The 144,179-nt window shown below is 41.5% G+C and overlaps 1 protein-coding gene across 1 annotated transcript; it reads right to left on the reverse strand.

Annotated features, from left to right (window-relative positions):
- Window positions 1–13,588: 13,588 nt before the first annotated feature.
- SOX2 (SRY-box transcription factor 2) lies at window positions 13,589–15,259 on the reverse strand. Its single transcript, XM_063307865.1, has one exon. The coding sequence runs from the start codon at window positions 14,680–14,682 to the stop codon at window positions 13,699–13,701; it is 984 nt and encodes a 327-aa protein (XP_063163935.1). The 5' UTR covers window positions 14,683–15,259; the 3' UTR covers window positions 13,589–13,698.
- Window positions 15,260–144,179: the final 128,920 nt, after the last annotated feature.

Below are 144,179 nucleotides of genomic sequence, written 5' to 3' on the forward strand. Positions count from 1 at the left end.
TCCTAGGTTTTCTCACGCCCGCGCAGCTCCTTAGGGCGTCGGTCCATCCCCTACAACCGATTCCTCCATCTACAGCCGAGGGTGGGGAGGAGACTGGAGCGCTTGGGGTCGGTAAGCGCTGCGAGCTGGACGGAGGTCATCGGAGTGGCTAATCCAGCCACAATGAACCGTTTAATTTCAACTCGCAGAAAAGGCTGCTCAATCCTTCTACCATAAGGCCTTGAAAACCTGGTTTTTGTGCCCGAGCCGGGGGTTCTGGGCGTGGGATAGAGCTTGCCTCCTGGCTGTGTAGATGATTGGTTGGATAATGCCCGGCTGCTATGTGTTTTACTTTTTATACTGTATTTTGTATTTTACGAATGTTATTGTAAGCTGCCTAGAGACACATAAAAGTGAGATGGGTGGCTATATAAATCGAATGAATGAATGAATGAGCAAACATAATTACACTAGAGTAGTGGTATGGGCGTTCAGGTCACAGAAGCTGGGAAAATGGAAGCTGGTCTTGACACCTAGGGACAAAACTTTTGAATGGATCAAAGCTTTAGTTGGTATGGTTCACTTCTATGCAACTTGCTGAGCAAACCATGGTTTGCTAGTGGTGTTACCTAATGAACACTAAGTGGCTGGCTTCCCACAACTCAAACTCAGTTTTATAAACCAAAAGGACTGAGTTTACAAAGCAGACTAATCCACAAACAAGCCAACCGGAGACGGCCCCCACGTCTTGTAAACTGGACCTTTGCATGTAGTCACAGGTAGAATAAGTTCCCCAAAATAAAAATATTTCTATTTATAGGTGCTCGGAAAAGTCTGTCATTGCGGCAAGGCTGCCCCAGTGATCCTATGCTTTTCACACCTCTGGAGTGGATTTGGCTGTGTTCAGTGGGATTACTCCCAAGAAAGCATGCCTCCCAGTGTTTCCTTTCAGGATGGTAGCTATAGGTAAAGGAGAGCTCCCTGATATTACTGATGTAATGGAACTTACTCTAAATATTTCCAGCCTTGATTGAACAAAGTATGAACGTGCCTATTATTTATTTGTTTTGCCCATTAAATTTTGACCCCTGAGTGAACTGACTTCTTCTAACTAGCTGTTCCAAGGGCCATGAATAGACAAGAAAAGGGGCATCTGTTAAGAGTCCTGAAGATAATGATGTGGATCCCAGCAACACCTGTTTTACAACCTAGGGAAAAATCCTTAAAGCGTATCATCTTCATGGTAAGCATCAAACCTGACTTGGAAATTCAGGTTCATGACTCACATAGAGCAGGTCATTGATTTGCCTACCTCACAGGGTCATGATGAGGACAACATTCAAGGGGTAGGACAGTGGCAATGCGTTTGAGCCTTAGGAGGAAAGGCAATGATGGGTGTCTGTGCAGGAGTCAAGGCACCTTAATGCCCAATACATGTGGGGACTCAGATTTGGGACTTGGTCCCAGTCAAAGGCCCAACCATCAGGAGGGCACCAGGTTGTAGAAGGTGGGCCAGTTGGTGAGATCATCCTCCTAAATAAGCTTTGCAACCAGGACTGAGTGAAGCGAGGAAACAACATAACTGTTAGGTTTAGATTATCTGCCCTCTCGATTGTACTCCTCTCGTTAAATATGTATGTGTGAGTGTGGGTATACACACACACTATATATTATATACACACTATATATTATAACAAGGTGATATAACACAGGATTTCACTGTGTACTATACACACACAGTATATATATATATATTACACAGTGAAATCCTGTGTTATATCACATTGTTGTTGTTGTTTATTCGTTCAGTCGCTTCCGACTCTTCGGGACTTCATGGACCAGCCCACGCCAGAGCTCCTGTCGGTCGTCAACACCCCCAGCTCCCCCAGGGACGAGTCCGTCACCTCTAGGATATCATCCATCCACCTTGCCCTTGGTCGGCCCCTCTTCCTTTTGCCCTCCACTCTCCCGAGCATCAGCATCTTCTCCAGGGTGTCCTGTCTTCTCATTATGTGGCCAAAGTTATAAGGTGATATTATAGTGAAGTTTGGTTAATGGAGTTGAATACAACTCTACACATCACATCCCTCCCCTCTCTCACACACACAGACACAGGCACCCCTACTCATATTTATATTCTAGGCTGCAAACTTCCAGATCTCCACCAGGGGGCAGCAAAGAGGTCCAGAACCCCTAACTTCCTGCCAGCAACTTATGGCAATCCAGGTGTTTGCAGCCCGGACTCAGAAGCCCTTGGCAAAATCTGGAGAAAGGGCCTGAATTGGGGCCTGAGAGTCTGACTGTGCTACTCGATGACCTGCGGCTGGCAGAAATTCCCGATTACCCAGAACGGGCGATTTCTACTGAAAGGAACTTATCTTCCCCCGCCGCCCCCCCCCCCCCGCCCTCCCGGGAGCTTTGCTGCACCTGCACTGTCTGAGGGAGCTACAGCCATTCACCCCATCAGCAGGGAAGACGCCTTTGACAGCGCTCAATTCATTCCTTTTCTCCCTGCGTTTCAAACCAACACGCACATTGAGTCTGGGCACTCCATCACAACCCCCTCTCGTCCCCCTCCCTGCCCCAAATCGTGCCATAAAGTTGCGTGAAGTGCTCCTCGCTCGAGGATTCAGTTAAGCAGAGCATCAGTTTCTGCTAATAATTCTTCTCCACTTAAAGGGAACAGCGGGGCAGGGGCGGGAGAGAATTGTCTTTATTCAGTGGGGTCATGCTTTTAAAACATTTGCTGTGTCCTCCCCCTAGAAATGGTAAAGTATGCTATAATTTTGGGGAAGTGTGGAAAAATTAGAAATGAAATTAGCGGGCTCTCTTGAGAAAAGATCGTTGGTCTGGAAATTAGGGTGGCAGTTTGCTTATAATGTTTTCTTTTGTTTTTGCTCGAGGAGCAAAAGAATCTGCTTACTATGGGAGGGTAGGGGTAAGAAATGGGGGGAAACGAAGCCCTTACAATTCAGTAGGACTGCGCATTCATTTAAACCAGATCCGATAAAGAAGACTAGTAGCTGCCTTCAAACAACCGGTCAAGCTGGGTGTGCGAGAGTCCGCTTGTTTTATGCGTTTGGTGATTTAGCATGTTGTTCCAACCCAGCCCGTTTCGTTAGATCAGTGTTTCTCAACCCCAGCAACTTTAAGATGTCTGGACTTCAACTCCCAGAATTCCCCAGACATCTTAAAGTTGCTGGGGTTGAGAAACACTGCGTTAGATTGTAATTGAATGTATGGTACCACCCAGAAAATCAACTAATTCAGTAACGGGATTAACAAAAAAAGTAGCGTGGGAACGCAGCCAGTGTTCCCTCTTGACCACGTCTGCATCTGAAATTGATATCTGCAGAGTTAGGGTGGCCTGTAAAGGGTCGAAGTACGGGAGAACTCGAAGGCGCCAGCAATCTACTTGCTAAAAGTCAAACATGTTTAGCAATGCACTTCCTAACCTAGTTACTTCTGGAAGATGCGGTCCTAAAAAATCCAAATATGAATCATGAGTCCGTGGATCCAAGCAACCAAGCAAAACAAAAACTCCGTTTTAAGGTGAAATCGCCTCGCAGTAGACTAACTGGCCAGGAAGGCAGAAAGACTAGCAAAGACCGGTTTGATCTTCAACCGGAAGTCAAAGCCTTGGAAATCCTTCGCGTTTCCTTTCGCGCTTAGGAACCCATACTTCAAACTAAAGCGCTTGCAGATTGGGGTGACCGACTAGGTTCTTTTTCGAAGTGGCTGTATTGCCAGAGAAGACCTGGAAGTGAAACTATCTTATATGAACCGATTGAATCAGAAGGTTTCTACTCTGTCGTTTCTAGATGAATCACAAGCTGGTAATCATTTTTCCCCTGCCCTTTCTAGGGGCATTTCCCAAGCAAGGGGGTTAAATTCAAAATTCGCCCCAAAAACCTGCCTGGTGAAATTCGCTTTTCACTTTTCAGTGCCCGATCGCAGACCCCTCTGTGGTCAGCCATAGATATTATTGCTCTGGGTACCAGTTTATAAACACCGAGATTTTGAGCTATTTAACACAATCATTTTCTGACCTAAACATCAGAAGGGTGCATTGGGAAAAAAAGATAATAAAACAGAAGTGGCTACAATTGCCGGCTGTATGTTGTATATTATTCATAGATATAGATTTACGGCTTATCTTTAACCGCTAATCTCTCCTACTCAGATTTCAAGATTGCTGGACCTTTTGCAAAAAAACAAAAACAAAAAGAGCAAGAGCCCCCTCTAATTTTGCAATTTTAAATAGAGCATCACTGACGTCAGGTGGTATTAGCATAGAGGAAGGGGCTGCAGTCAAGTATGGCGAAGATTGATAAGGCCCCTCCAGAGGAATTTGCTGCTTGTTTTCATGCATTCATTATTTCTTGCTGCCCTCCAGATTTTGCAATTTGTAAGAGCTTAGGTCTTGGAGGAGGGCGGGGGGGGGGGGAGGAATGAAGCTGTAAGGGAACCATCTCAAGCTCTGCCCTGATCAAGGTCCCAAAAAAGGGACATTGGAAGGAGGATATGTGCCTTCCCTCCCCTCCCCCCTGAAGGAGTGTGATTTGCAGAAAGAATGGCATTTATTGCTCTCTTGTCCCCTTTGTCACAATCAGGGGGACCTGGGAAATCAGTACTTACATACAGAGGGGGCATCCATGATGCATATTAAAGTGGGTGAAGGCCAAGAGAGTTTGCATGCCTTCCTTGGAAAATTAGGCTGCCTTGCCTTCAGCTCTTTGTAGGATTGCAACCAGGGAGCACCCAACACAGAGGATGGCACTGGATTATGGAAGAGTAATTCTGAGAGCTTGCCACCCCCAAACGGCCACTTCCCCAAGTCCTAGCAGGCAGCAACCCAATCTGAAGCCTAGCCTCAGATGGGGGAGGGGGGGTGTACAGAATTTGTGTCTTATATTTCCAACATTTATTTATCCACCCACAGGAAAACATTGTTGTGATGGTTGCAGGCCTACATACTTTTGTTGGTACTAGATCCCACCTGGAAGCCTGAGGTTTAACTCAAGTTTAACTGAGGTTAACTCCGACTTGGGTTGGAGGGTTCCATTCAAGAACTGGAGGACAGTGAGTTGGGAAAGCTGTATTAGAGGCACTGAAGGATGGGCTTGGAAAGCAACAGTTGGCTGGGTGACCTGGTCCCCCAACTGAGGGTCAAGTCTCCTGCAACTGTTGCCCTCCCCTAAATCTCATCCTTAGTCTGAGTGCTAGATATATCAGCCGAGGGGGGCAATAACTCCCGATCAAACCAGTAGGACAGCTAGCAAGGAACTGGCAGATCTGAGGAACAACAGAACCAAGTTCTTCTTTGACAATTGGTGATGCTATTTGGTAGCACGGGCAGGAGAAAAAAGGTTCAGCAGAGACCCGAGACTTCTGCCCAGACTGGATGACTCCCTTGTCTGCCCTGACTTGGCCTTCAAAGAAAAACTCTTCCTGTTCTCCACCTCCAGTTTCTCCGTGGATGCAAGTGTGCACCACCAAACTATCGCACAATTACCCCCCCTGTGCTTGTACTTGTACTTACCCCCCTGTGCTTGTACAAAAGGGGAGGGCAATCCTAAAGGAACCACGGAGATCTTTCCAGCACAAAGTGATTTCCACTTCTTAAAAGCTATCTGGGCGACTCCTCCTTGCTCACCTGGAAAGCTGTGAGATAGTCCCCCTTCAAAGCTCACTCTAACTCTGATTGGAACCCGTAATTGACCCACCATCCAGTCCAAGGGAACCCCTCTAAGATTTAAGATGCTTTTGGCCCTCCATTTATGAACATTGAAGCTGGACCCCCAGATCTCAGCTTCCCAAGACCCCCCCCCCCAAGCAACTCCCACTGAAACCAGAGACTTGATCACCTGGATGTCTTTCCTCCCAGCCTAAAAAACATTTAAACCTGAGTTGACAGTCTGCTGTTAGCTGAGTCAGCTTCAGTGATTTCCGTGTCTGTACTCTTCCAAAATCATCGTCTACACATGACTTCAACTAGGCAGTCGATCTAGATGGTAGCTACAGGTATTCTTCAATGCGGGGTCGAGAGAGTATGTTTAACCCAGTAATTGAATTCACACATTGGCTGCATTTGCACAACCCCAAAGAGTCCAGAAGGGTTAGGTTCACAGGACACACTAAGCCACACACACACACACAGACAAACAAACAAACAAACTAACCAGAGTTAAAATCAACCACCCATAGGGCACAAGTAGCCGCTGTCTTTCACTTACCTGGTTAAGCGGGTTGTGTGAAACAAAGCCTCCTTGGGGCCGGGAAAAGAGGCAGGATGCTAAATCCATCCTCACTAATGGGATGTGAATTGTTAATGGATTGCTTATATTAACGTCCCACTTAAAGGCAGTGGCAAAATTCCCACTTCTTTTAATGGCTCACGTTGCATTCACAAATACCTTATAAATATATGTTAAATACACCATAAAAAGCAGTCCAGGAGCACATCGACTATTGCAACGCTGTACGTTGCCCTTCCGGAGAGACCATTTCTATTATTGCAAAAATCGCAACGTGTCTGAAGTGGCCAACCGGCTCTCTGCCTTTAGGAACGGCCACATACAGATGTTCTTTACCCAGAGGTTTGGCTGAAGGGTCGCTTCACACGTGAGGATTTCCCTCCACGGAGGAAGAGAAACACCTGTGCCATCACCTCTGAATGAATGCTGCAAGATTAGTTGGGGAGCCTTGTCTTAAGTCGATGGTTATTTTTAGAAAAGAGAAAAGAAGTAAGATTTGCCGCAAAAAGTGGGTGGACTTATATTTAATGGAGGGGGGGATCCACAAAACAAATTAACTGGTGAGAATGCAGAGAAACGGCTAAATATTCAAACTTCCCCTGAGATCAAGTATCAGGGCTAAGCGTTAGGAGAAGCTACATTCTTGTTTTCTTTAATAACACTTCCTCAACTTTCCTTACCGCTAAAAATCATCAATTCCATCTCTCCCATTTGCTTACCTTTATTAATTTATCTGAAAGGGCCATGTAGCAGGCAATTGTGCCTTTTGCTAAGAAGATATATTCCATATTCATTAAAAAAAAAATAGGGGACGGGGGAGAAAGAGATTTATTTCAGATCGATTTAAGTCTTTTCCCCTCTAACTCTAAATTGGATGGGGACCGAGGGCATGAATTCGGAAATCGGTCTCCTAAAGACACCAAGGGTTTGGTGCCCCAGTGTCAGCTGTGTCAGAAACGGTAATTTGCAGTGTTTTGTTTTAATCGTAGCCCTAAAACCTCCACAAAATAGCAATATCCTTTCAACTTCTAGCGCGCCCGTTGGAACAAAACCGCCCTCCACCTGTAGGTGAACCTTTTTCCTCCGGGGGGGGCGTCAGTTGGGGGACTGCACAGCTGTAAGTGAGAGGTACCAGAAGGAGACACAGCCGTGGTTGTTCCTTAGCTGCCAAGGTGACAGCTTGAATTACTTCCCTTCCGAGCTAACGCGACCCTCAGAGAAAGAGTTGCACTTCCCAGCATTTCTTTAAGGGTGGCGGGGAGGAAAAATCCAGCTAGAAGCAGGCCGATTTAAACAAAAAACAAAAACAAAAAAATCTGGAAACAAGGAGATCGCTCAAAACTTGCAAATGTGCTCTTTCTGGGGAGAAAGAATAAAATAAAATCCTCAAGGCGGTCGCGGTTCACCAGTTTCCCGGAGAAAATTGTGTGTGTGTGTGTTGCTTGCGCGCGCTCTCTCTGTCTCTTTTATATAACTAGTAGGGATCAAACGCCTGGAAGTGTCAGCCAGCGCCTTGTTTAATTTCCTTCTGACCGTGGCCTTAAATGAGGATGCAGATAAAATGCATGCTTGCTTCCTCCCCGTTTTTTTTAACGCGAGCGAGGTGGTAGCTCCAATGCCTCTCCGGACCACAGGCCCGAAAAGCTGGGTGGATCGGGCTAACCGTTATTTCTTCTACCAACTCTCTCCTTTATAACTGATCTCTTAGTCATTCAACGCTTATTATCGCCGCCTGATCTCAACCCTTAATATTGCTTTCAAAGGGCTGGGGTGGGAGAGCAAACGCGGGTCTCCCAACGAATTGTATCGGCTGCTAGTCGCCAGAACGCTGGAGGCAAGAGGTTGCCCGGCTCATCTTCGTGGCAAACGAAGATCCGAGGCAGCAAGAACCACCTCTGGGCTATTCTTCCTCATGAAAATTCGACCCTCCGCTGCGTTTTGCTTTCTTTCTTAACATCACGGGCAGTCTAAGAGATGTCGTGCAAACCACTAATCAGCCTGTTTCTTTAGCAAGGCTTGCAGTTGCAGGGTGGCTGGCGTCCGGGCTTCCTTACGAGCAAGCCTCGTTGTATTCAATGTCCTCCCCCAAGAAGCATGCCCAGGATCCCATCTGATCACGGAGCATCATCCCCTACAAGCCAGGATGCCAGAACCAATCTGGAATTCATTCATCGCCATGAAATTTAGGGGCAGTAAGATAGTAATGTACATAAGGGGGCTGCTGATCTCACCAAGGCTCATCAAGTTAAAATAAAACCCGCCAAGGCATACCATAGGTGTATAAATCCCATACAGACATACATTCAAGTATAATTTAGGGGCACATCTTCCGGGCGTTTTTTCCACTTCCCACGACTTGAACAAAATCTGGGAGGCTAACTGCGAGATGCTTAAGGTTTTCTGTGCGGAAATCTAGTAAATACGCCGTTTCTATACCTCGCTGGCCCGCATCGCTGTGCCCGCCTGTTCCCCTTGCGTGTGCGTGTGCATGTGTTGCACAGACATCCTGACTCACGCACGCAGCTCTTCTGCAGACCGTCTCACAGAGAAAACCCATCTCCCTCTGCCAAGACCCTTGTCATTCCACCCCGAAGTGCGGGGAGGCAGCAGTACCTTAAAAGCCACAGCGGGCAAGCCAAGGAGATGCAGGGAGCCCGCCCCGCTTTGAAGCCGTCCTGTCGGGCAGCCCGATGGGTTCGCCTCTGGAGTGGGAGGGGAGAAGAGATTCTCCCGAGATCGCTCAACCGCAAGAATGTGTCGCTTGGAGGAATAAGGACAGCTATTACAACCAAATCTACTAGCAGTCTAAATAATTAATTGAACCATTGCTCTTTGACCCCTGCGAAGTCCAATAGGGACCCGTTTGTAGTAATAATACCCCCCAAACGAGCCCTTGTCAAATATTCATTTAGTGGTTAATTCGAGCCATTTCCCCATGGGACGGGCTGTAATACCAGCCTCCGGCTTGCCAAGAAGCCTTGTTGATCTACCTCGGCAGGTCAGCAAAATCTTTTAATACTCCGTCCTTAAACCCTGAAAGAAGAGAGGGAGGGAGGGAGGTATGTGTGATATTACATCTATATCTATATCTATATCTATATCTATCTGTATCTCATCTTCCTTCTGAATCTCTCTCTTTTGGCCAGGGATAGTAGGCTCTGATTGGAGCCATCTAACAGCGACTCAGCTTCCATTTCTCACAAGGAAAGTTCCAGGATCCGAGATTCTGTCCACCGAAATGGATCATGAACGGCGCTAAAAAGGGAAAGGGAAGCCGAGAAGACCCGAGAAAGGAAGGGGAGGAGGGGGTGGAAGTAAACGAGAGCTGGGAGGGGAAGGTGCGTCCTATAGAAAGTCTAAACGGCTGGGTTGCATTTGCTAAAGTGTATTGAAAAACAGATTTGCAAGGATAGCGTTTTCTCCCGCTTTTTTTTTTACTGTGGGTCAACGTGCACCTCGAAACGTGCGCCTGATTTCTGCAAGAGACAAGGATTCCGAATGCTTGTTCTTAAAACACACACACAGAAAAACGAATGGTGCATTATCATTCTTGTTATTATTATTATTATTATTATTATTAATTAAAAAGAACAATACCAATATTTTTAGCCCGCTTTATAATTTGGAAGGGAAAGAAGCTGACGACTTCAAGAAGCGTTTCGGGTTTAATTGCAAAGGTGTGCGCTGCTCAGGGCGCATTTGCAAGGCTTCGTTGACCTGCACGCTATCTGGGGGTTAGTTTTGTTAAGGCGGCTTCAACCCCTCACTTGTCATCCCCCACATGTAGCGAACAGGCTAACAAACACAACTGCTATTCTTTTCGTCCGATTGTCAACACTTATGGCTGGGGAGAGAGAGAAAAAACATCTGGAAAGTTTATTTTCGAAGGCTCGAAAAGGAGAGAAAGGGAACAGACTTCAGCACGCGAATAATACTCCCTACTCCCCATTACAAATGGAAACAATTCCTTGAAATTCTTTGGTATTCATTAAGGGAGAGAGGAGATGGGGGGGGGAGGTAAGAGTTCCCAATAATACGTTTCTGACCTATTTCAGCCTGCGGTAGAGAGAAGAATAAACGAGCGACTAAAGCTTTAAACGGGGCTTAAATCGCGAAGATAAACGGGTCCTTCCCTAGAGGCCTGGTACAAGTGAAAGCCTGCAACTACACAAGCACAATTGTGCAAATGTAGGATTCCCCCAAATGTGAGATCCATTTAAAAGAGGCGGAGGGGAAACACTTTGAAGAGCCCCGCACTGAACCCCAGGTCCGGTTAATTCTAGGTAAAGGCCCGAAGAAACGAAGCCACAGGCGTCCAGCCCTATACAGGCATTTCAGGGGAAGCAATGGGGCTGAATATTTAGTCGGCGGGTCTGGAGGTCCTCTCTGCACGCCAATTTTAAACTGATTTCCTGGGAAAAATTTCCGACTCAATAGATGGAGGGTTTATCGGCAGCGAGAGGGTTTCAGCTTGTCAGTTCCAAAACATGAGACGCCACTGCGGAAGGAGCAATCCTCAAATAAGATGCAGGCAGGCAGGCAGGCAGGCCGGCCATTTCTCTGCTCCAGAATGACATAACTCACAATAGGAAATCCCCAGCGACGGTCACAATTTTGGATTTAAGTGCGGGGGAAAGGGGGTACTTTCTCCACTTGGTTCCCTATCAAAAGCAAACGGTTCTGCTACCTCGGACTTTCACCCGGGGCCTAAGAAGCCTCCCTTCATGCCTGTGGTAGTCAAGCCCAGGCCCTCTGGCGATATATCCGGCCAGCAGAAATTAAATCCTCCAGGTCGATTGTTTTTGTGGGTTGTCTTTCTCTCTGCGCCCTGTCGGGATAGAGGCACTGGAGGCAAGATCATTCCGGCCTAAAACACTTATGACCTTTGGGGGGCAACACCCCAGTCCAAAGAACCCCAAACCCGAAAGTAGGCCAAGTGATTTTCGCTGGGATTTACTTCCGCGAAGGGCTTCGCGAGGACCGCTTAGCCCGACCGTCGGCGGCTTTGAGCTACCGAGCAGGTGCTCCGCGGCCCGCCGAGGGTCTCGGGGGGTGGGGGGGGGGGAGAAAGCAGAGGGACGCCTTCTCTACCCAACCTCTGAAAGTGCAGTCAAAAGTTAACCAGGATCTACCTCTGCCAGCCAGATGCTTTCTTCTCAACTGCGCTTTTTGGGGGGGAGGGGGCTCCTACGAACCAGGAACCGAACGGGAACTTTTGAGAAAGCCTAGAGCGTTCAGCAGCGTAGGTGATTATCCTCGGAGTGATGTTTATATTTACGCCCCCCCCCCCGCGTCCCAAGCACACGTTCCTAGGATAGTCATTCCCTGCCCTGAAAAAAAAGGAAGAAACGAAACTCAGGGCCCCCGGCCGCCCCAAACCGTCCTCAGAGGCACAGCTGGCCTTTCTGCAGTGTCAAAATACAACTGCCCCGGAACCGTGACGTTGCTGCCCCCGCCCCAACGCCAGGACCCGCTCTCCAGCAGGCAGGCACAGCCCGCAGCGCCGAGCCCCTCCGCTGTTCACATCCTGCTTCCGGAAGGCGGCCGGGCAGCTACGAAAGAGGTGAAGGAACCCACGCGCCTCGCCTGGTTTTGTTTCTTAACTTCCCTTCTTTCTGCTCTGCGCCAGCAGTCCGGCCTCACCCTAACATTGGCAGCCCTTCGCAACAAGTGGCCGCTCCTTCCCGCGGCCCAAATCGCCAAACCTCCATTCCACACCGAAAGAATTATTACCACCATCACCGTCGTCATCACCATCACCGTCACCATCACTATCAACAATACATTCTATTGTAACCTTCTCCATCTACTACAAAGCCAGACCAGGAAAACTAGTCGCTAGATGCATTTACCTTTGGTGAAGGAGTTCTAATTTTATACGCTTCTCATGTTCTGGGCCACATCAATTCCAGATGATGCTTCTCTTTTCTTTTCATCAAAAAATAAATAGCATTAAAATTACCCTTGAAAAACAGAAAGTGGAAAATTTCCTCATTTTGCAGCTTTTTATGCTATAAAATAATTTAATCCCACCATATATATTGCTAAAACCTTGAACAGGTTGGATTCCTGTTTTTTTTTTTTAATATAATAATAAATAAATGAATCAATTGCATCCTCCTTGTAAAAATAAATCAAAGACTCAAATGTAATTTCAGTGTCCATATTTCAAAAATTTATTTATCTCAAACTGTGTATAATGGTGTAAAAACTGAGGTTGAATATGAACCTGTTTAAAAGGATGGTATTAGTTCAAATATATGGGTATATATACATATTCTTGTGTGTGTTCATACATACACACACACGTGTATATATATATATATATATGAAGGACTGTTGCCAGACTGATTTCAGATAATACACAGCCGAGTTTTAAAGTACGACTACTGGAAATGAGAAGGGGGGAAAAAAATAAAAGAACTTAAAATGTCATCACAATAAATTTACAGAAATATTACAAACCATAAGAAAATATTTCAAACACAGTTTTAGGTTGCTCTTTTGTTGCCCTTTTAGCCAAACAGGATAAAGTTTGGAAACAAAAAGGGCTATTTTAAATTAACAAACGTATGTGGACCTGCAAGACAATGTTTGTTTGTTTTAACAATGTGTAAAAAAAATTTAGTACACCCTAAACTGTTGCCCTTTTATTAAAACAAAAACAAAAACAAAACAGTTCAGTGGTATGCAAGTACTTAATTCTATTTATTTTTTGCCTTTTGTACAATTTGCTAAAACAATTAAAATGCCGAGATCTTTGTTTTAAAGTAAAATTCACCTCCTTATTTTTTGTGCTGCTACTATAAATTCATCTGCAATCACTACAGCGTCATAAGCAGACTTTGTTGTATTTTAAAAATAATTGGCAAATCCTCAGGGCTTTTTTCCCCCACTCTTTTTTTTTAATATAAACAATGGAGTTTTCGATTGCCATGTTTGTTTTGATAAATACTGTACAAAAGTTGCTTGCAAATATTAAAACATTTCCCACCCCCATTCCCTGGTCTTTCCCTCCTCTTTCCTACGTCTCTTTCTGGAGCCTAGTTCTAAAGAATATTGATAAAAACTTAAAAAAAACTTTTTGCAAAGTACCATTTTCACTGGAACTTGAAGGGGGGAGAGAAATGTTTGTTGGGGTCAAAACAAGTTGAGTGGAGTTGATCACTCTCAAAGAGGAGAGGAGGGGGAAACTGTACAAGTTCCTGGTTGGGTTATTATTATTATTTTGTTTTTCCTTTTCCTTACTGATTTTGTATGCAATCTGCTTTTCCCTACCCAGTTATTCTCTGTACAAAAATAATGCCCGCCCGCCCCCGCCACCCCCCCTGCAGAAAAAGAGGAGAGGAAGAAGGGGGGAAAGGCAGAAAAGTCCAGCATTGCTAAGAAAAGTTTGTCGCTTGGATTGGGTTTCTCCGCGATCCTTCCTGCCGAGCCCCCCTCCCGCGCCGCCCCCTGGGTCTTACATGTGGGACAGAGGCAGCGTGCCGTTTATCGCCGCTCCCGGCACAGGTGCGTTCTGGTAATGCTGCGACATGTGCAGTCTGCTGGGGGCGGCCGGCTCCGCCACGTCGGCTCCGGGCAGGTACATGCTGATCATGTCCCGGAGATCTCCGCCTTGGCAGGGCGCTCTGGAGTGGGAGGAGGACGTGACCACGGGCGGGCTGGAGCTCGACTCCGTCTTGACCCCCGAGCCCATGGAGCTCAGCCCCATGCCCGGGGTCGCTTGCTGCGAGTAGGACATGCTGCTGTAGGTGGGCGAGCCGTTCATGTACGTCTGCGAGCCGGTCATGGAGTTGTACTGCAGGGCGCTCACGTCGTAGCGATGCATCGGCTGCATCTGGGCGGCGGCGGCGGCGGCGGCGGCGGCCGCGTTGTGCGCGTTCAGGCCCGGGTGCTGCGGGTAGCCGAGCTGCTCCTGCATCATCCCGTAGCCGCCGTTGGTCCACCCGTTCATGTGCGCGTAGTTGTCCATCCGCTGGTTGACACCGGCCGCGCCCAGCGGGGCCCCCACGCCGACCCCCGCGGCCATGGAGTTGGAGCCCGGGGCCAGCAGCCCGCCCGGCAGCGTGTACTTATCCTTCTTCATCAGAGTCTTGGTTTTCCGCCGGGGCCTGTATTTATAATCCGGGTGTTCCTTCATGTGCAAGGCGCGCAGCCGCTTGGCCTCGTCGATGAAGGGTCTCTTCTCCGCCTCGGATAAAAGTTTCCACTCGGCCCCGAGGCGCTTGCTGATCTCCGAGTTGTGCATCTTTGGGTTCTCCTGGGCCATCTTCCGCCGCTGGCCGCGGGACCAGACCATGAAGGCGTTCATGGGTCTCTTGACCCGGTCGGGGCTATTCTTCTGGCTATTGGCCCCCCCGGCGTTGCTGTTCCCCCCCGAGCCTCCCCCCGGAGTCGCCTGGGGGGCGGGAGGCTTGAGTTCGCTTTCCATCATGTTGTACATTCAAGCGGCTTTGCCTGCGGCGGGGGCGCAGCGGCGAGGCTTCGCGAGGAACCCGGGCGGGCGCTTAGAGGCAGCCGGCGCGCATACGGGGCCGAGAGGGCGAAGAGGTCCGACGGCCGCCGCCCCCCCGCCCGGCGGCAGCAGCAGCAGGAGCCCGCGCGCCCTCCCGCCGGCCGGCCGGCCAGCCAGCCAGCCGCGCGAAGCCGCCGAGGAAGCGAGGGCGCCAGCCGGGAGGAAGAGCGTCCCGCGCCGGGCTGGGCTTCTCCGGGAGGGGAGCGCTCCCCCCAGGACCAAACTCAGCCGCGGGACCGGCGCCGGGGTCGCCTTCACCTGGCCGGCGGCGGCAGCAGCAGGAATTGTGGCGACGGCAGCCCTCGGACGGTTATTCGCGGCGCTCCATAACAAAGGAGGCTGGATCGGAGCGTCTGCGGGGAGAAACTTCTTCCAGAACCGGCCGGCGTCTCCCCTCCTTCGGCCGCCTCTACTTGCCGCCTTGCCCCCTGGCCGGAGCGCGGAGTCTTAAGGAGCCGGCCAAAGTCCCTGTCCCCCGTCCCTGTTTTGTTGGGCTTTGTTGTGCTGCCCCCCACCCCCCGCCAGACCCGCTCCCTCTCCCTCGCGCCCGGTCTTTCGCGCGCGCTCTCTCTCTCTCTCTGCCTTGACAACTCCGGATACTTTTTTGAACAAGTTAATAGACAACCCATCCATGTGATGGGGGGCTTGTCAGGGAATAAATGCGTCCGCCCCGGCCAATCAGCGCGCGCCGGCTCCTCCACTGAGGACAAGTCTCCCCGGCGAGTTTTGCATGAAAGGGGGCGGGGCTTCCCGCGCGCGCCAGCCGGGACAGCTCAGCTTGGGGAAGCGGGCAGGCGGGAGGCGGACCTTGGAGACGAGCGCTCCCCGCGGGCCCCTCGGAGCGCCTCAACGAGCAACAGGTCACACACGCCTCGCGGAGGAAGTGTGTAAACAGCATTGTTGCTACATTAAAAGCAAAACAACGCGCCCCCTCCAAGGAAGTCCCGCTCTGCTGCAACTTGCTGGCGCCTTGAAAAAAAAAAGTGGGGGGGAGGTTGCAACTTTTTTTTCTTTTTTTTTTTAAGTACGATTTCTTCTTTTCCCGGGTTGCAGAGGAGAGGGAGGGGAGTGCCTCCCGCTCTTCTGAGGACAGCAGCTTAGGACCTGGCTTTCCAAAAAGGCGGGGGGATCTGCCGGCTTCACTCTCTGCCAAGGCCTCCTGAGTTCCCCCGAGGCACCCCAGTCGGCGGACCAGCCGAAGATCCGGGAGTAGCCTCCAGGTTCTTCCAGGAGCTGGTCCGCGGCGGCCTTCTCCGTACAAGTGCCCTGCAGATGCGTGGCACTCTTAGGCCCCTCGTTTCAACCGCATCCCAGGGCAAAGTGAGGAGATGTGGTCTAAGGAATCTGGAGGGCCTCGGACTGGAAAAGGCTCGGTTGCTCTCCCTCCTAAGGACAATCGTGCAAAGAAGACCTGCCCCTGCCCCTCTCTAAGCCGCGCTAACCTCCCCTTCGGATGGCGCTGCGCCCACACCTCCCTGGACGTGAGGCTGGGCGCGCTGGACGCCCTCCCTTCCCCCGAGAACGGGGCACGGCGTTCAGCGCCAGGCCTCTTCGCCCTCTCCTCGCTCGCTGTCCAACGGCTTCCAAGGAGCTCAGCGGGACCGGCTCCTTCCTGCACCTGTTCGGAGAGAGTCCCGTCCAGCCGCTATCCCGCGTGTCCAGGAGGAGAGGCAACCCCCCCATCTCTGTCCATCTGGAGGTCTTGGCTGGACGGGCGCCTGCCTGCCTGGGGAACCACGGGACTTACTTCCAAGCAACGGCTGCGATAGGCGCGGGGTAGTTCTCTCTTCCCTTTCCCGATCGACGCCAAGTCCCCGCCAGGCCCCCTTCTGCCCCTTCCCCCAATTCCACGGCTGGAAGCCACGCCAAGCTGCGCGCCGCCTCCCCTCCCGAACATCTGATCTTCTCAACAAGACGCTGCAACGGGAAAGAAACGGACAAATGCAGTTTCCCAACCCGGGGGCTCCTTCTCTCCCCCCTTCCTCTTTTTCTTCCACAAACCGAAGGGGAGAGATTCAGTAAAGCACACTCACACTGACACACAGAGTCCTGGACCTGGAAGCATAAAGACTCCCCCTCCCCCCTCCCCCCTCCCCCCCCGCGGGCCTTTTAACATTTTTTCCCTGCAATTTCAAAGTGCATCATTATTCCCTCTCAACGTCCCCCCTTTCCAGCTCAAGGCTTGGGAAGCCGTTGCGCAGGTACAAGAAGAACAGGCAGAGAAAGGCGAGGGAGAAGGGGAATGCCGCCGAGATTTGGGGAGGCTATTCGGAGATGCTCGGGGAAACGAGAGCGCGCCAGCGGGAGCGCGCATCCTGTTCCCGGCGGAGCCTCTTTTTTTGCAACGGGAGATGTGTGTGTGTGTTGGGGGGGGGGAAGGGTTCAAGAGGTGAGAGCCCGGGACAGCACAATCGTTACAAATAGGTAGTTTTGTTATTTTGCTGTCAGTACAAGCCGCTAAACAAAAGCGCCAGCTAAGTTTATTCCACGGCTCTTGTGCTGGGATCTGCGTGGTTAAAACGCACTTAAATACAAAGAAGGGAAAGGAGGAAGGGGTGGGGGTGCAAAGAGAGGGAGAGCGATAAAAAGAGAAATATTCTGCCATATTTGCTATATAAAGTGCTTAAATGCGCAGGATCCCAGTCTTGGTCCTCTATTCAGCCCTCAAAAAGGCAAAACATAGTCGAATTTATTTGCCAGTACATTTTATTCTGAACTCATGGGGGAAAAAAAGGGTTTTCTTTTTCTTTGCCACAAATACTCCCCCCTCCTATCGCTAAATTGTTTTCTTGCTTTTTTTTTTTGCGTACATCTCTATGGGAAGGGATTTCCCCCCCACCATGTTAAAGTAGCTGATAACACCTGCTTAAGCTCATCCAATTCTATAGTTTTCACCCATTTTATTTCAAAGCTCTGTCAACTTTGTTTTAAGCTTCAAGCAAATGGGAGGTAAAATATGAACAGAAAATGGGTTCGGGATTTCCGCTTGTTTTTCTTTCATTTTGGGAGCATGGTGACACCTCTCAGATCTCCGAAAGTACTGAGGACGTTTAAGAATTCCCAATCGGGTCGTGCTTAAAGCGCGCGCACATAGAACATAGCCACAACCGGAAAAGTTGTTTTGAAAACACACAAAAGGAGAAACGCCTCGGAAGGCCGCCCTGAACTTTCCGAGCGGGAGTTTACGCATAGGCTTGGTGCGCCCCCTACTGGTCTCTCTGCATTTCCCCCTCTAAAAACAAAACGAAAGGCTTTTTAAGAAAGCCCCAAGGAGGGGGCGGGGGAGAGAGAGAAAGCTGACTATGGGGATACTCCTGCAGTTAATACTGAATAATACTGAATATTATCATTGGCATGCCCTGCTCTGCTGGCCTCATTAACATGAGTTGGCTTGTCCGTTGTGTCCCCTTCTGCTGAGAATGATCGATTCTGAAGAGAAATGAGGGGTCTAGGAACTTCAGACATGATTTTCTGCAACATAACTTCCTTGATCTTATTTAGGGCAGCACATAAAATCCTTTCGGGACCCCCACCTTCTCCTGTACTGCAAGAAAATAAAGGGGAGCTATCCACACCTTGTCTTAGAGACCAGTCCTAGATGTCCAGACACCTTAGATTAACTTTGTGGTTTACCCTTCAGCCCTAACACTTGAACAAGTCCTTTAATAAACAAGCAAACAAAACTGAAACAAAACAGAACACGGGCAATTAAGTACGAAGAAAAATAATGGGTGTGGAGGTAGTGATTTGCTCCGGGGTAAAACAATGATAACTGATGGGTGTTTAAAATTTAAAACCAAGGAGTTACATGGCAAGAAAGGAACCCCCCTCCCCAACCTTAACGCTACAACTAGATGCTTTTTATTGGCCTTGAACTCTATAATAAGCGGTTGAAGGAGTCGGTTCGTCTCTCGCCTAATTGCATTTACCCTATAAATAAGCCGTCTCTGCGTTACCAGGCGCATTTAGCGCTTTATTTTAATGAGCTGCGCTTTCTGCGTGAATGCAGTTCATCCAGAATAAATGGGCTGTATAAGAGAAAACTATCTTACAAGTAAGATAAAATCGATCGCGGTTTTCTTGCGCCCTCTCCTCCTTTCCAGCGCCGCGTCTGCCGCACCTATAAGATCTAGGTTTCTCTTAAACCATATTTATGCCCACGTAGGTCGAAAAAGACGGTGTCGGTCAGCGTTCAGACGAGCTGCGTCCCGCTTCTCCTCTCCTGCCCGCTAAGATCTCGGCCTCATAGAAGTGGGCCTGAGAGCGGGGTTTGAATGCGAGCGGATCTCAAAGCCGCTTGGTCTAAACTGTATGGAAATGCAAGAAGGACGGTACCCTCTTCCCGGTTTCCCAGAGACATGGGGAAGCGGGTGGGTGAGATATGAAGGGCGGCTGGACGTGTTGGTATTTCGGCCGTGTCTTTCTTCTCTTTCTGTAGAAAAGTCCTGATGCCTTTGGGTGTCGGATGCGCGTTGGCCATCTTTAAAACGCCAAGCAGCATATCAAATGCACGGCAAGCTTTCTCACAGCCTGCAAAATTAGTTGAGTGTGCATTTGAAGAAGGATTGGGGATAACATTTTAAAAATATTAGCTTGTTTCAGCTCAGGCTTTCAACCCAAACTTCTCAAGGCTATCTTGTCTTACGGGAGAAGAAAAGGTCGTAGCCAATCTCTGCAACCCCCCCCCCCTTTTTTTTTTCTTTCTTTCTTTCTTTCTTTGGTGGAAACTGAGGTTTAACTCGCACCAATTAGGCGAGAACTAGCCAAGCAACTTACTATTATGATGCTCGTTAAAAACCCTTCTTTTCTACATCTGCATTTGAGTGTGTTCTCCTGGCCTGTTAATCTTCTTATGGAAATGAAGCCGAACGGCAGGGAACCAGCGGACACTTAGAGAATGTCCTTGTTAGGATGGAATTTCTCAGCATTGTTAATTAGCAGCGTTTGACGACCACCAGTACTGGGGTGGGGTGAGAGTGGGGGAAGTCTGTTTAACCACTCACAAACCCTTTGTCGAGGAGGAGCTGGACAAAGCTATTATTATTATTATTAATTATTATTATTATTATTATTATTATTACCACCACGTGTTCTAACTTAAAGAGGAAACTCCGCAAAAAATCTCGTATTTGACAGTTGGGGCCACACTTTATTTCTCCCAGTGAAATCATTACTTGCTCTCAGAACTCAATTTCATCCAAACATTTCAAGCAGGGAGAAGTTTTTATTTGCGACTTCCTCATCGGAGGAGGAGGAGAAGGAGGGGGGTGAAGGAGGAGGAGGAGAACTAATATTAGTTGGACTCACAAATATCCTCCAGCTACCCCTTAGCAACTCTGAACTATTGATATACAGACATATGCCTTAATATAATTCTCAAGAAAAATTGTTCCCTGAAGTGTCGTTTTTGGTAGTCTCAGGAATAATAAGAGTTATGTTGAAAGGATGGGGCGGGGGGGGTCAGATCTATGAGGACAAAAGTGCTATTGGAGTAGATGGCAGATACAGAAAAGGAATACTTGTTTTTCTCTGATTAAAATGGACGGATACATCTCTTATAAATAATTTTCAGTTGGCATTACCCCTTAAAAATGTAATAGAGTCTCATGACACTTTAGAAACTGAGAGAACAAATAAAGATATCTCTAGAAGCTAATCTGGGTTAACCATAATAAAGCTGGCAGATCAAATTTGATGAAAATGATAGGCAATATCATTAGTAATGTTAATTTTATTAATATTGTATGAGCCAAAAATACAGGTGTGGAATAAGTTGCAGCTGTATTATTAATTCACCTAGATCACTGATATATTACCTCTTGTCATGACATGGTTCAAATAATTTGTTGAGTTTCCTGGCTTGTAGCATTTCCGACATACCCGGAGTACCAAAAATCAGGCCCCATAGACAATGTATTATATAAATTACACTAAATGTTCAAATTGGTTGCCATAATCTTCTAAACACTTACTCATTTGATGCATGATCTTTGAACATTCCTAAGTATGGTAACATTTTTTCTGCAAAAAAAAAAAATTAATAAAATATATTGTTATTGCCCCAGGGGGCCTGACTTTTGGTACACCCTGTATATCAAAGATGGGGGATTCTCTTATATTAATAAATATTTCCTTTTCCAGAAGTGATTTGATGGAAATGTCAACATTTTCTCCTGTATATTGGTAATTAATCCATCTCTCTCTCTCTCTCTCTCTCCTACACACACCCTCAAAGAATGACTAAATGTAACTATTTGTATTTGTGGGGAAAGGAGCTAGAACAAAATGAACATAGAGCATTCACACCTCTCTCTCTCTCTCTCTCTCTCACACACACACACACACACACACGGATCTCTCTATGTGTGCATTTATACTCATTACTTGTTACTTTAAAATTTCTCTCCATGATTTTTCAGCTACTTCTTTATCCCCAAAACTGTCAGATTACTTTTGAAGGGAAGGGTGTTGAAAGAGATGGTAACATTCCTTACCAAAATTAGGTCTACCCAATAATTCAGAGTTCTCTGTTTCACCATGTCTCAAACAACTAAAGGAATGCTGACCACACTTCCAAAGAACTCTTGAGTCATTATTATGCCTTAGAATTCTTTTGTTGCTATTAATAAGGAGACACTATTGGAAGGAAGGAAGGAAGGAAGGAAGGAAGGAAGGAAGGAAGGAAGGAAGGAAGGAAGGAAATTCCTTTATATTGAGACTGCCTGACCAAAGTAACAGCGTATTCCCCATCTAATCATACATACTACTTTCTTATTTCAAAGGCTAAATTCCAAATAATTGAAATGCGGAATTCTGATTTGGGCTGAACCAATACAAGTGGAAGCAAACACAAACAAGTAACGTAAAGAATAGCTTTCAAAGGAATTTCTCCCACCAATTGGTAGATTCAATCTGTTTTACCTTCCAAAAGCAAGATTAAGGGAGAGAGAGTTTCTAACAAGCATTAGCAACCAACAGATCACAGTGGAACCACCTGTTAGACCTGAGCTTGGAAGATCAACTTACTTCATTTCAAATTATTACACTAATTTTAATTTTCAGCCTGACCCTTAGCGTTCTTACTACAATTCAGTGGATTTCAATATACCTAATTTTCAGGTGAAGGGAATTTAGGATGCCAGCTATACGTGTGATCAGCTGGGAAGGAAGGAGGGAAGGAAGGCTGCACACTTGCTGAACAGTAAATAATGCTGTAATTTTGGGGCCGTACTACTGAGTAGCCACATATGGGATTACTTGATGAACTGACTCCAGAGCCAGCAAATTTAGGATTTGGTTCATCAGGGTATTAACATCCCCCTAATCCACATTAGATGGCTTTGCAGGAAATCCTGCAAAGCAGACTGGAAGCCTCACTCTTCCAAAAAAGGCACAAACTCTTAGTATTGGGGATGAGTGGACCAACCTATTTCTTGTGTTGCTTTTTGTCCACCCTACTTGAAGGCATAGTAGTTAAATCCTATTCTGGGCTAAGGGGTACCTGAGTCTTCCTTATCTTGGCTTCACCATTTCACCAAAATCCTATCTAGCCCACTGGGAAGAAAATTCTCTTAAAATTCAGGGGCTTAGTTCCAAGTGAGGCATTTAGACAACAGGGTGCTTTTTAACCCTCTGCATTTCACCTCTACTACTTCTTCCAATCTACTGCAGTTTGCTTGTTTTCCTATCTTTGGATAATTGCAGTGATTTTTTTTTAAAGGAGTATACCTGTAACTCTGAAAATACAGTGCAATGCTCCAAAAGGAGGAAATACATTTGTTGACAGCCAGGGATGTCTACAAGGTGTGGTCAAAAAATCAAGATGGTGTTGCATGTATGGGTGGAGCTTCGATCACACCATTGTGACCATCTTGACTTTTTTGACCATACCCTGTGGATTCTCCTGTTGACTGCTATCTATTCCCTGCAAGAAAGGCAGTGCAGGGGGCACATACCTCTAAGAAACTGTGTCCAAAATCCCCTTGATGAAGCAGCCTATCCCACATTTGTGTTTGAACTGTTACCAGATGGTGATGTGCTGATGATTTTAAATTTATTGGCTGCCCAAAGCCAGCGGGCACTTTACCCTTTATGTGTTCTTTATTGGTTCTTCTGCAACTGGTTAACTGGACTGTTTTTTTGGAAAATGAACCCCAACTAGAGCTTAGTTTATTTCAAGACAGGATCACTTTACTGTGACAGCTATTGACTGTCATTCTTCTGCAGCAACTGAGAAGAAATTAATTTTCTTTCCTTATTAAAATTGGGGAAATTCCAGGCCGGAATCTGCCATAAAGTCCAAGGAAGATTGTTAGAAGAGAGGTCTTGGAGATGATGGGGCAGAGATGGACCAGTGTCATTCATCCTCTGATTCTGAACCTCTGGTGGCTGCAACCCACTATGCCTATCTGGGAACAAGGTTTGCAGTGCTCTGTTCTAACATGGGTTTGGGTCAACTTGGGCTTCAAAAGTAAATCCTATTGATTTCTGTGGCTTATTCCCCTCCCAGTCTAAATCATCTAGTTGGCTTGCTTCTTCAGGCAAATAGTTTGGATCCATGTTTGGATTCAAGCATACATATGAAAGTGAGTTGTTCAGAAGCTACCTTCTTCTGAAGAAAAACATTCAGGATGTATTACTATGGATTGACTACCTCAATGCAATTTTTGACAGTTCCATTGATACCAACTGATGCATTAGTTAAGTTCACACAATATGTTAAAACCTTTGCCTGGATTAACGGAACAGAATGATTGAATCCACATACCATGCTGTGCCCAAATGTATAAACCTGGTCACATGCTATGTTAAGACAAGCTCTCCAACTCCATTTCAGCCTAGCCTGGCATGGGTCAAGTGGCCTGGTTATTTTGGATTTGGGCATTCAGTTGATTGAAATCCATCAGCAAGGGGAACATTATCCTGGTCTGATGGGAAGCCAGTAGTTGTAGCCCCTGAAAAAGGCTGCTTAAATCCCCCTGATTGTGGAGGGATGTTGAACCTCATTAAATACTCTAAGGTAATAGCATTGAGTTGCAGTTCCTGAAATGCAGACAGATGGTGGTTCTCAGGACAAGTCCCTTTTGCAAAACCACTCCAACTTGCTGCAGACTTTCTTGTAGCTGAGCATTCATGATGGAAAACAACAAACAAGAATCATCCAAAGTTGTTGGGAAAGTGGCTGAAATCAGAAGGACTTGTGTTGAGTTTAGGCGGTGCCAGGTTTCTAGTCAGGAAGGAAGACGGGCTTGTATAACAGGTAGAGATCACATTTCCTTGGCTGTCAGTTCCATTCATACCTGTATGTTCCTTAAAACCGTTTTTCCTCCCCATTTAAAGAATTTCATCTAGACACTAGCAAGGCAGTTTATCCAAACCAAAGCAACTCTTTCCTGTCCTGTGGTTTGTCTCTATTTGCATCTTCATCCAATCTTCCATCTAGATCAGTATTTCTCAACCTTGACAACTTTAAGATGCGTGGACTTCAACTCCCAGAATTCATGGATACACGAATACATACAGATACATGAATACAGAATTCATGGATACAGGATACATGGCAGGCTGGGAAATTATGGGAGTTGAAGTCCACACATCCTAAAGTTGCCAAGGTTGAGAAACACTGACCTAGAGCTTTTCTAATGTACTGGACTTCAGTTCCTACAGTTCTTCAGCCAACATGACTGGAGGTTATGGGAACTGAGGTCCAATGAATTTGGAGGGCATGAGGACTGGAAAGGTTGCTCAAGCAAGACCTGACCCAGCTCAGAGATCATTTAAGCTGCTTGATGTTTCCTTTCTTGGCCCGAGAAAGAAAGATTGGGTGGGGAAGGTTAGGAAGATGTCCATCATTAGGTCTTGTCCACCAAGACTCAAGACCGGCAGACAGGGTTGCCATGCAGAAGACAGTGAGGAATTATTTCAGGGACCTGAAATTACATGACCACTGTTTCCCTCTATCAGCTCCAGCCAGGATGCTTTAGTTTAATAGTCAAACATGGAGCTCATTGACCAGCAACGTTCTCTCTCTTTAGCCCCATGACAATTATCTTTCCCATCATGACAGCTGGGCTGCAACTCAGGAAAGCAGTCCAAAGGAAAATTGGCCTCTGAATAATGCTCTGGCCCTGAGTGCTGCCATATCTGGCATTTGGCCTCCAGTTCTGGTCAAGACATTGGGAAAGGAAGTGATAGGGTTGAGAAAGGTACAGAGAAGACAAATTAAGAATGCTGAAGAAACTGGGGCATCTTCTCTCTGATGAGGTAGGCTGGGTAGGAAAATAAGTAAGGGGCAGGGCCCAAGTGTGTAGAGTTCTGCATGGTGTGGAGAAAGTGAATAGGGAGAAGGTTTTCTCTCCTGATTCTCCTGACCAGCTGAACAGAGAAAGCCATTACAGGTAGTCCTCACTTAACAATCATTCATTTAGTGATGGTTTGGACTTACAATGGTGCTGGAAAAACCTACTTACGACTGATCCTCACACTTACAACTGTCGCAGCATCCCCACAGTCACGTGATCACAATTTGGGTGCTTGGCAACCAGTTTGCATTTATGACCATCGCAATGTCCCTGGCAAGCAAAACCAATGGGGAACCATGTGATTTACTTAATGACCACATGGTTCGTTTAACACCCACAGTGATTCGCTTAATGACCACCACAAAAAAGGTCATAAAATTGGGTCAGATTCTCTTAATGACCACTTTGCTTAGCAACTGAAATTCTGGTCCCAGTTGTGGTCATTAAGCGAGGACTACCTTTACAGGTCAGCCCAAAGAAAAAAGTGCTTCATTTATGCAGACTTAAACCATGGAATTTCCTACAGTACTCAGTTACCATGCTGAGCCCACCAGGCATTAGGTACACTGACGGACTAGAAAACTGTCAGTGGTCAAAGCTATTCTGAATGGCTTGCTCCAGGACTAGTGCCCTGGGATGGGTTCACACATTGCTCTAATTCAAAATATGGCTAGTTTGTTTGTTTGAAATCTGCGAATTCAACTAACTGTGTTTTCTTCAATGAACAAAATACTGGTATAGCACAAGAGGGAAGCTGAGTCTGTCTCTGAAAAGTGGTTGCTTTGGGATCGCCACCGGGACGTGCTCCTGCCCACCCTTCCTCCCAGTGGCAGAGATGCTGGGTTGGAGCAGAAGCTGTCTGTGCTCTGGAAAGGACGGACACCTTCTTTGGTATCTTCTCAAGTTGCTTTCTCCAGTGACCTCCTTCCTAAACTTGGCTGGGTTCTTTTAAGGGCCCTTCATTTTCTAAGAGTCAGAAGAGTCTCCCGAGCTCTTCCTTTTGATACTTTCTAGCCTAAGAAAGAAAAACAGATCTAGATGCTGGATATTTCTTTCCCAGAGCGTCCGGAATGTCCAATGACTTTGGTACATTGGAGAATCCAGCCCGGAGAAAACCTGAGCCAGGCTGCTGTGGGCCACACTCTCCTCAACAGAGATGGTCCTAAATGCCAAGAGCACTTGCTCTGGAGAACGTGGGGCAGCCTGGGATACAAGGGATTTTTAAAAGTGAGGGGAAACCCATAATATGACAGCCTGAGCTCCTTAACTTTTTTCTGGGCATCAAATCTTTTTATAAGGCCCTTTGTGTGTAGAGTTCTAGAACTTCCAGCAGATACCCTCCCTCTCCTCTAATTCTTGTTATCTGATTACTTTTTAAAAAATGGATTATTGGTTGGATGTCTGTTAGTTTCCTTTTCTTGTTTTTTAATGCTTCAAAAGGCTCTGTAATATAAATGTGATCGATCCGTCTATCTGGGCATAATCTTATTTTCCGGAGAATTTGCAGGCTGGATGGAAGGATATCAGCACGCACTGTGATTTTTCCCTTCAGTGAAATCAGTTAGACTGGAGAAGGAGGTATTGATTCCTTCCAGGCTGTGGCTCAGGTCAGCCTTCCCTGCCTTCCATCCCAAGTTTGGTCATCAGAATCTCAGAGCCAAGCTGGCTTTTTAATCCAAAACTCTGTTGGAAACCGAGTCCTGAAGTTTTGCAATCTTTGCTTCTGCGAATGCCACTCGCTTACGCTTCGTTTTGCTTCCTTCTCCTTCTTGAAAGAGATTTTTTAAGGCCAAGTTTTGGCTGGCGGGAGAGACGGTGCCAAACACCACTGGAATTGGCCGATTCTTTTCACGCACAGCATTTCTTCCATATCCTGCCGATGCGCGCCGAGTGTCAACTTCTTCGGGGCGGAAGTAGGGGACACGCTGCGCTGCGCTCTTCAGTTTTGCGCTTTTAAGCCCCAGCCGTCGCCCTCTTCGAAGTCCCGCCACGGCGGATTCTCTAGAAGACGCGGGAGCGCTTAGGATCGGAACCTAAGACACCTCCCAGTCCCTGCGCCGGTCCCGGACGGCTGGCCAGAAGGAAACCTGTCTCTGTTCTAAGAGGCCGTTTCTTTCTCTCTCTTTCTCTCCACGTAAAAACGCTCCGGCGGGGGAAAGGGTGGCGAGAAGGGGAACCGACCTCGCTTCGGCGCAACGGGGCTCGGCTTCTTTTGGCCCGGTGAAGCTTCAGAGGGGAGGAAACGCGTTTCCAACCTCCGCGCTCTCAGCTCGGCCTGACACCCCCTCCCACTCTTCTCTCTCTCTCGGCTGGAAGGAGACAAGTGTCGCCGGAACTGGGGCTTTTGTCGCGCGGCCCCAGGCGCCCTTACTCGGTCGCAGAAGCCATTCGGGGGAGTGACTTTCGGGGCCGCGGAGAAGCAGCAGCGCAGACCGAGGAGCAACCACGTCCCAGTGAAATCAAGCGGCAGTCCCAGTGAATTCAATGCAACCGGCTTCCCACCACCCGTTTCCCCCCTCGCTTCTCCAGGTTAAATCTCAAGCTCGGTTAGAAAGAGGAGATATAGACGAACGCCCTAACGCGGGCGCACGCTGCCGCCTCCGCCGCCGCCGCCGCCCGGTCGGCCCGCCTCGTGCTGCAAATCATGCGGAGCCAAGCACCGGCCATTTTCTTAGCACGAGAGAGGGAGAGGGGAAAAAAAAACGATCTTTAAAAGAGTTCCAGCAGAAGGTTATGTGAAAGGAAATCGGAAGCTGAACAAGCAGGTGCGGGGGTTGGTGGTTATATAAATGCCCCTGAAATGAACAAATACTTTAAAACAAAATAATAAAAAAGGCAATTCGGAGAGCAGCGGTGGCATGGACAAGAGGTTAGCCCTATTAGAAATCCGCACACTCGATTCGGCGTAGTTGCAGTGGTTCGGTGGTTTCCGTGACACCTTGATCGGAACTGTCTTGGACCTCAGGCTCTGGGGGGCCATCCTGAGAGTTTGTTCAGGACGGGACTGGCACGTGAGCGGTGTACATGCCGCGTCCCTGCCTTTATGGCTTTTGCTTTAAGGGCGGTGTCTTTTACTTTTTGCACTCTTTGAAGATATCCCCGAAAAGCAGAGGGTTAAACAAGGGAATAAGCCAAATGCAAATTAAGAGTATGGCCGAGGAGAAAAAGCTGCTTCACTTGGCCCTAGTCCTCCCTTCGTATGAAATGATGGAGCTCAGAGAAAAGGACATTGGCAATGTGGTACACACACACACACACACACATTTATATCACAAACTGCCAATATCCCTTTATCTGAACCACATCATTTTGTTCGAAGGAAGTGGTGGGACCAAATTTTAAGATAGACAGCCATTCTTCCCCTTTTATTGAAGACCGTGTATTAACTGATTTATTAGTGTCTTGCCAAATAATGCTGACAAGAAAATGAGCCCCTAAAAGGCAAATTCTTTCCTCCAGCAATACGCGCGTGTGTATGCATTCATATCACCCACACGCGCACACACATATATACATTTGAAATGTGAATTCCGTGTTTCAAAAGCACACCTGTTGGTGGATACCCTAACGAGTTCCGTTTCAATTATATATTTTTCCAGACATCACTAGTCAGGCGTCCTCTGTGGGTCTATAATACCAATGGATACACTACACTTGTAATGAAGGAGCAGTTTTCAAATTAAACGTTATAGGCTTATTTGCATTGTGGTTCCCCCGCAGGCAAATTCCTGGAAGAAGGGGAAGAGGACAGATTGATGTGACACCCGCTTGTCTTTCATACTCCCTCCCGCTCATACGTGGAAGGAGAAATCGGATGAAAAGGAAAGGGAAAACACGCCCTATTTAATCCGGGAGGGGGGTGTCCCGAAATCCTAGCTGATGCTGATGCCAAAAAGGCAAGTTGTGGGCCTGCGCAGCATGTGGTAAGACAAGTCTCTTTCCTATACTTTGATTTTAATTGCCGGTCTATTGTTTTGTTAAGTTGGCTAAACTTTACGCCCAAGGCGCAGAATCCGACCAGGCGGCTCCCGCGCTGCTCCAGCCTGGCGCTGTAGCCAACAGGGGGCGCTCACACATCCTGCTCAGCCCCCGCCTCTCATCTAAGCCCCTTGCAACCCCCGGAAGAAGCCGATACAAGCTCGCCAGCTTAGCGGGGTCGAGTACAGATCTTTAGTCCTCATGGATAAAAAGAGATTAAAGGCTAACTCCTTTCCCTTTTTCTTCTTCCTTCCTTTTTTTTTTTTGGTATCGGTGTTAACCAACTACGAAAATGTGAAGCTTTTGTACTTTGAAGTTCACCCTAGAAAGAAATGGTTACATCGGGTTCAGAAATTACATCTTTTGCTGCGCAGCCAAATCTGGCATGAAATGGGGGCAAGGGGGGGCAATTTAATTAATAAATGATCTTCCTTAGAGGTACTTAGAGCGAGGGAAAAAAGCTTATCCCTTTTCTTCTCCATCCCAACCAACCAGTCGCTCGGCCCGTGCTCCTCATTAAAGCCATCAGATCCACACAAATAATTCCATATGAGAGGCCCTTCTGGTCCCGTGTTTACGGACGGGTGTTACATGAAGCATCGCATTTATCTTCCGTTGAGGTCTGATTCTTTCCTTTAGAAGGCGACGCCAGCAGAAAGCAGGGCCCGATTTAAACCGCCACTCCTCTCAGGACGCGAAATATCCAATCCCCCATCCTACCCGCGCGCCTTCACGATGGAGAGCCTAAATAAAATAGCAAGAGCCTCCCCCCCCCCCGCTCTTAAAAAGCCTCTTCACCTGTATTTAAATAGCACGTCTTTAATTATAGCGGTCGGGGATGTATGAGGCTGCAATGAAATTAGCAGTCATTACCAGCCCCTTTAACTCCGTGGTGCCTTTGATCAGCGCTAAATTAGCTTCCCATTCCTAACAAAGGCTCTATAGCCGGCAGTGGGCTGTAAATAAGACAGCTCGACCTGCCTTCCACACCTTCTCTCTTGTCAATCACAGCTCCGTCATTCAACCCAAGATTAACCTTTATCTACCAAAGCCTTTAAAATAAAATAAAAGTTTTAAAAAAGAGAGAAATCCGGGAGCGGGGGGGGGAGGGAGGGATCAAAACAGACGCAACTTCGTCCCTAGCGAGGAATCCCTTCACAGGACCGGAGCGGCCGGCGACGGGGGCGGGCGGGGGAGATAATTCGCAATTGTAATTAGCGACATGTTCGCTATTTCTCTCATTGTGCCGCGCGGTCCCGTTAAGCCGTCGCAGCAGCGAAGGAGGGGAAAGAGCCCCTGGTTCTTTGGGGAGGGGGACGCCAAGCAAACTGGGGCGTGCGGAAGGGAACTCTTCTCCCGAAGGCGAGCGGGTGGGCGAAGGGCTAGTCGCCCTCTGACCATCAGGGGGCGCGAGTAAGCAAGAGCCAGCCTCGGCGTTTGGCGTCTCGCCAGCAGCTTTCAGCTTTCGCCAGGTAATACGCGCCCCCTGATTTTCCTCTTCCTTCTTTCCTCGCCTCTCCCCCGCTCTTTCTCCCCTCCACTCCCCGCCACCTCCCACCACTCCACCTTCCTCCGTTACCTGCTTCCCGGAAGTTCATGGTGCGCCGAGTCAGATTCACATAGAGAACAGACAGCTTAGCCCCGGTCGCTCTCTTTCTCTTTCGGTTTGGATGTCTTTTCTAAACTACGTCTCGCTTTCCTGCCGGATATTTTTTACGCCAAAGAGAGCGCCGTTTTGAACCTCCCGCTTGGATAGGTTCAACAACGCTCTTCCCTCCCTCTTCCCTTCCTTCCTTCCTTCCTTCCCTCCTTCCTTCAACATTCGTCTAGGTGACGGGGGGGGGGGGGGAGAGGAGAAGGAGGATACAGGGAGAAAACAATGCCACGGTGGGTACGCTTTTGCCAATCCATCAGTTCGGCTTTCCAGAAACTGTCATTCCAGAAACAATCCCAAAACGGGGACAGAGAAAGGGGAGAGGAAGCAGAGAAGCGAAAATGTGGAAATTGTCTAGGCAGCCAAAGAGTCTCCCCCGAGGCGGCCCCCCTCCCCCCGCCCGATTTCAGCTTTACCTTTCCTTTTCCTTTCTCTCCATCTACCCCCCTCCCGGGCCTCTTCTTCCCCCCCAAGGCGAAGGCGAGAAAAAGCCGGCTGGAGTTCGTGTCAAAGTTGGTCGAAGTTACTTACAGGTTCTTTCTAGTCCGGCTACCGGCTCGGGAGCCGCGTGATTGGCCGAAGAAACGCCAAGTCCGCAGGGGCCCCACGTCACACTCGGCTTCTCCGGGCTTGGGCGCACTTTTCCCCCGGGTGCCCGGACAGATACTCGGAAGCTCCGCTCGTGCCCCGGCCTCTGCCCTGCCCTGCCCGTCGTCTTCTCCTCGTCCTTCTGCCTCAGCCCGAACGAATCAAATTGGGGTTTTCTACCCCCGGTTCTCCTGCTTGCCTACACACCCTTCAAGTCTTACTCTTAGCTTTAAACTGCAACCCCTAGAACAAGGGGGAGAGCGAGAAAGAGAGAGGGGGAGAGAGACAGGGAGAGAGGGAAAATCGTTTATGGTATGGCTTAAAAAATCCAAATGGCTGATTTTGTGTGTGTGTGTGTGTGCTCGCGCGCGCGAGCGCGCGTGTGTGTTATAAGAATGGACCCACAACAAAAAAGTCAATTCTCTGTCTCTTTTTCTCCCTCCCCCTTTCCATGAAGGAGAATAAGAATAAAGAATAAAAGCTTTATATTTTTTTTGCAGTGGTTATTCAAAGATAATTTAATGCCATTGTTTCTGCTACAGATGGTTCTTTTTAATACAATAACAGTGCGCTTTGTGCAAGCCACACACAATACAAATCGAAAAGCGTTTTCCTGAATAACCATTTTGTTCTCATTTGTATAGGGCCGACAAAAGGCGCCGTGAAGTAATGGGGATTCTGTTTGTTGAAGCCACAGAATAGAAGCTTGATAAAGATTTAGGTTGGCCGCCCCTCCTCCCTCACCCGCCCAAGGGAGGAACACCGCTGCAAAGAGACCGCTCTCCCGACCAGACCGACTTCCTGTTGTTATTATGGTGTTTATTCCCACCACTAATAACATCATCTGAAGATTTTTTTTTCTTTTTTAAAATGGGGGAGGGTGGATTTCACCTCCAGGCTTAATCGGTCCAAACATCTGCTTCTTTCAGTGTTTTGCGTTTGGGGGGCGGGGGCGTCCCATTAGTCTTTTTTTTTCTTTTTTCTTTTTCTTTTTACAAGAATTAGAACGGGAGGGGAAGGGGGAAAAATCTTTGGGGAAAAAAAAGCGGGAAAACTGCACACGTGTACATTTCTGGGGCTTGTGCACCCGCCAGATTCCAGAGACCATTCAGGTTTGGCCGTGGCGCTTTTTCGAGACAGCCACGCTGCAGCTGTTTCGCTGGTTTCTAAACGGGTTTGTTTTCCCCCTCCCCCGCGCTTTCTTGCCCTCACCCCTAAGTTCCCTTGAAGCTTCAAAGAAATCCCTCTCCAGGACAAGCCCCCCATCCTGCAGCGGCGGAGGGCAAGGGAAGTCCCTCTCCGAAGACCTTGAAACTTCCGTGCTCCGGCCGACTGGCTCCCAGACTCCACGTTTCTAGACCCGGTACCGCCCCAAGCCGATCCCCCACCCCCCGTCTTCTGCAAGAACCTTGCGTCCCAAAGTCGTGATCCGGCTGGTTCGGGCCTCCTTCAAGCTACCTTGCGCAACCCTCGAATGCAGGAGCCGTGATTTACAAAACCCGACGGCGAACTCAAACCCAAACCAACCACCATCTGTCTCAGCATGTCGTGTGAACGAGACCATTCCCTTGAGCTGAGGTATGGGCTCTTGGGACAAGCCGCTTGCAAATGGTTGTTAACTATGGCTTACTGTTTAACATATTGTGCGTAAACAGCCTCCAAGTCCTGGTTACTCCGGGAGGGGGTCAGGTCCGAAGAACTGGTCGCAGGATTAGTTACCCCGCGGGAATTACTTCTGCTCCATTTCGGTCTGTACAAGAAGGAAAGTTCTGTGGCTTGGATCTCCTGAACCCGCTTATGCTGTGCGCTATAACAAGCAAGGAGGGGACTCAGCTGGGACTAGCATCTCTCCTTCAGACGGAGGGAAGTTTAAATTCAGTTTCCACCTTGTCCCAAAGTCAAGGCTGCGATACGGTTCTAGCTTTACTTTATTGTGGTTATCTCGAGTGGCGAGTTCTACATACACAGAGAAAGACTTGGGCTCCGTCCTGAATCAATCAGGAACATTCACTCAGACAGGGAAAGGTCCAATTTTCGACTGGGCGGCGGGGAAACACTTTCTTCCACTCCTGGAAAAGGCACCTCGCCGTGTGAAGTAGCGCCAGCGTGCCCTCGCTCCCCCTACCCCGACCTTTTAGAGAGCCGGGTTTATGAACGACCTCGGCCCCGGGAAGGAGGCGCCCTCGCCCCAGCGGAGGAGAGCGCAAGACAATAACGCGCCACGGGGCTGCTGTTCTGCTGGCTGCCGGATTTGTCTGCCGGCTTCCAGGAAGGAAGGAAGGGGCCTCTTGCGGTCTCTACCACCCAGTCCTAACGGTGGCCTAGCCCCAGACCGCCGTTTGGGAAGTGGGGGGGGGGAATCCCCACTTCAACGAGCTCCCATCCCCATCCGACCCATCCACTCCAGCGAACGCTTCCCCTTCCTTGCTTTCGGAACTCACCGAGCCGGTTTAGACTTTTAAGGTCACCCAATAAGGAATTATGGGAGAATTAACCTGGCTCGTGCCAAAGCCAGACCCTGCGGGATCAGCCCCCCCGCCCCCGAGATCAGCCCCCCTCGCACAAATCCTTGGTTCGTTTGGCCCGACCCTTTTCCGAGGCTATTTCAGGAGAAGCAGTGGGCTGAGAACACGAGTTCAGGAGTTCGTGGGGAAGGCACAGGGGGATGGGGATGATATCCGGTAAGGTGGCTTGCCTGCTCCCAGATCGTTCCTTGGAGCTCGGTCCACAAGCTTCTCAGGCCTGTGATATAAAGATGATCATTTTCCTTGCCCGTTGAAATGAACAGGACCAGTTGTCAAGATCAAGTCTAAGACTTGGGAGGGAAAGTGATCAGGAAATGTTATCTTTATAGCTCCCACTTATGTACACAGAATTTTTGTAAAAGGTGTGTGTGGGGGAGAGGGGAGGAAATGGGGAAAGTTTGATTCCCTGAGGCCAGGCCGCGACTATTCCACTCCCACACGCATAGTCTGGTTTTAATGGCTCCCCCCGCCCCCCGTCCCATTTGGACCACTCGCTTCTTCTACAGCAGTGTTTCTCAACCTTAGCCATTTTAAGGTGTGTGGACTTCAACTCCCAGAATTCCCCAGCCAGCATGGGTTGAAGTCCACACATCTTAAAATGGCTAAGGTTGAGAAACACTGTTCTACAGATTGACTGCTTGGGTTCTTGATTTCGGGTCATTCGGTTAAACCGAAATAATGGCACGAAGCCCTCGGAGCCGCCGTTAGGAATCCTTTCCCAGCATCGCCCAGCCACCGTTGTAGCGATAGAAAACCGGTCCCTATTACCGTTAAATCGGCACAGTGACCTCGGATGACGCTCAAAAAACCCCAAACCTAAAAATCCATGGAGGGAGACTTGTTCAAGTGTCTTGTTTGAGGCGCGCCCTTCGCAGCTGGGCTGGCTTTGAAGTCTTGCCTTTTTGGCATCTGACTTCCTGAGACGGAAGTCGCCCCGGAGCAACCTGGAGACAGGCCAGTGGTGGATTGGGTTGGTGTAAATCCCGCCACCGAGGATCAGGGTCCAGGAGCGAGGGCAGGACGGGAGCTTCCCCCTCCTGAACGAGAGCCAAGGAAGCGCTGTCCGCAAATGTGTTAAGCCCGAGTACTTCCTTCGCCCCTCGCTTTTCACCCAGCGCTTTCCTGAACCGGTGTCGCTGGAGAAGGCATTTGCACCGCCAATCCACGGCTGTTTACTGGGTCGTAAACGGGGGGTATGACTTTATCATGTCCCTTTGGGGCACACGTTTATTTTCGTTCCGATTAAATCTTCGGCTGCAGGAACCTTTTATGACTGCCAAGTTATGCAGTTACAGCCGAAACAACGTTTGCCAATTGGTCTGGCGCAGCGTAATTCCCGGCGAGCGAATTCCCGGTTTTGAACTTCAGAAACGCGCGGAAAAATTCTGAGAGAAATGAAGGCGTCAGCTCCCTCCGACTCCGAGCATTCAAAAGGCGTTCCGGTGTATTTGTTTTGTCAATGACCCTCGGTACGCCACGCGGTTACTAAGACCCCTAGTTGGAAGAGGGAGCGTCTTTCGTCGCGGGCGCTCAAGCAGGAAGGCTGGGGTGCGCTTTCTCGAAGAACAGCCCAAAACTGGGCGCCTCTCTGTGCCTGAACGTCTGAACGGCAGAGGACAAACGGGATTTTCTACCTCCAAATCACCTGATCTCCCCGCTAGGTTGGAATTTGCTGATCGATTTACAAGCCGGCGGAGTAGATTTGGATCGCTTGCCACCCGCGGGTCTTGAAGGACCCCAAACTTTGGGAAGTCGCAGGGCCCCGCGCGGACTGGAGGACCGAACAGCGCCAGAATAGCTGCGCTGCCAAACCGCGGCTTTCCTTCTCAACCCCCAACCCACTACTGCAGGGTCCCCATCTCCCCCACCCCCTCCTGTAGCGGGGCACCTCAATCCACCGCTCAGTTTAGAAATCAAATGGAAACGTTTTGGCAAGAGCCTCCGTGGTTCCGGCCAGCAGGACTGAAGATCTTTCCCACGCCTGCCCCCGTCCCGGTACACAGCCAAGTGAAGAACAGAGTTCAGGGCTAAAGAAGCCAAGTCTTGCGGGGGGGGGAGGGGAGCCTCCCCCGGAGGAGAGTCGCCCCATATCAGGGGAGAAGGCCCCGCGTTGCCGCGGCAGGGAATTTCACACCTCGGTTCTCCCCCGACATTCCTGCCCGACTCGGATGTTCAGCCTTGCAGCCTCCCTTGACAAAGCGCGGGCCCGCCGGAAGATTCAGACGAGACAGGGGACACCCCTCCCGCCTTCCCAGCCGATCGAGGGGTCGTTTCCTTGGGAGGGGGCTTCGGCGTGTCCTGTGTACGGTAGCGGCGCTTCCGTACAACCGCCGAGGGTTTAGCAAGGCAAAAGTACCGAGGTGGGGAGCCGGACTGGAGCCTCAGCAAAAATCTGCAATCCTTCGAGCTCTTAGCGGGCGCAAGGCAATAAAGGCGGCTTCCTTTAGAGCAAGCGCTCGTAGGATCTCATTCCCTTGCACTGTTCACGCAAGGGAGCGCAGGGCCGCGGGGGACGGAGCCAAGTCGAGCCGGGGACGCACTTCGCCCGCGCAGATCCAACGGGGCAGGCGGGGGGGCAGGATCCAGAACGTGGATAGAGCCAAGGAGGAACACGCGCAAGGGCCCAATCCACTGGAAACCTCTCCTGCGCGATCCCGGTTTGCGAAGCGCGGTCTGAGCAAGAGGAACGTCCTGGGGGATTCCCCTTCCCCCCTCCCAACTTGCGAATCGCCCTCCCCCCTCCGAAAGAATCCGCCTTGCCCTCCTTCTCGGGTCCAATCCTCTAGAAACGTCGCTTCCCCAGGAACTCCGGTTAGGAGCCAGAACGTGGGAAAGGCGAAGTTTTCCCGCACGAACAACGTTCGTATTTATATGGCTCGTAAAACCGGCAACTGCAGAAAAGAAATTTTTGTGATAGCAAAAATCTGGGCTTCTTCATATCAAGCTCAGTGTGTTTTGCACTAGCAGGAACCCTGTCTTCGAACAAACAAACAATTGCTTTTTCAAACGCCTTCTGTCCCACTTTAATAGCATTTTGGTGTCTTGAAATCAGGGGCTGAAAATATCTCACCCCACCCCCTGCCGCCCCGCAGACCTATTTATGCCACACTCGGATTAGTACTAATGCCAAAGAGAAAACAAGAGGCATTAGTAATGCAACTGAGCCTCTTGGCCAAACGTAGACTATGTGGATGTTTAAATCTCTTCCTACAAAACCACTCGCGCCTCTACAGAGGCTTAGCTCTGCACCTACAATCTGGGATAATAACAGGAAGAGCCTTCCCTACAAGGTTGTTGTAGGACTTGCTCAGACAATGGGAGTCCTTCGATAGTTCTAAACTTCTCTCTTTTAACAAAAAGGGTACCTGTGTTATAAAGCTGCAGGAATCAAAAAGCACTGTAGGGTTTTGGGTGTGAAGTAACCCTCATAGCGTTAGGTGTTCTAACACCAGAAATGGCCTTTCTTTTCTACCCCCATTAATAGAGATTTTGCTTTTTGCTTGGTTCTTCCTAGTCACAGCCAAAATATTAACCGAGTAACAAAGATGTGTTTCCTTCCAATGATTTTTAAAAAAATGATTCTGAACTATATTCAGAACCAATAAAATCTAGTGAATTAACCCATCTGAACTAAAAAATGTGAGATCCTCAGAATGCACCTAGATCCTCTCTTAAGATTTATTGTGGGGGGAAGGGTATCACCATTTTACAAAATAACTTCAGAAAATTGTGGATTTTTACCACACTTCTACAGATGAGTATTTTCCCCTTGAAATTCTCCCTTTAAAAGTGTCACCTGTATCCAAATGCATGTTGTTCAGTATAGCGATCATTATAGCCAACATTTGTAATTTAATACTAATTAAACTGGATTCCCACCTGTACATTTGTCCTTTATCTTGCTTGTGTTACTGTCCTCTCCACAAATAAGGCTAACGCAAATCAAAAAGTCACTTCCAAAATCAAAACTCTGGCAATTTCTATCTCAGCTTCTGCATCTATCTTATATAGTGACAACCTTCCAGAGCAGGTAAAAGTTCACATAATAATGGAGCATTTCTACTGTTTTCTCCCTGATGCAACTTAAGGGGTCAACCACATGTCTCCAAGCCTCGTTTTAGCTTATATAAATTATTATTTTGAGCTCCCCTTAAAATAGATATTTGGTTAGACTTGTCTCAATGCCTATTCCAAATCACAAGGAAAGTGGTAAAAAGGCACATCCTTTAGTCAGAAAGCGACTAAATCTGCTCTCTGCTTTTTCCAGACATTAAAGAATTAAAGCACTAGCCCAGGTAGAAACCACTGAAATAAATTTTCCTTTGTTATGGACTGGAGAATCTGTTCAGGGAATGAAATGTGATCAAAAGTAGTTTCATACAACCAAAGGATTGAGGGAACAGATTTGTGTTTGTCCCAGGTGAAATTCCTGGTTCAAAAAAAGGGAAGTTTGCAAGCCTTATCTTGACACCTGAGAACTCTCTAATTTGTATTATAAGGAGAAAATAACTCTCATTATTTGCTACAGAATTCCTTGTCACCAGTTGCTATACTGCCAAAAACACCTTGAAAGCAATGTAGTCAGGAAATTCCCCCCCACCCCCAAACCAGGAGATAAGGGAGTGAGATGTAGAATTCTTTCCATATTAACTTCGTTACAACTTCCTGTCCCTCAGAATTAATCCAATTAATAATTCAGCTAGTTATAGCACAGCTTTAAATATAATGGTCACAAGCTGTGGGGGACTTCTCCTGCAAAAGGTCCATTGAAAGAGAGCAACGAGAACTGGAGGGTGCTGGTCGTCCTCAGATTAAAAAAATCTGAAAATCCATTCTTTGTTTAAATGGGTAGTGAAACAAGATGATGCTTTCCAGTTTCAATTATTTCTTGCTATAACAAAGGTCTGGGACAAGAAAGTCTGCGGAAGTCAATGAAATGAAACAAAATGAAATGAGTATATAGCAACCCCCATTTCCATGGGGAAGATGAAATTCCAAAAATAATACAGTGACAATGGAACATGAAATAATGACCAACTGGTGGGCTTGGAAGGATGGAATATAGTATCCTAGAAAAGGATAAGGCTGGCTGGCAAACTCCATTAAACACTAAATATTGTGATTTTTTTTGTTGCAAGTCTTAGAAATTTCTAATAACAAAAACTACTTCTTTACATTAAGGCCTCTGTAAGTCTCTGCATAAAATTCCTGCTACAGTATTGTACTATTCAGAATGTTTACTCAGAAAATGCATTTTGCTTCAGTGCTAAATTCTATTGTTAAATGGGATCACTCTCTGGTAACAAAGGGATTTTGTCTACTTATATGTTTCCTGAAAAGTAAAGTCCAACTGGACTTTCCATTATTTATTTATTTATTTAATAAATTTATTCACTGCCCATCTCTCCCCAACGGGGGGACTCTGTCCTACATAATACAAAAGGAAAATCTAAAATTTGAAAGGGGGAACAACAAAAGAAGGAAAAGGGACATGGAAAATAGGACTCACTCCACATATCTGGCTTGGTTAGAAGTTTTATCACTGTCGAGCAAAAGAACTGCTTAAGGATACTCATTTGCGTACACGTGATGAATTTTTAATTTTTTTAGAAAATTGTATTGTTATAATAAGGATGGATCAAGAAGGCTACTACAAAATACAGAATATATGCTGGACAGAAACAAGAAAGAAAAATAAAAATAGGTATGAAAATCACATCTCATTTTAAAGATGAATGTGCAACTTGGTGGTTGTTATTTAAACAACAAATTAAACCTAGAGCACAAGGAATAATATTGCGACATTGATAGAGTCAACTCAAAGGCAGCAAAAGTGAAGACACCTTCAATCCACGATTCAGTGTCCATCAGTGCACAACAATTTTGGGGGCTACCCTCCATATCTGATCAATATAGGTCTAATGCATAAACCCTTCTTTGGGTGTGAAAATATGGCAAAACGTGGGCCTACGGTTTTAAAAAGTATTCTCAGGTAGATATTGTTCTCCCTTAGCAATCTCATTGTTCTCCTGAAATGGGCTACTGTTTACACTCACTGAATACTTTCTTCTTCTGCTGCTTCTGATGCAATATCACAGGGAGAGAAAGCTGTGGATTTCAGGATAGGATTTACACGGGGGGGGGAGGGGGGAGCATCCCACCCTCATAGCAGGTGACTGTGATGAATATTTCAAAATGGGAGACTTCTGGCCAGCAAGCAGAGGACAGTGGTGTGGTATCCCTCTAAGATCATACAGGATTTCACAGATCTACAGGGAATCCCTGGGCTATAGGCAAGACTGGGGAGTTGGAAAAACCCTTCAGAAGAAAGTAGTGGCAAAGCCCTTCCATCATGTTGCCAAGAAAATTATGTGGATATATCCTAGAAGTCACCAAGAGTCAAACTCAACTAGAAGGTGAGTTGACTTCTGGATGATCTATTGAACTGTGTGTGAGCCAGGCATCCCTAATGCAACAATCCTGCTTATCCTTAAACTAACGGTTGCTGATGAGCATTCTTATCTGGTGTGTGTGTGTGTGTGTGTGAGAGAGAGAGAGAGAGAGAGAGAGAGAGAGAGAGAGGGAGGGAGGGAGGGAGGGAAGGGAGGGAGAGACCCTGTTTTCCTCTCTCCAATTAATAAGCAAGGAGCAACCCTCAGCTAGCAATTCCTCAAGGCTAAAAAAGGGGAGAGAGAGTGTGACCCTGGAGTGGCTAGGTTCTACCTGGACCTTGCCTTCCTTTGTGTATTCAACCTCATTAATCCATAGCAGGAATGCAGAGGGGTTGTTGCCAGACTGGAGTGTGTGTGTGTGTGTGTGTTCCCTTTTGTGGTTTGATACAGTTGCCTGCTCGCCGCCTCCTGATTTCATTGCTGTTGACAATAATGATGATCTGTTCCAAAGTAAAAATGTCTTCACTGTAGTGGCCCAGAATATTCTGAGTGAATAGGACACTTGCAGCATTCAGATGAACATTTGTTATTTTTAAAAATGCTAGGTTAATTTTCTCTCTTGGAAATGAAGAATCCTCAAATCTACTCATATAAACGTGTTAATATCCAATATTTAAAAGGTCTTAAAATATCAACCAAGCAGCTGAAAAAGAAAAAAAAAGAGGTAAAAAGTCAGGAGAGTGGCAGCAGTAGAAATATAACCTAGCCAGCTTCCTCCCAATGGTCATAGGCTGCATCCATACAGCCCACTTGACCAAGTAAGGTAAAAATCCAATATATGTGCACACCATGTTGAGTTTCCTTTGTGGTAACCTTGGTTAGGTATCTTCTGTGTATCTTTGTGTTGTGTGAACCTAGAAAATATGTACATTAACTGGCTGAAATGTGCATATGAACATAGCCCTAGACCAGTGTTTCTCAACCTTGGCAACTTTAAGATGGGTGGACTTCAACTCCCAGAATTCCCCAGCCAGCCTTGCTAGCTTGGGAATTCTGGGAGTTGAAGTCCACCCATCTTAAAGTTGCCACAGTTGAGGAACACTGCCCTAGACTAAAAACAGAAAGGTTACAATGAACCTGATGATAATCTTTCAACATGGCACTAGAGAAAAGGCCTTGGATAGTAACTTCCTTCTGATATTAACAGGCTTCCAGAAACCAGGCTGTCTGCAGGAATCACAGTATGGTCTCAGGAATATTCAATAAGAATTTAGCCTGACTCAGACTCTGACTAAGGTCTCGTCAGAATTTTCCTTAAGCATATGCTGTAGCTCTTCAAGTATCGGAGGTACCCCCCATACCTGCTTGCTACATTCAGCTCAAGTGTGTGCTGTTTTTCTCTTTAAACTGATTCACATGTTGCAGCAGTTTCCCTGAATGAACATGAAGGTTAAGCAGTGCACTATCGTCTTCCCATGAAATATTTTTTTTGTGGTTAATTGAATCACAGTTGTCTTAATTAACCCAGTTTGCACAAAAGTCTGAACCATAAATTAATTTCATGGGTTGGAGTTGACTAATACACCAAGGTTCCTGGTAGATGGGCAGCTATATAGGTTTGTTTAAATAAATAAGCAAGCAAGCTAAAATATGGTTTGTTAGTTTGTGGTTTAGAATGTGTCAGGCCTCCATGGTAGACCAAACTTGGAAACCAAAGACACGCAAGCAAATACTACTTTTATTAGAAGGTTATAGTAACAGAATCTTGCAAGTCTGAAAGTGCTTTCCCCTCCCTCTATCTTCGTGAAAACTAGGGAGGGTCATGTCTGAGACGCTTTCTCAAATTACATTTCTGCCCTGTACTCAGATTTCTTTTATCTGACTGTTGTCTTGGTTGCAGCTCTTTCTCCTGTTCCTCAAGGTCATTCCTTCTTCCTGTTCCATCATGTCATGTGAAGAAAAGCTAGTAAAGGTAAAGGTTTCCCTTGACATTAAGTCCAGTCGTGTCCGACTCTAGGGGGCGGTGCTCATCTCCGTTTCAAAACCGAAGAGCTGGCATTTGTCCATAGACACTTCCGTGGTCATGTGGCCGGCATGACTAAACAGAATGCCGTTACCTGCCCGCCGAAGTGGTACCTATTAATCTCCTCACATTGGCATGTTTTCGAACTGCTAGGTTGGCAGGAGCTGGGACTAGCAAAGGGAGCTCACCCTGTCACGCGGATTCGAACCGCCGACCTTCTGATCTGCAAGCTCAGCAGCTCAGCGGTTTAACCCGCAGAGCTCCAGGGATATATTTTAAGTTTAATTCAGCCAAATGAGCACAAATGATGGTGACACAGGACACAACAGCTGAGGAAATATCCTGCATTAGGGTTGACAATCTGTGGCCCAAATAAAGTCTGCCAGCATCTCATTTAAGGCCCTGAGAGTCTCCGCAAACTATCAGAATGAATGGGACTAAAAATTGCAGACCCATCTGTTGTTATTTGCACAGGCTTTAAGATACTCATTGCTCTCTTTAGAATTCTGAAAGTTCTGTAGGTTAAGAAAATGGGTATCCTAAACATTTATTTATTATTTATTTATTTGTTGATCAAATATATGGACCTTAAAGCATCAATTTGGTCATTTAAAACCCCCCAAAGTCCACTTTAAACAAGGAAAAAAAAAACCCAGCTGGTGAATATACACAATGTCACCAACCAAGTCCTCTGGTCAAGCAGAAAGAGGAAATATGGCCCAACTTCTGAACAAAATTGCCCATCCCGAAACATATGATTCCTAAAGAAATAGGTTTCCTTAGGCCCCTCCAAATTTCAATTTACACTTGGAATCTCATGTGCAGCTGTAACTTAGTGTATCTTTTTCCACCTTTGAGTAATATACCCCTTCCCCTAGCTGTATTCGCCGATGGATTATCAAGTTTGGGCATGACCATCCAAGCCTTGGAGTCTTCCTTTTAAGGTTATTATTAGGCAGGACTGCCCTTGAATGTGAACAGGCAACCACTGATCAGATTATAAAATCATTTAGCATTATTTTAAAATAGCAGTGTTATTCACACACACATACAAAAATTCACTGAACCTACAGAGCAGTACTTCTGATAAATTTAAATAAAAGCAGGTAATAGAAGCTCTGAATGAAACAGATTGATTTCTGGAGCAGTTCAGGTTGTTGGCTTTGATCTATAAAATCAAACTTATCCAGGTTCTATTTAACCTACTTTCCCCACATTGACTTTTATCCAATTCCTTGTAGCACTGAGATTTGCTAATTGAGACTTGTTGTAGTCACGATTCTTTTCTGATACTAGGTTGATTTTAACAAGAACATAACTTTTTGGATATGGTCCAGGGAATACCTTTCCCACCAAACTTACTTGTCTTCCTTTCTTACTAATTTTCAGTTCTAGGTAAAAGCATTTTTATTTGGCAATTAAAGCTTGGCTTGTATTTCTTTAAAAAAATCTACTTTTAATAGTATTATTTTGAAATATTATCTCTTTTGAAGATGTACAGTCTTCATAATCAGAATTTAGATGAATATGGGACAGCTATGTGCCAGTTTTGGCTTCATCTGGTTCATCTGACTAAACCAACAGTCATAAAGGTTTTAATGAGCAAAGACTACACGAAATGAAAATCTGACACCTGATTTATGATGCAGTTCTCTGCTCTGGAATGTATTTTTTTCCTAATGGCAGACTGGTGATAAACATTGATCCTCCTTCAATTCTAGCCAGCCAGGTTGTTGTCAATGGGATTTTGAATTTGTCAGAGTGCTCCTACTGAGCCAAAAGCAAAAACAAAAAACAAAAAAACCCAAACTCAATTATTTAGTGATTCTAAATTTATGTTTTTGACTTTGACCTTTTTCAGGATCATGCTCTTAAAATAGAAACATTGGGAATACATACACGGATTAAATAAAGGAATACAACCAAGTCTGTAATCTGACATTAAGATTAGAAAGTCACAGTAGCAAGCATGCAAAATACTTTGCAGGGCAGAAGTCAATGTCTAAAGATAGCTCTAAACTCCTTTGTCCCCCCTAATGCCTGCAACAACAACAAAAATGGAACTAGGCACCATTAAGTAAGTTTTACAAAGCTGCAGCCATCACTGAAAGGGTCTATGCCTTGGGAACACAAACCTGAATGGCTCCCATCATGACGACAATCTAAAAGGCATTGAAAACTTGGTTATTTTCCAGATTTTCAAGTAGGCTGGTAGTGACCACCCTCTAAGATTTGGTTTTGGTTTTCTTGTGTACGGTTGTTTTTTTTCTGGAAGCACATCCCTTTCCTCTTTTATTTTTCTAGCTTTTTTTAATAAACGTAGAGTGCCCAGAGTCATTGGGAGTGAGGCGTTCTTTAATTCTATGTAATTAATAAAAAATAAAAAGTAAATGTGGGCCTTGGGCTATATGCTAACACAGTGTTTCTCAACTTCACCAACTTAAGATGTGTGGATCTCAACCCCAGAATTCCCCAGCCAGCATGTCTTAAAGTTGCTGAGGTTAAGAAACACTGTACTAACATAGAATTTAGTGTACAAGCAGAAAGGGTTATTTGGGTCAAGCCAATCCTTCAAATCAAGACTTTCATCACTCTAAAAATGAGCACTTTTAAAAAGAGGACTGGAAGTTAACTGAAAGGCTGGAATGATACTTTCTGACCTATTCTGATCTTCCTGCATTTTGTACCAATCAAAGCTTCCAAGCTGAAGTTGGATTTTCACATCAAGGAAACATGGTAAAATGAAATTATTTTTAAAAAAGTATATATTGCAGCATGATGAGAATATGTTTAATAATATTAGCTTTCAGGGATTCTTGACTGATGTTAAACTATATGGCACCTTGCTTATTTACTGAAAGGTGATTTATAATTCCTTAAAATAAATTTTAAAAATTATATTTCATAAATTGAATAAACAGATAAATAGATTTGCTGTCTTATACAGCTAAAAACCACATATCTACAAACACATGTCCATTGAGGGAAGCTGCTTGTGTTTTAAATACAGGTAAAAGATATCTCTCAGGGATTTCTTTCTGATTAAAATGATGCAATCTACCAAAATGAAGTCTATTATGGTATTAAAAAGGTGGTAATCCATGGATTGTGCTAGCATCTGTCATTGGGGGCTAAAAAAATAATTATATTATAGAAAGCTATGAAAAAACTGTTCACCTGCTTGGGAAAAGCTGCCTATGACAAGAAATGCAATTTTTCTGTGCTTTTTTTCAATTAGTAGGCAATTTTTCAATTAGTAGGCAATTTGCAGAATGGAATCATGTGTCAGTACCTGCATAATTTACACAGACTGGATTTAGATTGACCCCTAACTTTAAGATGAGTTGGGCAATATAAGTTATATGTATATACATACTTTAAAACGGTTGACCATGACTCACTACAATTTTAACAGTTAACAGTTTTCTGTTGTCTAGCAAGTTATTAATTTATTAATTTATTAATCAACTTTATCACCCCCCATCTCCCCGGAGAAGGGACTCTCCTTTCTATCTATCCTTTCTAGATACCACAAGATGAAAGAACTCAAGAGAAAATGTTCTGGACCATGAGTTTCCTTGGCCTTGCTGTTAATTTGCTTCAATTACTTCTTCCATCAAACCAAATCCCCCCCTTCCCACACTCCAGTCTCATCTTCACGCTCATTTTAAGACGACCCTCCTTTGTTGATTTCAAGCAACCTTACAGAATAAAAAATACACTGGATTTTGGCATAGGGGCATGAAGACTCTTCATTCAGTTCATTGAAACATGACAGGAGCAAATTCAGGAGTCCTTGAATTCCAATTATTCTTTATGATCCAGAAGAGCTCTATAATTGATTTTCTGATCTGTCTCCCTCTCTTTTGGTAGAGAAGAATCGGAAGGATGTTATATCACCCACTTTGCTCGAATTATACAAATCAGCGAAAGTGTACTTATAGGGCGCATTTAAATTCATGTGTGAACATGTACAAGCTCAGACTCAAATACAGAACATGCCTTCTGATAGGGATAGTTATTAAAATGCTATGATAGGTATAGTTATTAAAAGCTCAGGTACTGTAGAGGTTTAATTGGTATCTCTATTAAATTAAACATACAGCAAACAGGGTATAATAGATTTTCTATCATCCAGCTGCCAATGTAGCAACAGAAACCAGTTACTCTTGTCAGTGATTTGTTTATTGGCTTATTTGAATTAAAATAAAGCTTTGCTTCTGCTGACTGCACATCATTATCTATGAGACCATAATCCTGCTAGCAAATCCTATATCTTCCAGAACTGGCTCTTTTGTTTGGGATTATTGAGAGCTTAGCCTATAACAAAGAGGAATAAGGCATCTCTCTCATCCTCATAATTAAGTGTGGGGAGTAATTTAGAAACAAACCCAGCAAAGAAACAAACCTAGTTTGGAGCCATGTTTCTTAACAGAATGAAGGAACAGAAGAGGCCAAATGCTGATTACAACAAACAAAATGTTTAAGCCATTAAAACTTCCTTACAACAGGAATGCAGATTCTGTTTTCCTCTAATTGCTCTATGTTACTTTTTAAAAAAAATGGAAACTAAATTTGAAAACTCAGGTGGAATACAGGAGTCACAGTTTCATTTATCTACTTTTTAAAAAGATATTTTATTATAACACGGAAACCAATAACATAATAAAAGTCAGAGTGTTATATTCAATGTGCCAAACTAGGTTGTTGCTCTACCCTAGGCAAATATAAAAGTTAAAGCATTTGCTTGAGATATTTAACAAGGTACGCTATTTCTATTTTTCAGTGTTTTCTGTTTTTTTTAATCCCTCCTGGGTCTAAAAAAAATCCAGTCCATTTACAACTAGTCAACAGCAGCATCAGGTATTTGTTCTGCTGATGTCTTTCCCTAGTCTTCTTATTCTATTGACTTATTCTTATTCTATTGACTGTATTCTGTTACAGAATTTCACAACAACATGGCAAAATTTAAAAACTAGTGCTAATTTTGTTGTTGGTAAGGCAAGTTTCGAAAGACAGTGCATGATTTCAGCAAGCATTATCCCAGGAGATCTTTGAAAACTAAAGTTGAATTCAGTGGATAACTCAGTCTCCCAATAGTTTAGACTCTGTTAAATTAAAGGATTACCTTCACTCTATGACCCAAACCCAGTTCTTTCTGGGATCAGCTGCTGGTATGCTTTTTTCCCTTCTGTTTTGGGTGGTAGAGCCATGGGGCACAATGCATTTCATTCCCCAAAGCTGCGCTGTCAAGGGATGCACTTGGCACCCTCCTTATCTATCTGTAAGGGGGCTGTCAAAACTTTTATTTTCTGCCAAACATTTGGCATAAATTGCTGGGCTTTTCAATGTTGCCGCTTTACTTTTTTTTCCTTTCTTTTTTAAAAACGGCATTGTTATTTGCATGGATTTTGGTTTCCTTCCCCAGCATCCATTCTGCTTTTATTGATTGCTTATATTGTGTTTTTATGATTCTAAACTGAAAAGCAATACATATTAAAATAAGAAGCAGGGAAAAGAGAGGAAGAATTTTAGGCAAAGTGACAGTTCAGAACATCTGTTAGCCTTCTGTCTGCATCTCAGCTTGGTGTCATGGAGTGCACAGCTGTGGGCATTTTCAGCTTTTTTGCTCACATCTGTCACAGTAGTACAGTAATATAGGTAATTAGCAACACCTCATATAAACCATTTGCTCTTTTAATGTTCTGAATAAGTAAAATGAGCATTAGAACCATTAAAGGGAGAGGAAAGAGAAAAACAAGCCAGCCAGAAAGATACTGTCTGCAGAATGTTTTGACCTTTTAAAAATGCTGGCTGATCTTTCTAATCACTTTGCAAAAGTAAGACTTCAATAAAAATGGGTTGCTACAACGAAGCTGATACCTTAGCATGGAAAAGCAAGCGAGGGCAAGTTTAAAATGTTCTCCTGCACTAACAATTAATCTGTCATAAGCAAAGATGAAGATAAGGGAGAGGGGGGGGAGACAGCTTGGATCGGCACTGTGTGAAAGCCAAATTATTTATTTTCCCCCAGTAAAAAAACTGAAAGATCTTCAATGCCAGGCAATCTTACTGTCATGTGGTCATCTCTTTGCTCAACCTTGACAGCCTCGAAAGAAAAGGATCACCTTGCAACGGTGGCTATGATGTCTACCCCCACTGGGCACTAAAAAAACCTAAGTGGGGTAATTACCAGTAGGATATTTCTGAACTAAAGCCAACACTGTCAAATGTTCTGAACAGGTGAAGAAAGAAAGAATGAATGGAGAGGAAAGAATAGTCAGACCTACTTTCAAGCCACCATTCATCTGCCTCAAAGGAGAGTGAATACAAATATATCCTGATGATTATATCTAGAGGATGCGTTGGGACTTATTGGGTGATGTAGTAAGCTTTAATCCTTAAGTGTTTAAGAAGAGGACTGAGATCTTCAGAGAAGTTGGGGATTTCCATATTATTTAAGAGGCAAACATTCCTTCCTGGAAAGCATATTAATGATCGGTTAGTTATCAGGGGTGTCCACAAGGGGGTCAAAAAAGTCAGGATGGTGGCCACCACCATTCAGTCAAAACCTCAGCCCTTGTTACATGCCTTGCGACACACACAAAAACGGGTAGGGATTTGATTGCATGGCTGTGGTGGCCATTTGACTTTTTGGATCCCCTCCCTGCAGACACCCCTGTTAGTTATAGTCATCCATTGTTTCTGAATCTTTAAATTACAGTGAGATACTGTTTTCACAAAGGTTTTTGCACTGTCCTTAACATAACTGTGAGGTCTAGTAACTTGGTTTAATAGTTCTGCTATTATATATCATTTAACATAGTGCTTCTAGTCATTATGGGTATATGCTTCCTATATAAAGATAGAATGCTCTAAATCAATATTTCTCAACCTTGGCAATTTGAAGATATGTGGACTTCAACTCCCAGAATTCCCCAGCCAGCCATTCTGGGAGTTGAAGTCCATGCATCTTAACATGGCTAAGGTTGAGAAACACTGCTCTAAATACTAGGGGGTAGAACAATAAGGAGAGCCAGCTTTGTGTAGTAGTAAAGGCACCAGGCTAGAAACCAGGAGACGGTGAGTTCTAGTCCCACCGTAGGCACAAAGCCAGCTGGGTGACCTTGGGCCAGTCACTCCCTCTCAACCCTAGGAAAGAGGAAATGTCAAAACACTTCTGGAATCTTGCCAAGAAAACTGCAGGGACTAGTCCAGGAAGTTGCCAGGAGTCAACATTGACTTGAAGGCAGAAAAGAAAAAAGAAAAGAAAAGGAGAGGACCACTGTCTCGATGTCCAGCTTTGTAAGTCTTCCAGGAGGTATCAGGGTGGCCACTCTGGGAAATAGAATGCCAGATTCTTTCTCCCCATTATCATTCAAGTTCATTCAAGCCCAGAAAGTAACTGTCTTAAATGAACAAACAAACAAACAATGGCAAGGGAAAAGGAATTGGGAAGAAAAAAATAATTTAAGTCATGCCTCCCAAATCAGTCCCCCTCCATCATCGGGCAAAAAGATGTGAGTTAGGACATCTAGCTTTTGGAGTGTGATTCAATTTAAGTGATGCCCACACCGATTCTCCTACAGACATTGCCTCACTTTTTTTAAAAATGCAAATGTTCTATGCCTGTGATGCCAAGATCCAGTGCCCAAATGGGGAAAGTTCACATCTGGATAAACAATATTTTATAGAGTTGCTTCATATAGTTTTTCATTTGGGGGCATTTACTTTTCTCTAGGATTATCACAGTCTGAAAGCTAGAAAAGTTATTTTTAGTTAAGTTCCTTATCCATTGAGAGATGAGGCTTTGAACAATCACTGCATATGTTGGGTGTAACGACTAAGGTTTGAATATTCATTAGTTTACTGTATATAACTCTGCAACTCATAGAAAGAACATTGCTATCTTGTAGCTGTCCGTAATAGACTGAGTCCACTTGTGGTGGCCATTGCCACTTGCTCCCCCAACCTTCAGCAATTTGCCAGCTGACTTTATTTCCTGGATCTTTTCAACTGCTGACCAACCTCATCAGCTCCAGTGCTTCCACCCATCTCCTGAAGAATTCAGTAAATCTGTTTGGCCACAGTAAGAAATATCCTAAAGACAGTAGTCAGGATAATCTTGCTAGAGCGGTGTTTCTCAACCTTGGCAACTTTAAGATGTGTGGACTTCAATTCCTAGAATTCCCCAGCCAGCCAGAATTTCCCTGGCTGGGGAATTCTGGGAGTTGAAGTCCATACATCTTAAAATTGCCAAGGTTGAGAAACATTGTACTAGAGCAAAAGCTGGAAGACACAGAGAAAAGAAAAGAGATTCAGGCAACTGAGTGGCTTAGGCAGAGACATAAAAAGACAAATTGCTTCTAGATAAGTCTCAGACTGGTTCCTAAGTCTTGAAATTATAGCAGTCTGCCTCCACAGCACAGCTATTGCTCTTCAGCCATGGAAAATCTTTGAAGGTGGGGACATTGCTCATGTTCTTCTGGGCACTCCAGGCTTCAAATGGGCTAGCCTGAAAACCAAAACACACTAGCTCCCTCCAGTTCTCAAAACTGGTAATTCCTGACATGGATACAGCAAGCGCCCACTGCTTATATCCACACTGATCACTGAATGATCTCATTATATGGGCAAGGAGTCCATCAGGACCTCTCTGCAGAGAATGGAATGGCAAAGGCTTAAATAGAAATGGGGGCTTCCATTTCTATTTAATGGAATGTTTATGGGGCAATTCAACCTAAATGATTTCAAAGCTAGGTGTGAGCTTTAAAAGATGAAGAGGTTGTACACTCAGTAGGTACATACTGTTGCAGTGTTGCATAGAAAAGGACTTGGAAAAGCCCATAACACAAAAACATGCTATAATGTTACCCATCAATTATGCTATTCAATACTGAAATATCCAAATTAAAAAAAAAAATAGATAGATTTGAGCTACTCTCTCACACCCCCACCCCCCTTCACAATAAGCATGGCAACATAGTCCATTAACACCCTTGCACACTCTTTTATGAGAGAGCCATTGGAACGTTCAGTTAATAGAGTGATCTGATTGGCTGAACATTGTTGGACTTTTTCAATAATTGATACTTTAGCAACCACACAAAGATAAGGACTTCAGCCTTGAATATTACCTCCTTGGCAATATGCCTGCAGGGAGAAAACTAGTGCTAAAGATATTTATTCAAATGCACACTTTAAAAGGTATGCCTTTCAAATCTAGTAATTATCTTAACATGTGTATATAACATATTTTTAAAATCATCAGTGGCACACAGAAGCTGCACATACAGAGATGCCCATGGGACTGATTCGTTTCAACTGGAATGCATCCAGATTGCTCCCCTTTTCAGAAACAAAACTGAAATGCTTCAAGGTCATAATTTCTTCACCACTTAATCAAACTCCAATGCCAAATGAGAGATTGAGAACCTTCTACTTCCTTTTCTAAATAATTTAATGTTCTAATAGAATGATGGGTTATTGGAATTCTTGGGCGCTCCTGTGACACTTACCGAGAAAAAGACAAATGTTACTGGCAGGAATGGATTTTGCAGCAGTTAAGAGAGGGAGCAGGTACCACCACTATCTCCTGGAGGATCCCAAGCACTCTTAGCTTTTCACCCAATCCTTGGCTACAGCAGCTATTCACCAGCCAGCTAATGGATTAACTCCTTCCAAGCTTTAGCATCAAATGAAAGCCAGAGCAAGGAGACCAAGGAAGAGACAGAGATGCTGTTGATTGTGGTCAACTGGGTTGAGATCCACTGAAATGAGAAGGAATGACACAAGAGCAGGTATGCTCTTGCACAACCTTTATTTGTTTCAGGGACTTTGCGCTACTCAACGTCTTGGGAATTGAGTTCTCCACGTGTGAGGGAACCTGAGATGCTCATTTCCCCATTTTCAGAGGTTTTAAGGTCTTAGCCCAGAACAAAAAAGAGAAGAAAATGGGGCAGATGAAAAAATAATGCTCCTTTCTACATGAGGTTTTGCAGATCATTCTATTTTAGTGTTCCCAAGTAGTGCCTTGGCCTACTGTGTGGTTCCTGCATGAATTAGCATGAGTGTAAATCCATTCTGGATTTGCTCTAACAACACAAATATAAGTTTTTGCTTCCTGAAACAGAGGAAGGGAAAGACATAATTCTTTATTTACTCAAGCACCCCCTAATGTTAGATTATGATTCAGTGGGTTATACAAACTCAGAACATTGGGCTGAATAAACCATTGCCCAGTGAACTATGAGTAGGCATGTGCATGCACAACACAATTGAGAAAGCAGTCTATTAACCTACTGGTATCCCACATCACAGCTTGTGTCTGCATAGAGTTAAGGAGACTAGCTATGGGGAAAATATATGGGACCCCTGGAGAACAGAGAGGAAGTCTGAGTCAAGGCAATAAAGAAAAGACAGGTGGTGGCATCCATGTACTTCAAATATTTTTGAAGTTAAACCATGATTAATAATTTAACTTGGCTCTGTACATTACTGCAATTTAGACACAGCAGGTCCCTGGTTTAAGAATATCCTGGTTTATGGATGACTCCTGGTTAAGAATGGACTGCCATAAAGCCTATTATACTAAAAATTCGAGTTAAGTACAATGTTTCGAGTTAAATGCACAATACTGCTTTGTGTATTATTATGTTTAAGAGGTTTTAGCATATTTGTAATTGTTTCTTAAGTGTTTTATATGCATAGAAAGGTAAATGTATACTATATGCTAAGACAAACATTTGACTAAATGATGCTAAATAATTGTTCATATGAATTTGACTTAAGGACAGGCTTAGGAATGGAACTCGTTCTTAAATCGGGGACCTGCTGTATTGGGAATAGCACTGAGAAGTCCATAATGCTGGGAAAGGTGGAAGGAAAGAGAAGAAGAGGATGACCAGCTGCAAGGTATGTGGGGTCAGTTACAGTGGTGATGAGTGCATGATTGGAACATCTTGGCCCAGGTTGAGCACAGATCATCCTGGAGAAGGTCTATGTATGCTAAAAGTCCACTTTATGTTATAGAATCAAACAGTTGTATTCAGAGAACAATGTAGTTGCTACTCAGAGTTGAAGGTTTTCCTGTTATACAGTTATTATGACAGTAAGTTATTTCAGAAGGACCATAGTGGGAGGGCATTTTTAGTCAGAATCTGGAACCAGTTGGGATGTCCTCTTGCGTAACTGCTTTTCATTTCAAAGTAATATGCACAGGTTTTAGTAGATTGTTCTCATTAAAAGGTTTGGAAATAAAATTTGAAGGATCCATAATACTTAGAGAGAACCCAGTCATCTCAATGATGCTTACTAAGTACAGTGGTGGGAACCCCACTCGTTCAGTTGATGATGCAATGGCTCAGATACCTCCACCATTTCAATAGTGATGCCAACTCCATTCAGTTCTGAATCATGTCTCTAACCCAACCTGCACCTGGGTTATGGGAAATGTGGAAGCCATATACACACACAACCCACGCCATTCACACTGAGCTTCCCATGGTCTATCTTTGCAGTGGAACTTAACTTTCAAACTAGGAAATGGGATGCAATCAATTTTTTTTTTAATCCATGTCCAATTCTTGGAGACTGCCTGAACAAGTCCCTGAAGTTTTCTTGGCAAGGTTTTTCAGAAGTGGTTTGCCATTGCCTCCTTCCCAGGGCTCAGAGAAAGTGAGTGGCCCAAGGTCACTCAGTTGGCTTTGTGCCTAAGGCAGAACTAGAACTCCCGGTTTCTACCCACAATCAATGTAGACAAATTTATAATCTAAGAAGAGTAATGGTGTTCAATGTTATGAGAGATCTCCTGATTTAGATTATCAAATTTGATCCAGCTCATGTTACTAAAAGAGCCACAGAGTTAGAACTATGCCTTGAGAATACTGGGGAAGTGACATTAGGCAGCTGAATAGAGAAACAAGAGGATATAGTTCAAGAGTTTTGCCTGACTGTCAGCATATCTCTGCCAGTCGTGATACGTTTTAATAATTTTGGAGAAAAGACTGTTGAACTCCCAGATGTCATTAGGCACTCAGCAGCCAGCAGCATCAGAGAAGTATATTTCCTTAGGAACCTGGGAGGGAAGCTAAAATCTGTCTTTTGTCAACTCTTTCTTTTTTCAGACAAAAAGCCATGGGTGTGTAGATACTTTAGGCCCTTTAGAACCACAGTAGGCTACTTTTGGTACAAAATCTAAATAAACTTGATTTGATAATGTTAATTTGGAAGTTAGGTAGAAATGCAGACAGAAGGAATATGTTAGATCACTGTTTCTCATCCTCGGCAACTTTAAGGTGTGTGGACTTCAACTCCCAGAATTCCCCAGCCAGCGTATTCTGGGAGATGAAGTCCACACACCTTAAAGTTGCCGAGGATGAGAAACACTGATCTAGAGCTTTTCTAATGTACTGGACTTCAGTTCCTACAATTCTTCAGCCAACGTGACTGGAAGTTATGGGAACTGAAGTCCAATGAATTTGGAGGGCATGAGGACTGGAAAGGTTGCTTAAGCAAGACCTGACCCAGCTCAGAGATCATTTAAGCTGCCTGACATTTCCTTTCTTGGCCAGAGAAAGAAAGATTGGGTGGGGAAGGTTAGGAAGATGTCCATCATTAGGTCTTGTCCACCTAGCTGGCTGGAGAATTCTGGGAGCTGAAGTCCACACATCTTAAAATTGCTGTGGTTGAGAAATGCTGTGTTAGATGTATTGTGCAAGGTCATCAGCTTGCTACCAGGGGCCTGCTCTCTGTCCTCAGGAAGGGAAAAAGTCTGACTTCCAACCAGGTTCCAACCAATCAAGAGTTTTCTCTGTGAAGCACTGCAGGGGAGATTGTTCAGCTCCCATCAGTGCAAGGCTACCATATTTAGGCTGCAAAGTTCCAGAAGACATGGAGCTGGGCTATCAGGGAGGAAAGGAGTAATTTCTCTCCCATATCATCTGGCCCTAGATCCAGTCATTTAAACAACTCCATCTCTATTTCTACTTGTAGAACAAGGAATATACATTAAGATTTTTTTTCAGAAAAAGGCTACAACTACCCTCAGGCACATAATTCTCTCTAGCTTGCTTTTCTTAAAGCAGCTGAACATGTTAAGGCAAAATAACATGTTCCAAATACATGTGTGGATTAAATCTCACCAGAAGCATTTTACAGTGAAAAGCAATTTTGGATGGGGGCATTTCAGTGCCGTGTAGAAAAATGGAAGGTGAGAAAAGGCAATGTTTAAATATCCAATCATTTCTCCACTGGAAAGTGACACCTTCCTATTCTATTCTGTATTAAAATAATCTTTGAATACATTTGCATGCAGCTTCATTGTTCATGGCTCCCTGTTGAGAAGAGTCTCCATTGAAATTAACAGGAGTCACATTGTTCACAGTTATTGTAACAGGTCTTACGCAGAAGAATTTCACAGGGGGTCATCCCATTAGAAAGCATACATACTGCACCTGGATATTTCTATTTGAATGATGCTGCACCTTTCCTGCACAAACTTACAGCAAGTGCAGAAATGATGTTAGATAGTACTCAGCATTGCCCAAGAATGGGAGAAGAATGGGAGAAGAGCAATGACAAATCTCGATAAAATAGTTAAGAGCAGAGACATCACACTGACAACAAAGGTCTGCATAGTTAAAGCAACGGTGTTCCCCATAGTAACATATGGCTGCGAGAGCTGGACCATAAGGAAGGCTGAGAGAAGGAAGATCGATGCTTTGGAACTGTGGTGCTGGAGGAAAATTCTGAGAGTGCCTTGGACTGCAAGAAGATCAAACCAGTCCATCCTCCAGGAAATAAAGCCAGACTGCTCACTTGAGGGAACGATATTAAAGGCAAAACTGAAATACTTTGGCCACATAATGAGAAGACAGGACACCCTGGAGAAGATGCTGATCCTAGGGAGAGTGGAGGGCAAAAGGAAGAAGGGCCGACCAAGGGCAAGATGGATGGATGATATTCTAGAGGTGACGGACTCGTCCCTGGGGGAGCTGGGGGTGTTGACGACCCACAGGAAGCTCTGGCGTGGGCTGGTCCATGAAGTCACGAAGAGTTGGAAGTGACTGAATGAATAAACAACAACAAAATTGCCCAAGATGGCTGGAAAGCAACAAAGAAAAAAAAACCTCATTCTCCCATTCTTAGAATTTTAAACCAGCTGTTAAACCAATTTTTGTCTTTGATCCCTTTAAAAGTGGAAAAATGACACACAGATCACCACAAACATTCTTAGCACAATGGCAAAGTACCTGTTCCGGGCGTAGGGTCCCAGGCTGAACCCTCAGGCTCTCTGTTTAGGAGGATCTAAGGAAGGAAGGCTAGGAGCAGGGGTGTCTGTAGGGTGTGGCCAAACAAGTCAAGATGATGTCACACAGCAAAATAGGCAGAGCTTCAATTGTTCCATCTTGGCTGCCATCTTGACTTTTTAAACCTGTCCTGCAGATATGCTGTCCAGGAAAAGCATTCTGCCTGAATGTTTGAAGGGCCATCACCTAGACCAGTGTTTCTCAACCTTGGCAGCTTGAAGCTGCGTGGACTTCAACTCCCTGAATTCCCCAGCCAGCCTTGCTAGATGAATGTCCAACATAATATAAAGCAGGTTCATGTGTACAAATATACTGGGCAACCAGCAGGGGGAAAGGAGATGGTAAATTAATGTCTGTGCTGTTTGATTTAGGAGAAAATTAAAGGCTTATAATTAGATATCTAGATGCATCACAGATATATAAAATAGATGGAACTTATGGATTTCCCCATAATATTACCTAGATTCTAGCACTGTTGATGACATATTAGTTTTTGAATGTATGCTTTCTTATTCTATTTAAATAATACAGTTAGCATGAGAAGTTGGATCTTTTTCTCCATTTCCTGAAGCTTAATCATCCTCTCCAGGATAGTCCCTATTAATTGTTTGAATAAATGTAAGTCAGTTCGGTCTCCTTCCTTGCCCTTCATTTTCCTTCTCTTCCCTCCCACCCCCCCTTTTTTTTCAACTAAGACAAACCTCAAACACTCCGATAAATTTATCTGAGAGATTCGCATAAGCTCGGATACTTGGTCAATCATGTGAAGTCCAACAGTGGGAAGGGACATAGATACTTACAGAAGCCCTATTCCTCACATTCCCTCCTATACCAGTTCAGTCCCAGTATTAAACTGGTAGAGTGGAAATGGAGTTCATTTTAAAATTGCTTACTATAGCAGGATTCGTCAACAAGCAGAAGAATTTGACTCACTTTCCAAAGGATGCACATATAAGCCTATTTCAGGCCTTTCCCTCAACGCTGAAACATAGAGGAATGGAGTAAGGCTGTCAGATGTCCAACTGGAAGACCAAGAAACAACTGCAAAGTGGTTCATACCAAATGAGAAGCTGCTGCTACAAATATTTCTTTGTATGGATCAAGGATTAAGTTCTCTGAAGTGTACCTTTTTATAGATTAGTAGCTTCCCTCGAAAATGCAGCCAGATGTTTTTGTGGCTTGTTAAGGCACTCATGATTTCTCCCTTCATTTAGTTCTGAAAAGAGCTGCTCATTATCTGACTTCTCATTTCTGTAGACCATGAGAAATCTGTGACCTCAGCGCTACTTGTATCCCTACCCAGACCCCAATTTGTAGTCCTCCGAATACCCTGAGATTGTACAGTCAACATTTGATGGCAAAACAGTTGACTTTGAGTAGTGTGGTTTCTAAAAACTTGTATGAAAATGTGGTTCAGGAATGGAAATGGACATGTGCAGCTTCTGCAAGGAAAAATATGCACACAACCATTTTTAATTGCCCCAAAGGCAGAAATATTTCAGCCCTGCTATTTTCTGATGTCATTCGTCCCTAGACATGACCTTCATGCAGAGAGTATGAAAATAATTTTTACAGATGAAAAGCAGTAAAACCAATAAATTTGTCCACCCCTCTGTAGACCCTTTCCTATCCTTCTTCTCAATAATTTCCACTGTCATTAATGTTCTGTAAGTTCAACACAGCAGTATCCAGAGATGGAGAGGTCAAAAATGGCAAGATACCTTTTGTACAATTTCAACACACATGCAAAAGGATCAGGGCTTCCATTCCACTACCAGCGCCACCCTATTGCCTTTTTTGACCCCCTCCTTCATCCACAGATGCCATTGGTCCAACAGCTTATGGCTTTGTTTAAATAACTTCATCTTCTAATGCAGCTTTACTCCTGTGTGCCAAGGATGTCCCACGAGTACGCAAAACCTGTTACACTTCTGCATGGTGATCATATCCTTGTTCCATTCCCAAACTGACTGAATCAGGATTTCACTACTAGAAATAACAAGTGGGGACTCCAACAGATTTTTTTCTTCCTCCTAATAGGAGTGACTCCAGTTCATAATCCAGCCAACTGTTATCTACAAGCAGGGCATCCCGTTCTTTCTTTTTTCCTTTTCTTTTCCTTCAACAGATAACCAATATTCTGAGTAAGTTTCTAAGCTGGTGGTTGCTATTGTCACTGTTGTTGTTTTCCCTCCCTGAGTTTTGCCTCTTTTTAAAAAAAAAATGTACCACCACAAATCCTGGAGTTACTTGAGCATGCTAATTCCTTCCTCCTGTTTTCCAACAGTTTCATTCTGGGTCCATTTCTGTCAATCCTGTCTTTATTATTCAAGGGATATTGCTGCCTTCCCCATGAAAAATGCTGCTTTCCAAATAACACAGATAGTAGACATGGGCATAGTATTGTTTCCCCCCCGCTTTTAAGTACGTATATATGTTACCACCGCTGCTTTCAGTAAAAGCAACAAGCTCTTAGTTTGCCTTTTCAATTGCATTGTTTTGTCATCGCTGTCACAATGCTTTTAACAATATCTGCTCTGATGTCAGCTGAATAGAAAGTACAGCAATTAGCCACACTTCCTTTTTAGTGCCGCCTTGAGATGGATGCATTCCTGGTTGGGATGTGGGCAAAGCTTTTTCGAACAACATCGCAGCCTCACCTGTATCTAAAACATTACTGGTGATTTCTAAGCCTCTTCTCCAGTCATTCCGTCATCCAGGACAGATTAATTTTATGCCAAATCAATTTGTGGCATTGCTTCTGAAAAATTCAAAGGCAGATGGGGTATCTTAAAAGCAGAGAATGCATTTGAAGCTTTAAAAAGAAGGCTATTACCCAAATGGCAGCAGTTGTAAAGGTATTAGGACAATAATTTTATTAAATTTGTATTGTATAAGGCAGTAATATCAAATGGAGAGTTGAAATGTAAAGCCGTTGATAGACAAAAGCAACTGATAAGAAAACTGAAAAGCGGAAAAAAATGAGGGAGGGGGCCATTATGGAAAAAAGGTTAAAAAACGAAAACAAATGTGCCTTCTCTGCTGTAGCTCCCGCCCTTTGGAACATCCTTCCCCCAGAGGTGAGACAAGCCCCCTCTCTCCTGGACTTCCGCAAAAGATTAAAGACCTGGTTTTGTCTGCGGGCTTGGAATGGGAGGGGGAATCATTACACCTGGGGATGGCTAGCACTGTAAAGTGATTCGGAGGGACCTACAACACTGAAGGACTGATTAAGATCGTTTTGCCATTTAGATTTTATTATATTTTACTGTATTTTGTATTATAAGGGTTTTGAATTTTAATCCTGATTTATTGTAAGCCGCCCAGAATCCCCCCGTAGGGGAGAGATGGGCAGTGAATCGATTTATAAATAAATAAATAAATAAATAAATAAATAAATAAAATGTTAGGTCTGCCATAGCTGGACTGTAAAAAACTATTTGACCACTACATAGCAGCAAAGAAATATAGAAAAATCTAACTCTCTGATGGCATCTAATAGTCATCAGACGTTTTGCAGCTCATACATTGAAAGTAGGGTTGTAGTTATTAGAATAGTATTTGATTGGTAAATCAGTTTTAATGGTTAAACGGCTGCACACAGATTATCCTTACAATAATCTGGTAAAGTCCAATTTACTCAATATGTTTAAGATTTTTAATGGATAGCCATTAAAACTTGGTTAATCCAAAGAATGTTGGGAACTCATTTGTAATGAAGACAAAGCTCTTGCTCTGAATTCTGATGGTCCTGTTTTGTTCCCAGGGATGCTGCTGGTCCTGTTTTGCCATTGCTGTTTCTGTTTTAGTGTTTGCATGAAACTGTAAGCTGTTTAAAGCCTTGTTTGGATTGAGTGGCATATATATTATAGCAAACAAATAATAAAAATTATAAATTGACAAAGAGGGAAAACATCCTTCCTCTGTCAACTTTCTCTAAGCTCCACACTGTTGTTCAGCTCATTCTTCTCAACCTGTCTTTGCTTCATAATAAAGAACAACCAACGCTCCAGAAAAATTTAAGGAAACCAGAAGAAAATTTAGATATGCCCAGAAATACAGTATTTTGTATGCAAATTGCATACAAAGAAGGCTCCCTGGATTAGAATGATGGTTCTCACACAAAGGGATTCTCAGATAGTTGTACATTAGCAATGGCTTCACCCTGGCTGAAGGTCTGCTTTTCAGCTTCCATAACTGTATGCAGATCAGAATCCATACTCAAGATATTCTGTTCTTTAGATTTAAACTGATTATTTATGGTAAATGATCCACAGATAAGATAATTTGGAGAGAAGTAAACAGCACACTCCCTTTTATGGAAAGTTTGTATGTAATATAAAACCCATCTGGTTGTGAAGAGAGGTAGAAGATGACTGTTTGAAGTCAACCCCATCAGAAGCTCCACACTTTCTGGAAATCAGAAAGTTCCATTTGGCCTCATACTCTCAGGATTTATGAAGTCTGTAAGATGCATTTCCTTTGGTAGGTTTTTAACCATTAGATGTTTTTAATATTGTTTAATGTATGTATTTAATATATATTTAAACAATTCTCTTCTCATCCCTATGGGTAGTGTGTGTCTTCCTCAACCTTGGGTCCTCTACCAGAGGCCTGGGAGTTTGAGGGTTCTGTGCAGGATCTGAGCTGTTCCTACCACTGCACTCTTCTGGACAGAGAGCTGTGATGTTGCTCCTGGGATCTGCTGGAGTCCCTCTCCTAGCTTAGGAGTCACACACCCGAGTGCCCCTACCACCACTGGGACCACTTTGACCTTCACGTTCTACATCCTCTCTAATTCCTCCTTCAGGCCCTGGTATTTCTCCAGCTTCTCATACTCCTTCTTCCTGATGTTGCTGTCACTTGGCACCGCTACATCTATCACCACTGCTGTCTTCTGGTCCTTGTGTACTACCACGATGTCTGGTTGATTGGCCAGTACCTGCCTGTCTGTCTGGATCTGGAAGTCCCACAGTATCTTAGCCCTGTCATTCTCCACAACCTTCTGTGGAATATCCCATCTGGACTTGGGAGGGTCTAGCCCATATATTGTGCAGATGTTCCTGTACACAGTGCCAGCTACTTGATTGTGCTGTTCAGTGTATGCTGTTCCTGCATGCGTGCGTGCGTGCACGCATCTATCTATCTATCTATCTATCTATCTATCTATCTATCTATCTATCAATCACTAGGTGCCTTCAGGGTTTATCCGAGCAGGAAAAATTAATTTAATTAATTTTAATTAAATGCAAAGAAGAGGAAGAGCCTGAGTCAAGTCTTGGGTTCACACACTTCTTCTTCCTTTTTCTCCTGCAAGGTTGAGAGGAATAAACTGGTCTCCAGTTTCCCTTGCCAATGTTTATCCAGTTGACAGTATATGCAAATCTATGCAAATCATACCATTACATTGCTTTAAGCAAATTCCAGTCAGCTACTAAACTAGGCTGCCATAGTTTAGTTTAGCATAATAGTTTATCACTGGGAGTCGGGTGGTATATACACTTAATACATTATTATTTTCAAATGAAATACCTGGTTTGCATGTAACAACAACCTAGGAGCTAGGAAAATGAAAGTCGCTGCTAGTTTATCCCTCCTTCCAGCTATGGGGACATACTGGATCCTGGCACAATGGAGAGAGACTAAACTTGTGACTTCGTATTATTTATTTATTTTATTAGAAATAAAATTTATTATATGGGAATAGAGGCCCAGAAAAATCCTAGAATGCATCATGAGAGACTGTAACATGCTTCCCCCCTCTTTCACATTACTTTAAAGCTACATATGATCCATTATATCTGATATTAGATGTACATTTTTATAATACAAACAACACACCCTACAACAACTGCCTTCTTTTATGAGGCGATAAGCCCAAAGCAAAGTAATCAATGGGTCGCTGTTTCCATGTTGGAGTGAGAATGATTCAATAAAACAAAACCCAACAAAAACCACAGTGCCCTTGGCAAAAACAAAAAACTAAGAATAAAATAACCACATAAAAAAGTAGCATGCTAAAGCTCTAGAATGCAAAATCAATTTCTCAACAAATACCAATCAAATGACTATTGATTAAAAATCAATAGTCCTGTGAGCTACAGGACTTTACAGTCCTGTCCATTGAGATATGGACACTAGCACAATGAAAGGTGATTGCTGAAGGCAGAAGATCCCATCTGTCTGTCTGTCTAACACGTTGCCTGTATAACATCGACTCCAGATGGACTCTTGGCAATTTATGTATATCAATAAAGCAATATACTGTAAACCATAACCTAAAATAAACAACATTCCCGTTAAAACTGTAATAAAATCCCTCCCATAGCAACCGCTCTCAGCAATGTTATAAATCCAGTGCTATTTGGATTAATGCCATTTTAAATTCTTTTCTAAAAGCTATTAAAGAGGGTGCCATGTGGATCTCAGGGGAAGGCCCTTCCCCTATGTTGTGGAAGGTATAACAGAAGCTTAAGTTTTTCACACCCTCCTCTGTAGACTCAGACGGGACAGAACCTTCAACATCCCTAATCTAAATGCATGCATTGGATGGACTGATTCTTCTTGAAATAGGTGGTCCCAGAGGTACCTAAGTGCCAAGGCATTTGGGCTTTATACATAATGAGCAGCATTTTGAATTTTATTCAGAAGCTTATTAGTGACTAATGTGACACAAACAAACCTGGTGTTATATGATTTTTGTGGCAATCAGAAGTGTCTGTAAAGGTGTGGGTGTGTCAAAAATGTCAAAGTGATTGTGGAAGCCCAATAGATGTCCCACCCCTGTGTACCTACACACATTGTCAACATGTACAAAATGGGTAAGGCTTTGATCATACCGTTGCAACTTTCAGCTTGACTTTTTTGATCCCCCCCTGCAGATGCTGGTGGCAGTCAGCCACCAGTGGCAGTCAACTGCCAGTAGTGAGCAGCTGCATTTTGTAAAAGTTGCAACTTCTGAGTAGTCTTCAGAGCAGTCCCATGCACTGGGCAGCATCTGTTCGTTTGTTAATGTACAGCACTATTATTTCCCTAGAATAAACTATTTTCATTGAAAATTGGAGGCATTAATATGAGCACTTATATATTCACCTAAAATAAAAAAGCAAAAGTTCCTGTGTTGGCCATGAGAAAAACCCAAATCTATACTGATTTTTTTTTTAAAATTAGGCCAATTAAACCTTTACAAAACAGTATGCACGCTTTTAAATCTCTAAGAACTGTTCATCAGGTAATTTAACTAAAACTAAAAGATGGGGGGGGGAGGAAATTAATTACTTTCTTTTTTCCCCAACAATCCTTGGGAATATCCTTGGTGCAAGCTAATACCATCCTATGCTTACAATTTGCAGACTAATTTGGATACTTCACCTAAAACTGATCTGGTGCAGACTTCATTTTTGTCTCTTCTTTTCTTATGTATGGAGCCCAAAGTTGATGGAAAAGTATAATATTTTAAAAAGTGTGACTTCAGGATAAGACCAACATTTGCTACTTGGTACCCTTCAATATGTCAGGCTTTGATACCCATAATTCTGATTCAGCAAGGTCAGTGGAAAATATGGAGATTATAATCTGATTTATCTGAAAGGCAGGAAGATGGAGAAATATATTAGTTGCTGATGAAAACTGGGGGTGTTCACAGTCATCTAGTACTCTATGTAGCAATTTGACTTACATAATAAAGTTTCTTATATGTGAGATCTGGATCTCAAAACATTACTAATGTTTTAATGATTTGAAAAAGTTCACAAACTCTACCCCCCGAGGTGAGGCAGGCCCCTTTGCTCCCGACCTTCTGGAAGGGTTTGAAGACCTGGTTCTGCCTCCTCGCCTGGGGGGGGAAGGGCAACAGCTCTTCCTCGGGGTGGCTGGTGATGTAGAGTTCTCCCTACCAAATGGAAATCTCCCACTTGGATTCCATATTTATATTTATTTATTATTTTAGTATTGTAGCTGTTGACTTGGTGATTTTATGATGTTGAGGTTTTAAGGTGAATTTTATTGTAAACCACCCAGAGTCCCCCTTTTAAGGGGAGATGGGAGGTGATAGAAATGTGAATAATAAATAAATAAATAAATAAAACTGTTGTATGATGGTGACAATATATAAGTTTATGATCCTGACCCCCATCCCCCAAGAAATGTGATTCCCAGAGCATTGGAAACTAAGGACAACCCAAATCCTTCAGTGGCACACGTACCATCATCGACATCATTTCTGTCAGTCAAAAATGGGGAAGTATGCAAAAAAGAGGTCACTACTCCTTTGCAGAAAGAAAGTATTCATTCCTATGCATGGGTTAACACAATGTGTACACATCCTCTTAATACTTCAGAGTCAGCTCGAAGAAGAGGAACTCATCAGAATGCATACAACTGGCCTAATGAAAAATGTTATCTAAATCCAGAATTTGAATCTACATGATCTTCCCCAATGAGACAGGAGACTACAATGTCACAACTGGAGAAGCTTTTCTCACTCAGCAAGTAGAAGATGAGACCTGCTGCACAATTATAGCTGAGCAATTCACCCAGTAGCACTGGTGAGATGATTACCCTCTTTTTCACAGTAGGCTTCATGGATAATGACAAGCGGTGCATGCAACTTTCCATGTGAGGGTCTTGGGTCTGTTTATTCTCAGCAAAGTCAGCAGGGGAAACCGTATCTTACAACATTCTGAACTGTGGGTCCTTGTTGCTTCAGTAAGCAGCTCTCGCCGTTTGCTCCATTTTCCTCCGCCTGACATTATACGTTTGCAGTGACATTCCTCGTGGCACCCATCTGGCAGAGAAATCATAGAGCATCTCGCTTGTTATGAATTTTTTTTTAAAAAAGGAAAGCGTTGTCTTTATTGGCTTTGCAGTTCATGAATCAAATCTTTATCTTCCTCAGGGTTCTTGGATAAGTACTGGACTTTCACTGAGGTGACACTTGGGGTGACCTATGACAGGTGCCAGAAGACTGCCTTAAGATAGAAGCTCTTGATTTATATCTTCGAAATAAAGTTAAGATACAATAAAACGAGGTAAAATAGGCTATGGTGAAATAAGATAGATAAAATATAGTAGGTAAGATAAAAAAATAAAAATAGTATAAGATAAAATACAGCGCAAGTACTATACGATCTATCTATTTCTTAGCAGAAGGAAGGAATGGACAGAATCCGCACTGCTGGATATCCAACCACCTGGGAAGACTACAGTCCACAGAATATGGTAAAAAGATGCTCTAGAGCAGTGTTTCTCAACCTTGGCAAGCATGGCTGGCTGGGGAATTCTGGGAGTTGAAGTCCACACATCTTAAAGTTGCTAAGGTTGAGAAACACTGCTCTTTGTTGTTTATTCGTTTAGTCGCTTCCGACTCTTCGTGACTTCATGGACCAGCCCACGCCAGAGCTTCCTGTCGGTCGTCAACACCCCCAGCTCCCCCAGGGACGAGTCCGTCACCTCTAGAATATCATCCATCCATCTTGCCCTTGGTCGGCCCCTCTTCCTTTTGCCTTCCACTCTCCCCAGCATCAGCATCTTCTCCAGGGTGTCCTGTCTTCTCATTATGTGGCCAAAGTATTTCAGTTTTGCCTTTAATATCGTTCCCTCAAGTGAGCAGTCTGGCTTGATTTCCTGGAGGATGGACTGGTTGGATCTTCTTGCAGTCCAAGGCACTCTCAGAATTTTCCTCCAACACCACAGTTCAAAAGCATCAATCTTCCTTCGTTCAGCCTTCCTTATGGTCCAGCTCTCGCAGCCATATGTTACTACAGGGAACACCATTGCTTTAACTATGCGGGCCTTTGTTGTCAGTGTGATGTCTCTGCTCTTAACTATTTTATCGAGATTTGTCATTGCTCTTCTTTCAAGGATTAAGCGTCTTCTGATTTCCTGACTGCAGTCAGCATCTGCAGTAATCTTTGCACCTAGGAATACAAAGTCTTTCACTGCTTCTACATTTTCTCCCTCTATTTGCCAGTTATCAATCAAGCTGGTTGCCATAATCTTGGTTTTTTTGAGGTTTAGCTGCAAACCAGCTTTTGCACTTTCTTCTTTCACCTTCATCATAAGGCTCCTCAGTTCCTCTTCACTTTCAGCCATCAAAGTGGTATCATCTGCATATCTGAGATTGTTAATGTTTCTTCCAGAGATTTTAACTCCAGCCTTGGATTCCTCAAGGCCAGCTTGTCGCATGATGTGTTCTGCATACAAGTTGAATAGGTAGGGTGAGAGTATACAGCCCTGCCGTACTCCTTTCCCAATCTTAAACCAGTCCGTTGTTCCGTGGTCTGTTCTTACTGTTGCTACTTGGTCGTTATACAGATTCTTCAGGAGGCATACAAGATGACTTGGTATCCCCATACCACTAAGAACTTGCCACAATTTGTTATGGTCCACACAGTCAAAGGCTTTAGAATAGTCAATAAAACAGAAATAGATGTTTTTCTGAAACTCCCTGGCTTTTTCCATTATCCAGCGGATATTGGCAATTTGGTCTCTAGTTCCTCTGCCTTTTCTAAACCCAGCTTGTACATCTGGCAATTCTCGCTCCATGAACTGCTGAAGTCTACCTTGCAGGATCTTGAGCATTACCTTACTGGCATGTGAAATGAGTGCCACTGTTCGATAGTTTGAACATTCTTTAGTGTTTCCCTTTTTTGGTATGGGGATATAAGTTGATTTTTTCCAGTCTGATGGCCATTCTTGTGTTTTCCAAATTTGCTGGCATATAGCATGCATTACCTTGACAGCATCATCTTGCAAGATTTTGAACAGTTCAGCTGGGATGCCGTCGTCTCCTGTTGCCTTGTTATTAGCAATGCTTCTTAAGGCCCACTCAACCTCACTCTTCAGGATGTCTGGCTCTAGCTCACCGACCACACCGTCAAAGCTATCCCCGATATTGTTATCCTTCCTATACAGGTTTTCTGTATATTCTTGCCACCTTTTCTTGATCTCTTCTTCTTCTGTTAGGTCCTTGCCATCTTTGTTTTTGATCATACCCATTTTGGCCTGGAATTTACCTCCAATGTTTCTAATTTTCTGGAAGAGGTCTCTTGTCCTTCCTATTCTATTGTCTTCTTCCACTTCCGCGCATTGCTTGTTTAAAAATAATTCTTTATTTCTTCTAGCTAACTTCTGGAATTTTGCATTTAATTGGGCATATCTCCCCCTATCACTGTTGCCTTTTGCTTTCCTTCTTTCTTGGGCTACTTCTAGTGTCTCAGCAGACAGCCATTTTGCCTTCTTGGTTTTCTCTTTCTTTGGGATGTATTTTGTTGCCGCCTCCTGAACAATGCTGCCAACTTCTGTCCAGAGTTCTCCCGGGACCCTATCTACTAAGTCCAGTCCCTTAAATCTATTCTTCACCTCCACTGCATATTCCTTAGGAATATTAGTGAGCTCATATCTAGCTGATCTGTGGGTCTTCCCTAATCTCTTTAGTCTGATCCTAAATTGTGCAAGAAGAAGTTCGTGATCTGAACTACAGTCAGCTCCAGGCCTTGTTTTTACCAACTGTACAGATGTCCGCCACCTTTGGCTGCAAAGGATGTAATCAATCTGATTTCGGTGTTGTCCATCTGGTGAAGTCCATGTATAAAGCCGTCTCTTAGGTTGTTGGAAGAGAGTGTTTGTTATGCAGAGTGAATTGTCTTGGCAAAATTCTATCAGCCTGTGTCCTGCTTCGTTTTGTTCTCCCAGGCCATACTTACCTGTAATTCGAGGTGTCATTTGACTGCCCACCTTAGCATTCCAGTCTCCTGTGATGAAAATAACATCTCTTTTAGGCGTGTTGTCCAGTAGGTGCTGCAGATCCTCATAGAACTGCTCTACTTCAGCTTCTTCAGCATTTGTGGTTGGGGCGTATATTTGGATCACTGTGATGTTAGATGGCTTGCCCTGAATTCGAATTGAGATCATTCTGTCGTTTTTTGGGTTGTATCCAAGCACTGCTTTAGCCACTTTACTATTAATTATGAAGGCTACTCCATTTCTTCTGTGGTCCTCTTGTCCGCAGTAGTAGATCTGGTGGTCATCTGATGGGAAGTGGCCCATTCCAGTCCATTTCAGTTCACTGACGCCCAGAATGTCTATCTTTAATCTTGACATCTCACCAATAACCACATCCAATTTGCCCTGGCTCATAGATCTTACATTCCAGGTTCCGATGGTGTGTTGATCCTTAGAACATCGGATTCGCCGTTCACCACCAGCACCGTCGGCCACTAGCCGTCCTTTCGGCTTTGAGCTAGCTGCGTCATCACGTCTGGGGCTAGTTGAGCTCATCCTCTGTTCCTCCCCAGTAGCATTTTGACCATCTTCCGACCTGGGGGTCTCATCTTCCGATGGTATACCGACATATCTCTGGTTGTACTGATCCATTTAGTTTTCACGGCAAGAATACTGAGGTGGGTTGCCATTACCTTCCCCAGGGATCGCATTTAGTCTGACCTCTCTGTCATGACCTTCCCGTCTTGGGTGGCCCTTCACGGTTTAGCTCATGGCATCATTGAGGTGCTCAAGCTCCAGCACCACGACAAGGTAACGATCCTTTGCTGAAGTGGTTAAGAATGGACTGCCATAAAGCCTATTATACTAAAAATTCGAGTTAAGTACAATGTTTCGAGTTAAATGCACAATACTGCTTTGTGTATTATTATGTTTAAGATGTTTTAGCATATTTGTAATTGTTTCTTAAGTGTTTTATATGCATAGAAAGGTAAATGTATACTATATGCTAAGACAAACATTTGACATTGAATTTCCATTGTGGAGGAGAGAAAGTGGAATGGACGGATTGAGCCCAGGAAATGGGGTGATGCAAAAGTTTTCACCAATAGGAAAATGTGACCCTTCCCAAGATTTGCAGAGCCACACTAATTTACAAGAAACTGTCAGCTTTGTGATGGTTTTCAATAAACTAGAACATGACTAGAAATATACTAGAAATAAATAAATAGCTGCTGTTTTCTTTTATTATTCCCCCCCCCCCCCATTGCTTTTTGGATGTTTCTTTTGGGTATTAAGGTTTCTGGGTGCTACACAGATACTTGTATTTCATTCTCGCAGGAACCATTAAGACATGCTTGCTTAAAATTATTCTAGGCTCATGGAAGAAAGAGGGCATATGGAGACAACATTGGGAGATAATATTTGGGGCGTAAACTCTGAAGAGTGACTAAAGGAATCTATTTTCCATACAGATGGTATTAAAGCAGGTTCCCTATGCCATTGATCAAGCCAGCTAAGAGTTAACTTTACAAGAGAAAACCAGGGACTCAGCTAACAGCTCATCTGTAGAAAAATACTGATTTTTTTTTAACAGCCATTTGAAATGCACAGGATCAAAAATGTGACTTTGTGCACCAGCATTCAACTTTCCTTTTAAAAGTCAGCTTTACTTCTGCACAAATTTTCATGGTCTCATACAACTGATGGTTAAAAATACATCAGCACTGGAACCTACAATAACAGTATGTGATCTATGTAAATTCACTACTTCTCTTGCACTTGCAAGAGATGAGTGGTTTGCACTCACTTTTTAAACAAGTAAAAAGTCCCATATTTATTGTCTACTGAGCAGCAGTTGCATTTAAAAAAAAAATCAACACCAGTGCTTCATGGTTAAAAAGGGGTTTCAGGGTCCTGCTCAAGTCCACCTTGTGGCATCTAACATAGGTCTTCACTATACTAAGGATTTTTGCCTTGTATAATTGTATACCTTCCTACAGGGTGCTAGAGTGAGATGAAGGCAGCCATAGCCAACACTTTTAGAATAAACTACTAAAAGAGATCTACAGCCAGAATTTCTTTCATTTCATATGAAATGATTCTATCAAACAATGTATGCTTTAAAAATATCCTGATTGAGTGTCTTGCTGTAATAGACAATAGATTAAGCAGAAATCAGGAAACTGGTTGAACAGGAGCAGCCTAGGTCAGTGTTTCTCAACCTTGGCAACTTCAAGCTGTGTGGACCAACTCTCAGAATTCCCCAGCCAGCATGGCTGGCTGTGGAATTTTGAGAATTGAGGTCCACACAGCTTGGAGTTGCCAAGGTTGAGAAACACTGACTTAGGGTATTGTGTTGACAGTGTCAAAGAGGAAGTGGTGCTCTGTCTTTCATTCCTTGTGGGCTGAGTGATGAATCTTACTTTTTATGGCTGGTTAGAAGTGCTTCCTCCATTCTCCACCAAGCTTGAAGGCAGCAAGCTAGTGCCGTTTGAGACATAAGACCAACTATGCATGATCTAAGTATTTCTATCTTCCCAAATCATATCATACACCTCACTCCTGGATCTGAACATCTGCTTCATTTACCTGAATGGTAGAACCAGCTCTATTCTGGACCAAATCTCATAGTTGCCTTAGGCCTGACAACCTCTTCAGCCTGCTGAAGAGCCTATCATAATTTGGTTTGGTAGATATATTTGATTGATTGATTGATTATGAGCTACCAGTGTTGACTCTTAGAGACCACATAGATTTTCTCCAGAGATTCTGGCCCCAACCTGGTCTTCAGGCTTTCCAACTGTGCACCCAACATCACAGGAATTGAGTCCATTCACCTTGCTGCTGGACATCCCCTTCTATTTCCTTCCATGTTTCCTAGCATTATAGACTTTTCTGCAGAGCTAGGTCTTTGCATAATGTGTTCGAAGTAGGATAATTTGAGCCTGGTCATTTGTGTCTTGAGTGAGACCTCTGGGTTGATTTTGTTTGATGATCCATTTTTTATTTTCTTGGCTGTCCAGAGTATTCTCAGGAGTCTTCTCCAACACCAACGATTATAGGTGTCAATACTCTTTCTATCCTGGTTCTTCAAAGTCTATATAGCAGTAGGGGGGGAAGAAAGGGTTTCCTATACTCATTTGTAAAGGCAATCTTTCCAGTCCAACTCTAGTCATGCCTTTAAATAGATTAAACTTTGCTCATGAGGGATTGTGGCATGAAGCTCCCATGCATTTCTATGTGACCAAGCAGTGTGCTAGGCTGACAGCCACAAAAGCATATTCAAATTCCTGGTCCTGCAAATCATGTGTAGGAGGAAATTTATCTATGGATGTCACGAAGATCGCAGGCGAGGAAGGAAGAGGCGCCTTCCAGGGGGAAAAACGCACTCACAGTGTAGAAGATCTTGGGCACCTGGGCAGGGCCACAACTAGGGCCTGTGTCACCCATGGCAAACATGGATTCCACACCCATTTTGGCACCTCCCAGTGCTTATTTTGGCACCCTCCCCCCCAGCACGGCTCTTGGGCACATGCCCCACTTGCCCTCCCTCCCTTAGTTGCAGCCCTGTGTCCGGCCAAGAAGTTCAGGCAGGACCCACCTTCGAGTTTCTGGTGTTTTTCCCTTAGAGCCTGCTAGTTTTGCTTGGTTTGGCAAGATTCTGCTTATATGGTAGAAACAATAACGACTAGAGCTTCATTCCTGGCTCAGCATAGTTTCTTCGCCTTATTCTGACAATGTATGAGACACAGTCTTCAGGTGAGTAGATTCTTTCTGGACAACAGTGACTTCCTGTGAGTCTAGGTCACATGAAGTAACTGTTCCATTCTACTCTGCCTGATCAAGCCCCACTTGGAATATTGAATCCCATTTTGGGTACTGCACCTGGAATGGTATGTGGGAATGACCTTGGGAGACGGGGAAGAGCTGCAGCCAGGCGAACAGTCAGATAAGCAGCAGCTGAGTCCACAGAAGGAATGAGGGAATGGCAAATGTCTCAGAAGAGACCCTCCCTAGTTTCTTGGGTGTAAAGGCAAGGGGAGGCAGATGGACTTTCAGACTTGCAAGATTCTGTTGATGTAACCTTGTGATAAAGTCAAATTAGTCCATCTAGTCCTGCTTCCTGTCTGGACTTCCTCACAAGGCTGACAGCACCACAGTTCAAAAAGATCTGTAATGAACTGAAGCAAGTTCAGAAGAGGATTATTTATGTGGGGAAGGGTCTAAGAACCAAGCACTATAAAGAACAGTTAAAAGATCTGGCTATGTTTAGCTTATGGAAAAGACCCCACTGAAGGTCTTCCAGCAGGCTGGATGGTCATTTGTTACAGAAGCTCTGAGCAGGAGTTGCACCAGATAAGGTCTCTTTCACCTCTATAAGTCTATGTCAGGCACCACGTGACCTCTCAGAAAGGAATTTTGACAGAGCTCATGCTACAGTCCTAGTCCTTGAGGTTGTAAGAGATATTTCAGAAGGAATAAGAGAACATAATCTTCCTTGAAGAGATGGATGAGGTCACATAAAGAGAATTGCTTCATTAGATAGATTACACCCAAACTGAATTGGGCTTTAATGATAAGCCAAGCATCCTGAATTGGTAGCTAGTAATGCCCTTATTGATTTGGTGCCATGACTTAGACAAGCTACAGAGAAAAAAAGGGCACTATATTTGCACATCAATTGCTTGTTGAATTCTTCTACTACTTGTTGGTTTATCCTGGACTTTATCCAGCACTAAGATATTAATTTGCCAGCATCTATTTACTAACATACTATCAACTTATCATTAATTGTTAATGAATAGCATAATGAATTAGTTGATTTATAAGCAGTTATAGTTTAGTTCATTTTAAAATACCCTTAAGTATTGCCACCTTCCTTCTATTTGGCCTTTCAGCTCATAAAAAAGTAATTAGTTCTCCTCTTGGGGGGAATGAGGTTCCCCCCACCCCAGATTTGGACAGCCCTCACACTGCATGTGTATCGAAGGGCCTTGAAGACCTGGCTCTTCACCCAGGCCTTTGGCAAGTGTGATTGAAGCCCTGCTTGGATTTTTGGGGTTTGTTTCTTTTCTTTCCTGTCCAGGTTTTATTTTTTTTAATCATCATGGCCATCCTTACTCTTCATTTTTGTCTATCATATCTTTTCTTGTTTCTCATGTTTTTATTTGTGGCTGCCCAGAGTTGTTGGGAGTCAGGAGGCATACAAATGTAATAAATGATGATAAATAATTTTCAAACCGCATGTATTTAAAGCTATTCACAGCAATAAAAAAACAGACAACACTCTCTTCAACAGTCTTGCTTAGAATGCTTGGATTACAGAATCCATTGTTAGCTTATATTTTGTCTAGGCAAGTTTTTAAAAAATGCTGGAATTGCAATCTCTTAAGGCACAAACATTTACCAGCATTAATGGGAATGTCCCAAGGTTCAAGGAGTGGCATTTCTTAAGTAACTCATTGCTTTCTCATGGGGTCCAATTCAAGTGCTGTTAAATCTATAAAAATCAATAGAGACACTATGCATTATGTGGTGGTTTCCATCTAAAATATCTAGTATGGAATATGGGCAAGATACAATAGAGCAGCCAAGCAAAAGTAATTTACCAAACAAATCTAAAGCACTTCGCATTGATTTTTGCCGTCTTCTAGCCCCTAGTCACTACATAGAGATGGAGGAGTGGAAAGGGGGAGGAGTGGGAATGGCTCACCGGTACTTGGGGCTATAGGAAATTCTTACTGCCTCTAAAGCAGACTTGCTTGCTGACCAGTTGTCACTACTAATAAATTTCTGGGTCTCCCCCCCACCCCACCTTTAGGTAGATTTATTTCTATAGCCAAAAATAAATGCTTTCAAAAATGTTTCCAAGTCACATTTGTCTCATGTTTCAATCTTCAGTCATCCAGAGGCAATGACTGATGTGCAATATGAAAATAGGCGGGTGTGATTACTTCACAGTCCTGTTTTGAGAATGAAGGAAAGAATAGATCAGCGGAATTACTTTTCTATTTGTAGGAAGAAGGGCTTTTAAAGTGAAGAGCACCAAATGTTTAGGCATCCAAACACAAATTAGGACAATTGCTTTGGCATCCTTTTTCAATGTTCCAGTACTTTATGTTCTCAGGTATTTCTCTCTCTCTCTCTCTCCAGCCCCCCTTCTCTCTTGCTGAGTACCTACATCTACATGGGTATCTGAAAAAAACAAACGTGTTCCTAAAGCAGGCACCAAACTATGAAATATTAAGCAAAGCTCTTACAGAAGTCAACCTAAATCCTTCCTGATTTAGGGATGTTGTATGTAGAATGTCCTTCCCTGTTTCATTTACTCCTAAGTATCATTAAAACACATCAGAGCTACAACCTTGGTTGCCATCCTTCTCTCTCTCTTCAAGTCTTTAGTAGTCCTGTGCTTATCTATTTCAGTCAAATGTATTTCTTATCAAAACAGAGGGAGAGAGCGACTGTTATCGAGTTTTTTCAGCTGAGACCTACATGTCATTCACCATGCAGACATGCCTGGGTTTGATTGATGGATGGGTTTGTGACAAATAAAGCCAGGATCAACAGCTTAGCACCTTCCCCACCCACCCCCACCGCCACCACCATCAGGAACCCAGAGTAAAGCACAACTCTGTAACAATGGCCAGCTTAGGGATGCATTAGCTCTCCATCGACCTCAACCCATCCATTCCCATCAATACTTTCCACTTAATAACCTGAAGCTATGATAAGAAAACAAAAGAAGGAGAAAGGGGCAGAAGAAAACAAATCAATAAAAGAAGGGAATGTCCGTCAGATATACTGTCCGAAGGAAGGGTTTTTTTTATTATTATTATTATTTTGCTGAATTGGTAGGATAATGCCCCTTGACAAGAGAACAATGTACTGTCAGGGTTTATCAGGCAGAAATTGGCACATTGCTAAGCACAGGTTTGGCATCTGAAAGATGGTACTTACTGAGGCTAGAAAAATGCATCATTCCCAGGGTGTACACAATACCTGCCAATATCCATCCAACATGGCTCAACATTTCAAATCTTTGAGAATCACATCCATATCTTATGATACAGAGCCTTGTTTGTGCTGCATCTTTCCCATCACCAACAAGATATACATTATCTTTTCCTAGCTAAAACATGTCAGGAAAAATAATATTCCTGATTTTTGAAAATAGTTTTCACAAATCACTAGACTCTGATGAAGGACCATCTGTCACATTTATTGTTAACATGTGTAAAAATACCTGGGACAAATGTTTTGCTCTTCTAAAATTGTAACCCACAATGAATGCTCAGTGTTAAGTGGAGGCTATGTTTGTATGAATCACAGTTTTGCTATCAAAAATGTAATCCTGTATCTAGCACCTGGATTGAATCATCTCAGATGATAGGCTGGTGTATCACATGACCAAATCACATGAAATCAGTCCTTGCGTATAGAGAACTAGTCTGTCAAGGAGAAGTTTCCATCTCAAAATCTATAGGACATTGCAGAAATAAGAATAAATTGAAATATAGCAGGATGCCTGGAAGAAGAAACAAGTCTTTGCTTCATGCTAAAAGTTAGCATTAGGCAAGCATTTCTACAGAAGTCCTTCCATTTGCAGTGCACCTCATCTGCATCCAGGGGAGAAACAGACACAGGCTCAACTTTGCAGTGCACCTCATCTGTACCCAGGGGAGAAACAGACACAGGCCCAACTTTGCAGTGCACCTCATCTGTACCCAGGGGAGAAACAGACACAGGCTCAACTTTGCAGTGCACCTCAACCGATCTCAAGAGGATTCCACCTTTGGGTACTGTTCTACCATATAGACCAGGTTTGCAATTTGCTCATGTTACTCAGGGGCTGCATTTGTTGCTGCTCGACTTCCAAGTACAATTCAAGATGCTAATCTTTATTTTAAAAGCCTGTTATGGCTCATGATGTGGATGTCTTCTAGATTGCCTTTAAGTGGCATGTGTCCATCTGATGAAATCTAGAAGAAAAACCGTAGTAAACAAAGCATACAAAACCATAATAATAACAAACATCCCCAACATCTGCTTTAACTCACAATCACTTCTTCTGGAGCACTTCTGCCTACCACTCTGACCTCAGCAGCCCTTTGAAAAAGCTTTCCAGAATGGTAAGAGATCAGGACTGTTCTTATCTCTGGTGGCATCAAGCAATCCTACTAACTAACGTACCATGAAAGGTATGGGATGCGTGAATGGTACCACGCAGGTGGTATCTTGCACCCAGCTTTTGCAGTTCACTTGGATGTGTGGAGCAGGCTATTTTATAGGCGTTTATAACAAACCATGTTTTAATTATACTACTCAACATTATTACAACCCTATATTTATGACTACCGATGAAGGCTTATAAGCCGAAACATGTTTGATCAGGTTTTTGTATGTTAGTTAGAAGGGTTGCTTGAATGTCTTTGTCTTTGTCTTTATCCATATATGGTGGCTGTTTGGGGCCTGTTTATTGTTTTTTTATTGTTACAGTTGTACTTTCTGTTTTTATAATTCTACATCCAACACTAGTAAACAATGTTATATAGTATAATTTGTGGCCTTTTACATTGTTACTTGACCTTGTTGCTACCTTGTTCTTTTCAGGTTAAGTGTGTTCCCTCTTTTTTGTTCCAACCTCAGAAGGTTTCTGAAGTCAGAAGGAGGCTCCAACCTTAAAATTGGAATGCTCAAGGATAGAAATGGACAGAGAGTAACCGATTCAAAGCAGATCAAAGAAAGAAGGAAGGTGTAGACTAGAACACTATATAGTACAGATGTCAACACCCAAGATACCTTAGAAGATATTCCCTATTTACAATAACTTACTGTATAGTACTAGAAGGCAAAACTGAAATACTTTGGCCACATAATGAGAAGACAGGACACCCTGGAGAAGATGCTGATGCTGGGGAGAGTGGAAGGCAAAAGGAAGAGGGGCTGACCAAGGGCAAGGTGGATGGATGATATTCTAGAGGTGATGGACTCGTCCCTGGGGGAGCTGGGGGTGTTGACGACCAACAGGAAGCTCTGGCGTGGGCTGGTCCATGAAGTCACGAAGAGTCGGAAGCGGCTAAACGAATAAACAACAACAACTAGAAGATGAAGTTAGATCAGCATTCCTGTCCTTTCCAAGTCAGAAGGCTATAGGAATTGATGGAATATCCACAGAAATATGGCAAGCAACAAAAGAAAAACCAGTAAAGGTTCTAACCAAGTTATGCTAGCAAATCTGGAAAATGGCATAGTGGCCAACAGATTGGAAGAGGTGACTCTGCATTCCAATACCAAAAAAGGAGACTTAGCGGAGTGTGCGACAGTCTCAGTGTGTTTGTTTTAACCTCTAAGGCCAATATATTTTGAGTCCATGTTACTCATTGGACTGTCTTTTCCGAAGTGTGTCTCCCTTTGTGATCAACCTGAGAAGTAACGTTCAGATCCCTTGCCCTTAAGATGTTGGAGGGAAGAAGCAGCTTTTATTTTACGGTATGGTGGCCATCATTCCGGAATAGTTTACTTCCCATGAATTCCAGAGGGCCCCTTCACTTTTAGATTTCAGGAGAGCTATAAGAAGTCTGCTATTTTGTGACCTGAACATCAAATTGGGTGGTTTTTTATATGATGTCTGTTGTCCTAAATTGATTATTTTAGGATGATATTTAAGAACTTTTTTTATTTCAGCTATCCAGAATTTGTGGAACTGTACTGGATATAAATTATGTAAATAATAATAACACCAATATCAACAGTGGTATCATCTTGGTTCACCTCAATGTTTTAGGAATGTGGGCATTGTGTTGTAGAGGTTTTCCTCAATTCAAGGTAAATCCAGATAGGAGTAGAGCTGCTGAAAGGCAAATCCCAGTGACAATCCCAAAATGAGAGCATAGGCCTTGGTTTTACTAAATATGGCAATTTCTGTGGGAACACATGAAATTGTCTTTTGGTTATATTCAGAGGCAGTGAGTCTTGTATTTCAGCAGTCAGTATATTATCACTCATTTTTTTAGTCATTAGTGATTTGTTTAATAATCTTAGTAATTCAATAAATTAGTCTTGTTTTTTTAGCTTTTTAAAAATATTGTATGTTTTTACAGTGTTTTAGTTTACTTGACACCAGTTGTTTTAAAGTTGTACTCAGCTTTGGTCAATGACCATAATGAGGTAAATAAATAAAAAAGAATTCTATAAACAAATACTGGTATAGGATCATTGCTTAGAAATGTCTTGTACAATGAAAACAAATACAGGTAGTCCTCACTTACCGACCGCGATTGGAAAAGGGCATAGTGGTAGGTCAAAAATGTCAAGATGGTGGCTGCGATGGTGGGATCAAAGCTCTGCCTGTTTTAATGAGCTTCACTCATGCCATCATGCCCACCATCCTGACTTCTTTACCATATTCTGTGGACAGTCCTGTATGTCAAGTTTGTCCAGCTAAGGCCACTGCATTTGCTAGTCATAAGCATAAATTATTTACTTAAAAGCATGGTATCAGTAAACTTCATTGTAATTTAGAGAAGAACAGTGTGTGGTATGTGTGTGTGAGTGTGCGTATATCTGGAAAGTTCCTGTCCCTTTTTCTGTCTTCTGACAAAAACCTAGCTGAGGCACTGAGCACAAGACTTACATACACACCTTTCTTTTCATGAATAGTTCCAGTCTCCATGTATGCCTCCAAAGGAATACAGAGAGATTTATATACCTGTTCATTTCTCCCACTGAAATAAATAAGGCTTAAATAGGCTACATTGGAGTATAGCATGTTAATGCATATTCATAGCATCACACTTATTTTCCATTGCTATAAATAGAGAAGAGTAACAACTCATTTTCCCTATTGATAAGTTATTGATGTCTTCTATGATAGAGAGGATCGCTGAAAGACCAAGAGCTCCTTTCAAAATATATGCACACTACATGAATAGATCTATGAATTTGCATTTGTACTTCAAAACAAGGGCCATGAATTTGAGAGAGGTTCTGTTGCAATTTTCTAGGCTAATAAATAGGGTTGTCCCCATTGTAGATGCTATTCTCAATGAAGCCTTAATTATAAATCCATAATTAATTGCTGCTTCTCTTTTTCCACCACACATAAAATAATTATCTTCTTATGATAATAGCATCATCTCTAGAACAACCAATTATGTCCTCAGTGATAGCAAGGGTGAAGGTATATAAGCAAGAAAACTGGAGCTGGTTGATCCCTGCCCTTACTGTGTCTTGTCAAAAAGATATGAGTGCTGGCACACAATCCTGCTATTCCAATGGCTTTGGGAGTATTCTTCACTTGCAGCCATACCTGAAAGCTTCAATTTTTCGATGTGCAGGGCAGATACACAAAATATTACTCTAAAGGGAAACTTGACAGTTACAACAAATGCTATTGATCATACCCTTAATCATTCTCCAGTTTAATAAAGTATTCACAATATTAATATTATATCCCAAAGCAAATCAAAAGAATAAGGTTTCATACCATTACAACTTTCATGGCTGCATAAAGTAATTATCAGGGAAAACAGGGGAGCAAATTAACAAAGTTTAATCAGTTTGTATTAAGATTCATCTACCTATCAAGGGGGAGAAAGCAATATATCAAAAGCTGGAAACTTCAGAAAAACCAAATAAAAAGAAAACAAAATCTTGATCCCAGAATAAACAAGGTTCCCTGTACTTGCCAGGATTTCAAACACAATAGCTTTCAAGTAGACCCCAAAGAGGGGTTGAATTCTGAAGTTTTTTATTTCATCCTACAACCAAAGTTAAATAAAGACCCAGTAAGAAGCCTATTTCCACTCTTCAAATAAAATGTGAAAAATTAAATCTCCTTTTCCCAACAGAGAGCTGTAATTTACACAATGAAAATCCTGAAGGATGCTCTGCCAGAGAAAGTTATTTAATATCCTATAAACTTATTTGAAATAGCAGGAAGAAAAATAGGAAGTTCTCTTGAAATATAAACCAGTCATGGAGTTAAATTTAATTGGGAAAAAGTTTGTCTCTGCACATTGATCTATCAAAATATATGTATCTTAAACAAACCCAGCTGAGAGCAGAAAAACTGGGAGGAAGAGGGGGTCAAATATGTTCAGGGAGGACAGGTCTGTTGTTCTTAAAGACTCAGTGTTGCCTCTGAGTTGGGGGCAAAGTGCCTGCAAATACCAGTTGCAGGGGAACAACAATGGTGAAAGGCATTTCTTGCTTGTACGTAACCACAAAGATACCTACTCAACCACTGTGGGAAACAAAACGTGGAACTACTATAGGCTTTGACCTGGTCTAGTAGGTTTCTCTTATGGAAAGAGGAGGAGAAGGAGGAAGAGGAGGAGGAGGAGGAGATAACCATTCAGCATCTTTTATTTCTAGGCAAACATATTTATCTATATAAAACAAATACCTGATCTGAAGCTTAAGATAAATAGTTTGGTAAGTTTAAATTAAAAAGGGACCACAGCAAACTATGGACAGTTTTCAAAGGGTTTCAGAAGGAATTTAAGACAATAAAGAATTTATTGGCTTCTTCAAGGTTCTGAAAGGATCTCGAGATTCGAGAACAGAAATAGCTAATAAAATAATAAAAATTCCTCTTGTGCCATTTTTGTAATTCTGTCCTGTCATTGGAACTTCTTAATATAATCAAGGCTCAACATAATGCAGCCTTATTTTTTTCCCCAGTATGCACTGTATGTATGTGTATGTGTATGTATATGTATATGTATATGTGTGTGCAAATATATACTCTGTGTGTGTGTATAATTTTTTTTCATTCTTCACAACAAAATGAAGAACTTCAAGATAAATGGCTGAAGCTTATCAACTGCACTAAAAGACTGGTTGGAATAGGATTAGTGATCTCAGTATCTAGAGAATTACTTTTGTTCAGGGCTGATACTTCATATATTGACATTGACAAAATTTCCATCTGTCAATTACAAAAGGCCGCACTGTTTGGATCCACACATATACTATGCTGATACATTACGACATCCTAGGTTCTTGGGAAGAACTTAATGCGAATGAAGGCCAGCACCAGCTGTAGAACTATCAGCTGTGATTTCGCATTGTTGTGTATATAATAACAACAACAACAACAATAATAATGGCATCTGAGTTCCAATTAGCAAATCTACTCACAATGGGATTGGATGACTTGGAGGGCAAGAGAAGATCTCCTTAGTCACCTGTAACTCCATTCTTTTTAAAAAGTCATCTGTGAAATCACACTGTAGATTCTGTGCCTGCCTAAAGCTGCATTTCAAATGTTTCAGAGAATATAGATTTTTAGTGGGAGTTGTGCCCCCTTCACATTCTGCACACGACCTAGGCTGGTTCCCTTTCCTATTTTCTTGAGTCCTGTACAGGGGATATTATAACTGTGCTGAGAAGGATGGAAGACAGATAATGTGAACAGAAGGATTACGATCCAAAGAACCACAGTTGTGACAAGTAAGTTCTTCATCATCGTGGTCTTTGTGATTTGTACAACTGGTTGAATAGCTAGCTCTTCCTGAGGGAGGGAGGCGTTCATAATGTGAGAGCAGTTTCTCCAAAACCACATTCTTTTTTTAGCCAAAGGTCCAGCCTATAATGATCAATGAACACTGAAGGCCTCGACCAAGTCAATACTTGTAGAGTTCTGGCCAAAGATTGTGATACAAGAAAGCTGCTAAAATTGTCAATACTCCAGCAGAATGCCCTTGAAATTGAAATGGGCACTGATTCAGCAAACAATAAAAGGGCTTTTTCATCACCAATGTCCATTTCAAAAGACACTGAAATGACAATGGTAGTCCATGATGGGAGATCTGATAATAGATAAGCAGCCATGGGGTCTTCATAAATGACTCTGTTCTATGCAGATAGAAGCCCACTGCCCTTCTCAGATGTAGATATGCCTAGACTGCTCCAACATCATGGTAGCTTTAGAGAAAAAAGAAGGCAAAACAATGTCCTGGTCCAAATGGAAAGGTGACACAGTCTTCAACAATGCTGTGATGCAGCACTAGTTTGTATGCATAACCAAGTATGGTGAATGCAAAGGATATATCTTGGTAGCTTGTCTGGTTAATGTTATGGCAAGCAAAAAACACATATTTTCAGGAGAGGAAATAGAAAGAACAAGTAGATATGGCATTAACAAAATCTAAAACCGGACATACTGTACATAAATGCGTAATATTGGCATTATCTGGATAAGCAATACATTTTCTGTAAATGACCATCCTGTAGGCATGGTAAAACATTCAGAAAATGACATTTAATCCTCTGATACAGTGTTTTCACTTTGGCAGTTCCAATTTCTTCATATGTTTGGAAAGACAGATGCTGAGAAGAAAGACTTTTTCATATTGATTTTGCTGTTTTGTGAAGTCTGAAGAATTTTTTCCTGCACTTTGCATGTTGTATGCTGCCTTGAGGACAGTTAAAAACTAGATTAAATTCAGGGCCAAGGGCAATATTCTTAAAGTTTCTTCTTTCTTTCTTCAGATCATATGGCTGATGCATGGCCTAGTGGATACTACAGGTGAATGTGCTAGAATTTCTAGGCATGGCAGTAGAATAATGATTTATGCATTAGTTTCTCCATTTTTGTTTAACTATGAAAACAGTTTCATCACTGTTGGATAATTGAAAAAAGACATTCTTCCTACTAATATAACTTCATGTAAACAAGGTAGTTGTCCTGATTTAGTATTTCCACATGGACAGCTGAGTTCTGATGAAATTTTAATCATTTTCAACCAAAAGGAGGCAATTAGCTGACGATAAGCAAATGTAGTTTGTTAAGGGGTATGCAACAGTTAAGAAACAATTACAAAAATGTGTTAAAGGTATAGGCCATTTAGCTAAACGATACTCCCTCAGGAATAAAAAATGTATAAGAAACATTATTGAAGCTGCCTTATTGAATTAAGTAGAAGGCACTGGTATAACAATGGAAAACTCTTCCCACTGGGATTCCCATGACTGATAATTTCCAATCTCATTGGAAATTGATTGAAAACAAAACTTCTATTTCTCTATGGGTTTTTCTTGAAGTTTTTTATACCTCTAGGATATAAATAGTCTATGCTGATTCTTGCACAAGGTGCTAGATTTAATGGATCTAAAATGGTCCCTAATTATGCTGGTCAGGCCCCATCTTCAGTCCTATGTCCAGTTTTGGACATTGCACCTTAAGAACGATGTGGAAGAGATGCAATGAAACAAACAAGGATGATCAGGGGAGTGGAAAATGAATCTTTCAAGGAGATCCTGAGGGAATTGGATATGTTTAACCTTGAGAAAGTCAATTGAGGGGACATAATATATTTTCAAGTACCTGAAGAGAGGTCATACAGAAGAAGGTCAAAACCTGATTTCTCTAATCCCAGAGTGCAAGGCACATATTGAGTTACATATCTTATCATATCATATCATATCATATCATATCATATCATATCATATCATATCATATCATACCATATCATACCATATTGTATATATTATATTATATTATATTATATTATATTATATTATATTATATTATATTATATTATATTATATTATATTATATTATATTATATTATATTATATTATATTATATTATATTATATTATATTATATTATATTATATTATATTATATTATATTATATTATATTATATTGAAAGCCAGATTCTGGCTAAATATTAAGTAAAACATCTTAATGGTATGTACAGAGCAACAGTGTAACCAGTTATAGAGGAAGGTGGTGAGCTTGCCTTCACTGGACATCTTCAAAGAAGGGCTTGACAATCTTCTGCCAAGATTATTTTGATCTGGATTCTTGAATTGATCAGGGGGTAAATTCAATTTCTTAAACATCTTCTTCTAATTCCATGATTCCATGGTATATACAGATGGCAGATTCAAGGCTGCTTCTTGGCAATATTAAATGGTTCTAAGAAGAAAGATACTACCATATTAATCCTGGTCATCATTACTAAGTTGAGTGAATATATGGAAGGAGAGCAGAATATCCCCTGTTGTTTCTGAATATTGAGATAGGTGCCTAAATGAAGCCTATACTGAGACATAATGATGAGTATACAACTTATATATTGACAGTTATATAAAGTTATACACAGTTAAGAACCACCAGCAGGAAATTCACAAATATGGTGCTGAACCAGTCAAGAACTATTTTCTAAATTTAGCATTTTCTACCCTTTCTTAGGATTTCTTAGGGATGTTTAATCAATTTACTATGAAACAGTCTATGACTCAGGCTATAATATATTCCAAACTTACCCCAAGAGAGAACACCAAATATATTACTAATTGTCCTGTGGCTGTCCAATCTTTCCTTGAAAGCTGCTGAGAAGCAGACCTCATCATCATTCTATTTAGCTGATTGCTCTGAATTCAGAAGCCTTTCAATATATTTATTCTTATTTTAATTCGTGTTTAATTCAACAATTTTGTGTTGTGTGCCAGTTATGTCTTTTCCTGGATTGGGAAGCCCTCTGAACAGTCACTCATGCCCTGGTGATCTCCCATATAGACTACTGCAACACGCTCTACATGGGGCTACCCTTGAAGAGTATCCAGAAACTACAGCTGGTCCAGAATGCGGCCGCACAGGCAATTCTTGGTGCCCCAAGATTGGCACATGTAACACCTTTGCTGTGCGAGCTGCATTGGGTGCCAGTCTGCTTCCGGGTCCAATTCAAGGTATTGGTTATCACCTTTAAAGCCCTACATGGCATGGGACCAGGCTACCTGAGGGACCACCTCTTCCCCATTACGTCAACCTGTCCCACCCAATCATGCAGAGAGGGCATGTTGCAGACCCCGTTGGTAAGAGAATTCTGTTTGGTGGGGTCCAGGAGGTGGGCCTTCTCTGCAGTGGCTCCTGTCCTGTGGAACATCCTGACCCTGGAGGTGAGGTTAGCCCCATCACTCCTGGCCTTCCAGAGGAATCTGAAGACCTGGCTCTGCCGCCATGCTTGAGGTGGGGAGGGGAGTAGTTCCACATGGGGCTGGCTGGCACCTTAGAGTGGTCCCCTTGTATTTACAATCTTTTACAGCCATCTGGATTTTTATTTTCTATTTTCTGTTGTATTGTATTATATTTTACGCATTATCTATGATTACTGTTTTTAATGTTTAATTGATTAACTTGTTGTAAACCGCTCAGAGTCCCTCCTGGGGGGAGATGGGTGGTAGCAAAAATTGGAGAAATAAATAAATAAATCTTTATAATGGTCATGACCCAGTGAGAGGTAAATTACAAAATTCAGTAGAATCCAAAGCCGCAATGATATAGTTTTAAAAACTGCCAGCTACTTCTATGTGAATTTTTCATTATTTTAAATTTGTAATGCTCAGTATACAGAAAAGAAAAGAAAAATACGGCTAAAAATAAAAACAAAAACCTAAAAGGGGAAAACAAACACAAAAGACACATAGGGAAAAATCATAGCACAATTTTTCAAATAGATTGTTAAACCTTGACTATAGGGAATAATATTGATCAGTCTGTCCATTATAGCATAGAAAAGCAGCTAAAATAATCGCACAGTCACATCTCATTAAACCAAGATTGTAATCTGAGATCACACTCTCTTTCCAACATGGAAGAACAATCTTATTTTGCTGCACCCATACTCTATATATCCACAATTCTTCATATGATAAATGCCAAATTGTGGGCACATAATTCAGAAGTACATTCACTTTAAACCATATTGATTTTGGCAACATCCTATTAATAAATTTAGGGATAGAAAACAAACAGGGCAATAGTGGGACAACTGCCTATCATGTAAGCAAGTGTCCCATCATCCAATTTACACTTCCAACATAATAAAGTTGCCAATCAATCTTTTAAAAACTTTCTCTAGGTTGTCCAGTAAAGATGAAAGGCAATATTTTGTTGAATTACTCTCATGTTAAGATCATAAGACACAGATTGGCAACTTTATTATGTTGGAAGTATAAATTGGGTGATTGGACACGTGCTTACTGTTTTATTCTGTGAAACCCTTAACCATTGATTTGTTAATATGAGGAATATAGAGTATTCCTATATTTATTTCAGAGTTAATAATAATAATAATAATTAAATTTATATGCCACCCAACTCTCAGCAACTTTATTGTTTACTCTCAGCAACTTTAGTTATTGTAACTAAAGAGTTATTGTAACTAAAGAGTATCATAAAGATGGACATAATTGATTGTTAAATTCATCCCAAACACATACAAATAGCTGTGTAGTTTTAGATGCTGTTAACATACCTGGACCAATTGTATACTCAAAAGATGTTTTAATTGAATATATTGACATTCGGCAGTTAAGGGCAATAGAACTATGGTTAAAAACAGAGCCAAGTCCTTGCCATGGTAATCAGAGGAGTCACCTTCTAATTTGACACATAATAGTTTTTTTAAAAAAACTTCATTATGTTGTTTTCCATAAAGAGATGAAAGTCAAAATGTATGTCCAGGGATACAAGTGAAAATCAGGAAAATTAAATCCCCATCACCCTATGATAACCATAATTTAGATGAAGAAAATCTAGTATGTTCTTCAATAGTAATAACTTTAAAAATCTTAATATCTTACTGAACTCCTTAAAATATGTTATCCTTTTTAAAAAATCCAATTATTAATTTTCATACAGCACAGAATCCAGGATTCAGAGATATCAATTATAATTTACATGAAACAACATGTGAGTATATATGAAAAAAAAGCAAAGATTCCCTGAGCTGAGCACAACTCCTAGCACGATATGGAAGTGGTATCAATAGAAGAGAATATCTGTACCTCAGGACTGAATTGTGGAGTCCTTGGTGCTCTCTGAGCTTGGTTGTTTACTTGCAAATGTTTTGTTGCTGACTAGGCAACATTTTCAGAAGATGTTGCCTAGTCAGGCAACGAAATGTCTGCAAGCAAACAACCAAGCTCAGAGAGCACCAAGGACTCCACAATATGGAAGTGCTTTTCTATTGCCATTTCCCAGGATGTTCAAGATACCCACATACACATACACACACTACTTATTTACTTACTATTTATTTATAGTTGTTGTAATCCACCTCAATAAAAGCAACGTACCCAAAGATGGAGGCTACTAAAAGTTAACTTCAGCTAAAAGCCCAGTGGAGTAGGGCTGTTTTAACTGCCTTGTAGAACAACATGTGGAAAGAGCCTGTAAAAATTCTAGAAGAAGAGAATTTCCAAGCTTGGGAGCCATAACAGTCTATAGCCTGGGGATTTTTCTGGTCACCAGGATATAAGAAGGATACTGAGGAACTGGAGAGAGTGCAGAGAAAAGCAACACAGATGGTGAGGGGCTTGGAGGCTAAATCCTATTAAAAAGTGGTTAAAAGAGCTTGGTATGTTTAGCTTAAAGGAGAGAAGGTTAAGGGGATATATAATAGCCTTCCAATGCATGAAGGGATGTCACAGGGAAGAGGCAGTGGATTTATTCTCTATCCAAGGGTAGGACTAGGACAAGAAGCAGAGAATGGAAACTTAAAAGAGAGAGATCCAAACTTGAAATTAGGAGTAATTTCCTGATTGTGAGAGCGGTTAGGTAGTGGAACAGCCTCCTGGAGTCATAGGTGCTCCATCACTGGAGACTTTCAAGGAAAGATGGGACAGCTACTTCAATGGTCTGAAGATGGTCTACAATGAGCTAGACCAGAAGCCCCCCAAGGTCCCTTCCAATCCTGTGATTCTATGTTTTCTTGAAGGTCTCCCATTCAACCACCAATCAGGTCTGATCCTGCTTAACCTTTTCAAGGTCAGCAAAGTCAACTAGGTGCTGTTACCTGCTGTGAAGGTGTGTGTATATGGAAGGGACACTTGAAAATAATAATAATAAAAAAACCAACCCCACAACTCCTCACTGTTTTTCATTGCTCAGAAATAACCAGTGCATTGACTTTTGGGGATAAAACAAATTTCATTTTATTAGTGCCCAGGGGTGGGGGTGGAGAGTTCAAAAATTAGTTTCTAGGATGTTCTTCCAATGGCATTCATAAGAGTTTCATTTACTAAATAAAAACTAGAAGCAGACATCAAGCAGACTATTTTTTCTCCAGGAATACATACTGTATAGCAGCTTTGTCTCTTACAGAAATACAGTTGGGCTCTATCCAATGAAAACTTAGAAATAGAGATATTATAATAGAAATATTACTGAACTTTAAAAATTAACATTTCTAGAAAAGCATTACATATGAATATGCAATATTATATAACATACAAAACAATAGCAAGATAACTATATTAAAATATTAAACATAAACTATGTAATTATATAATGACATCTTTGTTATATAAAAGACAACACACCCTAAAAGAAGAAATCCTATGCTAAGCTAGGTAAAGGTAAAGGTTTCCCTTGACGTAAAGTCCAGTCGTGTCCGACTCTAGGGGGCGGTGCTCATCTCCGTTTCTAAGCCTTGGAGCCGGCGTTGTCCGTAGACACTTTCTGGGTCATGTGGCCAGCATGATGACACGGAACGCCGTTACCTTCCCGCCGAAGCGGTACCTATTGATCTACTCACATTTGCATGTTTTCGAACTGCTAGGTGAGCAGGAGCTGGGACTAGCAACGGGAGCTCACCCCGCCGCGCGGTTTCGAACCGCCGACCTTCCGATCGGCAGCTCAGCGGTTTAACCCGCAGCGCCACTGCGTCCCTTATGCTAAGCTACCTAAGAGTAAATTGGCATTACGGTTTCTTCCTTATTTCATCCTTAATGATGAAGCGTAAACAGTCACCATATAACTTTAACCAACAATAATTTACAAAACAAAGCAATGGCTGCAAATTTGCCGCCATTCAGAAAGAACAGGAGGGAGATATTTATGTTATTGGTAACTTACACACAAGAGCTGACAGCTGCCACTTCCTAATACTTGCACAACCCCCATCTTAAGTTACTGACTTGAGCAAGGTTATTGCAAATGGTGAAAACTGGAGCTTCACTTCTACTTTTCCAGCTAATGTTTTTGAATACTGTTGCAAATTATGAAATTTAATTAGCCAGAAAACTGCGGGAAAGAACAAAGAGGGTGGAATTATCTTGGTATCTTTTCTGAAATTATTCTTTTAAAGGAAATTTGCCTTATTAATCATCCAAAAATATTTTTGATCACTGAATTATTAGTTTTCCCCCCGGCCCAGCCTGTTTTCAGGTATTCACTGCCATAGGTGATTGCCTCTTAATTACTACATGGATGCTTTCTATTCATTCATATTAATTCATGTCTTCTGGCACAGTCCCAAATGGCAGCTTTGCCCTATATCTTCTAATTACTTCTATAATTGAATTTGCCCACTTTTCCTAACCTATTTTTTTAAACTGACTGTGTTTGTTCATGGTTTATTGTGTCTTTTTTGTGTCAGCTCTCAGCAAGCAGAATGTACATTGATTCTTTCCTCATTTCTCATTAATTTTCAAGAGCCAGGCTGTATGTCTATTTTTTCAGCCTGTCAGGTATATTACTAGTTCAAAAAAAAAAAAAGTGGGAGGGGGGAGGAGAGAGAGAGACTCTTATTATTAAAGGTTAGGTAAAATAGACTGAAGTTAATTAATTCATTGGCAACTCTGAGCCAATTACTGAAACCTCCCTTATTTATATTCTTGTTAACAAGACAGAAACGACAAATAACTGTTAAAGGCATGTGTCCTTCAGATACTGGTCAGACCCCTCTAGAACTTAAGCATTTAGTTCTATTTAAAAAAGATGATTCAAATTAGAGGTTTACTGTTCAATTGTCAAATCAATTGTGAGCTATTAGAGGATTTTCATGCATAACACTATAGAGAACCTTGAGATTTTCTAATCCATATTATTTACACACAGGCATGAATCCTTTCAGCAAGAAATAGACCCATTGTTAGCTAAACTTTCAGTTATAACTCATAGGTCAGGGAGAGGAATCACCACTAAGTGATACTTGAAACAAAAGACAAAGCATCACAACCTAATTTGTGTTTACCTGGAAGAAAGTCCCAAAAGTGTAATAGGATTTATACTCCAGGCAAGTATCCACACCCAGTTTAACTTTTAACTCTAGATATAGGAACTAGAAAAAGTGCAGAGAAGAGTGACAGAGATGGATTATCCCAAGGAAGAAGGTGGATTTATTTTCCATAACTTTTGAGGGGAGGACAAGACCCAATAGATGGAAGCTTTATGGAAGGAGATCCAAACTCAGAATAGGCAGGAATTTCCTGACTCTGAGAACTGTTAAGCAATGGAACAGCCTGCTTCCTGGAGTCATGGGTGCTGTCCTGACAAGCAGGAACCATGCCGAGATGAGGAATAGGTCTCTAGTCTTTTATTACTGCTACAGTAGACAGAAAATCCTAACAAACTGAAGAAGCGTGAGAAAATCCATACAGATAAACCCCAAAAGTCAAGGCGGGTCTGTTCTGTATCTCTTTGAATGACAGCTCAAAGTCTCTAAACTACGCATGCGTTTAGCGGCCCCCTCCTGCTCACCATCAGTGCTCATGACAGGTGCTCCACCTTTGGAAGTTTTCAAGCAATGGTTAAACAGCCATTTGTCTGAGACCTTCTGTAATGGTCTATGAGAATGTCCTTGAGAGACAGGAGGAGGAGGAGAAGGAGGTGGTGGTGCAGACTAGGCAATGGTCAGATAAGAGGCAGCTGAGCCTGCTGAAGGAATGGGGGCATGGTAAACATTTTAGAAGGAACCCTCCCTAGTTTCTTGGACTGTAAAGGTGAGCAGGGAGAAATGTACTTGCAGACTTGCAAAATTCTGTTAATTCTGTTACTGTGACCTTACAATAAAGACAGTACTAACACTCATGGTTGGTGCTTTTTGTATGGACTACCTCAAAGGGCCAACATCTTCTAACCTTAGGTTTCCATGATATACTTAGAGACCTTCTGTTGGTTAACCACAATTAGTGTCTCCATATTGAAGATAAGGGCAGAATTTCATTATTTCAACTTGTTAAATAAATCTTCTCTTTTTCCAATTTCATACGCTGTATCAGATCCATTCTGTATCAAGAGCTGAATATGAGTCAACTCTTAAGTTCCCAATAAAAGCCCTCACACATTGGAAGGAATAACAAAAGGAACACCTCGGGGAATATGTAGAGCACTGCTCTCTGACTTTAACAATTCTGAGAAAGCCTCCATATCAGAGATGCAGATTTAAGTCAGACTTTGAGCTTCTTTTCTTAGAAATTAATCACTTACATTTGATGTATCAAACTTTCCAAATGTTGTCATTTTAAAAGATGCAGTTAAGTGTTGTGCTTTCCATATTCACTTACAATCCACCATGAAACCTCCATCTATTCATTTCCTTATATCTCTCCTTTCTAGTGCAAGGATGTACAACCTGTGGCCCTAACATTGTATCAGCATCATGGAGATGCCCCCTGGGCCCCTCTGGAAGTTGTCCCCAAATTTTAATACAGGTGGTCCTTGTTTAACAATCACTCATTCAGTGACCATTCAAACTTTTGACCGGGCTGACAGAATGGTAGTTACAGCTCAGCCTCGAAATTCCAGCTGTTGCAGTGCCCCTGCAGTCACATGATTGTGATATGGGCGCTAGGCAACTGGCCTGGACTTCCAACCATCTCAGCGTCCCCTGGTCAAGTGATCAAGATTTGCGACCTTTCCTGCCAGCTTCCCACAAGCAAAATAAATGGAGAAACTGGCAGGAAGTCACAAGTCATGATCACGTGAGGTCCTCACTTAATGACCTGTGCTGTCCTTGCTTAATGATGGTAACTGGGGACTTCTGGAACTGCCATCACTAAGCAAATGGTCATGTGATGTCATGCTTTACAACTGCATCATTTAGTGATGGAAATTCCAGTCCCAATTACCATTGTTAACCAAGGTTTATCTATATTTACTATGACTGATTTTTTAATGATTGCAACGCATGGGCTAAAATGATAAGGAAGGCAGTTCAGGCCTTCAGAAGGAAATTCTTGAATGTATGAGATGCCTGTCAGCAATTGGAAGAGGCTGCCACATGAAGTGGGGAGTTCTCTTTCACTGAAGGTCTTCAAGCAGCGGCTGGATGGTCATCTGTTAGTGATGCTCTGGTGGTTCCTTCACTTAGCAGAGGAAGGAAGGATCTGTAAGATATCTTCTAACTAAATGATTTCTGTCATTAGTTGTGATACTGTATTTTATTAATTAGGACATATGTCTTCTCAGTGATGGCTCTTGTTCTATGGAATGATATCCCCCCGGGGATTAATACCACTCCCTCCGTTCTCATTTTCACAAACTGCTTAAAACCTGGGGTTTTGGTTTCCAGCCAGCTTCCTTCTTTTTCTTCTTGATATATATTGTTTTCTTTTAATTTTTACCTGTAAGCTACCCAGAGATGCTATGAAGTCAGGCGGCCCCAAAATTGAAATAATAAATAATTTAAAAATGTACATGTGATAGAGAATTTTCAATGACAGAGTGACAGTTGTTCTAGAGAAAGCTTTTAGCAGATGTTTTTCTCCTCCAGAGAAAAATATATGGAGAAAGGGGGATTGCTCTTTGCCACCTCCTCCTCAATGGGAAGATGGGTTTCTCTGAGGAAAAGTGGCTGAAAGCAGCATTGCTGGGTGGCTTCTCCCCCAAGTTGTCAGGTGGTGCAATAGAGTTGTGGGTGGAGGGTTGAGAGATCCCTTGTAGGAGACAGTGGGGCCCACTCCACCCAGTTTCATGCAAATGTGTTAAATGAATGTAAATGTAAATGTCTGGTCTTTTTGGAGTGTGACTTCTGGTGTCTGTCTATATATTGTTAAAACTCTAGGCTCTGTAACCTTTAACTGGGCAAAATGGTACGTCATAGGGCAAAAATTTTTCAACCAAGGTATCTCAAATGGGCTAACTTACAGAATGCATCCAAAATCCAGGACCCGTGACTCCCACGGAATAGAAATTTGGCAAATTTTATAAAACACTTTATGACATAAAAATTATCCTAAAACATGTTATGACATAATGCAAAATGTCACAAAACATTTCCTGTGGTCAGCTCCTGATGTTTGACTGGGCTATACAGTTCAACGTGGGCTACTTCCAAGGCAGATCCATCTCTCCCTGAACTTTTAAGAACTTTTCCAGTACATTAGGAGCTCTGTCATTGTTAAAGGCATTGAGGAATCTGGTAAGGAAATATCTCTGAAATGATGACCCAACAGGCCACAGGCTGTCTAGAGTCACTTAAAGGCCCAAGGTGGCACTCAGCTCAGAAATGCTTACTTCACTTGATTGTAATGATTTTACAATGTAATTCAGTATGTATGTATGTATGTGCATGTGCATGTATAATAGTGTTTTCTTGGGTAATATTTCTTGCTTGTTACACATTTAACTGACTCCCACTTGTTTATTCATACAGAATTTCCTTAAGTCACTCTCTGACCTAGAACTTCAATTCACAATACTGTGAGCAGTACATACTTACACTTTGGACCTTCTTGATTCTATATTGTCCAGACTATTATCTGTTCTATTTCCCTTACATTACTCATTCAACTCGCCAAGCCTCTTAACCCTGATTCTCACTCAACCTCTCACTGACATTTTAAATGGGGTTTTGTCTAGCTAGATGCTCTCCAACAGGGTCAGTTAGATCATTCCCACTCCTATGCATGAATGCATGGCATTCAGCATCATGGAAAACAGTACAAATCTTTTTTAAAAAACCCTAATTTACATTAAAATCACAGATGTTACAGAGTCAGAAATATAAAGCATTAAAAAAAATGTCACAATAATCCGAAGGTTGTAATCTTAACTTAGTTCTGGTTTTTACCAATAGGTAGTTAGCCTCATGTGGCGCAGAGTGGTAGGCAGCAGTATTGCAACCAAAAACTCTCCCCACGACCCGAGTTCAATCCCAGGGGAAGCTGGATTCTCGGGTAGCTGGCTCAGGCTGACCCAGCCTTCCATCCTCCCAAGGTTGGTAAAATGAGTACCCGGCTAGCTGGGGAAGCTAACGACTGGGGAAGGCAATGGCAAACCACCCCGCTATAGTCTGCCAAGAAAACGTTGCAAAAGTGGCGTCCCCCCAGAGGGTCAGACATGACTCGGTGCTTGCACAGGGGACCTTTCACCTCACAGTTAGCAAGGTATTGTACTACTGTACATAGTAGCCTACTATGGTTTTCCTCTTTTGTCCTTCCAGTATTCTATGCCTACTATCTTAACTGATGACACAGCATTCAGGCGTTTGGGAATTATAGGCAAAGACACTGCAATGTAAAGAGGTTATGGGATTACTTCTTTGGTCCATACAGTTAGTTTTTGAATTGACAGCAATGGGGAGATCAGGAAAGCCTCTTGATAGAGAATGTTCCCCAATATTCCACACTGAAAAGCCTCCTCCACCAATAGCAATCAATTTTGCTGTATCTGGTGGGCAAACCCAAAGAACTGCTGGAAAAGATCTCAAGATCTAAGCTGGAACATGTGGAAGTAGACATTCCTTTAAATACCCAAATTCCAAACCATGCAAGTCCTAAAGGACAAAGCCAGCGTGTGAAAAAGACTAGAAATGAATGAAGATTGAGGTAATGCTTGAATCATGCAATCCTGGTGCTACATATGCAACCATATTAACTGAAATACTGGACTGCTTTCAAGGGTGGCTTCATGTATAACAATATTGTAATCCCCAGAGAAGTTAGTGCAGCGTGCATGACAGAAGAATGTTTATCATTCCTGAGAGACTGTTGCATTGGTCATATTTATCAAACAGCAGAAAGGCTTTAGGTCTCGTTGCCAGCTATTTTAGAATTCTTAGGTTGGATATAGAAGAAGGTATCCATAGGAAAAGATATCAGAATGCTTATAATTAATACAAATTTTCTAAAATGTTCCCTTTACTTACTCTCTATCAAAGCAGTAAGGAGGACATTCCATGGAAACAACTCACAAAAAAGTATTCCTTCCATTGGGCAGGTTTCATAGCCCTTCAACCTCTCTCTTCTTCCGCACCCCTGGAGTTGCTTAGCTTAGGCAGCAACAAGGGAGAGTTACATATTAATGAGGATTGTCTAGCAGGTATTGGATGCCTACTAAGACAAAAGATGGAAATAATTATCTAATTGGGGTTAAAGCAGGAAGTTTGTTATCTCACAACTTGTGAGAGTAAATAGGAAGAGCTGGCTTGTCCAAGCATCCTCTCTTTCAGGTGTTAATTAAAAAATGTGGGTCAAACACAGGACTGCCTTAAAAGGATGAAGCAGCAAATAATTCATGCCACCTCTTCTAGAACTTGTGATGCACTAGGGTTGTGCAAAGATTTGACCCAGAAATTCAATTCAAGGTGATTCACTGGAATCCTTGAGCCAAATCAGTTTTCAGATTGGATCGTTGATTTAGAGCATATGTGGAATTGAACAAGGATGCCTTCAAACTGAAATTAGTGTGTTTTTCTGGATTGATTTGAATTGCCAGATCTGATTGACTCAACAATCCAAATTGCATCAGTGGTTCAGAGAAACCCCTACTGAATATCACCGAAAGACAAAGAGGGCAATGATCTACTGGAGAAAGAATATATGAAGAAGTGATGGTTTGAATATATGGAAGAACTGTACAAATAGTTCAGCATATATCATTAGAAATGCTGGTCTAGAAGAAACATACTAGATTAACGCTGCTAGGAGAAACATCAAGAACCTCAGATATGCTGATGATACTACTTTGGTGCTGACATTGACCAGAAAAATACGTATTGCCAAAGGCCATGTTTTTCTAGTTGTAACATATGGCTGTAAAAGCTGGACAATCAGAAATTTCAAACAAAGAAAAACAGATGTCTTTGAACTGTAGTACTAGGTTAAATTACTGAAATTGGACTGCTGGAAGAAATAACTAAATACTAGATGAAGTGAAATTGGATTGCTCATTGGAAGCACTAATGATGAAGCTAAAGCTTAAATACTTTGGACAAAATGCAGAGGCAATTGTCACTGGAGATGACCCTGATGCTTGGAAAAACTGAGGGCAATCAAAAAAGAGGCCCAGAGATGTCAAAGTGGCTAGATACTGTAACTGACAACAAAAGCATGAGCTTATAAGAATTCAAGAAGCAGTTAATGACAGAGAACACTAGTGAAATAACATTTGATCGTAAAGAGTTGGAAGCAACTAAACCATCACCACCACCAATAAACCTACTCTATAAAATGATCCACAAACAGCACTGCTAATTTATCAGGACTGAGCTTCATTTTACTGGTCCATATCCATCCAATCCATTAGGACATCTAGGCACTGATTTTCAGATCTCAGGGTGTCACCTGAATTTGATACAAATAAGATATGGTCTCATTCAGGTTTTATATAAATATCAAATAGCATGAAACTCCAGAGTTTACATGCCAAGGAATCCAGCAGCATCTCACAGCACCATCCTCTGGAATTTGCCCTTGAGATACGAGCAAAAACACTAAAAATCAGCATTCCCAACTTGGATAGCTATCCACACTATTACTGAGAATTGTTACCTTTTTTAAAAACCATCACCACCATTGCTATTTTAACTATAGAGTGTCATGGGAATTTAATACTGAAGAGCAATCAGTACAGTCTGCTACACTAGGTAAACAAGAATACTGAATTAACATGAGAATCATCTCTACAGTTACTATTTGTACACACACATTCTGAATGGAAAGAAAAGGGATTAAAAAGCATCACTTGTGGGGGACTCATTAGATATTAAGGTGGCAGATTCTGATCTTTGTCTAATCCTTTATGTCTCTTTAGTAGTGTATATATTTTTTAAATTCATTGCTTCCTCGTGATTACTACCCATGAGCTGCAATCAATGCATAAGGGTAGAAAGATAGTAAATATATTGATTTGGATCTTGGCATATATAGCCTTTATGGTGTTCCTCCGAAGAATTAGTCTCCTGTATAATCCTGAATGGGGTATAGGGGCTGTTAGTAAAGGAGGAGACAGGATACATTTATTACATATTATTTATAAGCTTTTCTCCTTCGTGCAATGCTCCCTAACTTAAGAAAGTTACCAACACTAGAGTATCCTAGATGAAGTATATAAATTCAGTATTTTATGTGTTGGAAAATGGCTGTGCTAAGTTCCAGTTTATCTTGCACCTAGAACACTCCCAGTCAGTCCCTAGATCCAGATCAGAGCAAGCACATACCATTCAATTCAACTAGCAAATAAAGATTAATAGCTTAATGTTTATTTATTAAGTATCAGCAAACATCAAAAGAGTTAATGGGTAAAAATGGGAATAAAAGGCCATATTTGGTGGAAAAATAAATGCATATTTGGTGGACAGGGATGATGTATCCAACCTTGTGTTCACATCCGTCCATCTTCATTAGAAGCATTATTGAAAGATTTGGTATGAAGGCAGTGACATTTGGATTTAATCTCAAAATCATACATGCTACATACCTTTCATGAAATCTCGTGAAAGATTTATGACTGAGTTGGCATAAGAAGGAAGAAGAAAAGAAACTAGTTACTCATGGTATTTTGGTAACTGTGGGTACTACATAATTAATGAAATGATTGCTCTTTAATATCCATTAAAGCTGGATAAAGTAATAATATTTGTTTTCCTAACACTCAGGAAGAGAAGCCAGCTCACTTAAATATATTTTCTGCAGTCTTTTGTCAGTGAGAGAATATAATGAGATGATTTTATGAAAAAGTGGTAGCTTTAGAGGATTGTATAAAATAAATGCACATACCAAGGAAAATAAGGAGGAAAGAAATTACAAATAAACAGCAAAAGAAAAGGTGGAAGAAATGTAAATGGATTATTATAGAGATACAGGTGACAGAGCTGGAACTCCTAATATAGTGATGGGACTGGATAGTAGCTACAGTTGAAGAAACTGATTATGATCAAGTTGGTGTCTACTTTTGGTGACCACATAGATAGATTTTTCTCCATGATTGCAGAAATTATTCAAATATAAAATTAATGTATAACCCTAATGAACATTATGCAGAAATGCAGAACTAATGACATCTGGGTGCAGAGTACTGTAGTCAAAAACTGGTTGCAAATAGAAGAGAGTATCTGTAGCTCAGGGCTGAATTGTGGAGTCCTTGGTGCTCTCTGAGCTTGGTTGTTTGTTTGCAGACTTTTCATTACCCAACTAGGTAACATCATCAGTCACTGAGTTACCTAGTAGCTACCTAGCTGGGTAATGAAATGAACAGTACTGTGAAAATAAAGCAAGCAAAGTAAAGCAAATAAAACAGTACTGTGCAAATAAAGCAAATTCATCTCCATGTTTTCTGAGGATCTTCACTTATAGAGTAAATTTGAAAATAGGCATTTATAGAAGGCAAAGTATATTAACTTAATCTCTTCCTTCAGAGTTAATTAACCAGTTGTAAATATCTGGCTGACCTTTCCAAAACTCATAAGAAAGAATCCTTGCAGGTTCTTTTTCACAGATCCTATATTATACAGCTATTATACTGTATCAAGCATTAAGCCAGTGTTGGCTGGGTCAAGGTATGGATTTTTCTCCTCTGCTTTCAATTTATTTATTTATTTTTCACATTTCTATCACCGCCCATCTCCCCCTAAAAGGGGGACAATTAATAAACTTACAAGTGGAAATAAATAAAAATGATAATTACTACAGAGTACAATTCAATAAAAATAGAACAGGATATAACGAACCTGGGAATGTTAATAACTTTCCTGTTGAAGATATTAACAGAGATGCAAGGGAACTCAACAAATGTGATGCTATCTCTCAGAAAGCCTGGTAGCCAGGCATTTAGGCAGCAGGGTATCTGCAAAAGAGCCTCCAAAAATTATTTCCATGAACGAGCAGGTTAATTCCTTTGGGTATCTAGTGTCAACTCTCTGACATCTGTTCCTGCTGTATCACTAAACTTGCCATAGCTCTCTGATCTGGCATTAGCAAGTCTTAAAAGGTTTTCCCAGTAGATCAATAAGAGCTTCAGAAATAAGGAATCTAGGTTTATTTAGCAGATATTTATTTATTTATTTATACTTCATGCCCATCTTACTCATACACAAAGCATGCATTAATCAAACTACTCCACATTTCTCTGGAGAAAATTAGTGGAAAAAAATTATCAGAAGAAGTCACTTAAAGCTCATACAGAAAATAAATAAATTGCAAATCACAATCAGCCTTATAGATATACTGATGTCATGTTATATAATTAAATTATCAGCATTTGTCAGCCTCCTGGTTTCTTACCCAGTCCCTTAACCACTACACCAGACTGGCTCTCTAGCTATCATTAGAAGAAGTCAAATTAATTGTAAATTGATGAACAGTATTTCTGAATGTAAGATGTTCCTGTTTGTGAAGAAGGAATGTAGAACTGACCCTGAGAATAGGGAAAGAATGAGTGAGGCATTAAGGAGAAACTTTTCTAGCTGGATGCCTTAAGCAATACACTAAGCTGGCTCTCTTGGAAGATTACAGTAATGTGTCATCATCTACAGGTAGTCCTCACTTAACAACCACAACTGGGACCAAAATTTTGGTTGCTACATGGGTCATAAAGCAAATCTGACCCAATTTTATGACCATTTTGTGGTGGTTGTTAAATGAACCACTGCAGATGTTAAGCAAATCGCATGGTCGTTAAGTGAATCAAGCAGTTCCCCATTGATTTTGCTTGCCAGAAGCTGGCCAGAAAGGTAAAAAATGGCAATCACATGACCGCTGGATGCTGCAATGGTCATAAACACGAACCAGTTGCCAAGCATACAAATCATGATCACATGACCATGGGGATGCTGCAACGGTCATAAGGTGAAGTCTGGTTGTAAGTCACGTTTTTCAGCACCACTGTAAGTCTAAACTCTCACTAAACAAATGGTCATTGAGGACTACCTGTATCTATCTATCTCAGCATACAATAAATAATAATATAAGATTAAAAGTTACAGTAAATTCTATCCAAGTTACTGTTTTGATTTAAAAGATCCTCTAAAGGTAGAACATGAAAACTTTATATAAAGGGAAACCCAAATTGAGGGTTTTGTCTTATAAGGTTTTGTCTTATAGGATTTCCAAATTCAGTCAAGGCTCTAAGTGTTCCCTTATTTTTGCAGTTCTTTTGCCACACCTCTTATTAAAGATATGGAAACTATATCTTGATGGTGGTTCTAGCCACTTCAAAAAGGAAGTTTCAAAGATTTTATCTTATTGACAATCAAATCTTGCAGTCTGTAGATTCTGTCATTTCTTCACTTAGCAAATTTCTTTTTCAAATAGAGAGGTTTTTTTTAAAAAAAACAACACTGTGGCATAATTGAGAGAATATGGATCCTTCAAGCCTCATATCCACCCTTTGTTTTTGCAGTTCTAAAAGTACAAAATACCTTTTTCAGCTGTCCTCCTTGTGATTTCCAATCCATTGATACATAATTCTAAAGAACACAAGCATAAAAAAACCACAAGTCTTCCAGAATAAAACTAATACATGAAATTATTTGTCCCAAAGAGAACCATTGTACATGATACTGTGTGTTAACACCACATCTGCCACAATTAAGTGAACCTATCCTTTTTTTTCCCCTGAATATATTTTTGCGGCTTTTTCCTCTGTTTCCCCTGCTTCTGGTTTTTATTTGTGTTTAAAATAAAAGATACTTTAAAAAAATGTTGCAGGTGAAAAGAATAAGGGGTGCACATGGGTGTCTACCACTTCTAGAAGCCAAGTGACAAGGCAAGACATTTAGCTGCTCATCTGCCTGTTTTGTAAGTAAGACCTGTTTCTCTTTTTCAATTTCAATTATCCTGCCACAGAAAGTTCATCTTTATAGACACATGTTGTAAACAAGTAAAACAGCAGCCAAGAAACTGTGAGTTAGACCAGTTTTTCAAGTTAGCTCAACACTGTTATGTTCATTTCCAGGCTCATGGGTATCTGCTGAAGTGGGGCTTGACAAACCTACAAAGTATACCAACTCTCTTAACCAATCTCCTGGAGTGTTAGAATTCTTTTCTTTTTAGAAAAATGTAGTGATGATGAGGGCGTGGACTTGACTGAAGTAGCAGTACAATTTATTAAGGCTCAAAGAGGTTTCAAATGCTTCAAGGACTGGGAGAAGCAAAGATGCATGTTTTCCTTTCTCATTCCTCCTAGGTGTCTGCCTTTGAGATGAAGCAATATGGAACTTGTCTACCCTGCAGTTAGTGTTTCCATCTGTATCGCAGTACTAAAGAAGTCCTTAATAAAGAGACCAGGGCTGCTTGTGCTTTGAAAAGATGCTTGGAATGTACAGGAGCATGGGCACAGCTTCTATGTGAGCCTGCCAAAAGATGTGCCTGCTTTAATTTGTTGTTTATTTGTTTAGTCGCTTCCGACTCTTTGTGACTTCATGGACCAGCCCACGCCAGAGCTTCCTGTCGGTCGTCAACACCCCCAGCTCCCCCAGGGACGAGTCCGTCACCTCTAGAATATCATCCATCCATCTTGCCCTTGGTCGGCCCCTCTTCCTTTTGCCTTCCACTCTCCCTAGCATCAGCATCTTCTCCAGGGTGTCCTGTCTTCTCATGATGTGGCCAAAGTATTTCAGTTTTGCCTTTAATATCATTCCCTCAAGTGAGCAGTCTGGCTTTATTTCCTGGAGGAGCCTGCTTTAATAAGTCGCATTAAATATGCTACTGTTTTAATGAGTCAACTCATTTGGTATAGCCCTGGTCATCAAAACCAAGAGGATCTGGATAGAGATGGCAAGAAGTTGTAGTAGAAGAAACCACAGAGATTATCGAACAGCTTAGCTCCAATCAGACAAGATGAAAAAAAATGCAGAATTGAGAAACATTGAAACCTTATTGGAGGGAAAATATCCCCTCTCAGTGCCTCTCCCCAAACAAAAATGTAACTTCATATCAGTGTCCCACTGGCCCATCCAGCAAGCCACTTGAGAACGCTGAACTGAAAAAGGAAGGAAGATGACTGTTTTAGCAAATTTCAGAAGGCCAAATTAAATGAAAGATCCATAAGCAAATATGCTTCTTTCTTATGCATGTTCTTTTAAGATTTTGAAGACTTAAGTATCTGAGTGCACCATATATTCAAGAAAATATTTTTTTTTCATTTGCTGCTCACCTAGTGAGGGAGGGGGGCTACATTCCTTCAGGGATCATCTGTTAGGACCACAAAACAATCATGAATGAAGTTGAAGCAAGCAAGTAATGGGTAGTGTTGTTACCAAAAGTGACCAGAGCTGTCTATTCTCTGTCCTTCTGAGATTTTTTTTCTTTGACAATTTCTTGTTTGTGTCTCATTGGTTGTTTACATGATGCATTTAGTCTGGCTATTGATTTAATCCTTTTTCAGAGACTGTACAATATAGTGAATCAACTAATCACATGAGCCAGGCTTATACAAAACACCAAGCCCACACACACACACAGACCAAGATTCAAACAAATCAAGCATCACAAATACAGCCACTAAGTCTTTAAATTTCTTGGTTAAACATTTCTTGCATACTCAGATCTTCAATTCTTCTTTGTAACCCCACTCTCTCTTTCAAGCAAGCAGCCACTGAAAGATGGATAGCTTTTATCAGAGGTCTGAATCTATCATTTGTAGCCAGCAGGATGGTAATAGAGCCAGTTTGGTGTAGTGGTTAGGGCATCAGGCTCAAGCCAGGAGACTGTGAGTTCTAGTCCTAGCTGGGTGACCTTGGGCCAGTCCCTCTCCCTCAGCCCTAGGAAGGAGGCAATGGCAAACCACTTTGGAAAAACCTTGCCAAGAAAACTGCAGGGACTAATCCAGGCAGTTGCCAGGAGCCAATACTGACTCGAAGGTACAACAACAACAACAACAGATGGAAAGCACTTAGCTAATCTTGGCTGATCTCAAAAAGCAAAGCAGGGTCAAATCTGGTTAGTAGCTGGACGGGAGACTGGCAGGAAATACCAGGGCTATATGCTAGACTGGAAAGTTGAAAAATACATCCTGGAGTGCATGTCTGTATTGCTGTAAAAAAACATCAAAGATGTGTCCATGGAGGAAACAGGAGTCAAGCTTAACTCAAAGGAAGTTTTACTTTTTACATTTGAAATTAAGCTGAGCTGTGTGAAATTATACCAAGGCTCCCAGGTTGCTTGAGGGTTAGCATTTCACCACTTATCCTGCCTTCAGGAACTGTTTTGGACACTGGAGGAAAAGGTTTGGCAAGTCTAAGCACTGCATGGCATGAATATGGCTGCCTTCCTTGGGCCTTCTCCTGCCTAATGTTGTCTGGGAGGAGTACCCTAATACTGTATGTACACGCACTCCATTGAGACAACTGCAAGTGTTTGAGGGAACAGACAGCTCAACAGCAATTGATTTGGCAGGTAATTTCTCTCTGGGCAGTGATCTCTGGTTCTGTCTGGGATAATACGTAAGATCAGGAAGCCTTGGATCAAACCTGACTAAGCCAAACTGTATTTAATCAAGCTATGGCTATTGGCAGATTTACAAAACTGAGTTATGGAGTTCTGAATTACTGAATAACCCCTAATGGAGGACAGGATTCCCATTAGATGGGTTTGAAATGTGCAGAGACAAACTGTTGATTCACCCATGCTTCCCTATCTAGAGAGAAAAAAAAACTTATAACATGCCATTTTCAGTGTAAAGTATACAGCCTTTTGAAATAACATATTGTAAACTCCCTTTTAGGTGCACAGTCTATAGTAGCAGAAAGAGAGAGAGATACATAGCAAGATAAAACATAGTAAAATGCAATAAAGCATCCATACAAATATGAATAAAGCGAATACAATATAACAAAAAAGTACAAACATAAACCTATAAAATCCATAAAACTAATCTAACAATTAAGCCTAAAACTTTTAAGTGTATACTAACACAGATTTCACATAATGAGAAGACAGGACACCCTGGAGAAGATGCTGATGCTAGGGAGAGTGGAGGGCAAAAGGAAGAGGGCCGACCAAGGGCAAGGTGGATGGATGATACTCTAGAGGTGACGGACTCGTCCCTGGGGGAGCTGGGGGAGTTGCCGACCAACAGGAAGCTCTGGCATGGGCTGGTCCATGAAGTCCCGAAGAGTCGGAAGCGACTGAACGAATAAACAACAACAAAGCACAGACTTGCTACATTCTCCCAATACGAACTTTAAAGAAGAAATGCAGACTAGGAATCAGGGGTGTCTGCAGGCATGGGGAGATAAAAAAGTCAAGATGAGACTCAATTTCTATTAAAGACGAAGATTTTTCATATGGATAGAGACCAAACTATATTGGGTTTGTTTGGTGTAACAGTCCAACAGGATTTTAAGATAAACAACAGCACTTTGAATAACTCTAAGAAATGGAATGGAAGCCAGATGACAATAAATTGTGTTAGTGGCTTTTTCTGTTTTTGAATTAATTGCAGTTTTCCAGCCATTTTCATATGCAGTGACATGTCAGCATCTTGCAGTTTATGAACTTGGTAGTTTTCAAGCTTGACCTTTTCTTTTAGTGGTCTGGTGAAAAAGTCCGGAGAAGTTTGGCCTCCCAGTTAAAGCCATAATACAAGCATCTCAATCCAAATACTGAGGCAATCCATCTTGCATCTGTTTGGGTCCCACTTTCATTTTTTTTTTTTGGCAGGGGGATGTCAGGCTGACTATTTTTAGCTTTTGTTTCATTTGAGATAGCCCATAATACAGTGGGGAATGCAGGTTTACTTAGGGCAACTAACACCATATCAGAATGCCATATATTGAAAAGATCGCAACTCTGAATTTAAGAAGATCCACAGTGACGCTGCTCAGCCTTCAGGTGCAGTAGATGTTGAACAGCATGGAGTCCTTTGGGACAGCAGAACAAGAATACCATCAGACTGAGCAAATATCCCCCAGCATTATCTCTTTGAAATAGCCATTCAAGCAGCAGTGGAACTTCCACAAGGGCATCCCTTACATGAACACAATTTGGACAGCTGTTTCAGAAGAATTTTACTGACAGATCAAGGAGAATCAACAAGGTTGCATTCTTTTTGTCTCTTCTCAACAGAGATCTTCCCAAGCTTTACAAAAATACAATGTGGATACTTCCTCAAGATACTAGTGTCACCCAGGTAATTCCAACTTACACCTCAGGTTCTGCAGCTGTTAACCCATCACTGCATGTTCATTTGGTTTATCCACAGGTAGCTTCCACTGAGTGGACTATCTACCACTTCTGGGGGCAGTAGGTTACAGAATCTCACTGCTCCAATCCTGTTCTATTATCAGCACTTCTAATCATCAGGGGGAATTATTATGAACATATCCCTTCTCAAGAATTAAAACCTGTGGTAACCAGTTATGTCTAAAGCACAATTAGATTACTCTTGCATAAGAAGGACCAGAATGGTGACTGTGCCTATGATTGCTTTTAACTACATTGGCTCATTTCCTACAGAGATGACATTTTGGTCCTTCCCGAGATACATAACCATCTGGGTTATTGTTGAATATACTGTTCCAAACACCAGTCAAATTTATTTGAAATAGTCTAATATAAATGATCCTGATGATACCAAAGTTGGAATAGATGCCCTTCAAGTATGGCATTCTTCAAGTTGCTAATTCTAATTACAGAAGCAAGGAGTACCAATGGAATTAAACAGCACTTTATTTTCATCATTGCCATTCTATCATTAGGTTCCTAAGTATAAGTAAAACAAAAGCAGCGAACTGTTAACAGATTATTTGGTTTCTGAAGCATTCTTCAATGATTCCCAACAGAGTGATATCTAAAAATTGTGAGGCAAAACATAAACCTAATTTCACAAAAATTTTTACTAGGCACATCATGTTTTTAAAATTTTATATATTTTCTTATTTTAGCAATTTCACTCAGTGTTCTATTTTCAAAACCATAGTAACCAAATCTAAACAATTGGTACTTAACTGCTCATAAATGCACAACACTTGTAAGTCAACAGCAGAAAATGATACTTTTACATTACTCTACAATTCTTTATGAAGTTAATGGCTAATGGTGTGCATTAATGTGATACACAGTTCCAAAACGTTATTAAATATTTTTCTGTATTGCTTTCGATATTTATTTATATTGCTTTTCTCCAGCCATGTTCTGGGACTTTTCAATATACCTGCCTGAAAATTTCATTCACTAGTAAAGTATAACAAAGAATTCACTGACACGAAAACTAGTCTTTCTTTCCTGCTTGTTCATACTATTTATAGCTGATAAAAATGCTCTAGTTTCTTTCTTTTGAAAATTTTTCTACTACTTTCCATTTGTGTTTCTTACATTTGTAACAAATATTATTTCTAATTTTATATTTATCTTTATTCTACAAGTTAACATATGCAATTGCAATATATTCCCAATAAATTCCTTTGCCTTTTCATATTCTAAAACTTTTAAATAGTTAATTAAAATTTAAGTGGACTGGGTGGGAAGATTGTTACAGAGATAAAAACAGAGGTCAAAAGTTGCTGTGGATAATAGCTGAGGGTTTTGATAATGCTAATTATATATTATGACAGGATGAAGGTAGAAAAGAAAATACAAGTGCTTAGAGAAAGACAAACATCCCAAATGCTGCATTTAAAAGAAGGGGGGGAGGATTTAAAACATATTTGTAGTGCCCCGCCATGAATTAAAGTCATAATGAAGTCTGAATTAAAAATGTCAGTTTCTGTGAATGTTCATAACTTGGTGCTTTGTTCTTCAAGTCAAAATGTGTCTATTTGATGGGTTAAGATGACAGTTTGAAAATGGGAGATGCCTAAACTAAAAAAAGAAGAAAAAGAAAGCCCCCCCCCCCAGACATCTCAAAAGTAGGCCCATAATGTCATCCTTTAAGAAGAAGACAAGTAGGGTAGAAGGCAGAATCTTTAGGATGTAACCAAGCAGCACTAAAAGGCAATGTCCATGGCCAATCAAAATTATTTCTGTAGCTGCTGGGCTCTTGCATCTCTGTCTTTACACTAGACTGGAAACCCTTTGTACTAATTGCTAGACTGTACCAGATTTTCTGGTTCAGTTCCATCCTATAATTGAGTGACAATGATGAGCGAGGAAGGGGAAAAATTTCAAACTCACCACTCCAACCAGAGGGTTAGAAATGGTTTCACAGGGAGCGCATCATTGCTTGGCACTAAATACAGAGGTTACGAAAGAATCATCTGCCCTTGTCCCTAATTCCTGGGAGGTGGGCTGAAACAGCAAGGCTGCGTAGGATGAGAACAAGATCTTACAAATCTGTAGTACGTATGCCCTCTTCAAAAAAGACAAAACAACAAACAGGAAAACAACCCTTTGTGACAAGAAGGAATGCTTGCACACTGCCAGTTTGCAGCTATGGTGATGATTTTGTTAATTACATGTTTCCTGTAACTGTGGATACTCATGCTGACCTCCTGTTCCTATTTGCTGTCCTAAAATTACAAAATTTGAAAGCTGCCATTGTCTTGAGAAGAGATTAAATATCTGCTGGTATAGAAATTGCCTTGACACAATCTCCGTGCATGCTTCAAATATATACTTAAGTATAACATTACTTCCGATGGAAAAGGCAGGCATATTGTGCATTATTTTTCTTTTAGCTGACTTTGAATGGGTGAGATTTTTCCACTTCGTCCATTATCCAAATATTGTACAAACTATATTGTCCCAGTGCTAACCCATGGTACAAATGCCCACGATATGACTTTCGTTAAGTCCTTCCTGAGTTGGCAAACGGCCTGCATGGTCAATTCTTAGCTCGAAATCCTCAACCCCGTATAGGCAATAAACACCACTGAACATAGTGGGACTTAATGTTTGTGTCATCAAGCCTAACGTTACACTGTCAATTGAGAGAAATGTGAAAAGAATGTCATTGGATAGATGGAGCCCCAGGGATTTCTTCAGCGCTCTGAAAACTTGCATGTTTGAGAAAACATCTCATTTGTCCTCCTCTCCGACTTCACTTCAAATATTTCATATACATAGGTATACATAGACATGTGCATGCACACAAACACACACACGGACACACACAGAATAGCAGCGGTCCACATAGCGAAACGGATGCTTCCAGTTTCCCAGTCAACAAATGGCAAAACGGTTGGACAATCATTCGGACACTTGTCAAAAGCATCCTTTTCGAAAAGTACCCTTAGTCAGTTCGAACCTCAGACTTTTTATCATCATGGAACAGTTGGCACAGCTTTGCCCTTTGGTGCCGTCAATGCCCTGCATCACAATGGTTCAGCATTTATGTCAAGGTGGTTGTTTTTTTGGTATACCACATTTCACCCCAATCCCTTCCATTCTCTCCCCCATTCTGTATGCCGGTTTGATAGCAAGATCTTTGGAAGACCCTGAAACTGTTACTGCTAAGAGAGAGAAGTTGCAAAGTTTCACAGCTAGGCCGATCGGGTTGACATCGCATAAACAAGGGCAGCGGAGGAGTTAAGCAAAAGCTTACCTTTTAGACACTGAAAAGAGCTGTCTGTACCCTTTATGAGACCTACACCAGTTGACAGGTTCCAGATTTTTCTCAAATACAGAGCCCCGAGCAGGTGATACTGAATGCTAGCAAACACCTGAGAACAGGGCTGGAAAATTCAAGGAAATAGAGAAAACATAACGTGACTTCCCTGATACACAGTCAGCCTTTAAGCATGGGGAATTACAAATGCTCTGGCTATAGACTTTTGCCAAAGCTGTAGTCCCCCCCGCTTTTTTTTTCTTTTCTTTTTCCCCTCTCTCTCTCTTTTAGCAAAGCTAGATTAGTTCATACAAAACTCAACAATACACCACTGAAACCCATTGTTGATATTCAACATTTTTCACATAGCGGAATAGAAGAGACAATACGGTATCTAGGAAACCACGGGCTGGATTATACAGTGATGCTATCTTTTCCTTCTGCTAGGCCCTATAATCTTTTTTTTTTCCCAACCTACCACAGCAAAGTAAAATGAAACGGAAGGGCGTCAAAACCCAGAGCCCTAAAACTGAGGAGCGATCCTCTGCTTTTTAAAAATAACAAAAAAGAGAAAAGCAGTCAAGGAAGATTAAAATAAACAAAACATTTAGCCCATGGAAATATAGACAGAAAAATGGAAAAAACAAAACAAAACATCCATACAGGTAGCCAAATGTTTACTTGTCATCTTGTTATTTTTATTGGTTAAAATTGAAAAAAATATTTTTTCTTTGAAATACACTCCAGCAAATCTAAACAGCAAACAGCCTTTCAGCATCAAGGATCCCAATTTATTTTTATCATTAATTCTAAAACACAAATATGGCCTATCTGTACGGCCAGACTAGCTCTTATTCCTACCTGCAACTGTAAAGCTGGCCATTCACAACATCGTTGAGCAAGTTTTGCATTATTTTAGGATCAATGGGATGTCCAGCTAAGCTTATGGAATGAATGATGACATTGTATATGGAGACTAATTTTCCAGACACGCAGCTCACAAATAGGGTTTCATTTATTTATGGAACACTGTAGTTCTCATGAGAAGATTGTTCTCTCTTAACCATGCTTTAAATAATCCTCATCATTTTTTTTTGTCTAGCATTTGAATCCTTTATTTCACTCACTCTGAAGCTCATTCCATTTTTACTTAATCCTGTTCCCATATTTTCATCTAAACCTCCAATTGTCTAGGTAGCCACTGAAAGTGATTGTTCCTACCAGTTTCTTTTCATCACTGTTGCAATTGACCAATTGACAACTGATTGATGGTTATCTTTTCACTTCAACAATGAAAGAAATTACCATCACTATGGCTATGTACAGTAAATGCCTCCAAAGTAAATTACATGATTCTAAAATTTTTCTTAGCTCACTTAGTAAAACATCAACACTGAAAGTTTTTTTTGGCCCCCCCTCCCCCTCACTCTCTCCCTATATTGCAGATCTGGCCTTCCTTGTCAGCACTAGAAGAGAAGTTGACAGCTTCTTTAAAAGGAAGGGTAGAAAAGAACCTGAATAAGAGATGGCATAAGGCCGGGCTAAGACTTCATTCTCTGCAAGTGGCTATTATTTGCAAAAAAGAGAAAAAAGGCATGTGAGGAAAGATAAGCTATGTCAAAACAGCCCAAGAACATTTGCAGGAACTTTGAAGCTTTCCACCACTCTTTTAACTGTATGCATGACTAAACTTACAATATTTTACAAAGTCTACTTTCTCCCTGATATACCATGTTCAAACTAGATACCCCTCTACTTCTATTATCCAATAAATTAGGCAATAAATGTCGCTCAACATTTATTTCGTGATTAAAACTAAATCTTTGGGACAGAGTAAGCGTGGGGGGTCAAAAAAGTCAAAATGGTGGCCATGGCTATGCAACTGAAGCCCTGCCCCTTTTATGTGCAACACATGTGTAAAAGGGCAGAGCTTTCATGATGCCCTCACAGCCTCCATCCTGACTTCTTTTATTCCCCCTGCAGATACCCTTGGACCAGAACATTTATTCTATTAATTTATTGGCACAGCAGTAGGGATATTAAAAAATAGATGCATTTTGTTTTTCTCCCTTGTAGGTTTAAAATGAGTAGCCAATAAGCCTTGCTAGCTGGGGAATTCTGGGAGTTGAAGTCCACCCATCTTAAAGTTGCCAAGGTTGAGGAACACTGAGCCAGCTACTTCTTGCCTACTCAAAACATTTACTGCTCTATATATTGCCCTTTTCCATTAATGCTCGGTGTTGACAGTTGATTCTTTTGTTCTGCTTCATCTCTCCAGCCCACCACGTGGCTCTCTTTTCTCCTACTCTTGAACTTCTGCATCCTTTCATTCCTCTCCCCTCCAATTTTTCTTTTAGCTACCCAACCCTTCTCCCATCACATAAGGGGAAAGCAACAGGAGTAGCTGCTCTGTGCTTTAATGTCAACTTCAAAATAAATGTCCCTAATGAGCAGTAGAGTGAGCTTATCATTGTCAGTATTTGGATTAACAGTAAAACAAAGAATACAGCAGGAGACCTGTGCTGATTCTTTATCCCAGAGTCCCTTCCAACCATTCAGCTGGATTCTTTATATCACACTTTGCTAAACTGCTTCACTGCTTCAGCATACTTGTTATATTTGTACAAGTCCAATGAATCCTCAGTTTCCCAATGGACTTCATGTATAATGGGACAAATTCTATTCTGTTGGCATTACTATGTGTGACTGACACCCTTCCTTCCAATTAAGTCTATTAAAATGAGGTTCCACTATACTCTTAAAGGTAGGGTTGCCAGTAAGTGAATCAAAAGATAGATATTTCAGAGCAGAGGTGTGCTCCTTATAGTAATCTCCTTAGTGGTGCTCTTCCTTTTCTTGAAGTCAATAACTAATGACAACAACAACAACAAAAAAACAAGTAGAAAAATAAATGTACTCTAATGCCAGTGATGTTGAATGGTTTTTATGTTTATTGCATTTAGAGTTGTTTTTATTCTTACTGTTTTGTTTTAGTTTGTATTTCTTCTGTGTAGGCCACTGAAAGTCTCTTTGGATTGCAGTGGCATAGAAGAATCTTCAGTAAAGAAATGCACCACATGATTACAAATGTGCTTATTGCTAATAGCTTTTCTTTTTCTTGAGACTGACTGATACAGTATAACATTTCAGCTTTTGTTGATTTTGTTGGTTTTGGCTTTCATTTTATACTACCAAAAGCAGTGTGGGAAAAGCAAGAACTAATAGCTATCCATGTTCTTGGTGCACTTACATATATAGATCTGTACCAGTGCAAAGCACTATTCTGAAAAATCTTATCACTATGATTTTTGGTGGGAGCCTATCCCTCCCTGCTCCCCCCAATTATATGCCTGCTTAGACATGGCTCTTACCTTCCTATTCAGTCTACACTCTACAGTCCTGAGCAAATAAAGCACCCACAGGAGGGAATGAAGCTGGGTTGCATTAATATACAGATGGCTTTTTGAAGCATCATGGTTATAGATTGACAATTCTTTGTGGTCTCTTATATCACACATATGGGTGAATAGCGATAAACAAGACTTATCCCTCACGAGACAATAGAAGCCAACAAAGATGGCTCCAAAGCTGCATCTGGGCTAGTGCTGACATTCAACAGGTAGCTTTCCCTAGAAACAGACAGTTAAGACCAGACCATGCTCAACCTGATATAATCCACAAGAAGCAAAATAGAGAAATCCACTGATACCAATGCCAAATCTGAAGAGTACTGTTGTGAGCTATCAGACAGTAATCAGAAAAGACATGTTTGGTGAACAGATGTATGGAACTGGGTGGTACTCCTGAGGCCTTCATAACATATGAGCAGGTTAGTCAGTTCCATTAAAAAACCAACACAGAGGAGACTTGAAGCAACTGAAGTAACTTTATTGAGCTCAACAGACAAGGAAGATGGTCGGCATAGTAATATTAGGTTACATGGAAAATTATCGGTGGTGCTATATGGCAGTGAAACATGGTCACTAACTAACAAAGGCAGAAGAGGAAGAGCTTTCAAGAGCAGTAAGGGCTATGGAAAGATCCATGCTGAAAGTTTCCCTCCGAGACCACATCCCAAGCAGCCAGATTAGAACACGAAGTGGAATAAATGATGTCATCATCAAATATCGCAAACAGAAGCTACGCTGGGCAGGACATACCATGTGCATGTCAGATGGCCATTGGACAACAGCAGTTGCTGAATGGTATCCAAGAGAAATAAAAAGGTCTATCGGCCGACCTCCAAAGAGATGGGAAGATCCAATAGTCAAGGACTTTGGCGGAACCTGGAGAAGAAAAGCCAGGATTCGAGACAAATGGAAAGCGAATTGTGACCGGCGGGACTCTGCCCGATGACAGTCTGGTCAATCAAGGTGATCAAAGTGACATGAAAAACAAAACTTCTTTGGAAGAAACACCAACAGTGTCAAAGAACAGATTCTGTTGTGATCCAGCAGTGGAGCTATTGGATACAAACATTTTGCATATGTTGTACAAACTTCCAAGGAACTTCTGAATAATTAGCTAGAAACAGCTGTGGAGCTCTGGAGTGAAGGCCAAAATGGCAGCTAGACAGTCTTATAAAAGAGCTTCAGAGGGAGAAGAAGCGTCAAAACCTGTAGAGAAGACAGATCTCAGAACTAAGTTGCTTGCCTGCCTGCTAGGAAACCCAGGTGTTATGTGGATGGTGTTCTAGAGGTAAAAAGTAGAAATCAGTTGTCTTCCCAATGAAGTCAGTTATTATTTCATTCCATGTGTTTATAAACCATATACGTCTTCCCTTCACAAGATTTGGAACAGATAATTTTAGAAGCTCACATCCCATTAATACAGAATAAAACTCAACCAGATTAAAATCCCATTATAATGTCATTCTCAGTTTAACCCCAGAGACATCCCTGATAGATCAATTTTATAGTGAATTTCATCTTGGCACATTTCCTAGAGAGAGTATTTCCATAAGAATATTACATGAACACAACCCTATTATAAGACATTACACCAATTAAAGTTGGTTCCTGTGCTGTTTGCATGGAAATTCTCACCTAAAATCTCAATTTTCTGTTTTGCTTGTGGAAGTCAGTTGAATAAAAGTTTATTAAAATAAATGGATAGATTATATAATTTATGCAGGCTGGTATTTTAAGCTTTACTGAGCGTCAAAAGATTATATCATTGGAGAACAGGCCAGGCTTAGAGCCAGTTCAACACACTTGGGCATTCATTTATGTGCTTTATCATCTAAGAAATGTGGTTGGAGAACTATAATATATTTCCTTCTGAAAGTATAGAAAAAATCCAACAGAACAATTTTCTCAGAGAAAGATTGCTCTTGCATTTATAGCCAAAGACTGATCAAATACTAAAGTGGGGTTTGAAGTTTTATCCTTTTACAATTTTCAGCAGAACAAATCACATAGAAATGGTTAATTTTATTAATTAAATATACCAGCAAGGACAACTACACAATGGTTAAGGTTTAATACAAGTCACACATCTTCTTCAGATTAAGGACAAAATGTAAGTAGTTCTGCAATATTTCTCTTTCAGATTCTAAATGAAAAATCGGATATGCTAACAAAATGGGTTTACTAATTGGCTGTGCAAACCATTCAAAAGAGGTGATTCAAAAAGCATGTTATGGTGGGTGAAACATCTGTCCTCAAAGTGCTATTCATTTGTTTGTTAACTAAGGTTATATCCCATCTATCCACCAGGGCAGAACTACCGCCTCCTCTAAATTTCTCCTTCAGCAATCCTATGTGATGAGTTAAGCTTCTATGGGTAGGATGGACTTGAACATAAGTCATTCTGAACCAAATCTGATACCTCAACCACTATACCATACCAGTTTTTCCACAATGGGTATAAGAATCACATCACTGGATGTGAATAACTGCTTTGGAAGTTGTTCTTATTCCTAAAAGTTTTCAGAAGCAGAAAAGAAGGATACTTATCTATCTATCTATCTATCTATTTATACGCTACTCCATCCAACAAGGCTCAAAGCAGCTTGCTTATTTATTTATTTATTTTATTAAACAAATTTATAAGGCCACCCAACTCACACATGGTGACTCTGGGTGGCTTACAGAATTAAAAACCATAAAAACGCACTACACACCCCACGGCGGCAACAAACACATTCATATCAGCTTATCAGAATAATAATTATTCGACATTAAAATAAAAACCATCATAAACAGTAGCAAAACCAAACAATAGCACCCTGAGCACCCAGCCACAACATCCTATCTCATAGCAGGACAAGTTATGAAAAAAGAGGCTTTGGCAGAGAACGTTCACCATTATAAAAATGTCAGGGTCATGCACTCATAATGCTAAATTAATAACATTCCTAGCAAGCAAATCATTATTGTCATTTCATGGCACAAATATTTAATCTCAGGGATCCATTACCATGCTGCCATGGTGACTCCACAACTATCCAGAACTGATGATGTCATAAAGACGTCTCTTAGAGAGTTCAGTTTACTATTATTATGAAGACTACAGGAGCTCGTACAGAAAATGCCATTACACTGTCAGTGGGCAAGAACATCTGTTTTTGTAAGACTGTAGAATACAACTCCAGACTAAAAGTCAGGCTATTTCTTTGACTCACCATTGGGTTTGTTTTTATTTTTTACTCTTTATCTTGGGGCATGAGTGAAGAGAGGGTTGTACGTAGTGCAAGCACGCTGGAAGAAGATACAGATGGTGTTGGAGATGAACAGTCCACTGGGTGTTTCCAGGGTCCAGGCTTGTGTTGCTGTATTCCTACCAGGTAACAAATGATTGCTTTTTCACACATCAGCTGATTAAATGATTCCAGATGGAATCATCTAACATTGCCAAGTAACAGACCTTGGACAACTGTTCTGTCTTTACCTTCTTAACAGATGATTTTCCTAGAATCAAACTTGGCTGGAGAAATGGGAAGGTAGAAATGGAGGATGAGGTCATCTGTACCCATTAGAAGAATCCATGAATTAAAGCTCAGTACTGTGAAGTACAAATCTCATCTAGGAGCACTCAAAATTTAGAGATGGCCCTTCCTGGAGAAGGAAAGCTTAAGAAAGGAGAGGAATGAATGTAGCAATCTACCACTGTTAAGCGGTTACCAACATATAATTAGGCATACTGACTGAGGTCATTTGCTAAACTGTTGAAACATTAGGAGAGAAGGTTGAGGAAAGAAGTAAAATTATTATTAACAGCTGTCATCACCACTACTTTCAAATCCCTAATTCCTGCCTTTTATCTCTGCAGGCGGATGTCTCTGCCAGGGAGGCGACCCAAGGAGAGAAAGGAAAAAAATGGTAAAAAGAATGATGTTCCATCCCTTGATGATATCATGTTTCAAGAACAACAGCAGAACAGAGATCGAGACAATTGGAGCATGACATCTGCAGGTGATCTGGGTAGTCTACAAATAGAGGACATCAAGCCAGCTCTAACTCAGTGCCATGAGAAAAATTCTCAAGGTTCCCATATACCTGTCCTTTTAGGTGACATCTTTTTGGAAGAAAAACAAGGACATGATGACAAAACAAATGCAAACGTACAGACCAAAGATTGTGAACAGAAAGAGGTATTAGACAACTTGAAAATATCACCTCTGGAAACAGAAAACACAAATTTAGTGGATGTGGTATCAGAGGTGAAAGACTACTCAATTGTGTCCGCCAGAGAAAACAGGAACTCTGAAAAACTTGATCTGAATGCATTGCTTGAGGAAGTAACCTACAAAAAGGAACGCAATGAAGGGGGTGACCACATGAGTCTAATATTGCAAGGCACACCTTGTAAGAAGGAGATGAACCAGGGCAACCAGGAGATGACGCTTGAGGAGCTGCAGCGATCTAGAGAATTAGAACTTGACAGCACATTGACTACCAATGAAAAGACACTGCAAGAAGAGCAAAGTGCCAACACTGATTCTAAAGGTGTCACTTCTTTACAGGAATTGCTCAATCAACCCTTGGTATTATACAGTGAGGAAGAACAGCTTTTAGGGCAGCAAGAACTTACCATGGGTGTTACTCATAACAGGGAGAAACAACTTACCCCGAGCCAGTTGAATTCTTTATCTGAGGGAGATGCATACAAACAGGACCAGATCTGTCAAGGCACACTCAAAAATGAGGCACAGAAACCCACAGAACTAAAATATCCAGATATTTTATCTACCATGTATGAGAGTCATGAAGAGGAAAAGGCAGGAGTGCAGCAACATCTATACACTGTGACAGAAGCTTCCTTCAACAAGTTGGAGCACAATTGCATAAACTTGCTTGATTGGAAAGACCAGTCTCCTGTTATACCACAAGACATTAATTTTCCATGTCAGAGTACATCTTGTGAAAAAAATCAGAAAGAAGTACAAGCTACCAGAAGTTCTACATCAAACACTGCTTTCATCATGGTAGAAGACCATCACTTTTATCAACAAACCACTGTACCCGAAAGCACCATATTGCCCCTCGATGCAACCAATACAACAAATCTTCAAATGTTAGATAATATAAATTCTTTGCCTGAGGATACCGCTGTCCACATTACAGAGCAGAAACACCCAGAGACTCAGGAATGTAGTTTATTGGAACATATTAACACACACCATCACAGTAAAGGAAGGGAACAGCATGGAGGGCTGGAATACGCCCATTCTGGATCTAAGGGCACTGAAGAAGAGGAGAACCAAGAACCTATTGTTTCAGAAGACTTCAGCAAACGACTTGGCAATATCAGCTTGGAGAAAGAACAGCAAAGAAAACTAGACTGTGGAGATTCTGGGCCTGAGGGCATTCATGACAAGGAGGAACAAGATTGCCAGGATAACCTTTGTACTGAAGTACTACAGCCTCAAAAGGTCACCTCTTTGCCTTTGAATAGCTCTGAGGAATTATGTGAAAAGAAGGACAGAACAACAGTTGGCAACCTGGACATCCATTCTCTGGATGAAAACCCAGAAGAACAGGATGAACGATGCACAATGCATGTATGTTCCTCCTCAAAAGAGAAAGAAGCAACAGTAGAACCAGAAGAGAAATGGCTGACCACACCCTTGCTGTCAGAAGTTGACAAAGAACAACAAGTAGAGTCAAGGCATAGCCCAAAGGGAGTGTCTATACTACATGAGGTGCAACACCAGAAGGAAGAACCGAATATGGACATAAGCTGTGAGATACAACAAAGGAAAGAAAAAGAAGATCTGTCAAACACCACTTTCTCAGGTGATGCTGTACAGGATGAGGGACTTATGTAAGGAAGCCATTTCTTCTCAGGCAAAATCCTCAAAATAGCTACTTTCCTTGTCTCAACACTATTTCTACTGAAATATGAAAAATGAAAAGAGATAGTATTGCTTTTTTATTTTGTACAAAGGTATAGTTATATACAAGTAAATACAACTATATAGCCAGTAAACTAGGCCAGAGTATAGTTATTTGTTAAGACCTTTGATTTTAGAGCAAAGACTATTAAACATTACTAGGGAATGAAGTGCTGAGAGAATATTGGATGGGAAATTTTCCACATTCAGCATGAAGTCTTTACTCAAGGAGTGTAGTTATAACTAGGGAAATACATGATTTCATGTTTAGAATGACAGCTGCGTATTACCTTATTCCAGTGTGGAAGTCACACAGGTGAAGAAATAAAGTTGATGAAGAATATGATGCTGGAAAGTAGTGGCTTTTCCAGAAATTGTGTGCATCATCATCATCATCCCTGCATACACAGTATTTAATTTACTTTCTTCACTGTGGAAAGGAATCGTATCAGCAATGCAAGCATGGAGAAGGGGCACAGCCTGCCATCTGGTTGCCATCTTTAGTTTTTTCTTATTAGCCAGCTGGAAGAGGGAAGGTGAAGATACTTGCTGATCATTTCCCAGGGCTACTAAAACATTACTTCTGGTTGGTGGGTGGAAGGCAGTGGCCAGTATTTTATTGCCAGCTTATTGGATGTACTTTGGGAAGATCTTCTCTGTCCTTGTATGTGTCAAGTATAAGCAATATGAAATTTTCAATTTTCAATACCATATAATACATTTATTGGGTTTATTTTAGTTATTGTGGCAGCCACGTTTGCCAAAAATAAATTTCAGACCTCCTTTGAGTCAAAACAAGATAAAAAAAGACATCAATCTGAAATGTATGTTCATATAAGACATGAAAGCTTGGGGGCCCTTTTTTTGCAAGCTGTGGTAATTTACATTTCCTTTCCCTCTCCCCTCCCATGACCCATCATTAAAATGCATGGCATAAATTTGCATATTAAACAGCATGGGTATTTTCGTGGAGCAGCTTTTTGTTGTTGTTTTGGTGTTATTTGTTCTTGCTCATAACACCAGACATAAGAACATCCAGAGGAATAAAAAAGAAAGAAGAGAAGCAAGTGTCAAAAACATGCAACACTAAAGACTGCCCCACCCTCAACTCAGGACCATTCTTTAATCTACAAATTCCTTCACAACTCAGGAAAGGAGATAAAAAATAGGAAATGTTTGGGACTGAGTATCTTTTTTTCATTCTCAACTTCATAAGCTGTGTGTCTGCATCACATAACAAGGCATATCGGCTTCTGCATCACTGATTCCATCAAGTTGGCCTTCTCCTCTCAAGATCTCTCTCTCTATAGTTTTCAAGACCACTAACTTAACAGCAAGGGGAAGGGAAATCACAGGTTGATGTAGTGAAAATCTTAGCATGACACACGAAATCCCTAAGATTTCTCTCTACCTCCACCTCCACCTCCATCTCCTCCACCTCCACCTCCACCTCTCTTTCCATCTCTCTCTCACACACACGCCCTTCAAAGATGTGATTCATGGCAACTACATAGACAAGTCCATGAAGTTTTCTAGGCAAAGTTCAAAAGTGGCTTGCCCTTGCTTTCTTCTTCCTAGGGCTGAGAGAGATTGACTGGCCCATGGTTACCCCGTTGGCTTCTGCACCTAAGGCAGGACTATTCCAGCTCTTTAACTGCTAAACCAAATTGGCTCTCATATACATATATATCCATCATATTATTTTCTTTCAAAATAAGCATTGTTATGCAAATAGCAGTGAAAGAGTAAGAAAAATGAAGCCAAAGAAATTAAAGGCCTGAGATAAGAAAAGGAAACAGAACCGTGGGTAAAACTAGTTTACATCAACATAATTCACTATACTTCTCCATACCTTTTGTATCTGCCACACCTATACACCGGGTCATACCTTGCCTTTTGTTCCTTAAACTTCTCTGTCTTTTGAGGATCTCATCCACAACATCCAACCACAGTTTTCCCATTCTTCTCCTTCCTCTTGGCCCATTTAATCTTCTTTCATATATTTGTTTTGCAATTCGATGCTCACTCATTCTCCCTATAGAATCGAAACATCTTTGCATACTTCTTTTATACTAGTCACTCCCTTCCTTTCTGCATTCAATCCACATTCATTCAGCACCCATTCTTTCTTGCCTGATCTCTTTTTCACCATACACACTTCTTAAGCATCCCATTCCCATAGCAATCAACTTATTTTTAAATTTCTCCTGACCTATCCAGTTCTCACTTCCATAGAACAAAGTGGGTAAAACCATACTCTTATGTTTACTTTCCATTCATTTATGTTGGGAAATTAATCTAGGAATCACACTTTCTCTTTCTGCTGCCAATCTACTTTTGCTCATGTTTATTTCACTTCTTTCTTTTTCTTCCATGTCCATTTCCCATTGTTCATTCTTGACACTTCAACAAAGAAGTTTATCTCACATTCAGAACCTCTCATCACCCTTGTATTCCTCATTCTTTTTTCATAATTATGCTTTTATTTCTATATTCCTGTTCCAACGGTACACACAAATAGAGGTATACTTCACCCACAGGTTTGAAACAAAACATTTTCTAAGCAGCTAGTCACCAAAAATCACCACTCTCATTTTTGGGTCTCCAAATGGCCCAATCACATTTTCTGTACTCTCTCAACTTGTTTCCACCCATCCATTCATGCTGCTTAACAGAATAATTTTCCCTCTAGATCACATTCATTCAAAATGTTGCAAAATGTTCTTAAAACTCATTATCACCATGCACTGAAGTATAACATGCAGTGATCAACAGGCTATGAATATTTATTTTCAGATAGAATCACAACAGTCTAGATGTCACCAATTCATACTGTCTGACATATGTAATCCTTTATTCAAAATTAACCCCACCCCTTCACCGCCCTGCAGGTATTCATCCACTCCATTCCATCAGTTCAGACCACCTCTGTTCTGATCTATTAAATCCTCCTTTATTTTAGTTTCAGACACACACCATATCTATTTTTTCCCCTTTCATTACATATATTAATTCATATTCTTTGCTATTTTCTCCTCTCTTCTTTCTAGTCATCATCTTCCATACTGCATGCCATGGTCACCACCAGATGTTCTCATATATATTAACTTCTTCCATCCATCACAGCTTTGGTCAAGTGAGATTTTCACATAGAAAACGAAAGAGTAGAATAGGTTGCCAGTTTTAGTCATATAATCTGTGCCACATTTATCATTCTTGTCTAACAATAGGCAGTACTGATAAGTTCCGGCACATTTTGGCCATTATGCTACAAACACAAAGCCCAGGTATGCTTCAAGCATGTTTATTCTATTCTATACAATCAGGGGTTTCCAGTCTGAAGGTCACCTTGCATGCCAATATCCCAGTGTTTCTCAGCCTTGGTATCTTGAAGATGTGTGGACTTCAACTCCCAGAATTCCCCAGCAGAATGAGGAGGTATATGCAGGATACTGACATCCTCAAAATACTCAACAAAAATAATATTCTATACTATGATCTCATTTTCCCCATCACCTTGCATTAACCCCCCTATGTAATGTTGAGCACAATATCCTATAAAGAATTCAATCCACTGAGATATTAATTTTATGTTACACCCACCTATAAATCATGCATTTCCAAATGCTCATCAAATTTACCAGTGACACAAAATCGGTAAGGGTAACTGATACATTAAAAGACAGAAGCAACATCAAAATAGTCTTGATAGGTTAGAGGAATGGGCTGAAAGAAAGTTTGGTGAGAATGTAGAAAATTGATTGCTTCAGTAACCAGATTAAGCATATTGTATGAACACAGCCATAGAGCATTTTATTCATAGCTGCACTGAAAAAAGAGTAAAAACATTAATTCTTTCAAAATGTTAACAGTTGCTTCTAAGTTAGTACTAAAAAAATAGAGAAAAAAGCAAAATAAAAATCAAGGACTTCCAGAGAAACTTCAAATATTTTAATAGAAAAAGAAGCTGAGCGTTAGGTTTGCATATTTAATAAGTAAGCTTAACATTATGGATTGATTTAATTATTTATTGTTACCAATTTTTCCCTGTACACTGACTAAACAATAATATAATTGCAAAAAAAACATTGCAACATACTAAATATTAGCCCAAACTTCACGAACACCCATCCCACTAAATTTATGCAAGCATTTTAAAAGCATCACTTTGTTGTAGCATATTCAAGTCCGAAAAAAATTGACCATAATCATTTGACCAGTTTTTGTTCTCTTTAAGAAAATATATCTCAGCATCAAAAGCTTTTGTAAAGTGCTGGAAGAGAATATGGGAGTATATTTATAAATCGTTTACTGCTAGATGGGAAGGGAGAGATATAATTATCTCTAAAATTTTATTTCATAAACAGAATATTGTCTATGTTCACTCTCAGGAAGGCAAAATATGTCCTTCCTAAAGGATCTGACCAAGAGAGAATGCTTTTGCTCTGCCTCCAGAACCCTCTATTTCACATCCATCCATCAGTTCAGCCTTCAGAGACTCTGCCTGTAATAAAACTAGGCCGGAGGGCCAATGGGGTATTTGTGGTTAAGATGAAAGATCAGGTCCAAATTTGTCAATCCTCACTAAATGGCTTTGAACCATTTACTACCTCTCAGCTGATCTCTTAGTTGTTGTGAGGATAACTTTGGATGAAGAAGAACATAAATGTTGAACTTGGTCATGAAGCTGATGAATGACTGAAAGAACAACTGCAGGGGCAGAAAATTCCTACATCAGAGGAGAATCTTCAACTAATCCTAACCCCTTCCAGCAAGCTAAAACTGGGAATTAAATTGATACCACAATTTACAATCAATCAATAGAAAATGGTAAAAAAACTCATAAAAATAACCAATGGACAGTAATGCAAAATATGGTGCTTATATGCAAACAAGAAATGGTTATGTAAAATCTCATTCTAAAATGACTTTCGGTTGTGCCGGAAAACAGGCACACTATTTGACACTAATATGAGATTTTACATCATTGTGGGATTAAATGTTTTCAATTTACTCAAAGAGGAGAGGCATTTAAAGCAGAACTTTAAGAGATCTGCAGAACTCATTCATTATGATATAGAATGCAATAATAAGGGAAACTGATATACTCCATAGCTTTTCACACTGTGACACATCTCCCTAAACAACTCATTAAAACACTGCTGAGCCTCACCACAAATAACTAAACAGATATTACATAAAAATGGAAAAGTTAACAATGATCTTTCCAGCTGACCATCCATTATTAGAATCCAGCTTTTATAGCAGAAAATTATTAGATCCCTTTCCAATAAGCTTCAGAAAATGTTCCTTTCAAAGTTACTTTTTTTAAATGTTTGAAGGAGCTCAATTCTTTCTGAGTCAGTAGCTGTTTTCACATACAACACTAAGCTACTCTAACCACCATTTGTCAAACAAACCCTAATTGCGTGATTTGTACAAAATGCTAAATCTTAATGGGCAAGTTCACACATCATCCTAAGCCAAAAAGAAATCAGCTACAGAACATTACTGCTTATCACAAAGTCTATGCCCAGATAACCAATCAGATAAAGTTGGCAAGATACGGTGAAGGCCAGCCCAAACCCATATATTAATTGACTGATTATGTGCTATCAAGTTGTTTTTGACTCCTAGTGACGAGATAGACAGACAGACAGACAGACAGACAATGGTAGAAGGTAACAAATATTTGGATACATTTGGTCCAAGGTATGCTACTGTGGGCCTCAAGGTATTTTGGCAGCTGTGGTAATGGATTGGAAAATGTTTCCAAGGGTGGAAAAGATGGAAGTTTTCTTAGGCAAACTATAGATAAGGCCAGGAATGGCAACAGAAGTACAGTTGCGTAACATAATAAACCATAGCCTGGTTCATTTTGCTGTACTGGCCAAATCCTACCATGGGTCAGACCATGATTAAAGAGGTAGCCATAACCACAATTTGCAACCATGGCTCGTTGCAGGTGAACTTACATTCATAACAGAGAGAAAATGATAAGAGTGCAAGTCAATCTGCAGAACAAAGCTTCTCCTCTACAGATGGATGCATTTGAAGATCATCACAAAACTCCAATTGGTTTAAAATACAATAGGACCTGTTCACCACAACCATATTACACCTGTACTGCAGGCCCTGCCCTGGGTGCCAATAGGTTTCCGGGTACAATTCAAAGTGTTTGTTTTAACCTATAAAATATTTGTTTTATTGCTTGGCACGTCACTATCTGCAAGACTACCTTCTCCAGCTAGAATTGTCCCATCCAAGGTATCTCTCCAAGGAGAATCTGTTGGCAGTCCCCCAGTCTTATTAGATTGGGGCCAGAAAACATTGTTTTTCCATAATGGACCCAACTTTTGGAACAGCCTCCCCCTGGAAGTTCAGTTAGCCCCTTCTGTGATTTCTGGAAATTAGTTAAGACCAATCATTCTGACAGTCGAAATTCAGGGATGGATGTGATATTGGTATTTGCATTTCTGTGTTACAAGACTTTTTTTTTTTTGCCATCTTTTGGGGGTTTATTACCTTACTAGGAATGTTTAAATCTTTTGTATGGGTATTGTTAGCTGTGGGGAGGCCTATGAGATTCAGTGGCATATAATTCTATAAATCTAAAAAGAGACAATAAATAAGCTAGATGTTATGGAGATTGCAGGTGAGGAAGGAGGGGGTGCATTCCAGGGGGAGAAACACACTCACAGTGTAGAAGATCTTGGGCACCTGGCCAATAAGGCCAGGCAGGACCCGCCTTAGAACTTCTGGAGTTTTTCCCTTAGAGCCTGCTAGTTTTGCTCAGTTTGGCAAGATTTTGTTTGTATGGTAGAAACAATAAAGATTAGAGCTTCATTCCTGGCTCAGCATAGTTTCTTTGCCTTAACCCTGACACTAAGGAAACAAAGACCAGAGCACATCCTCTCCAGCAGCTAACACCCAGTTAGGCAGGGATCAACACCAAGCAAACAATCAGGCAGAAAACAATACCCTAATCAAGGAACTATCAAGGAGAAAACCACACCCCCACTAACACTGGCAGGGCAAGCTATTATGTATAACAGGGAGCAAACCCCACACTCACCAGCAATGATGATGTTACCTGGTCAGGTATTGAAATGCCTGCAAGCAAACAACCAAGCTCAGAGAGCACCAAGGACTCCACAGTTCAACCCTCCACTACATATATACTCTTCTATATAAATCTAATACAGACATACAGTACATACTGCCCATTTTATTGTATTTTTTATTTATTTTCTATCCCACCTTTCTTCAGCAAAGGATCGTTACCTTGCCGTGGTGCTGGAGCTTGAGCACCTCAATGATGCCATGAGCTAAACCGTGAAGGGCCACCCAAGACGGGAAGGTCATGACAGAGAGATCAGACTAAATGCGATCCCTGGGGAAGGTAATGGCAACCCACCCCGGTATTCTTGCCGTGAAAACTAAATGGATCAGTACAACCAGAGATATGTCGGTATACCATTGGAAGATGAGACCCCCAGGTCGGAAGATGGTCAAAATACTACCGGGGAGGAACAGAGGATGAGTTCAACTAGCCCCAGACGTGATGACGCAGCTAGCTCAAAGCCAAAAGGACGGCTAGCGGCCGACAGTGCTGGTGGTGAATGGCGAATCCGATGTTCTAAGGATCAACACACCATTGGAACCTGGAATGTAAGATCTATGAGCCAGGGCAAATTGGATGTGCTTATTGGTGAGATGTCAAGATTCAAGATAGACATTTTGGGCGTCAGTGAACTGAAATGGACTGGAATGGGCCACTTCACATCAAATGACCACCAGATCTACTACTGTGGACAAGAGGATCACAGAAGAAATGGAGTAGCCTTCATAATTAATAGTAAAGTGGCTAAAGCAGTGCTTGGATACAATCCAAAAAACGATGGAATGATCTCAATTCGAATTCAGGGCAAGCCATCTAACATCACAGTGATCCAAATATACGCCCCAACCACAGATGCTGAAGAAGCTGAAGTAGAGCTGTTCTATGAGGATCTGCAGCACCTACTGGACAACACACCTAAAAGAGATGTTATTTTCATCACGGGAGACTGGAATGCTAAGGTGGGCAGTCAAATGACACCTGGAATTACAGGTAAGTATGGCCTGGGGGAACAAAACGAAGCAGGATATAGGCTGCTGGAATTTTGCCAAGACAACTCACTCTGCATAACAAACACTCTCTTCCAACAACCTAAGAGACGGCTTTATACATGGACTTCCCCAGATGGACAACACCGAAATCAGATTGACTACATCCTTTGCAGCCAAAGGTGGCAGACATCTATACAGTCAGTAAAAACAAGACCTGGAGCTGACTATAGTTCGGATCACGAACTTCTTATTGCGCAATTTAGGATCACACTAAAGAGATTAGGGAAGACCCACAGATCAGCTAGATATGAGCTCACTAATATTCCTAAGGTGAAGAATAGATTTAAGGGACTGGACTTAGTAGATAGGGTCCCGGAAGAACTCTGGACAGAAGTTTGCAGCATTGTTCAGGAGGCGGCAACAAAATACATCCCAAAGAAAGAGAAAACCAAGAAGGCAAAATGGCTGTCTGCTGAGACACTAGAAGTAGCCCAAGAAAGAAGGAAAGCAAAAGGCAACAGTGATAGGGGGAGATATGCCCAATTACATGCAAAATTCCAGAGGTTAGCCAGAAGAGATAAGGAATTATTTTTAAACAAGCAATGCGTGGAAGTGGAAGAAGACAATAGAATAGGAAGGACAAGAGACCTCTTCCAGAAAATTAGAAACATTGGAGGTAAATTCCAAAAACGGGTATGATCAAAAACAAAGATGGCAAGGACCTAACAGAAGAAGAAGAGATCAAGAAAAGGTGGCAAGAGTATACAGAAGACCTGTATAGGAAGGATAACAATATTGGGGATAGCTTTGACGGTGTGGTCAGTGAGCTAGAGCCAGACATCCTGAAGAGTGAGGTTGAATGAGCCTTAAGAAGTATTGATAATAACAAGGCAGCAGGAGATGACAGCATCCCAGCTGAACTGTTCAAAATCTTGCAAGATGATGCTGTCAAGGTAATGCATGCTATATGCCAGCAAATTTGGAAAACACAAGAATGGCCACCAGACTGGAAAAAATCAACTTATATCCCCATACCAAAAAAGGGAAACACTAAAGAATGTTTAAACTATTGAACAGTGGCACTCATCTCACATGCCAGTAAGCTAATGCTCAAGATCCTGCAAGGTAGACTTCAGCAATTCATGGAGCAAGAATTGCCAGAGGTACAAGCTGGGTTTAGAAAAGGCAGAGGAACTAGGGACCAACTTGCCAATATCCACTGGATAATGGGAAAAGCCAGGGAGTTTCAGAAAAACATCTATTTCTGTTTTATTGACTATTCTAAAGCCTTGACTGTGTGGACCATAACAAATTGTGGCAAGTCCTTAGCGATATGGGGATACCAAGTCATCTTGTATGCCTCCTGAAGAATCTGTATAACAACCAAGTAGCAACAGTAAGAACAGACCACGGAACAACGGACTGGTTTAAGATTGGGAAAGGAGTAGGGCAGGGCTGTATACTCTCACCCTACCTATTCAACTTGTATGCAGAACACATCATGAGACATGCTGGGCTTGAGGAATCCAAGGCTGGAGTTAAAATCACTGGAGGAAACATTAACAATCTCAGATATGCAGATGATACCACTTTGATGGCTGAAAGCGAAGAGGAACTGAGGAGCCTTATGATGAAGGTGAAATAAAAAAGTGCAAAAGCTGGCTTGCAGCTAAACCTCAGAAAAACCAAGATTATGGCAACCAGCTTGATGGATAACTGGCAAATAGAGGGAGAAAATGTAGAAGCAGTGAAAGGTGAGGTGAGTTGGACTGAGAGAGAGGGACTGGCCCAAGGTCACCCAGCTGGCTTCCATGCCTAAGGCGGGACTAGAACTCACAGACTCCATGTTGTTTTTCAGTCCCTGGGGCACATGAGGAGTTAGTTTTGACATCAGCAGGGCTTTGGGGAGGATTAACTTCCCGCTTCCTTCAACCTGGTGACTTTGATTTCAGTCTGGCTTTTAAAAAATTGAGTAATGGAAAAAGAACTGTAACTAGTGGCCAATGAACAAATAATTGGGATAATAATAGAAAACACCAGGGACAGAGGAACCATGACCTTCTATGCTTCATTGTGTCATCTGGTGCACATTCCTGGGTCATTGCCTTAACTACGGTTAATACTAATTCATGTTTACAATGTTGTGTGAATGTGGTTTAGAGCTGACTTAATTCATAGTGCTAAACTATGTTTAATCATATTTTGTTGAATAAACCCCAGGTGACTAGGCTCATTAAGCTATAAACCATGGTTTACAAAGCAATGCCACAATTAAAAAGCAAAGTATATTATAGCAATGTGTGAACCCAGTAAGTCCCAATTGTTTTATATGCAAATGATGTGGAAATAAATCAGGTCAAGTAGATAAATAATCATATGCAAATAATGTACAAATAAATCAGGTCAAGTAGAATTCATTTAGTTAACATATTAAGTAATCCTGTGTTCTTGCTACATGCTCAACCAGGTTAGTTAAAGACCCACTGAGTGCATTTGCACAACACAGTAAACTTGTGTTATCATAGCTTTGCATGCTACTTGAACCCAGTCAATTTGGTTAGTTTATGTTTCAGTATATTGTGAGAACCCCAAAATTAGGTTAATCCTGTAATTAGGACATTGTATGAATGCACCCAATATGTTGCCCAATAAGGTAGTTCAGTTGTCTTTCTAATATATATTTTATTGTGCAAAAAAAAAAGTATACAATATTAAAGAAAAAAACCCCATACTGCTATCTTTCATTTCAACATGGCAGATCCTGGTACAATTGCTCAGTGCTTCCATCATGTCATCAGAAAATCTGAAGCCCTTCCTAAATTATCTTTTCCCATTTATTTATTGGCTCAAAAACTACATTCCTTTCTAAATATCTTGTTGCATCTGTTTCCCTGTCTGAAAAGGGAACACTAGAAATGCAGAGCAAATTTACTTAGCCTTGAATGTAAGCATGATCATGCTGAAAATAAATATTTTGCCCACATATTAACTACTTTGCTGAAGAAAATTCAACAAAGAAGTTCTTTGGACAGCAGGGACCATTCCTCTTTGTATCTCACCCCCATAGTCTGTGTAATTCACAGCTGACCATAACAATAGTCCAATCCACAACAAGCTGTGAAAAGCGAAAAAGGGGACCTCCCTGTGCTCATCTTTTTAAAAAACCTGCATCTAGATTCACCATCTGCTAGCCCCTCCCCAGAGCTAACATATCACTGGGCATTTTCGATGTGGGGTGGGGAGTGGCAAGACACAAGCCCTCTAGTCATCATACACATTTCAATGGCAACATTTTTGGTAACAAGGGGTGTCCTGAAAGCCAGGGAGGGTGTTGGAAAACAAGGGGCATTAGTAATATGTTCACTCCCCTTTATGCACAAAATCAGGATAGTAAAATTGGATCAATGGAGGATTTTCCATTATTTTATACATGTGCTGCAGTTGTTGATTATAATCTGCATTGCTTACAACTGCACAGGAATAGTTATTTTGGATTGCAAATAATTATTCAGGAATAAGAGCATGCAAACTTCCACCCATAGGAACTTAGCTATCACTTCCTCTACATTCCAAGGCACTTCTCTACAATCCTGCAATCCTTTTTGGCTTGTTTTATTACTTTTCTAGTCTAGATCTGTCCACTCTAGTTAAAGATCATTTAAGATTTGTGACTGCATGGAAATCAGTTGCTATGCATCAAAGGCTGTCTGGAAGGAAAAGAAACTTGGGCACATAGAAATGACAAAATAAAAGTGATTATGTCTTTCCTTAACTGATGACATTAAATACAAGTCATAAGGTGTTTTGTTCAAATTAAATCTGTTGGTTTAATATCAAGCATTTTGACTAAACAGGTTTGTGGATAAGGCTTATAGATTTTTCAGCCTATTCCCAGAAAATGGACTGCTTTTTCTTTGTGGGGAAAAAAAATATTTTGCCCATTAAAGCCTTTTAGGGAATACAGAAGTTGGATGGGATAATAGGGGGAGGTCTATTGAGATATTAATCTGGATGGAATAATAGTAATAAATAACATTAAAATAATAATGAAAGCAGGGGCACCCTTGCCTTGATCTGAAATTATTCTTAAATGTATCAACGCTTATTTCCTACAGGTTACAAAAGGGAACAAAGGTGTTTCCTAAAATGACTAGTATTTGCATTACAACATCTCAAGTAAATTCCTTGAACATGTAATTTACAGCATCCATGGACACCAGGATGTCTCTAAAAAAAAACAAAAAAACCCACCAAAAGGAATACGGAATGATGCTCAAACTAAAGAGAAAGGATGAGGAGAAGAAAAGCACAAGAATTTGTCCTATTCCATGTGGTTGAAAACTACATTTTTAAAAAATGTGCTGATGGATGGAAAAATGATTTATAAATGCTTCCAATACAAAATAAATCAAATAAATACTCAGTATAGAAAGGAACACTTTGGACACAAGGGCACATCAAACTTACTTATATTTACTTTTACTTAATTCTAAATGAAAGTTTACAATTCTTTCTGTTGTTTTTGAGCCCTTCTACAGAGACTATACTTTGCTACATATTAAAGTGGATGCTAAGATGAAACTATCTTTACTCAGCTCATGCACTTTCAAATAATCTCAACTCATCCATGCTCCAGCTTGAGCAAGTGTGTCACTTTTACCAAACCAGTTGTAAATATTCAGATTTTTCTCCCCGCTGTCACACTGAAGGTTATCTCCCTGGTAGCGACAGGGAGGGAGGGGGGAATTCAGGTGACAGCCATTTCCCATGATGCTTTAAGGGCTGTCAAGCTGTCCATCAAGTTGTCACCTGACCAGTCATTCCCAGGGTTCTTTAGACTCTTCATATGACAAATTGAAAGGCGCTATTATCTGCTGGTGGTGAAAAGGAACTGCTTCAGCTTTGATAAGATATCAGTAGTCCCAGGTGAGAGCAAGCTGACAGCACGTCAAGACGAGACAACACATGGTAACACTAAACATACCAGCCGTTTAGTTTACAAACATCTGTTGTCATTATTTATTACCCTTCTCCCTGCTTTTATTTTCCAACGTTGTCCTAGGCTTCTTTAAAATCAGACACTCTGTTTCCCATCAACAAGGCAGAGCTGATGCTCTTCCTGCTGGGAAAAAAATAAAAAAAGGAAAGAGAAAGAGAAAGATAGCACTGCCATCTCTTTGAACCACCTTACCTTATTTGGAACAGCACATGCTGCTAAGAGTCTGGAAGTCACATGGTGGATTTATCTTGGAAGGATTTCTCGACTCGTTTTTCAGACTTGAGAAAGCCTAAAAGATAGAAAGATTGCTATTATTTCCTTCCTGGCCTGCAGGCTCCGCAATTAATGTGGAGGCTTGGGTTTTGGCTTACTTGCAGAACACTTCTTCATTCATATCTCTGCTTTAGCCTGAGCTCCCAAATTTATCTTTTCAGCTGGAGCTGAAGACAATGTGTTTGTTAATTACAGCGAGGTTGTGACAATGGTAAAATGTGCTTGGTTGCTAACATCCCCACCTTGTGTACAAATCCTTTCTTGCATGCAGTTTTGTAATGTCATGGAGGTGTAGTCTAATATCATTTTTGATACAGCTGGTATCATTTGGGGGACACGTTGCGTTATTTGGAAGAAGAAATTAGGAGGTGAGGCAGAGGGAGAAAGAATATCCATCACCCAGATCATCAATAAATAGTGCATGGCACTAACAATTTAAGAACAGAAGGCTAAGGGAGGGTGAGTTCATTTGGTGACATTCCCATTAGATGACAACATAAGAGACAGGGTTCTTATGAAAAAAAAACTGAATATTTTTCAATGGAAACAATTTGCATTTTAACTGAAAATGGATTGATAAAGGATAATTTTTTACAATGTCTACTTAGTATTAAGTCCTGCTCAGTACAGCATGTAGTATAAATTTTATACTGAAAGATATACAGTACATATAATGGGTATGAATCAATGCCACATGGGATGTTATGAATCACTTTCTATTGGATTAAACACTTTAACAAAACTTCCTTCTTTCTACTACTGAATGTTTGTAAAATTAAGAGATTGACAGGGTTCATATATTATGGTAAGCTAGTTTGTTTAACCATGAAGGCACAACAAATGGTAGGTTCACCAAAACATTAAGCCAAAACCAAATCAATTACATTATGGTTTAGTGTGATATACAGAGAACATCAGTGTGTAAATCTCCATAACAGCATCTTGGAAATTGGATATAGGGACCTGGATTATTATACTGTATCTCTATAATTCAAAGAACATTTTCCATCTTTTTAGCAGCCTTACACCTCCTAAGAAGGGCACTGGCATGATCCTTTCCTGGTACACTCAAATGATTAGATTTCTGATGATTTAGGACTTGAAAGGCATGGGTTTAATCCCCACTCAAACATGAAACACAAGAGGTGATCTTGGATACATATTATCTCTCCGTTTTAAGGGATGTTCAGGCTGCTTGTCTATTTCTGAGCTGAATTCAACATTTACTTTTGGGCATTTACTTTTACAGCCCTGGATTTCTTGGGAACAGGTACCTTAAAGACCACCTAAGACAAGCTAATGAGGTTCATCTCTATGGACCAGCCTTGTCAGGATAAAGCAAGTAGTAAATAAGCAAACTGTGAAATAGCCTTCCCAAGTATGTTGCAGAAGCCAGGTAAATACCTGTTTAATCCCCTGGCCTGTTCTAAACTTCCTGATTTATTATTTTATTGTTTTATCCACAGTGTTTGATCAAGAACCTGTTCTGATGAACAGCACTACACAAACCTTTTAAATAAAAATTTTAATATACAGAAGAATAAATCTGGATCACAATCTACATCTCTCACTGTTCCATCTCTCAAACACACATGCACATTGCTGAGGGTGGGCTGATCTTGAAAACATTCCTTTGAATAGAGTAGTTCCATAACACAACATTGGACAAGACCTCCTTCCTTCAAGCACTTTTTTTTAATCGTATGGCTTAGCAGTTTGGTGTTAATGCTGCTTTTTCTTGCTGAGAAATCCTTGTGAAGTTCAGCAGCCAGTTGTGTAGACTATTTAGCCGTGACAAGTCATGTTGCCCAGGGTGCACTACGAGGAGGCTAGTCTACATTGCACCGAGTTGGGCTGAGAGAGAGGGACTGGCCCAAGGTCACCCAGCCAGCTTTCAAGCCTAAGGCGGGACTAGAACTCACAGACTCCTGGTTTCTAGAGCAGCAGCTTAACCACTAGGCCAAACTGGCTCTCTCCTTCTAGCACTAAGATTCAGCTTTGGGGGATTCCCTTCTTCATCACCAGGCTCAAAACTTCATTGGTCCTCTGGGTGTCCCTTCAGGCAGCCTAGCTGCTATCAGTCCTTCCTGGAGAACTTACACACATGCTGATACCCTTAACCTCCTTCACAATCAGCTCTGGTTGCAGTGTTACCTCTAGCAGGTATATAAAGTTTGCATAGTAGACTACAAGACGGGAAGCGATGCTGAGTTACGATGATTTGTTTAATGTATTCATAGGGCATTTTAGAGCATAGCTAACCCAATGAGATGTAGTGAATTATTAAAAGCTTCAAATCACAGTTCACTAATGCTGCAGATTATAAAATGTAGGTGTAATTTGTACCATGAACATTCCATAACCCATGCTGCTCTTCCATGCTGCTCTTTCATCAGTCCCCAGGAAGATTAAGACCACCAGGAAGGCCACTCTTAACGATCCACTTTGGGATGAACAAAGGATCTAGGAGTAAGACATCCCAAAGACAATCCACACCTCCATGGCACAATTAACAGCCATTCAGGGATAGGGACAATGCAGCCACTCTGGAAGACATATAAGGGGTCCCCTCACCAACCTTTGCAATAAAAACAATCAATTAAAACAGCCATCATAAAATATAAATACAATTGTATAACATATAAATACAGTCATCACATATATATGATTCCACTTGTAAAGGAGTTCTATAATCATGGTGACATGACCTACAGGGCCCTGTACCTAGGTGAGCACAGTGTCCAAAGCCACTGTTCTTAAACATAGACAGGGTAGAGAGCTAAAACAATCCATTTGAACTCTAAGGTTGAATTGGATTACAGATGGACTGATGGTAACTTGGTTCCATCAATATCCAGACATTCACGTGTTGCACCTATTTCCACACCATTGTCAAGGCAGCCCCACTCATATTAGCCACGTTTCCAGCTCACACATTTTTGTCATTTTTGAGAGCTAGTTCAGCCTCATGCATTCCAACACATCAAGAATACTACCACCTCACTGTGAGATGAAGATGAAATGGGGAGATGCAATGTTCACACATCTCACTTAACCTGATTGCTGAATTTTCTGGTTCTGCAAGAAACATTGAAATGTAATCTAACCAAATAGGCTGAGTTCATGCTAACTCTAAGCTTAGCATGCAGTTGCTAGGTCTTTAACCAATATAGTTAATCATGTTGTCTGAGTTGCATTTTAGCTGCATATTGGTGACATAATAACCTCAATCTCTGCATGATTTCCCCCAGTGAATCCATGTTCATATTAAAAGCATCAGTGCCAAGGTAGATGACTGAGATACTCCATATATCATAGACAGAACAGAAGTTCCCCAACATTCTTTTCCCCGTTCCTCCAGGAAGTGTGAGAATCACTATAAACATGGGTTCTCAAATGAGATTATTTTGATGATGGACTAGAATCGAGCACTTACTGTGCTCAAGCAACATGCTAGAGACTTGGAAGGCCAGAGTGGACCAATCTGCTCTACCCAGGAATGTGTTTTTCCGTAGTCAACACTCCCCACATTTTTTTAGGTCAGCAGAATATTTAAATCAAATCATGGTTTCCAATCTATGTAATTAATTTGATCTGAAACAGAAGCTTGTTTAATTATTTTGTTAACTTGCAGAATTCTAGTCAAGGACTGAAAGAAAAATCTATTATTTGCTGTACACCTGTACCAATCTGGCAAAGTGCTCCAAAAAGTTGTATGCTCAGGATTAAAGGCTGCTGAGATATTCAGCAAAAAACTGACAGTTCATAGACATCCTTTTTGTCCTCTGGGACAAGTATTTCAGGCCAGCCAGACCTTTTTCCATCTCTTAACTGAATTGGAATCCACAGTTGCTATTATCACAAGGACTACATTCAAATACTGTCATCTGGATTCCAAGGTATCCAGATGGCTCTGGGCAATGAGCCATAAGGCTTCCAAGCCATCAGTAATCACATTTTATATTTGATGATGTTGTTTAAACCAGCTGGAATTATTTCAGCTGGAAGCATAAAAGGAGGGGGATATTTACCTGGGGGTGGGATGTGGAACTTATGCAAGGCGAAAGGTTTCTGGCGAGAAAACATTTTGATGACGCATACAAGCAAACCTAACTGATGATCTGTGGTAATACTATGCTGCTCACTTCAATCTAAGTCTGGATTAAAAGTGCAGTGCAGCTGCAAGAGAGAGAGGGAAGTAAAGTATCAGGTTAGTTCCAAAGGTACAACAAAGATAAAGAATGTCTCTGGCAATGCATCCTTGGTCACTGCTAATCCATATCAGGTGCTCTCTAGAGCCAGAGATGTATTTCTTCCCACAAGGAACCAAACTAAACATGAAAACAGATAAAAATCCAAGGACACATACTGATAAGTGCTGAGATAGGTTGCAGTTGGCCACCTCTTAGAGAAAAAAAAGCATGTACTTGCTGCAACTGCTGTTATACAGCACAAACAGCAGAAAACTTTGTTTTGAAGAGCAGCATAGAATACAATAGACAAAATACATTTTTTTTAAAAAGTGGAAAATTCAGCATCCTGACAACTTAAGCTTTGAGTTTTCTGGAATTTTTCTTAAATAAACAAGTTTTGAAGTTTTGAAGAAAATCCCAGAATTTAGAACAGAAGCTGAGCAGTTTCCAGCTAGATAGTATAACTCCTTGTAGAAGAGTTGGTTTTTAGTAGTATTCATTGCTCTTTGCCCTACTTCTGGCATTAAGGGAAACTGAATAGCTTATATAGTACAGATGCATTCATATACGACTTCGTAGCTTGCATTATAGATATAAGTTGCTGTTCTTACGGCTACCGAAGCCTATAATTAGAAAAAGCCAAAAAAAATATATAGTTCAACTCACTCCAAGGCAAGGTCCATTCCCCATCAAATCATTACAGATTAATTTGCATACAGGTAGTCCTTACTTAACAACCATTCATTTAGTGACGGTTCAGACTTATGGTAGTGCTAAAAAAAACTATTTATGACCAGTCCTCACACTTATGACCATCGTAGCATCCCTGCAGTCACATGATCATGATTTGGGCGCTTGTCAACTGGCTCACATTTATGACCATCGCAGTGTCCGGTGGTCATGTGATTGCTATTTTTGACCTTCCCAGTCGGTTTCTGGCAAGCAAAATCAGTGGGGAACCATGTGACTTGCTTAACAACCATGTGATTTGCTTAACTCCCATGGTGATTTGCTTAATGACTGCCACAAAAAAGGTCATAAAATTGGGTCAGATTTGCTTAATGACTGCTTTGCTTAGCAACCAAAATCCTGGTCCCAATTGTAGTCATTAAGCGAGGACTGCCTATAACTGCAATGTGCCACAAGCTGAGAGGAGGCACTGATAAAATGAGCAGAGAAATCCAGCTTCAGAACCCAAAACTACAGAGATGTAACCTCAGAGGTGAAAAGCTAGTGAAGCAAGCCATATTCTACAGGGAAACCTGGAAACAGTGAAAGAAGCAAATCAATAAATGGAATTTTAATAGAGCTAAATGGTCATGAATGGCTTTCAATTATGCAAAGTCTAGTTTTCAGTGCTGCACTGGTCATAATCCTCCCTCTGAGAGGTAAGAAGGAACATTATGCTTTGTTACAAAATTCAAACTTAATGAGAAACTTTGAACTGTGAGCAAAACCAAACCAAATCTTTTTCTTTGAGCTCATTATTATATGCTATGTGTAATAATGCTGGGTTTGATCCATACATAGGCAGTGGGGCTTATACATGTGCCTGGACCCAACCGATTAAGCCAAACAAATTGAAATGCTCACTTGATGAAGAAGGAGACTCCTGCTTTTTTGCATAGCTCTTTGACTTAACGCCGTGGGACCAGTTGCCATAATGCACAAGACAGACAGACAGACAGACAGAAAAAGTCACTGAAACACCTGTAAAACCAAACTTCACCTGTAAAAAAATCAAATTTTGTCAAAGAACCGAGTGACGCTTTGCGAGCAATTCTAAAACGACGCCTAAAGGAATATCGTCAGTTTTACTGCTAAAACATTATGGCTTAATGTCAGCGGATGCCTCAGGAACCCAAAGGCGTTTATTTTGAAAAAAACAGCCCTACCAGTTTTCATAGAGTAAATCTTAGAAAAATACTTCTTTTCACCTATGTGTGCATCTGTGTGTTTATTTCAAGCATCTATGCTCCGAAAGAGCTGGGCCAAGTGTGACCACACAACACGCTCCTTTTGGTGAATTAAAAAAAAGTTTTCTACAGAAACCACTGTGTCAGCCAAATGAAGGGGATGTAGTAATTCATTTTCCCAAGCTGAACCAAAAAGGAGGAAGAACAAGAACAAGAAAAGAATGAAGAGGAGAAAAATTGGATTATTTTCTCTTGGCCTCCTGTGTAAATTTCCCCCCCCTCTTATCATCTCATCTAGTCATATCTTTCTGCAGTTTGAATTACCCTCTTTTCCTCAATCTGGTAAGGCAGTGAAACGATGTTTGTTCTGCTAATTAACTTTATTACCCTGATAACTCCCTGCAGCCTTTGACGAAAACAATTACCGTTCCTCGATTTTTCCCCCCACTGGCAAAAAGAAAAAAAAAAGAAAAAGAAAAAAAAAGTCTATTAATTAGAAATGAGGCCCCAGTCCCTGCCATGTTAGGCTACTACGTTCTCAGACCCTCAAGCAGGATAGCATTACATTGTCAGTAGTAATTTAGATCTCATCTGTCTCTGCTAATTATTGTCACATTCATCAAATTCATCAACAAAAGTGCTCTCAGAAGGATTGCATATTTGCAGTTAATACAGCATAAACTGGTATTACCCATCACCACATTTGTGATGATGAGAGGGACACAACTTATTCATCCCTAATTAGAGCAAGCTGCGTAATTAATTATACATTCCGCCTTATTACTTCTGAGTTCCCAGATATTGTTTGTCTAGAAAGGGGGAGAAGGGGGCTGCAAGGGGGGGAGAGGAGCCTGAAAATGCAAAAATGCAAAAAAAAAAGGGGGGGGGGAGGAAAAAAAAGTGTGATGTGTTTTGTCACATGTGCTTTGCCATAATTCCTACCTGACAAACTAGTTGATTCAGTAGAAAATTGCAAGTTGTCAGCAATGGAATAAACTGCCGTAATCGCTGATTAATGATCAGCACCTGTGACAGGTGCTGTACGGGACTGTAAACTTGGTTTGATTAACAGTCACTGGACGAATAAATATTAGTGACAGTCACTGGAGAGCAAGTTTGGTTGTTTGCTTTCTCTGTTAACAAACCTCACACATTAAAGTTACTGATATTTTCAGTGCCATTCCTAGCATGAGCTATTTTCTTACTTCCTCCCTCCCTCCCTTCCCCACCCCCCCAAAAGCATCCATGAGTCTTGGTGAAAGGTTCTGTTATGTGCCAAACTATGTTGTGTTTTAACAAGCTGACCAAGGGGCTACATATATTCAGAGCAAAATTATAAAGCTTGGATATAGGACCTGACAAGCTTTTTGTGTAGCACACCTATCTTGAATTAGGAGCGGGAAAGAGAGATCTTTAAAACTGTACAATGCAAACACTCAATTTCTACATTCAGAAAGAACATTTATAGATTGATTTATTTGTTCCTGTGAATCCCATGGAAATCTGGTTTTCTGTAGCATTTACTATAACCGTTTTTTTCTGCTCAATTATAGACTGGGAATCAATGAGCATGACCTCAACTAAATGGTCAACCAGCCATGGGTCTCCATTCTATGTTTACACAACCTACTTTGGAAGATTTGTTATGATGGCGAATTGCAATGTGAAGAACTATTAAAGACTCTTACAATTGACTCTGCATCCTTCCCTGAATAGGCATCTGAAAAGCATGGGATTGTTTCCCCCAAATTATTATCCATAAACAGGATTTCTGGAAAGTGCTTGGTTATGTTTGCACTATGAGCCTGAACTCCAGATGTGGTTTGTGCTTTGAACACAAGAGGTGTTAAAAGATCATCCCTTGCACTTTTGAGAATCCTCTGCTCTGTAGTGTACTGATACAAACTCACTTAACTCTTTGCATCCTTCCTTGCCTTTTGAATTGGTCCTGGTTTACATCTGTGGAACTATGAAACATCCAGTTGCAACATATGTTATAGAAATTACCATATTTATCTGATGGGGAAGGTGCTCCTGAATTTAAGACAACTCGCCTGAAAAGGAAGCACAAGCAGAAAAAAATGAGAAACATACATAAAAGTCTTGTTGATGTCCAGCTTCCCATCCTAGTCAACACAGGATTGCCAAATTGAATCCTGGCTGGAGATAAATCTCTGTTTGCAACACTCACTGTATATCTCTATCCATAGATGTCTATGTCTATGTGCATTCCCTTGCCAGAAGCCCCACCTTAAATAAGGGAAGACCTAGAGCAAATGAATAAATGTTATTAGAATTAATAACTGTTGATTAACATTCATTGTCTGTCAAATAAGGCATTCTGTTTATAAAATTTATTGATCTGCCACTTGTAAAGATACACACGAACTATTCTTTCTGTCTCTTACACACACACACACACACACACACACACATGTCTTCCCTCCTTCCTCATAGTAGAAACTGCAAAAAATAAGAAAGCCTGACTGGACCTAGCAGTAATAGGCTGTGGACAACAGACTGTGAAAAGGAGACTCGGGTACCAACTCCCAAGTTTAGCTGAAAACATCAGGGTGGACACAGCCTGCTGGGCATCTCTGTGTCAAAAGAGGCCCCACTAATAATTGGCAATGAAAGACCTGAACTCCTTGTTCAATGAAAGGCCTGAACTCCTCTTGAAGTTCCATGCTTTCTTTCTAAAGGGTGCATGCAGTCCACCATCCCTCCATAGTTCTTTGGCAAGGGTGGAGGACACATTCAGGAGCTCCCTTTAACACCCCTGTTGACTTGAACTGCTTGCTCCTGGTCAGACAGCCATTCCAGAGACAAGAGTGGTGTATCCTAGCATCTCCTCTGTGCTGAAGGATGAAGAAGGAAGGTGCAGATGTATTCAAGTTCCCCAACCATCAGCCTTCTGCATGCAGGACTGGAGTGTGAGAACATACACTGAATTCTTTTTTTTTTAATAATAATTTTATTAAGTTTAAAGCAAAGATAAAAACTACAAAAAAAAAACCCAAAAAAAGTGAGAAACCCAAGAAAAAGAATTTTAAAGATTACATAAAGAAGTGACTTCTCACTTTCAACAACAAGAATATACAGCAATTTCCATAATCAATCCCTTACTCTATATCAAACCAAGATCACATTATTTCTATAAATCAATCCATCAGCACAGATAGAAATCACTAAATAATTGCTCCTTCCCCTTATATTAAAGAAAAAAAAATGTATAGATCTCTAAGCCAGCTTCCCTCCCCTAAACACAACATTTATTCAATTATTTCCTTCCTAACTGTCCATTACAATAAAAAATCAAATTATAAAAACATATAAATTGTCTGCTTTTATAATTAATAATACTACAACAATCTTAACCCTATTAAACCTAAAACCAAGCAATTATTATTATACCTTATAGATACCTTATAAATCTTAAAAATCAAACAAACCTTAAAAAGAGACCAGTAAATCTTAATCCAAATCATTAAAAAGACATAAAGTCATAAAAAACCTCACTGAATTCTCACAGCCAGCCAGGTGACTCTGTGTGAGCAAGTTTCTTCCCAAATTGCAATCTTCCTCAGATTTGTTATGACTTTCTGGGGGTTCACTAAATGGCATTTGAGAATTCCAGCTTTAATAGGTTTAAAAACAGTTTGAATTTGGAAGGATAGCTAAGTTCGTGCATTGTTTGAAAATGTGAAATTGTATACATTTACAGAAATGTAAACTAAACACACTTCTCCCTCATCTTACTCTGGCCTGATTAGTACTTTGAAATCTATTTCAGTGCTAAGAAGACACATTTATAATTCCCACAATTCAGGAAGGAAATCCATATGAACTTTAAGGACTTTGCTACTAAAATGGACGTGTTTTTGTAAACTGGAAGTGCAGTATGAAAATGAGGTTCCTCATTCAAATGGTGAACGAAAGGGGACAACTGGATTTGTCTGGATTAATCCACATAAAAAAAAAGAATTAAACATTCAAAAAGTAGTAGTAAAAAACAATGAACGCTTTCCAATTTATAGAATATATGAATATATAACACTACACTGCGGTCCATCGTGCAGTTTCAGGTGGCCCTATGACAACTCAATGAAAATAATTCAGAAAAGTATCTGTGAAAATGGAAGGCATGGTGGTTCCACCATGCTGAATATTCTACAAAGAGAGACCTCTCCTGAATTCTGTTCAGAGTGTGACGCAACTACAAATCGTGTCTTTTAAAGAACCCCTCTAGTGACTGCTGTATGTAACTACTGATTGTCAAATAGGATTCCTGATTACTCAAAATAACTTTCTGGCATTTTTAACCCTAATTTTGGATATAATCCCTATATTGACCTTGTAGAATAATGGGAAAGCCTTTGCAAGCCAGTGTTTTTTAAGCTGCTACTAATACTTATTAGACCAGCAATCTCAGTTAATACCAGCTTGATGTTGCATTTTGGGGCATATTCCGTGGTTGTGATCTAAATTTACAGACCATAAGCGGCCTTCACACCACATACTAGACTTTTTAGACTTCTCTTTCCAGTTCCAGCCATCCATGGTGATGTCTCAGTATCTTTGCTATCTGAATTTTATGAGATATACAGTATACCAATGAGTGGAAGAAGGCTCATCCAAGATTTTTTGTTTACCCTTTTCTGAGTAAAACCCCTTTATTTTTCCCAGTGCAGAAAGACCCATTGCTTGTATTGGAAGGCAGGTCTGTCTGCAACAGAAATATGCATCTTTAATAAACCAGCATGCTAAATCTCACAATATTATATGAAAACTTCTGCCTTGCCTTTTTTGTTTCTTTTGCACAGGTCATGCAGTATATAATTTATCCAGGAAACATGCACAGAAATTACCTTCATGTTTAAATTTCAGAAATTCAGAAATTCTCAAAATTGCACCCAATTAACTTATGCACATTTGATGGCTATGTTTAACAGTAAAGAAAAATGATATTAATTTTCCATGAGCTAAAGAAATAACACCTGTTCTTGCCTATATACCTGGAAAAAATGTAGTTGCTGCCTCAATCTCACGATACAACTCGTTAAAAAGAAAATCTCCAAAACAAACTTTTCTAGCACAAAAAGTTTACCAGAAGGAAAGATAAAAAGAGAGTTTGAAGAACACACTATGGGCCATTAAGCCTGTGACCATAATGTACTCCCTGTACAATTTGTTATATATAATGGGATCAAAACATACAATCTTACACACTTAGTTTTGAAGCTCAGAAGCAACTACGGTAGGCCTCAAAAAAGTGAATATAATGGCCACAGCTACACAATGGAAGCACCACCCCATTTTTATGTGCATGGTGGCTCATGCCAACAATGGGGATTTCCATCCCAGCTGCCATCTTGATGTTTTTGACCCTCCCTGCTGATGCCCTGGCCCCTGCTCTACCATCCCACATCTCTGCTATTAAAGCTCAATAGACATGCATAGTGACACCAACCAGGTGCATTTGTGTGGATATAATTTTTCCAGTCTTTTCTCCCCTATGAACTCTTGCAATTCCCAAACTGTATTTTTTCCTATTGCTTTCCCAACATTAAGCCTTTTTGAACAGAGCAAGAGGACACTGTAAATGAATATGCTTCTTTTTCCATTGTGCTTTGTGTCTAGAACAGTCTGAATCCCAACAAGCAGCACACATATAAAACCTATGCCTGTGTTTCATTCTCTCTCTGTGTGTGTGTGTGTGTGTGTGTGTGAGACAGAGAGAGAGACAGAGAGAGAGAGAGAACAAGAAAGAGAATTGTGACTAATCTTCAATGTAATGATCCGGAACCTTAGACATTAAAGTAATGGATTGAAAGCTTTATGCAAAATACATGTAAATATGCCATGTTGTGGGAACGGATGCATAACCATTTGAAAAGGCAAGGGTGCAGCTAACCACGAGTTTAGGAAAGAGGCCAACCTCACATCCAGATGCCCTTGATAGAGACATACTGTGAACCATCTAGGCTTCCAGCTGCTAAGCTTCCTATGACTATTCTTCTTGTTTGTTTATTTATTTGTTTGTTTGAAGGGTAGTCTCTAACAGATGTAGACCAGGAGGAAGGGCAGCTTCATCTAAGTGTTTGTAACTCCCTTTGAAGTTTGCCATTGTGAGCATGGTTCATCATGCACATTACAATGAATTTGCAATAATCTTTTTTTTAAAAAAAAAATAATGCACCTTGGGAAAATATCCTGCTTTGGAGAGCTTGTATTGCTAGGTTTCATGAACTGGAAACATATAAGCAATCTGATCTATAAGCTTAGATCAAAAGGCAGCCTATACATTTTCTGAATAAATGAAGCTAATAAAACTAGTTCTTGAGTTTTTATATTGGTAAGCTTTGGTACAAATTTCCAGCTGTATGTTATCTGGAAAACTTGGTTTTGAAGAGAGTTTTCCACATTTTAGCATAAAAAATAAAAATTATATGTACAAAGGTACATTGAAAATGTGCATTGATCTTGCAACTCAGCTCTAAAGAACTATTTTTGCTTTGACATAGAAAACTTTAATGACATTAATGTCTGATGAAGTAACATCAGCAACTTATAAAATGGTAGAAAGTAATAATAAAAAACAGTAGAAAAACACTCAAGTCGGAGACATAAGATGGTTTTCTGAGACTTCAGT

The sequence above is a fragment of the Candoia aspera genome, chromosome 6, assembly GCF_035149785.1.
Source record: "Candoia aspera isolate rCanAsp1 chromosome 6, rCanAsp1.hap2, whole genome shotgun sequence".
Taxonomy (NCBI): Eukaryota; Metazoa; Chordata; class Lepidosauria; order Squamata; family Boidae; genus Candoia; species Candoia aspera.

What these genes read in the sequence shown, in the direction of transcription:
- SOX2 (XM_063307865.1), bottom strand. Translation starts at nt 14,682, where the DNA reads ATGTACAACATGATGGAAAGCGAACTCAAGCCTCCCGCCCCCCAGGCG.